We start from the raw sequence: 144179 nt of genomic DNA on the forward strand, positions 1-144179 counted from the left end.
TGAACCTAAAGCTTGCATATTTGTTTAGACTGGTTGGCCAGCAAGTTCCACAGGTCCTCTGTCTCTGTCACTCCAGGATTGGGATTACAGGTATAGGTCACCACAGCCAGCTTTTATGTGTGAGCAAATCTCCATTTTTAATTTCGGTGCTAGGGATCAAACACACTGTTTACTGACTCAGCCATCTATCTATCTTTTGTAATATGGCTCCTGGATAAATTAAAATCGCACATAGACTTAATATTATAGTTCCACTGAACAGCATTGGTTTAGAGGCCAAAAAGGCCGTTAAAGATAGTAAGAACTAAAAATAGCCAAGACAGAAAAGAATGGTAGTTGGCTGAGTAATGACCTCCAAAGGTATTCAGGTCCTTAGAACCTGTGGATGTTACAAGGTAAAACAGTAGAAATTCATGATTCTCTCTCTACATAATGCTTAACTGTGAGTCTAGCAGAAGGCAAGGGGAGAGTGATACAGAAAATAGGATTTTTTTTTTTTAATCAATGGTGAGAGTTGAGGTAAGAATCAATATTGCGTGCATGAAATACTGAGGAATGGTTCTTAGTCACACAAGGCCTATGAGAAACGAATCTCAGGAAGCTGTAACCGCCGGAAGACAGATTCTTCCTGAAGCTTCCAGGGGGATACAGCCTTGCTGAATTGCTAATTCTGACTCAGGGAAACTGATTCAGGCTTCTCAAGTCTAGTACTATAAAAACAGAGCCAGCACTCAGGAGGCAGAGGCAGGCAGATTTCTGAGTTCGAGGCCAGCCTGGTCTACAAAGTGAGTTCCAGGAGACCCAGGGCTATACAAAGAAACCCTGTCTCAAACAAACAAACAACAGAGATCAGGAGACTGGTACTTGCTGTGTTGGTTCCGGGCTGCGAAGGTGAATCTGGAAGTAGTCACTGAGTGGAGTTCCAGAAAGCAGTTGCTTGCTCTTTCTCTCTTTCTCACTGGCAACCTTTCACCTGCAGCTCTTGCCCTAGATGAGAAGGTTCCGTGCGAGGCAGGCTGACGGATGAGTCTTCTCTTGAACTTTTTCAAGTTCTCTGAAGAAGCCAATGGGATCTTTTTTTCATCATGACTTCATCTGAGCGCAAGAACAAGATATAAGTTTTAGTTTTAAAATGACTCTGACTCAGTTCTGATAAGCATTTTAGACATGAGTCTACATCAGCAAGTGGGTTCAGAGGGAGATCGTCAACTTTCTGCTTCCTCTGTGAGCTTGCCTTCTGTCAAAAAGGCACCCAAACAGAGAAGATTTTCAATAGGCTCTCGTTTTCAGGGGAAGATGGACAGCAAACGAAAATCAAGGGAGCTCAATGGTGGAGTGGAAGCAATTGCAAGGATTGAGAGTATACATTCTGAAATGTTTGCTGATAAGAACTCCATTTTCTCAGCAAATACCTCTTCTGACAATAGATTGACTTCCATCAGCAAACAAACTGGTGACTTTATGGACTGTCCTTTATGCCTTTTACGACTTTCTCAAGACAGATTTCCTGATAACATGACATGTCATCATAGATCTTGTGTGGATTGCTTATGACAATACTTAAGGATAGAAATCTCTGAAAGTAGAGTTAACGTCAGTTGTCCAGAATGCACTGAACGGTTTAATCCCCATGACATTCGCTTGATATTAAGTGATGATGTCTTAATGGGAAAATATGAAGAATTTATGCTTCGACAGTGGCTTGTTGCAGATCCTGACTGTAGGTGGTGTCCGGCTCCAGACTGTGGATACGCTGTGATAGCATTTGGATGTGCCAGGTGTCCAAAATTAACTTGTGGGCAAAAAGGCTATAGAACAGAGTTTTGCTACCACTGTAAACAGATCTGGCATCCCAAACAGACCTGTGAGGCTGCTCTATGGGAAAGAGCCCAGTGTTTATGCTTAAGAACTTTACCCTTTTCACCTATTAGTTACAAACAGGAATCTAGAGCAGCAGCTGATGACATAAAGCCGTGTCCACGATGTGCTCCTTATATAATCAAGATTGAGGATGAGAGGTGCAATCATATGACATGTGCTGTCTGTGGTTGTGAGTTTTGTTGGTTGTGCATGAAAGAAATCTCCAATTTCCATTATCTAAATCCCTCGGGTTGTAGTTTACGGGGGAAGAAACCCTGGACCCGAAAGAAGAAAATCCTGTGGCAGCTGAGAACCCTTGTTGGTGCTCCCATAGGGATTGCTCTCATAGCTGGCATTGCCCTGCCTGCCATGATCATTGGCGTTCCTGTGTATGTGGGCCTCAAGATTCATGATTGCTATGAAGACAGAGATGTTTCAAAACACAAGTGTAATCTGGTCATAGCAAGTGCTGTTACCCTGTCTGTAATCATCTCTCTGGTGGTAGCTACAGTGACTATAGGTACTGGTGTTCCTACCATGCTAGGTTATGTCTATGGTGTGTTCCCAATTTCCCTCTGCAGAAACAGGAATTGTGGAGAGTCTGCAGGAAATGGGAAAGGAGTAAGGATTGACTTTGATGATGAGAATGACATAAGCATAGGTTGGACTAAGGCAGCCACGAATACAACATCAGTAGCAGAAGCAAGGCACAACCCTAGCATAGGAGAGGGAAGTGTCAGCGGCCTGACTGGCAGTTTGAGTGCAAGTGGAAGCCACATGGATGGAATAGGCACTATTGGCAACAACCTGAGTGAGACAGTCAGTACCATAAGCTTAGCTGGAGCTAGTAGCACAGGCAGTCTGTCAGGAAGTGCCATGGTAAACAGTTTCAGCAATTTGCAAGTTCAAGCAGACGTACAGAAAGAAATGTGTAATCTCAGTAGAGAATCTGGCACAGTGAGTTTGGGAAGAGTTTGTAATAACAGCAGCACCAAAGCAGTGGCAGGATCCATTCTGAACTCCTACATCCCTCTCGACAGAGAAGGGAACAGTGTGGAAGTGCAAGTGGGTATTGAATCAAAGTCATTCAAGTTCCAACACAGCCGTGGAAGCAGCAGTGTAAATAGCAGTGGTGCTGCCCGAGGCCACATGGGCAGGTCATACAGTGGCTTGCCTGAAGGTAAATCCAGTGCTACCGAGTGGTCCAAGGAAGCAACAGGAGGAAAAAAGTCAAAAAGTGGTAAACTGAGGGAAAAGGGTAACATGAAGATCAATGAGGCCAGAGAGGACAAGGATGCACAGTTGTTACAGCCTCAAAGCACAGATTTAGGTGAGTTTGAGGTGCCATCCCTGAGTGACAACTTGCCATCTGTAGCAGTCTCCCACTACAGTCACTCTTCTTACTTAGAAAGCATGAGAATGTCCTGTAGTCACCATTCCAGGGGTTGCCACGCTACTTCCCAGCTGTGAACACCCTTCCTGAGGTAAAAAAGGATGGGCTGAAACATTCACCACACCAGGGCAGCAGTGCTCTGCTTTCCAAAACTGCTTTCTGTTCAGAAGTCCCACAGTCCAGCCATGCAGCAGATGAGCATGGCACCAACTGACGTTGGGGGAAGCTGATGGTGGATGGTGATGCACTGAGAGAGCCAAATAATAACCACTCGCACCAGACAGCCGACTTAAAAGTTGCTGTCCAGACTACAGTGTAGGCCAGTGAATGCTGCAGACTAAGAACCACAGAACAACCTTGTTGGGAGCTCGTTGAACCATCTGTGACTGTTAAGCTTAAGTTACCAGCAAAAGCCAGGTTTTATAATTGTAACGCAAATACAATTTATATGTCTAGCAAAGCATTGTGTTTCATGGTGGTATTAATTACCAAATTATGAAATGAAGGCTTTAAAGTGTTCATTCCAGAGTAAAACACTGCTTGATGCACATACATTTGTAATAGATAGAAAATTGGCTTAATTTGTAATCATGAGATACTAACACTATCCTATGGCATTCTTAAGGAAAATTGAAGCTTAGGGATAAGTGGTTAGTGACATATTATTGAATCACTAAAGGATGGACCTTGGCAGATTACTCAGTATATGATCCTCTTGGTAACATTACTCTTCATAACTGAGCTGAAATTTCATTTCTTCATATGCAATGTAGATATCAGGCTTAATGCTGCCCATTGGTAACCATTCAGATACTTAGACACTTGAGCAAGATCGGGACAGTTTTGGCACAACTCTGAAGTTGAAATACTTGGTACTGTTACATATCTCTAGTGTGGTTTTTGCCATTTTAGAAGAAGGTAAAAGTAGGTAACTAAGGGATTGACAACAGCAGAAGACAATTCTATTAGGATATAAGTATTACTGTCACCTGTCACTGAGACAAGTTAGTGCCCTTTGATTCTTGATGCCTTTGAGAGAGACTGGATTTTATGAGCCTCCTCATTTAAGGATTTTGCTCTCTCATTTCCCATAATGTCTTCTCTAGTCACCTAGGATAATACAGACAAATACAGCAAATAGGTAAACATAAATGTGATTATTAACTACACTGAAAAAGTATTCACCTACAAAGACACATGCAGCCTTTAGAAAATTTAACATTACACAACCTCAACTTTTACCATGAATTTCTTTTTGAACCATGAAATCAAACAATGCAGAGCTTGCACCAAGCTTATACAAAAGGTCAATGTGTGGCTTTTTTTCCTTTTGCTTTTGTTTACAGTGGACATTCAGCTGACATGAGCAGAGGTTGGCCAAAATACTGCCTGCACTATTGACTTCCCACGCAACTCTCATGGCAGACTGCCCTCATGGTAGTCAAGTACTCCACCTTAGGTGTTTCCGCTAAGTGTTACCATTATGGTGCCTCTGAGCATTTTCTTCTGATAAAGAAGGAAAATGTGCAGGCCATAATCCTGTACCGTCATTTTCCTCACTGCTTCCATTAATCTGCTTAGAGACCACTATTTCTTTTAGCTGATTCTGCTCATTATGGTGTTTGTACATTTGTTTGCATTCTAATTGTGTTCAGTAATGACTGTGCAAACAGGAGACATGAAATGAATGTAAATAATAATGAAAAAACAAAGCAAAACAAAACAAAGATCTGGGAGTGAGGCTTAATAACAAGACACTTCAGCCTAGTGTGCCTGAAGTTGGAGTTTGCTATATACTCCACACCCCCACCCCATCTACACACACACACAAGATGCAGTTTAAGGTACTAACCTTCTTTTAACTTCTTATAGCAGCCAGAGGTAACCAGTAAAGGAAACGTGTTTGTGTGTGTGTGTGTGTGTGTGTGTGTGTGTGTGTGTGTGTGTGTGCGTGTGTGTATTAAACCCACTGAACAACTTACTCCTTTTTACTATTTTTTAAAGCAGAATTACTTATCTTTATTTCATATGTATAGGGGTCTTGCCTGAATGTATATAAGCTTACGATATGCTTGCCTGTGTCCATGGAAGCCAGAAGAGGGCACTGAATCCCCTGAAACTAGAGTTACAGACAGTCGTGAGCCTCTATTTGGGTACCAGGAATGGAACCCAGGTTCTCTGAAAGAACAGCAAGTGCTCCCAAACACTGAGTCATCTCTCCACCCCTAGTTGTTACCATTTTTAAATTAATTTTTAATGTACTTTTCTTATTGTGCTTAAAGATACATAACAGAAATTTAACTATCTTATGTGACAATTTAACTATCTTATAAGCACACTCTAATAGCTGTTTGGTATGCTACTATTGTCAAATTCTACCCAACTCATTCTATGAAGCCACAATTACTCTGATACCTAAACCACAAAAAGACCCAACAAAGATAGAGAACTTCAGACCAATATCCCTTATGAATATTGATGCAAAAAATCCTCAATAAAGTTCTTGCTAACCAAATCCAAGAACACATCAAAACAATCATCCATCCTGACCAAATAGGTTTCATCCCAGGGATGCAGGGATGGTTCAATATACAGAAATCCATCAACGTAATCCAGTATATAAAAAAACTCAAAGACAAAAACCACATGATCATCTTGTTAGATGCTGAGAAAGCATTTGACAAAATCCAACACCCATTCATGATAAAAGTCTTGGAAAGATCAGGAATTCAAGGCCCATACCTAGACATGATAAAAGCAATCTACAGCAAACCAGAAGCCAGCATCAAAGTAAATGGTGAGAAGCTTGAAGCAATCCCACTAAAATCAGGGACTAGACAAGGCTGTCCACTCTCTCCCTACTTATTCAACATTGGACTTGAAGTCCTAGCCAGAGCAATTAGACAACAAAAGGAGATCAAGGGGATACAAATTAGAAAGGAAGAAGTCAAAATATCACTTTTTGCAAATGATATGATAGTATATATACATGACCCTAAAAATTCCACCAGAGAACTCCTAAGGATGATAAACATCTTCAGTGAAGTAGCTGGATATAAAATTAACTCAAACAAGTCAATAGCCTTTCTCTACACAAAGGACAAACAGGCTGAGAAAGAAATTAGGGAAACAACACCCTTCTCAATAGCCACAAATAATATAAAATACCTAGGCATTACTCTAATAAGGAAGTGAAAAATCTGTATGACAAGAACTTCATGTCTCTGAAGAAAGAAATTAAAGAAGATCTCAGAAGATGGAAAGATCTCCCATGTTCATGGATTGGCAGGATCAATATACTAAAAATGGCTATCTTGCCAAAATCAATGTACAGATTCAATGCAATCCCCATCAAAATTCCAACTCAATTCTTCAATGAATTGGAAAGGGCAATCGGCAGATTCATCTGGAATAACAAAAAACCTAGGATAGCAAAAACTCTTCTCAAGGATAAAAGAACCTCTGGGGGAATCACCATGCCCGACCTAAAGCTGTACTACAGAGCAATTGTGATAAAAACTGCATGGTGCTGGTATAGCAACAGACAAGTAGACCAATGGAACAGAATTGAAGACCCAGAAATGAACCCACACACCTATGGTCACTTGATCTTTGACAAGGGAGCTAAAACCATCCAGTGGAAAAAAGACAGCATTTTCAACAAATGGTGCTGGCACAACTGGCTGTTATCATGTAGAAGATTTCGAATTGATCCAGTACTATCTCCTTGTACTAAGGTCAAATCTAAGTGGATTAAGGAACTCCACATAAAACCAGAGACACTGAAACTTATAAAGGAGAAAGTAGGGAAAAGCCTCGAAGATATGGGTACAGGGGAAAAATTCCTGAATAGAACAGCAATGGCTTGTGCTGTAAGATCGAGAATCGATAAATGGGACCTCATAAAATTGCAAAGCTTCTGCAAGGCAAAAGACACCGTCAATAAGACAAAAAGACCACCAACAGATTGGGAAAGGATCTTTACCTATCCTAAATCAGATAGGGGGCTAATATCCAACATATATAAAGAACTCAAGAAGGTAGACTCCATAAAATCAAATAATCCCATTAAAAAATCGGGCTCAGAACTGAACAAAGATTTTTCACCCGAGGAATACCAAATGGCAGAGAAGCACCTGAAAAAATGTTCAACATCCTTAATCATCAGGGAAATGCAAATCAAAACAACCCTGAGATTCCATCTCACACCAGTCAGAATGGCTAAGATGAAAATTTCAGGTGACAGCAGATGCTGGCGATGATGTGGAGAAAGAGAAACACTCCTCCATTGTTGGTGGGATTGCAAGCTTGTACAACCACTCTGGAAATCAGTCTGGTGGTTCCTCAGAAAATTGGACATAGTACTACCCGAAGATCCAGCAATACCTCTTCTGGGCATATATCCAGAAGATGCCCCAACCGGTAAGAAGGACACATGCTCCACTATGTTCATAGCAGCCTTATTTATAATAGCCAGAACCTGGAAAGAACCCAGATGACCCTCAACAGAGGAATGGATACAGAAAATGTGGCACATTTACACAATGGAGTACTACTCATCTATTAAAAAGAATGAATTTATGAAATTCCTAGCCAAATGGATGGACCTGGAGGGCATCATCCTGAGTGAGGTAACCCAAAATCACAAAGGAACTCACACAATATGTACTCACTGATAAGGGGATATTAGCCAGAAACTTAGGATACCCAAGATATAAGATACAATTTGCTAAACACATGAAACTCAAGAAGAATGAAGACTGAAGTGTGGACACTATGCCCCTCCTTAGAATTGGGAACAAAACACCCATGGAAGGAGTTACAGAGACAAAGTTTGGAGCTGAGACGAAAGGATGGACCATCTAGAGACTGCCATATCCAGGGATCCACCCCATAATCAACATCCAAACGCTGACACCATTGAATACACTAGCAAGATTTTATCAAAAGAAACCAGATGTGGCTGTTTCTTGTGAGACTGTGCCGGGGCCTAGCAAACACAGAAGTGGATGCTCACAGTCAGCTATTGGATGGATCACAGGGCTCCCAATGGAGGAGCTAGAGAAAGTACCCAAGGAGCTAAAGGGATCTGCAACCCTATAGGTGGAACAACATTATGAACTAACCAGTACCCCGGAGCTCTTGACTCTAGCTGCATATATATCAAAAGATGGCCTAGTCGGCCATCACTGGAAAGAGAGGCCCATTGGACACGCAAACTGTATATGCCCCCGTACAGAGGAATGCCAGGGCCAAAAAATGGGAATGGGTGGTTAGGAAAGTTGGGGGGAGGGTATGGGGAACTTTGGGATAGCATTGGAAATGTAATTGAGGAAAATATGTAATAAAAATATTTAAAAAAGAAAATGCAAAATGCAAAAACATCCTAACTCAAAACATCCAGGAAATCCAGGAGACAATGAGAAGACCAAACCTACAGAAATTGGAGTAGATGAGAATGAAGATTTTCAACTTAAAGGGCCAGCAAATATCTTCAACAAAATTATGGAAGAAAACTTCCCAAACCTAAAGAAAGAGATGCTGATGAACATACAAGAAGCCTACAGAACTCTAAATAGACTGGACCATAAAAGAAATTCCTCCCAACACATATAATCAGGACAACAAATGCACTAAATAAAGAGAGAATATTAAAAGCAGTAAGGGAAAAGGGTCAAGTAAAATATAAAGGCAAGCCTATCATAATTGCACCAGACTTTCAACAGTCTTTTCAGAAGAGCCTGGACAGATGTTATACAGACACTAAGAGAACACAAATGCCAGCCCAGGCTACTATACCTGGCCAAACTCTCAATTAACCAAATTTACACATTACCTTTCCACGAATCCAGCCCTTCAAAGGATAATAACAGAAAAAAAAAACAAAACAAAACAAAACAAAAAACAATACAAGGACGGAAATCACGCCCTACAAAAAGCAAGAAAGTAATCCCTCAACAAACCAAAAAGAAGACAGCCACAAGAACAGAATGCCAACTCTAACAACAAATATAAAAGGAAGCAACAATTACTTTTCCTTAATATCTCTTAATATCAATGGACTCAATTCCCCAATAAAAAGACATAGACTAACAGACTGGCTACACAAACAGGACCCAACATTCTGCTGCTTACAGGAAACCCATCTCAGGGAAAAAGACAGACACTACCTCAGAATGAAAGGCTGGAAAATAATTTTCCAAGCAAATGGTCTGAAGAAACAGCTGGAGTAGCCATTCTAATATCGGATAAAATCGACTTCCAACCCAAAGTTATCAAAAAAGACAAGGAGGGACACTTCATACTCATCAAAGGTAAAATCTTCCAAGAGGAAGTCTCAATTCTGAATATCTATGCTCCAAATGCAAGGGCAGCCACATTCATTAAAGAAACTGTAGTAAAGCTCAAAGCACACATTGCACCTCACACAATGATAGTGGGAGACTTCAACTCACCACTTTCAACAATGGACAAATCATGGAAACAGAAACTAAACAGGGACACGTTAAAACTAACAGAAGTTATGAAACGAATGGATTTAACAGATATCTACAGAACATTTTATCATAAAACAAAAGGATATACCTTCTTCTCAGCACTTCATGGTACCTTATCCAAAACTGACCATATAATTTGTCACATAATAGGCCTCAACAGATACAAAAATATTGAAATTGTCCCATGCATCCTATCAGATATCCATGGACTAAGGCTGATCTTCAATAACAACATATTAGAAAGCCAACATTCACGTGGAAACTGAACAACACTCTTCTCGATGATACCTTGGTCAAGGAATGAATAAAGAAAGAAATTAAAGACTTTTTAGAGTTTAATGAAAATGAAGCCAAAACATATCCAAACCTATGGGACACAATGAGAGCATTTCTAAGAGGGAAACTCATAGCTCTGAGTGCCTCCAAGAAGAAATGGGAGAGAGCACATACTAGCAGCTTGACAACACATCTAAAAGCTCTAGAAAAAAAGGAAGCAAATTCACCCAAGAGGAGTAGACGGCAGGAAATAATCAAACTCAGGGGTGAAATCAACCAAGTGGAAACAAGAACTATTCAAAGAATCAACCAAAGGATGAGCTGGTTCTTGAGAAAATCAACAAGATAGATAAACCCTTAGCCAGACTCACTAGAGGGTACAGAGACAGCATCCTAATTAACAAAATCAGAAATGAAAAGGGAGACATAACAGATCCTGGAGAAAACCAAAACATCATCAGATCCTTCTACAAAAGGCTATACTCAACAAAACTGGAAAACCTGGATGAAATGGACAAATTTCTAGACAGATACCAGGTACCAAAGTTAAATCAGGATCAGGTTAATGATCTAAACAGTCTTATATCCCTTTCAGAAATAGAAGCAGTCATTAATAGTCTCCCGACCAAAAAAAGCCCAGGACCAGATGGGTTTAGTGCAGAGTTCTATCAGACCTTCAAAGTAGATCTAATTCCAGTTCTTCACAAACTATTCCACAAAATAGAAGCAGAACTCTACCCAATTCATTTTATGAAGCCACAATAACTCTGATACCTAAACCACAGAAAGACCCAACAAAGATAGAGGACTTCAGACCAATTTCCCTTATGAATATCGATGCAAAAATAATCAATAAAATTCTCGCTAACTGAATCCACGAATACATCAAAATAATCATCCATCCTGACCAAGTAGGTTTCATTCCTGGGAGGCAGGGATGGTTTAATATACAGAAATCCATCAACATAATCCACTACATAAACAAACTCAAAGACAAAAACCACATGATCATGTTGTTAGATGCAGAGAAACATTTGACAAAATCCAACAACCATTCATGATAAAAGACTTGGAAAGAGCAGGAATTCAAGGCCCATACCTAACCATGATAAAAGCAATCTACAGCAAACCAGTAGCCAACATCAAAGTAAATGGAGAGAAGCTGGAAGCAATCCCACTAAATAGGGACTAGACAAGGCTGCCAACTTTCTCCGTACCTGTTCAACATAGTACTTGAAGTCCTCGCCAGAGCAATTTGACAACAAAAGGAGATCAAGGGGATACAAATTGGAAAGGAAGAAGTCAAAATATCACTTTTTGCAGATGATATGATAGTATATATAAGTGACCCTAAAAATTCCACCAGAGAACTCCTAAACCTGATAAACAGCTTCAGTGAAGTAGTTGGATATAAAATTAACTCAAACAAGTCAATGGCCTTTCTCTACACAAAGGACAAACAGGCTGAGAAAGAAATTAAGGAAAAAACACCCTTCTCAATAGTCACAAATAATATAAAATATCTTGTTAAGACTCTAACAAAGGAAGTGAAAGATCTGTATGATGAGAACTTCAAGTCTCTAAAGAAAGAAATTAAAGAAGATCTCAGAAGATGGAAAGATCTCCCATGCTCATGGATTGGCAGGATCAATACAGTAAAAATGGCTATCTTGCCAAAATCAATGTACAGATTCAATGCAATCCCCATCAAAATTCCAACTCAATTCTTCAACGAATTTGGATGGCAATCTGCAAATTCATCTGGAATAACAAAAACCTAGGATAGCAGAAACTCTTCTCAAGGATAAAAGAACCTCTGGGGGAATCACCATGGCCGACCTAAAGCTGTACTATATAGCAATTGTGATAAAAACTCTGTATGGTACTTGTATAGTGACAGACAAGTAGACCAATGGAATAGAATTGAAGACCCAGAAATGAACCCACACAACTATGGTCACTTGATCTTCGACAAGGGAGCTAAAACCATCCAGTGGAAGAAAGAGAGCATTTTCAACAAATGGTGCTGGCACAACTGATGGTTATCATGTAGAAGAATGCGAATTGATCCATTCCTATCTCTTTGTACTAAAGTCAAATCTAAGTTGATCAAGGAACTCCACATAAAACTAGAGACACTGAAACTTATAGAGGAGAAAGTGGGGAAAAGCCTCGAAGATATGGGCACAGGGGAAAAAGTCCTGAATAGAACAGCAATGGCTTGTGCTGTAAGATGGAGAATTGGCAAATGGGACCTCATGAAACTGCAAAGCAGCCAGGCAAAAGACACCGTCAATAAGACAAAATGACCACCAACAGATTGGGAAAGGATCTTTAACTATCCTAAATCAGATAGGGGACTAATATCCAATATATATAAAGAACTCAATTAGATCAGAAAAATCAAATAAGCCCATTAAAAATGGGGCTCAGAGCTAAACAAAGAATTCTCACCTGAGGAATACCGAATGGCTGAGAAGCACCTGAAAAAATGCTCAGCATCCTTAATCATCAGAGAAATGCAAATCAAAACAACCCTGAGATTCCACCTCACACTAGTCAGAATGGCTAAGATCAAAGTACAGGTGACAACAGATGCTGGCAAAGATGTGGAAAAAGAGGAACACTCCTCCACTGTTGGTGGGATTGCAAGCTTGTACAACCACTCTGGAAATCAGTCTGACGGTTCCTTAGAAAATTGGACATAGTACTACCAAAAGGATCCCACAATACCTCTCCTGGGCATATATCCAGAAGATGTCCCAAGGAAAGATGGACACATGATCCACTATGTTCATAGCAGCCTTATTTATAATAGCCAGAAGCTGGAAAGGACCCACATGCCCCCTCAACAGAAGAATGGATACAAAAAATGTGGTACATTTACACAATGGAATACTACTCAGCTATTAAAAAGAATAAATTTATGAAATTCCTAAGCAAATGGTTGGACCTGGAGGGCATCATCCTGAGTGAGGTAACACAATCACAAAAGAACTCAAATGATATGTACTCACTGATAAGTGGATATTAGCCCAGAAACTTAGAATACCCGAGATATGAGACAATTTGTAAAACACATGAAACTGAAGAAGAACGAAGACCAAAGTGTGGACACTTTGCCCCTTCTTAGAATTGGAAACAATCACCCATGGAAGGAGTTACAGAGACAAAGTTTGGAGCTGAGACGAAAGGATGGACCATCTAGAGACTGCCATATCCAGGGATCCACTCCATAATCAACATCCAAACGCTGACACCATTGAATACACTAGCAAGATTTTATCAAAAGAAACCAGATGTGGCTGTTTCTTGTGAGACTGTGCCGGGGCCTAGCAAACACAGAAGTGGATGCTCACAGTCAGCTATTGGATGGATCACAGGGCCCCCAATAAAGAAGCTAGAGAAAGTAACCAAGGAGCTAAAGAGATCTGCAACCCTGTAGGTGCAATAACATTATGAACCAGTGCCCCGGAGCTCCGGACTCTAGCTGCATATGTATCAAAAGATGGCCTAGTAAGCCATCACTGGAAATAGAGGCCCATTGGACATGAAAACTTTATATGCCCCAGTACAGGGGAACGCCAGGGCTAAAAAGTGGGAATGGGTGGGTAAGGGAGTGGGGGGGAAGGTATGGGAGACTTTTGGGATAGCATTGGAAATGTAATTGAGAAAAATACGTAATAAAAAAAAAGTCTGTGCTGGTCACTTACTTGAAAAAATATTGGTACTTTATTTCATTATACCAGAAATACTGAACTCAGTTACAAAAACCAAATAATAAATTTTGGATGCTGTGGAAAAAAAAAGAAAAGAAAAAAAGAAAAATACTGGTGCCACTTCCAGGATCCTGGGGAATACAGGATCAACAGTCACTTCCGATAATATTTTTGTGACCCTGGCCTTTACAGGCCGGGCCATCTCTCCAAGTTAGGAATGGTCCCTTCTCCACATCCTTGTCCTCCTGTATAGGCCCAACAGGAACTGTCTTCATCTCATCTGAATCTGAATCGGGAAACAGAAGAGACAGAGATGAGTTTGTGAGCAAGGTTTTCTCACAGTGCCCTGGAAGGATCAAGATGCCTTCTTTCCTGCTCTCCCCATGTATGGAGAACATTTCTGCTGGTTTTGATTCTTTCTCTGTGTCTATTCTCAAGCTGGGAATTACAATTCTCAGGGCATTGAACTCTTCCCTCTTGGTGCAGTTCTCCTGCTTGAACAGCTGGTCATCAGCAACCTTCATAACTGCTCCCCAGTGAAAGGAGCAACTGAGGTGACATACCAAGTCTCAAATAGCTGTCTCCCTAGGAATAGTCCTATGAAGTGCTCAGTTCTGTCTTCACACTGTTGGGCTCAAGTCTGTGTGAACACCTTTGTCAGGGAGTCAGGTAGGGCCATGATTCATAAGGCACAAGGTACTCTGACAGACAGATAGCAGGTAAGTGAAGAACTATTAATAAAACACTCACTTCATTGTCTGAGGAAACACAAAATAGAGGTTTACTTTAGGTAAAGGAAGTAATGAGACTAGGGACACAAAGTCAGGACAAGGGAGCCAGTGAAAAACATCCCAGAGTCTCTTTGGACTGCCAGGCAGAGAACCCAGTGCCAACACAGCCTAAGGAAACAGAAGGAAGAGGAGACTCAGAGTAAGAGAGAATCAGAGAAAGGAGATTGCAGGTTGTCAGGCTCTGGGGGCTAGGCAGGACACACAGTACAGACTAAGTGCATGGACAATGAGAGATTGTGGTCATCACTCTTTATGAGAAGCAAAGCCTATGACATTACTGCAAAGGCTCCTAGGAAGACAATGGAGGAAAGCACACTAAGCTTACAAACTACTGCCTACAGGACTCAAGAAACACCTCAGAGCTTTTCTCAAGAGGAAGACACAGAAGCTCCACAGACACCAAGGGACAGACAGTGGTCTCGGGCAGCCAGACAATGGGATAGTAGAAGATGGTGGTAGGATAGTTGAGGACTCGGCGTGTGTGAGTCTGTGGCCTCAGTTTCAAGGAGAGGTGGTGGCAAAGTGTCCATGTGTTTTATCTGTTAAGTACCTACTATGGTTGTGGGGAGGACTCCACAGTCCTCTTCATCTTATGAACTTAAAGATTATAGTCCTAAGAAAGATTATTTAAGAAACAGGCTGAATGGAACCCAAAGGCCATATTCCTCATCAGTTCACAGGTGTAAGACTCCCCAATGAACAGACCATCCTCTAACCCCCTTGCCTGGAACCTCCACAAGCCCCTCAGGTTTACAGAGCACTGGCTGTCAATGAGGTGCAAGCTCTGTGCTTACCTACCAGATGCTACAGTGAGCAAAGGCAAGAGTGCTCTGCTCTGGCTCTACGTGTGTCTTATAAAATGGGGCTACAAGGATCAAAAGGACAGAAAGAAAGCTGCATGTGCCTCTCCATGTATGGACAGAGCACAGTGAGGTCTCCTTGCCTTGGTCTGATGGTCCAATCTGTAAGACTCACGTCTCCAGCTTTGTGCCAAGTGTCCAGGAGAGAGTTGTGTCCCACCAGGTGGTTTCCCTCTGTCACAGGTCAGTTTCCCAAAGTCAAACTATTATGGACACACTTGACTAGATCTTTATGCTACACAACGAAGGAGACAGGAGGAAGCAGGTGTGCCGGCACAGACTGTGTTTAAATGGCGGAGCACACAGCAGACACAGCAGAGCACACAGCAGACACAGCAGAGCACACAGCAGACACAGCAGAACCCACTGACGGCACTGCTCACGTTATACCTTGAGAAGGAAAAGCTCACGAACCTCCACATGTCTCACCACCTTCTCTGCTCCCTCGCCTCTGAAGCACAAGGAGTGACCTGGCTGCTGCTGGACCTTCTTGCTGTATTACACAGGGATGCTTTGACTTTAGCTCATTCTCTTCCTGCATCTCTAGGGTAGTTATATCCCAACATCCTTGAACTGCTTTGTGAGAAATAAAGAATGGAGGCCAGCTCTCTCATACCTGCCTGTGCCAGGTGAAGGCATACTGGTTCCCACAAGATCAACGCCAGTTTTTCTCTGTCATGGAACATCCATAGAAATTTAAAATACCAGTATACAACAATTAAAGCACGTGTGCCCTACTACGAGTGGTTATCTGCTTCTGTCTCATTGTGTGTAGCTCACACAGCTTCACAACTTCTAGCTGATACCTATACTGCCTTTACATATCACTAAAGGATGTTCACATTTCTAGATGGCTTTAGGGCAGGGATGAGGATTGATTTGGTTCTCACAGGATGTGGGCCTCCACACTCCATATGAGCATTGGTTCTTTATGCCTTTCACATCACCACAGTGTTGAAAATCAGAATTCCTGTAGCAATCCCTACCTAAGCTGTTACCTCAGACTCTACCTTATCATTGAATTCTATGTGCTTCAGAGATCCGCAAGCATACATATAATACACAACCTCATAAACGGTGGTTAATGAGCTCACAGGCTAATGCTAAACACAGAATCTGGAACTATACCTGGGACTTCCACCTTGGCCTTTTCACCTAAGACAATCACAAGCCTGAGTCCATTCATCACTGTGTCTCCTTGACTCCACCCAGGGGATATGCCTAACTGAAGAAGACATGCTAGAGTGCTGTTCCTTGGTGAACACGAGGCATGTGGGGTAAATGCTGAGGAAGGTCAGTTATTCACAAATTGTGTTGTCACAGACCAAATAACTTGGGTACGTAGACAGGTAAGCCCACCAGATAATACTCTCTCAAATTGTTGTTCTTCTAGAACATAACCTTGCAGGTTTGGAAGGGTCTCATTTTAATTTCAGATATACTTGTGTTCGATAGTTATAAACAAAAGCTTAAAAATCGTTCCTAACTTGTCCTGAGTGGTTACTTTGTGTCTATTCCTAACATAAGTCACCACTATGCTATATGTTACAGATCTCTTTGTTCAGTGAGAACTCAGGAAGACTGGGTCCATTGAAATTATACATTAAAATGCCTACTTTGGTTACACGTGGAAACTCTACCATCATCCATTATTATTGTCTCATAAATATGGGCTTCTGTTTAGGCATCAGTCAACTCTGAGGAAAGTGTCTGTTCTTCGAGGAAAGCTCTGTATCTCCTGAGCTACCCACACGGACACACAGGGGCATAAAGAAAGATAGAAACAATTGCTTTCTGTGTAAATGTCTAATAGTTTTACATAACATTTTTCCCCTTCATTGGCTATGAAATTACATATAAAGACCAAATCCCCACAGTGTTTGTAATGTAGATTCCTTCCCTCCAGAATCTCTATACCTTATGGTTTCAGCAAAACGTGACCCACAGAAATGACTAAACCATAGAATACTAAAAACCGTCAGCACAAGGACATGGGAGAAAATGAGCTTTCATTTAAGGAACTAAATTACAACAAACCGAAAAACGAGACTCGAGCCCCGGGCTACCTTGCCAGCAGAGTCTTGCCCAACACCCGCAAGGGCCCACACGGGACTCCCCACGGGATCCTAAGACCTCTGGTGAGTGGAACACAGCGCCGGCCCCAATCCAATCGCGCGGAACCTGAGACTGCGGTACATAGGGAAGCAGACTGCCCGGGCCTGACCCAGGACAAAAGCCCCTTCCACTCCACTCCAGCCCAGGGCTTCCTGGCCAGCGGAGTTGCCTGACACCCGCAAGGGCCCCCACAGGATTCCCCACGGGATTCTAAGACCTCTGGTGAGTGGAACACAGCGCCGGCCCCAATCCAATCGCGCGGAACCTGAGACTGAGGTACATAGGGAAGCAGACTGCCCGGGCCTGACCCGGGACAAAAGCCCCTTCCGCTCCACTCCAGCCCAGGGCTTCCTGGCCAGCAGAGTTGCCTGACACCCGCAAGGGCCCACACAGGATTCCTCACGGGATCCTAAGACCTCTAGTGAGTGGAACACAACTTCTGCCAGGAGTCCGGTTCGAACACCAGATATCTGGGTACCTTCCCTGCAAGAAGAGTGCTTTCCTGCAGAGAATACTCTACCCACTGAAACCAAGGAGAGTGCTACCCTCCCAGGTCTGCTTATAGAGGCTAACAGAGTCACCTGAAGTACAAACTCTTAACAGAGACAACTATAACAGCTAGCTTCAGAGATTACCAGATGGCGAAAGGCAAACGTAAGAATCCTACTAACAGAAATCAAGACCACTCACCATTATCAGAACGCAGCACTCCCACCCCACCTAGTCCTGGGCACCCCAACACAACTGAAAATCTAGACCCAGATTTAAAAGCATTTTTCATGATGATGATAGAGGACATCAAGAAGGACTTTCATAAGTCACTTAAAGAATTACAGGAGAGCACTGCTAAAGAGTTACAGGCCCTTAAAGAAAAGCAGGAAAACACAGCCAAACAGGTAGAAGTCCTTAAAGAAAAACAGGAAAACACATCCAAACAGGTAATGGAAATGAACAAAACCATACTAGAACTAAAAGGGGAAGTAGACACAGTAAAGAAAACCCAAAGCGAGGCAACACTGGAGATAGAAATCCTAGGAAAGAGATCTGGAACCATAGATGCCAGCATCAGCAACAGAATACAAGAAATGGAAGAGAGAATCTCAGGTGCAGAAGATTCCATAGAGAACATCGACACAACAGTCAAAGAAAATAGAAAATGCAAAAGGATCCTAACTCAAAACATCCAGGAAATCCAGGACACAATGAGAAGACCAAACCTACGCATAATAGGAGTGGATGAGAATGAAGATTTTCAACTCAAAGGACCAGCAAACATCTTCAACAAAATAATTGAAGAAAACTTCCCAAACATAAAGAAAGAGATGCCCATGATCATACAAGAAGCCTACAGAACTCCAAATAGACTGGACCAGAAAAGAAATTCCTCCCGACACATAATAATCAGAACAACAAATGCACTAAATATAGAATATTAAAAGCAGTAAGGGAGAAAGGTCAAGTAACATATAAAGGAAGGCCTATCAGAATTACACCAGACTTTTCACCAGAGACTATGAAAGCCAGAAGAGCCTGGACAGATGTTATACAGACACTAAGAGAACACAAATGCCAGCCCAGGCTACTATACCCGGCCAAACTCTCAATTACCATAGATGGAGAAACCAAAGTATTCCACGACGAAACCAAATTCACACAATATCTTTCCACGAATCCAGCCCTTCAAAGGATAATAACAGAAAAGAAGCAATACAAGGACGGAAATCACACCCTAGAACAAACAAGAAAGTAATCCCTCAACAAACCAAAAAGAAGACAGCCACAAGAACAGAATGCCAACTCTAACAACAAAAATAAAAGGAAGCAACAATTACTTTTCCTTAATATCTCTTAATATCAATGGACTCAATTCCCCAATAAAAAGACATAGACTAACAGACTGGCTACACAAACAGGACCCAACATTCTGCTGCTTACAGGAAACCCATCTCAGGGAAAAAGACAGACACTACCTCAGAGTGAAAGGCTGGAAAACAATTTTCCAAGCAAATGGTCTGAAGAAACAAGCTGGAGTAGCCATTCTAATATTGGATAAAATCGACTTCCAACCCAAAGTTATCAAAAAAGACAAGGAGGGACACTTCATACTCATCAAAGGTAAAATCCTCCAAGAGGAAGTCTCAATTCTGAATATCTACGCTCCAAATGCAAGGGCAGCCACATTCATTAAAGACATTTTAGTAAAGCTCAAAGCACACATTGCACCTCAAACAATAATAGTGGGAGTCTTCAACACACCACTTTCATCAAGGGACAGATCATGGAAACAGAAACTAAACAGGGACACAGTGAAACTAACAGAAGTTATGAAACAAATGGACCTAACAGATATCTACAGAACATTTTATCCTAAAACAAAAGGATATACCTTCTTCTCAGTACCTCACGGGACCTTCTCCAAAATTGACCATATAATTGGCCAAAAAACAGGCCTTAACAGATACAAAACTATTGAAATTGTCCCATGTATCCTATCAGACCACCATGGCCTAAGACTGATCTTCAATAACAACATAAATAATGGAAAGCCAACATTCACGTGGAAACTGAACAACACTCTTCTCAACGATACCTTGGTCAAGGAAGGAATAAAGAAAGAAATTAAAGACTTTTTAGAGTTTAATGAAAATGAAGCCACAACGTACCCAAACCTTTGGGATACAATGAAAGCATTTCTAAGAGGGAAACTCATAGCTCTGAGTGCCTCCAAGAAGAAACGGGAGAGAGCACATACTAGCAGCTTGACAACACATCTAAAAGCCCTAGAAAAAAAGGAAGCAAATTCACCCAAGAGGAGTAGACGGCAGGAAATAATCAAACTTAGGGGTGAAATCAACCAAGTGGAAACAAGAAGAACTATTCAAAGAATTAACCAAACGAGGAGTTGGTTCTTTGAGAAAATCAACAAGATAGATAAACCCTTAGCTAGACTTACTAAAGGACACAGGGACAAAATCCTAATTAACAAAATCAGAAATGAAAAGGGAGACATAACAACAGATCCTGAAGAAATCCAAAACACCATCAGATCCTTCTACAAAAGGTTATACTCAACAAAACTGGAAAACCTGGACGAAATGGACAAATTTCTGGACAGATACCAGGTACCAAAGTTGAGTCAGGATCAAGTTGACCATCTAAACAGTCCCATATCACCTAAAGAAATAGAAGCAGTTATTAATAGTCTCCCAGCCAAAAAAAGCCCAGGACCAGACGGGTTTAGTGCAGAGTTCTATCAGACCTTCAAAGAAGATCTAATTCCAGTTCTGCACAAACTATTTCACAAAATAGAAGTAGAAGGTACTCTACCCAACTCATTTTATGAAGCCACTATTACTCTGATACCTAAACCACAGAAAGATTCAACAAAGATAGAGAACTTCAGACCAATTTCTCTTATGAATATCGATGCAAAAATCCTCAATAAAATTCTTCCTAACCGAATCCAAGAACATATTAAAGCAATCATCCATCCTGACCAAGTAGGTTTTATTCCAAGAATGCAGGGATGGTTTAATATACGAAAATCCATCAATGTAATCCATTATATAAACAAACTCAAAGACAAAAACCACATGATCATCTCATTAGATGCAGAAAAAGCATTTGACAAGATTCAACACCCATTCATGATAAAAGTTTTGGAAAGATCAGGAATTCAAGGCCCATACCTAAACAGGATAAAAGCAATCTACAGCAAACCAGTAGCCAACATCAAAGTAAATGGCGAGAAGCTGGAAGCAATCCCACTAAAATCAGGGACTAGACAAGGCTGCCCACTTTCTCCCTATCTTTTCAACATAGTACTTGAAGTATTAGCCAGAGCAATTCGACAACAAAAGAAGATCAAGGGGATACAAATTGGAAAAGAGGAAGTCAAAATATCACTTTTTGCAGATGATATGATAGTACATATAAGTGACCCTAAAAATTCTACCAGAGAACCCCTAAACCTGATAAGCAGCTTCGGTGAAGTAGCTGGATATAAAATAAACTCAAACAAGTCAATGGCCTTTCTCTATACAAAGAATAAACAGGCTGAGAAAGAAATTAGGGAAACAACACCCTTCTCAATAGTCACAAATAGTATAAAATATCTTGGCGTAACTCTAACTAAGGAGGTGAAAGATCTGTATGATAAAAACTTCAAATCTCTGAAGAAAGGAATTAAAGAAGATCTCAGAAGATGGAAAGATCTCCCATGCTCATGGATTGGCAGGATCAACATTGTAAAAATGGCTATCTTGCCAAAAGCAATCTACAGATTCAATGCAATCCCCATCAAAATTCCAACTCAATTCTTCAACGAATTAGAAGGAGCAATTTGCAAATTCATCTGGAATAACAAAAAACCTAGGATAGCAAAAAGTCTTCTGAAGGATAAAAGAACCTCTGGTGGAATCACCATGCCTGACCTAAAGCTTTACTAAAGAGCAATTGTGATAAAAACTGCATGGTACTGGTATAGAAACAGACAAGTAGACCAATGGAATAGAATTGAAGACCCAGAAATGAACCCACACACCTATGGTCACTTGATCTTCGACAAGGGAGCTAAAACCATCCAGTGGAAGAAAGACAGCATTTTCAACAATTGGTGCTGGCACAACTGGTTGTTATCATGTAGAAGAATGCGAATCGATCCATACTTATCTCCTTGTACTAAGGTCAAATATAAGTGGATCAAAGAACTTCACATAAAACCAGAGACACTGAAACTTATAGAGGAGAAAGTGGGGAAAAGCCTTGAAGATATGGGCACAGGGGAAAAATTCCTGAACAGAACAGCAATGGCATGTGCTGTAAGATCGAGAATTGACAAATGGGACCTAATGAAACTCCAAAGTTTCTGCAAGGCAAAAGACACCGTCAATAAGACAAAAAGACCACCAACAGATTGGGAAAGGATCTTTACCTATCCTAAATCAGATAGGGGGCTAATATCCAACATATATAAAGAACTCAAGAAGGTGGACTTCAGAAAATCAAACAACCCCATTAAAAAATGGGGCTCAGAACTGAACAAAGAATTCTCACCTGAGGAATACCGAATGGCAGAGAAGCACCTGAAAAAATGTTCAACATCCTTAATCATCAGGGAAATGCAAATCAAAACAACCCTGAGATTCCACCTCACACCAGTCAGAATGGCTAAGATCAAAAATTCAGGTGACAGCAGATGCTGGCGTGGATGTGGAGAAAGAGGAACACTCCTCCATTGTTGGTGGGATTGCAGGCTTGTACAACCACTCTGGAAATCAGTCTGGCGGTTCCTCAGAAAATTGGACATAGTACTACCGGAGGATCCAGCAATACCTCTCCTGGGCATTTATCCAGAAGATGCCCCAACTGGTATGAAGGACACATGCTCCACTATGTTCATAGCAGCCTTGTTTATAATAGCCAGAAGCTGGAAAGAACCCAGATGCCCCTCAACAGAGGAATGGATACAGAAAATGTGGTACATGTACACAATGGAGTACTACTCAGCTATTAAAAAGAATGAATTTATGAAATTCCTAGCCAAATGGATGGACCTGGAGGGCATCATCCTGAGTGAGGTAACACATTCACAAAGGAACTCACACAATATGTACTCACTGATAAGTGGATATTAGCCCCAAACCTAGGATTCCCAAGATATAAGGTACAATTTGCTAAACACATGAAACTAAAGAAGAATGAAGACTGAAGTGTCGACACTATGCCCCTCCTTAGAATTGGGAACAAAACACCCATGGAAGGAGTTACAGAGACAAAGTTTGGAGCTGAGATGAAAGGATGGACCATGTAGAGACTGCCATATCCAGGGATCCACCCCATAATCAGCATCCAAACGCTGACACCATTGCATACCCTAGCAAGATTTTATTGAAAGGACCCAGATGTAGCTGTCTCTTGTGAGACTATGCCGGGGCCTAGCAAACACAGAAGTGGATGCTCACAGTCAGCTAATGGATGGATCACAGGGCTCCCAATGGAGGAGCTAGAGAAAGAACCCAAGGAGCTAAAGGGATCTGCAACCCTATAGGTGGAACAACATTATGAACTAACCAGTACCCCGGATCTCTTGACTCTAGCTGCATATGTAACAAAAGATGGCCTAATCGGCCATCACTGGAAAGAGAGGCCCATTGGACACGTAAACTTTGTATGCCCCAGTACATGGGAACGCCAGGGCCAAAAAGGGGGAGTGGGTGGGTAGGGGAGTGGGGGTGGGTGGGTATGGGGGACTTTTAGTATAGCATTGGAAATGTAAATGAGCTAAATACCTAATAAAAAATGGAAAAAAAAAACGACATTGTCTTCTTGCTTTGGGCATTATATTCCTTTCTGGGGAAAACGATAACAGATGAAGAATAATTTAGGAACTGTGTCATTTTTGTTTAGATTTCACATTCATGACCTGATGTGCTTAATTCATACAAGGCCATAGACTTAAATATTATGGGTTCTAGTCTGAATGTCAAATGCCTCAAAGCCTTGTGTGTTTAAACATGTACTTATGGAGCCAGGAGTGCCTTTTTGGGACGAGCTTAAAATTCTTAAAGGTGGAGCCTCCTTGGATGAAGTGAACCACTATGGAGGACCATTAGGCTTTGAAGCAGGCTGCAGGTCTGTTTACTCTCTGTCTTCTGATTATGGATTGTGATTACAATGTGACCAGCTAGAACCTGTACCTACAAATTCCTCTTCCCTGTTAGCTTGCATGTCTTCTTTAACATGATTCAGTGATTCACTATAACAAGAAGCCACAATAAATCCTTCCTCCATTTTATTGTTTCTTGCCAACTTATTTCGGCAGAGCAATGAAAAGAATTAAAACACAGCGATCCAGTATTAGATTCTGGTCATCACTTCTGTCCATTTGGAAGACCCTTGAATTGACTTTCTTACTTCCTCTACCCTCCAAGCAGAAGGAATGACCTAATGATTGCTAGGCAGTTTGTAGTGGTTTGAATACATTTGGCCCAGGAAGTGACACTCTTTGTAGGTGTGGCCTTGTTGGAGTTAGAGTGTCACTGTAGATGTGGGCTTTAAAACCCTCTTCCTAGCTGCCAGGGAGCTAGTCTTTTCCTGTTTACCCTGGGAGAAGATGTAGAACTCTCAGGTCCTGCTGAACAATGCCTGCCTGGACATCACCATGCTCTTGCCTTGATGATACTGGACTGAACCTCTGAACCTGTAAGAAAGCCCTAAATAAATGTTGTTTTTATAAGAATTGCCTTGGGCATGGTGCCTGTTCAAAGAAGTTAACCCCACACGAGGACACTGTTCATAATATGTGACCAGGAACACCATTACCTACCAGTATCAAGTTCAAAGGTGTGCACGCTGGTGACACTCCCCAAGTCATTCTCGCTGTTATCCTCATATGTGTTGTGGATTTCTGGAAGAAATTCATTGAATAACTGGATCTGACCAGCAATGGACTACCAAGACCATCTCTTTGAAGGCTGTTCTCCTTACCCAACTCATTCTCAACATCGTCATCATCCACATGATCAATATCTGGAAGAAAGTCAGGGAAGAGTTGGATGTGACCAGGAATACCAGTAACTACTACAACCAAGGTCAAGCTTTAGAGGCTGTTCTTCTTACCCAAATCATCATCAGTGCTTTCTTCAAACGTATCAATGTCTGGAAGAAAGTCAACGGAGACAGTGAGTGACTTATACCTTGGTGACTGTAGTAGGTGAAGCCACACTGCCTCACATAAAAACAAGTTCAACATCCTTTGGGTCATATCATTCACTAAGGACCACAATACCCATCTACTAGTGGCACAGAGTAACACCTTCCATATTAAAAATACTGCAAAACATCTTAATTCTTTTGACAGAGGTGATACAATCTTACTTACACAGCTCCTGTCAGTAGTAAACTAGGTCTTTGAGAGATGGCTCTAGAGATAAGAGCACTGCTCTTCCAAAGAACTAAGGTTTAATTCCCAACACTCCCATGGTGTTGAAGTTTGGAATTTTGCTATGTATTATACTGCTAAATTCTGCCCTCTGAGGACCAGTTGCCTGAAGGACATAAGAATCTGAACATAGACCCAAGTGACACTATGAGACCTTGCCCTCCAAGTTGTTCCTGATTGGTGGGTAAAGATGCCTGCAGCCTATAAGCTAAAGCATATAGCCAATAGATAAAGCCTGTTGACATATGGGCAGAATTGATATAGGCAGGACTTGGGGTTCTCCGGCCTTGGGGTCAGAGTAGAACCACAAGGACAGGGAGAAGATGGTAGAGTGAGGACGAAGCTCCCATGGGGTATGTAGACCATGGAAACATAGCCATGGTGGTAGCTTAGTGAAGATATGAGCTGCCCAGATGGAAAATGGCAAGGTATAAATTGGGCATAGAGATGCCGAAATAGATTCTAATGGCAGGAATGGTAGATATCTGCACAGATGTAGTGGTGATTGAGGCTTATTATAAATATAAAAGTTGTGTTTCTTTTCACTAGGAACTGAATGTTCAAAAGCCATGTAGAAGCCCTGGATTGAGATTAACTATTTCTACAATACCATGGTGGTTCACATCCATGTGTTTCTCCAATTCGGGAGGGTTTCATGTCCTCTCTCCCCTCCACTGGTAGGAAAAAACATGTAGTGCACCCACATACATGCAGGCAAAACACACAAAAGTTAATTGATTAATTTTAAGAATTCAAACATTATTGAATTTTCACAGTACCTTCTGTGGTGCCACAGGCCTTTTCACCTCTAAGCACACTCTTTTTCTGAGGTGTGCCACTGTATTCATGATCCTGGGCCCTTCTGAGGCCCAAACTTTTCAAGAGAGCAAAAACTGGAATGCATTCACAACAAAAACAGGTTAGTTGAATCATATAAAAGGAAGGCTGTCCATTGCTCTGTAGTTAAACTTTTGATCTCATTACTGATTTGCAAGCACATTTGTTTGATTCCCAATGTCACTTCTGGAAGATCAAGAACATCAGTGAACGCTTAAAGCCCATATAACATGGTCAGTGTACATGAGATCTCAATCCATGTGGTTGACATGAGATGGACAAAAGAGAATTTTACTGAGTGTGCAAGATGGGCAGCATCCAAATGTGAGCCATGTGAACACGGTGGAATTTGGGCAATTCCTCACTTCTCTGTTCTTGAAACTACATGACCCTACACCTTCCTAATCACCCCCATTAAACCTAAGGAGCCCGAAAGAATAAATGAACTAAAGCGAATCACTACCACTGCAAAAGGAGCTCTAAGGCCAAAGACCAGAAAAATCAGCAAGAGTCCATAGTTAGATTCAGAGACAGTGTATGTATGACACCACGTGCCAGGTCAGCAGGCAAAGGTAGTTACTTTTTAATCTTCACATAACAAGATGTTTTACAGTTTGTGCACAACATATAATATGGCCAAAAGGAAAGGGTGTTGTTAAGGGACCATCTCTACTTCCTACTTTTTTCTGAGGACACTGTAATATTTATCTTACTAGTGTGGACCAAGTTATCTGACATAAAAAAGAAACAAGGATACACTGTCCACTTTTCCAACCCTGATTTTGAATGGCCTTCAACAAAGGCTATTTCCTTTTGAAGAAATGATAGGAGCAGCCAGGTTAGTTCAAATGTGTAGCATTTGTTCACCACTGTGTTATCCCTCTCTGTGGCCTCTCAGTATAACCTTCTAAAGATCAGGCAACCACACTAGGGGAGACCTCATTACAATTCTGACTCGAAGTTAGGTTAACCTACTTGTCACCCAATGTCTGAGCCCCCAAAAGATACTTCCCCCTTCAATCAACAGACCTTGCTTAGGCCCTCAATCTGAACTGACAAGCCAAGAATTCTGGTGATCTAAAGGACTAATTTAATCGGTTATTTTTCTTCCTTGGTAACAATAGCCCTCAGTACTGTCTATGTAGCCTCAACTAAATATAGCCAAAAGAAGGCAGTGGCTTTAGTAGCTCAAAGTATGCATGGAACCTTGCTTCCTCCTTGCTCAGAGTCCAGTTTCGGCTCTACAAAATCTTCTTTCTGTACTGTACTGATGAGCAAGACACATAGTCTCATTCCTTTACCAAAGACCTCCTTCCCTAATGCCTCATTATATAAACACACCTTAAGGAAAAGGGCTTCTTAGGAATGATGACTCTCCAAAGCTGACTGCGTGTCTCCATTGACTGCATGGGCACCCCATGGTCTTTCTTACTATCCTACATGGAGACTGGCCATCACTGAGTGTGAGTACTTTGGGGGGACAAGGTCTAGATCCACTTGAGACATTTATGGTCAAAAGAATGGCTGAGAGCAGATCAATAACTTCAGGGCTGACTGGAGTTCTTAGTGGGCAGGAGCTCAGACCTGTTTGGATTTTAGACTCACGGGAATGGGTTCCATTGTGCTGAAGTATTTCATCAGTTCTCTCTAGAACCAATCATGCTGAAGTGAAACCCTGTCATTGCACACATCCACCATGTATTCTGACCAACAGTTTCCTACTGTTGGAGTGCTATGACTTAGAGTAAGGTGGACTCTTTCTTTTTGTTGCACAGTTGGTAATTGCAGTTGTCGGGCAGGGTCTGTATCACAACCTGGTCTATTCAGAAAATGCCCGAGACTGAAGATGCCATTAAATTCTTGGCCATCCTGAATCTCCTTCTGGAATGCTAGGATTACAAATCTATGTGCTAACACCCTGGTTTCCGCAGTGTTGAGTGTTCCCTAGGCCTCACACATGACAGCCTGGTATTCCAATAGCTGAGCTAAAGCAAAACAAAGCAAAGCAAAACAGAACAGAACAGAACACAACAGAACAGAACAGAACAGAACAGAACAGAACAGAACAGAACAGAACAGAACAGAACAAGACAAGACACCCTGTATCGGTACACCTGAGGTATCTGCTATAACCTGCAGCATAGAAGATACCCTCAGTGTTTGACCACTGGAAAAGCCACATTACTATTTATGTTTCTGGAAGTAAGGCTTGTTCCAGGTATATGCCGGAAAGCTGAGAATTCTGCATAATTTCTATACATGTCTTTATAGAATGAGAGCCAGATGTTATATACTGAAGTGTGATCTTTAGCCCACATATCAGGGAACATATTTAGCTCTCATACTCCCTAGGAATCCACCTTGGTCACTTATCTCCCTGTCCTGGCTGGTTCTTAGGTGGCATGGCTTGAAAAAAAATTAATCTACCATACATGGCGGAATGAGCTCTGAACTAATTAATTTAGCAAATGGGTGAACTCTGATTTCTTTCCTTCACAAAACTGACACTGTAAATTGGTTTAAAAAGTTAAGTGAAACACACATGGTCATGTCACTATACACAAAATCCCAAGGCAGCTAAGGGGAAAGAGGTAACTACAGACTCATGACCATGATTTGCCACTTAGAACAGCAGTTGTGATCTTAAACTCTACTCTAAATCCTCCTTGCCATCAGGTTGCTCTGAAAACACCTGGAAACCAGACAAAGACAATGAGTAAGTGCACAGTTCTTATCTACAGTGTGTTCTGAGAAAGCCATTCCAGAATACGTACTCCTCCTTTTCCTTGGTTGGACCTGCAAATTAGAGAAAACACTCTTAGGCCCAGATCTTACTGAGTTATGTTTGCACAGGTCTTTGGTTCTCTTGTTTTACTAGAGAACTAATACAAAAAAGTATGTATTGTTCTGTTTCATGCTGTCATAAAATACCTGAGTCTAGGTATTGTGTAATGAAACAAGTATTTCCTCACTTTTAGCTATCGAGCACGATCAAGCAAACCTATGTCTTTGTCCTGTACAAAAGCTACTTTAAAACTTGGAAGAGAAACATGTTGACAGTCTGATCTTGTGAGAATAATTTCTTCAAAGGAGTGGTTCTTCCTTCTAGTTACCTACTCAAACTTTGTGCTTTACAGAACCCACTACCTCATTGTCCCTTAACAGGCATCAGAAACATTTACCAGATCGATATTTAGGGAAACTCATTCCAAGTGTGCTAACCTTACAAATCTCTGGAGGAAAGTCAAGAGAATAAATGGAGAAAAAAAGAAAATTTTCATATACCATATGCCTGTCAGCCCTTCTACATCTTTTACTTTAAACAGGTAACTGTTTGCCCGAAGAAGAGCTTTCTGACACTCTCTGTGGAATCTGACACAATTCACAGTCTTCTCTCACACTGTTTCATGTCATGGGTGACTTGGCATAATTCCTCTACTTCCTGGGAATGTCTGCTGTTGAAGTTGTCAGCATCATCATTTGAATGCTGTATTTGTAAATATATAAAGAAATCGTGGAACTAATTTTCCTATCTCAGGAAAAGAAGGAGGCCATCTTACCACAACTAGTGACGATTTGCCATCTTCTTTTTGTGAAGCCTTCATTTTGTTCTGCTCACAGATCACTAGAGGACACAAAAGGACCCTGAGCTCATGGTACTGCTTGATATGTACCGAGGGTTCTTAGCTTGATATGGACAACAGTATATGTATTGAGCCTATATACCTAGCTTTACACATAATGTTATGGGGTATTGTATAATGATTATCCTTGTATTATTCAAATGCTGATATCTCAGCCCTTATATCTTTTCTTGCAATCTGGATATGGCATTATAATACTTATTCTAAGACTCTCCTGTCTCGATGTTGCATAAACATTGGTCCTCAGTTATCCTCAGAATGATTGGCCCAGTAACACCTGATCAGCCAGTAACTGAGCAGAGGAGAGAATAGAGCTGGACTTCTGTCCACAGTGGAGAGTGGGGAAGAGAGACAAAGAGAGAATTGGTCTCTAGGAGAGAGCCCAGAAGACACCATGAGAAAACACATGGAGCAGAGAGAGCCATAGCAATATCCAAAGGGAAGTATCTTGGGCATATTGCTTGTGAGGTAGCCAGGTTACCTTAGAGGATTAGATTAATAACTTCCCAATGACTGTGCCATAAAGCTTATTAAGTAATTCTAATAGTCCGTGTCTCAATAATTTGGGAGCTAGTAGGTTAAAGAAAACCAGCTACTTATATATTTACACTTGCACTTAGACTTGATGGATATACTGAAGAAACAAAGTTAGGCTTCTCCTATACTATCCCACAGATGGAAAAGGAAAAGCAAAGGAAGACCTGAAAAATCAATGAGGAAAAACAGCATTTTCCCTCAAAGTAATATAAAATAATTCATCTTGGATTGGGTAAACTGAAATGCATGTTAAGATTAAGTGAAAGACCTCTATCATTTCTTCAGGCTACTTTAAAGGGAAGAAAATTAACATTTCTTGACATCTGGATTTTTTTTTTATCCACCACAGATCATGATTAGCACAATGCATTCATTATAGATATGTAATTTTCAATTATTTTCAATTATCATTGTCATTATACTTGTGCATGTACATGGAATTTGTGCTAGAGAACATGTCACACATGGTACATGTGTGGGGGTCACAGAACAACTTGGAGGAGATGGCTCTCTTCTTTCACCTCTATGTAGGTTCCAGGAGTCAAGCTCAGGCCATCAGGTCCCAGTTATAAAAGGCAAGCACCTTTACCAATGGAGCTATCTCACCAGACCAAACAGACAAGTTCAATACTGATAGAGAAACATTGTTCTAGAAAAGGGAGAGTACTATGAAGCACAGGATGTAATGATGCTCAAGTATTCGCTCTTTGTTGTATAGTAATAGCTTATTTGGTGGAGACACTTAAAGTTTCCCTTACAGTGGCTCCAACTGTATTCACTGTGTAAAGCATCTTTCCAGGTTCAGACCAGAAAACTGATATTAAAGGGAGGGAGTGCAGTGATTTGGCCCCTGTTGAAGACTGAAATTTGCTAACACAGTTCCTGGTCACTTCCATATCTTCCTCACCATAATAGAATTATCCTCTTGAATTGGAAGCCAGAGTAAACACTTCCTACGTTAAAATGCTTCATGTCAGGTTATTATCTCAAAAACTGAAAGCTACTGAAATAGAATGATTGCATGTTAAGTTCTTATCATCTTTTGCCCACTGGGGAGTCTCCTGAATTGGCTTCCTCTGCCTCCCCAGCAGAAGAATCAACACAATTACTCTTAGACTCTGTCATGGAATCTGACCAGAAATGCCACTGCTTGCATGAATGCTTAGTCCTCTCACTAGAAATGGTATCCTCAGTGTTGTGATCCCCGCCATCCATACCTGGAAGACAGTCAGTGGAGACATTGACTCACACATTAGTGCCTATAGTAGGGGAAGCCACTCGCCTCACACAAGAACACTTGTCGTCCAGTGAGAACCACAATAGAAATGGATTGCAGTTCTACAGATGTACTGGGGGAACAAACTTGTCATTTTAAAAATACTGCAAAACAGCCTCATTCTTTTCCCAGAGGTGATGGAGTATAAACCTACCACTAACGTGAATAACTCAAACGAATGATTGAACTTCCACTGTACCGTTAGTGCTGCGCGCCTTTTCTGCAGACTGAAGGAGATTTATGTCAGGTTCTTTCTGGGAATGCATATCTTCACAACCCAGTCTTTTCATGACGGCAGAAACTGAAATGCATTTGCAACAACAACAAAAAGCTAGGTCAGCTGAACTGCATTAAAAGAGAGGAAACCTATCTCTTAATAATAGCTGTGTTTAAACACTGCACTTATCTGATTCAGTATTCTTGAAGATGACAGGCACCAATGATCCTTTACTGTACGTAGGACTGGTCATTCCTTACATGGATAAGCTCTAGATTCATGTGCACAAGGTAGTGTTGACAGAAGGGTAGTGTAGCAGGGTGATCAGCATACAACTCTCTTTAGGAGTCATGGGAACACAGTGAAATGGGGGCTGTTCCTCAGTTCTGCATTCTTAACACTCTGACACTACCATTTCCTGAAGCACTCACAGTATGGTTAATGAGTCTAAAAATGTAAGTAGATATAGACCCTTAAAGAATAATACTATGTCTACACAAGTGCTCTATGGTATTTGCTGGATACTTGAAGAATCAGATAGAAATCCCAGACTGGATCAACAGATGAGAGTTGCATGGCCTCAGAACAGTGGACAATGGTTGTTTATTTTCATTGTTTAGCTAACCATTGTTTTTTATCTCATGCACAACGAGTACTACCATCTTCAGTGATAGAGGCTTTCTGTACCTAATAGTTTTAATCTGAGGACACTGTATTATTACCTTTATGTCCACGAGACCAAATTCCCAGACCAATAAAACAATAAAATAGGGATGGACACTGTATTTTTAAATCACTGACAACAAAAGAGACTAATTCGTCCTAAAGAATTAATGTAAGGGACTTTGGTGAGTGGAAACCTGTGGCTCTCCTCCCCACCACCCACATGCCATCAGCTCTCTCTCAGTGACTAGACTCAGGCTCCAAGTTATTTTAGGTATCCAAATTTGAGCATCAAATCTTGTTCATGACAGTCTTGTATTCAACTAACTGAGCTGAAAACAAAACAAAACAACAACAACAAAAAACGAAACAAACAGAAAACTCAGCACACCTGAGCTTCCTCTATCTTTCTCACCCGTGAATATCTGCAGCCTGATACGTAGGAACTACCTTTGCATTCTACCACTGGAGCAGCTGTGGGGTTCCTTGAGCTCTCCATAGGCTAGACTTGTTTGGGTTTTTTTTTTTTTTATGAAGAGCTAGGACTCTTTATATTGGATACCCATGTCTTGATGAGTTCATAGATGGAAGTTATATCTAGGAATGTCACCTTTATGCCTGAATCATGGTTGGTTCTTCTGTACCAGGGTATGCTGACAAATGACTCCACCAAACACAGCTATGATGAGATTCAACTAAATAATATAGGTAAGGCATGGTCTCTCATTTTTGTTCATTTACAAAATTGGCTGAAAATTGGATTGAGCAATTGGGTTATCTTTGGGAAGAAAACACATAATTCAAATCTCACAGCAACTAGGGTAAATGAGGGAATGACATACAAATGACCATGATGACTCTCTTGGGGTATGATTGGTGGTTTTAAGCTAAATTCACAATCTTATTGCCAGAAGACTTCTTTGAAATAGTGGAAAACAAAGCATAATGAAGTGTGTACACTGTTCTTATCTAAAGTGTGTCCTAAGAAAGTAATTCCACAATACATACAGCATCTCCACCTCTTTGACCGGACCTGAAATTTAGAGAAAACACTCTTAGACCCAGATCATAATCAGTTATGTTTACACAGGTCTTTGATTTTCCAGTGTCTCTGGGAAGTGGTAAGCAGGACTGGAAAGAATAGCCAAGTCATAGATTCTATACTAGTCTGTTTTATGATAGTCTTTTGAAACACCTGAGGTTGGGTACTGTATCAATAAAATAAGGAACTCTTTACACTTTTGCCCATTTAGCCCAGGTCAGGCAAACCTATCCCTTTTTCCCCTGCTAAGAATTCCCTCAAAGCTACTTTGGAACATGGCAGGGAAACATTATGACAACCTGGTGCTGTGAGAGGAATCCCTTCTAAGGAGTGCCTCTGCAGCCCAATTATCTACTCTAACTTCATCCTTGAAGGTCTCACTGCCTCACTGTCCTTTAATGGACATCAGAATCTTCTGCCACATCAACATTTGGGGAAACTCATCCACCTGTGTTAATCTTAGAAGACACCCAGCAGAAAGGCAAGAGAACACAGGCAGAGCAGAAGAAACAGGAACTTTCCCCATACAATAGGTTGTCAGCTTCTTATACCTATGTTCATCTAATCAGGAAATAGTTTGCAGGAGAAGACCTTCCTGATATGAACTATGGCACCTGACATGACTTATACTTCCCTATCATGCTGTGTCATATCATGGGTGACTTAGTTCTTGTTCCTATGTAAATACTTAATACCCATACTGTGTGAGTGGTTTTATTACTGAGATGTGATGGTCACAAAACTAAAGTATCATGAGAGTAACCTCTCTGTCTGAGGAAAAAGAAAGCCATCTTACCTCAGTCAATGGTGGTGTTACCTGTCTTCCTGAAGCCCTTGTTTGTTCATCGTCCATTTCTATAGGAACGAAAAGAACTTTCAACCTCATGACCACTTGTCATGGTCAAGGGTTATTATACTGATATGTATACTGGACTATGGCTGTGATCTATACTGGAAGAACTATGGCTGTCCTAAACGATGGAAATAAAAGCAATATCAAATTGGTAGTTGACTTTTGGTATTAAGGTAGATTTTAATGCCTGTCTGTCACAAGTTAGAATCACATAAATAGCAAGCCTCACCTAGAGAATTGTCTTGATTGCCTTATTTAATGCCAGAAGATCCACCTGGCATTATGAGAATGCCTGCTCTGATAGCAGCCAAATGAAAAGACTGATGACAGGAGGAAGGTATTTTGCAGTGTGCTGGAGGCATGGCTTCTCCATTGCCACCATGTGGATGTGTCCTGCAGATGCTGCCATTGATTCCTGCACTGAGAAAAGAACCAGTGTTTCCAGGCCTCTCTCTGTGACAAAGGATGAATGGTTCTCCAGGAACTTTCATATGTCTATGTATATATGAAAATGAAGTTATGCCATACACACACAGACAGACAAATGTGTGTGTGTGTGTGTGTGTGTGTGTGTGTGTGTGTGTGTGTTTATAATACAACAAACATTGCGGTACCACAAGTAGCTTAGAGAAAGAGAAGTTGTAAAAATGAATTTCTCTAGCAGGCTTGGAGATAAATATAGCTGGTCGTCCCACTGGATAGAACCAAAAGTTTCTAAAGACTCCTTTGGTAGTGTGGAAAAGCAAGCCAGTAAGCATGGTCTTCCATGGTCCCTGCCTCATTTTCTGCCAATTGATTCCTGTTTGAGCACCAGCCATGAGTTTCTTGTATGATGAACTGTTATCTAGAAGTGTAAGCTAAATAAACCCTTTCCATCCCAAGCTGCTTTTGGCATTGGTGAAAAAAAAAAACCAAGGATAATTTGGTAAACACTGTAATAAATATCATGTAAATTACAAATTTCAATGACTTCTTCTGACCATTTTTAAGTCAAGAAAAATGACACTACTTTCTAGGTATTCACAAAATGTATTTTAAGCATCACAGACCAATGTTAATATATCCTGTATCCATGTATAAAATAGCAAATCTTTTTGAAAAATTACATTCTCATTATTATTATTATTATTATTATTATTATGCATATGTGTGCATATGATGTGTATGTATGGTGGTACATTTCATAGAATGTGTGTGAGTCAGAGACAAACTTTGGGGAGTTGTTTCTTTTCTTCAATTTTTATATGGGTTCTTGGAATCAAACTGAGGTCATGAATGTTGGAAAGTAAGCATGTTTACCCAGTTCAGCCATCTTGCCATCCTAGGATTGGCACATAGGATGGTAATTTTTCATACTATTGTTCAAGGTATATGAATATATCATCCAGGAGATGTAATGATACTCAAGTATTCATTCCTTGATCCACAATATCTTATTGAGTAGTGCAACATACTGATATCATTACATACTGAATCTAGCTACATAGCATATCATTTACTTTTCCCTTTGGTTTCCCTCTACCGTGTCATGACTTCTATTCATTGTGTGAAGCAGCTGCCCAGGTTCATCCAACCAACTCACAATAAATGGAGGAAGGATGGTGATGTGGCACCCATGGGCCACTGAGGATTGATAAAGGAGCTCCTCATGAGACTCTCCACAAGGGAGAGCCTTCATTTAACACTGAACTGCCGATTGATTATTATACTGCCACTCTCCCAGAATATTCAGTTCGCAGAGCTACAGAGCTTGGAAGGTCACAGTTACTCTGACTTTGAATATTACTAAAGGGTGTCTCTATTCTTAAATAGCTTTAGAGCGTGGGAAAGGAGTGACCCAGGACTCAGTGTGAGCATCACAAATGGTGAGACTTCACAATCCCTATCTCATTTGTATATTCCTATGAGATTTGAACATCAGGACAATGGTGAACTGTGACACTTCAGTAGCAAAATATGCCCTGGGCTAGGTTGCTTTGGATTCACCTTATGGTGTGTATTTCTATAGGCTGCAGAAATCTACTCATAAGATAGATGACCTGTCTGGTATAGTGGCTAAAGACCACAAGGCCTGAATTATGAGCACAGGTCAAGTTTAGAACCTGAGAATTAAGAGTCACATACTGATTCCCAGCTTGGCTACTTCACCTAAGAGCTTCAGGAGCACAGACATGTGCCTCACTATCTCTGCTGACTCCATGTGGGGCACACATGTCACAACTGAAGGACATGTGTCTTTCCTGTTAGTGTGAGATCTAATGAGCACAAGAGTGGAGTGTAGGTACTCTGACAGAGCACTGCAGTGATTGGTATTCTATGAGTTATCTCTGCTTATCCTGGAAAATATTAATTTTAGTTTCACACAGATTCAGGTTTGGCAGAATTGGATAAAAGTTTAAAAATAACTCCTTCATTGGCAAGAGTATCTATTCATTTTTTCCATTTTTATTAGGTATTTAGCTCATTTACATTTCCAATGCTATACCAAAAGTCCCCCATACACACACCCCCACTCTCCTACCCACCCACTCCCCCTTTTTGGCCCTGGCGTTCCCCTGTACTGGGGCATATAAAGTTTGCAAGTTCTATGGGCCTCTCTTTGCAGTGATGGCCGACTAGGCCATCTTTTGATACATATGCAGCTAGAGACAAGAGCTCTGGAGTACTGCTTAGTTCATATTGTTGTTCCACCTATAGGGTTGTAGTTCCCTTTAGTTCCTTGGGTGCTTTCTCTAGTTCCTCCATTGGGGGCCCTGTGGTCCATTCAATAGCTGACTGTGAGCATCCACTTCTGTGTTTGCTAGGCCCTGGCATAGTCTCACAAGAGACAGCTATATCTGGGTCCTTACAGCAAAATCTTGCTAGTGTATGCAATGGTGTCAGCGTTTGGAAGCTGATCATGGGATGGATCTCTGGATATGGCAATCACTAGATGGTCCATCCTTTCATCACACTTCCAAATTTTGTCTCTGTAACTCCTTCCATGGGTGTTTTGTTTCCTATTCTAAGAAGGGGCAAAGTATTCTTAAAATCAGTCCAGCACTGTTCCACAGAAGGTTGCACTTGCCTAACTACGGTCCATGGATTTCTTTTTGAATAAAATGAACCTCAGAACACACAATGAATTATCATGGTATATTATGATTTCCAGTATTGTAAAACAAAGAAAATTTTCCATCTTACATTATTAAGGCCTCACAGATATGAGTGCTATTCCCTCTAGATGTGGGCCAATTGTTGAAGGTTTGCAAAGCAAGAATTTTATCAAATGAGATGTTCTTAGCCCTCAAAAACATAGTAAATGGGACATATAAATCAATATTCTTTTATTGTTGATTGAGTTTTTATACAACAAATAAGTTTTTCCATTATATTTACATGTCCCTAGACAATATTTTTGTAAGATTCCAAAATTTTTCCTTGCATGAAATATGTTCATTCTGACTTGAGCTTTGTCAAAATAGAGTCCCTATTCCCTAAGCATGTTTCCCATAATTGGGGCATGAAAGAAAGAACTAAAATAATCATTAATGAAAGAAATTGGAGGATGAGGAGGCAGAGAAAAAGATTTTTGTTTACTAACATACACACACACACACACACAAACCCACTTGACCATACAACATAGTCATTTCTTTTTACTAGGAATTTGCTCTGTGGAAAAGGTTTGACAGAAAGGCAATAAAAGAAAGTGAGTCCTTGGATTTCTACTTTGTCCATACCTTATAGGGCATGACATGGGCAATCTACAGTTTTCTGTGTGTTCTGGTTTGGGTCTGCATGAGATGCTACCCCAGGAGAGCGCTGAAGCTGTAGGATGTGGGGCCTGTGCTGAGTTAGCAAGTTCCAAGGAGCATCCTTGGCTGGATGGATGGATCAGTGGTTAAGAGTACAAGGGGCAAACCTTCACTTTCTGGAGCCCGGGCCTGCTTCTGCTTATTGTGTTTCCTCCTCGGTGTGGATGCAAATAGAAAAGTGGATTCGTACAAACAAGGCTACCCACGACATCCTTGCCAATGCCAGGGATTCAAACATGACAGAAAACACTTCCTTCCTTCAGTGCTTCTTCTTAGTGCACAGCAAGGAGGAAAACAACAAAACAGAATGATCCCGTGAGAGTTGCATCATGGTGTCTCTCTGTCTGTCTGTCTGTCTAGAAGACCCTCACTCAGCATCCAACCAGTGCCATGACCTACCGGAAACGTGGTCTTTGCTTTTCAGGAAGTAGTGACTGGACAAATCGGTGTTGATATTGCCACTTATGTCTGAAAGAGAGCCAAGGGACAGAGTGACTCACACAGATCACAGATGAACACACTATGTCTCACGAAAGAACCATCTCTGCTTTCCTTTGGTTCCTTATCATGTAATCAGAACCAAAAGAGATGTCTAAATGTGGTTTTGAGTTCTGTGGTTGAACTTCTACTGGTGGGCTAGGTACATGAACAACTTCCATACTAAAACTACTGCAAGGTACCTTCATTCTTTTTATAGTGGGGATACAATATCATCCACAACTACTGATAATAAATGTAATAATTAAATTTACACAGTACCGGTTTTAGGGCCATGGGCCTCTTCTGGTAAAATCACAGTCGATGGTAGTGGTCTTATACAGCTGAGGACGGAGCAGCTAATGCCAAGTTTTCTCAGCATAGAAGCAACTGGAATGCACAAACAACAGAAACACTTACGTCCACGGGATTTATTATAGACAAACAAGACACTAAAAATTGTTCTGTCTTTAACATATGATCTCATTTCTGATTTGCAAGCACACTCGTCTGATTCAGACTGTCACCTCTGGAAAGTTATGGAAGTCAGTGTCCACTTAATAGAGATGTGGCATGGTCAGTGTAGGGGAGGTCTCAACTCACAGGACGAGAGACAATTTTCAACAGAGCTGTGTGAATGTGTGAGATAGCCAACATCCACATCACTCTGAGAGCCATGTGAACACATTGAATTCTGTGCAATTGCTCAGTTCTAACTCTCTAAATATAACAATACAGCTTCCTGGGAATGCATATTAACTCTAAGGAAGCTAAAAAGGCAAATGAAGAAAAAGTCCCTAAAAGCAAACTCTGGCACCACAAAGGTGTTCAATTGTGTTTGGGGATGCCAGAAAATCAGCTGGATGGGTATAAGGAGAAATGAATCCACCATACATGGTTATGATGAGCTTTTAACTAAGGAATGCAGGTAAAGCATAGTCTCTGATATTTTCATTGACAAAATTGACATGAGTAATTGGCATATCTTTTGGGAGAAAACACATGAAGACATTTTCTGATACAGGAAATGTCAAGGCCACTAAGGTTAATGGAGGAACAACATACACATGACCAGGATGTGTATCGGTAGCTGTTTTACCTAATTTCACAATCTTATTCATATTAGTTTGCTTTGAAAAGAATGAAAAGCCAATAGGACCACACAGACATGGTGACAGCATCCACAGGTTCAAACCAGACAAGTCCCTGGGTCTAGAGGGGAAGTGGACATGGGCTTCAGTTAATAACCAAGAATCTATCTGCAACTGGCAACCACTTACAAAGGAAAAATTAGATTTCTGCAATGGAGTCTCACTGAATATATAAACCACACTTAGGATATGCCCTGTGCCCAACAATAGAGCCAACACACACACACATGCATGCACACTAAAAAACAAAAAAATTAATAACTCAATGACATTTTTGTAGATTTTTTGGTCTCATGTTGTTTTGTTCTATCTTAATAATCTTTTTGTATATTTTGTATGTTATGGTTATTCATTCTGTGTTTCAACAGTTGTGTGTGTGTTTCTCCTGCTTTTTCTTTGTTTTATTTATTTTTATTCTTTTTTTCCTGCCTGTATGTTTTCTAAGGAGGGATTGAAAAGGGCACGGAGTTGGATGGGATGGAGGTTGAGGGAGAACTTAAAGGAAATGGGAGAGGGAAACAAGATAATTTCTCAAAAATGAAAATAAATTTGTTTCTAAGGAAATACAGAGTGGAGAACTTGACAAAAACAACGAGTAAGAGCACAGATCTTATCTACAGCGTGTCCTGAGAAAGGCATTCCAGAATACGTACAGAACCCGTACTTCCTTGTCTGGACCTGAAATTTAGAGAAAACAGTCTTAGGCCCAGATCATAATGAGATATTTGCACAGTTCTTTGGTTTTTCCAGTGTCTCAGGGAAGTGGTAACCAGGATTGGGAAGAATAGCAAAGTCAAAAGTTCTATATTAGTCTGTTGTGTGATACTCTTAGAAAATACCTGAGGCTGGGTACTGTGTGAAGAAAATAAGTAAATTTTTACACTTTTACCCATTTAGCCCAGGTCAGGCAAACCTATCCCTTTTTCCCCTGCTAAGAATTACCTTAAAGCTACTTTGGAACATGGCAGGAAAACATTATGACAACCTGTTGCTGTGAGATGAATCCCTTCTAAGGAGTGCCTCTGCAGCCCAATTATCTACTCTAACTCCATCCTTGAAAGGTCTCACTGCCTCACTGTCCTTTAATGGACAGCAGAATCTTCTGCCACATCAATATTTGGGAAACTCACTCCACCTGTATTAATCTTAGGAGACACCCAGCAGAAAGACAAGAGGACAGTTGCAGAAGAAACCGGACCTTTCCCCATACAATAACCTGTCAGCCTCTTACACATGATTTCATCTAAACTAGAAGTTGTATCATGAAAGTAATATTTCTAAGAAAAAGGAAAAGCCATCTGACCTCAGTGTCCAGTGGTGTTGCCTCCATTCGCTCCTCCCCATGCAAATCTAGGGGGCAGAAAGATCTTTCAGCTCATGACATCACTTGTCATGGGTAGGGGTTTTCATGTTGGCAGGGACAGTGACATCTGGATTTAGTCTATATGTCCTGCCTCAGTGCATATAATTAGCAAACATGGTTGAAGCTCTACAAGACCATACTCACAGCCTGGAAAAAGGAGAGCAGTGCAAGATCTCCAGTAGAAATGATATTCTCCTAAATAAGGTGAATCTAAAAGCCTTGTGACATAATCCACCTTGGATACAGTCAACACTAAATAAAGCTTGTATTAAATGGCAGATTTTTATCACCTTTCTGGAAGCTTTCAAGTCTTTCTAGATCTCTCCTAACCTCTTCCGACCTCTACAGATCAACATACACAGATTTTGTAATCATTTACCATCATCATATGTTTTTACTTTGCTCATTTATTACTGTGTATGGAGGTACACATACAAAGTGTATATGTAAGAATGCATGCTATGTAGCTTCTGTCTGGGTCAAAGGACAAGTTGTGGAGTTGATTCTCTCCTTCACCTTCATATTGATCTGAGAACTCTCACTCAGGTCCCAAGAACTGTAAGAAATATACAGCTAGCCATTGAATCATATTTCTACATATACTATAAATACTATAGCATATAGAATTTGGATCTTGACATGTACACATTGTTCAAGGAATTTAATGTACTATTAGGCACAAGATGTAATGACACTAAATTATTCACCTTTGATACACAATACATTATTGATGAGTGCAAGATACTGACATTTTTACATTTTAAAATTAACCATCACACACTTTTTCACTCCTGCTAGTTTTCCTTTACTGAGTCATCCTTTTGTGGGGTGGATGTCAATACAAACTGTTCAGTCTATGTGATGCTACTTGTACGGATATGCTTTTCAGAGTTGATCACTCATTATGCGATAATGAAGTGAGGGGTAGGAGGGAGGAGTTCATCTTTGAAAAGGACGATTTCTCCTGTTCTCTTATTCTCCAGTCTTCTACATTTCCTTTCATATTGGTCGGACTCTCCGAGATTCTCCTCTTCCATGTTAGTGTTACTATTGTATGTACTTCACACTAACTATTGAATATCAACCGTACCTTCATTAATTGCACAGGGCTTTCTTGCCATATCCACAGTTGATTTTTCAAGAACCATATTGGAGGACTCAGTGGGCCTAAGACCCACCCTTCTCTTTATAGCATTAACTGGAATGCAGTCAGAACAAAGAAGGGTCAGATCAATTGAATTTTAAAAACACACAAACAAAAAACCCAAAAAATCTAACAACTGTTATGTGTATAACATGTGATCTCAATATTGACTTTCATGCATACTTTTCTGATATAGAAACACAAGTTAACACAAGTATGGCATGGTAAGGTCTCAGTTCATGGGAATGACATAGTATTTACAGAGAATCAATGGGACACAGTGTGTGAGTTATCCATTTAGATCCATGTAAACCTAGTGAGACTTACAAGACTTCTGGGTACAGCATTGTTGGTTCTATGACACACTATAGCCCAAGCACTTACATTTAGCCTGATGAATCTTAGAAAGTAAATGAACATAAAGCCATAAAAAAAAACACCATTAGGCCTAAAGGAGTGCTCTCTGGTATCTAATGAATGCCTGAAGAGTCAGCAGGGCAGCAGTGGTTGGGTCCAGCTTCAGACCAGTAGGCAGTGGCTGTTCTTTTCATTCTTCACCTAACCATGATGTTTTATAACCTGTGAAGACTGTATAATATCACATTCAAATAGAGAAGTAGGCAAGAGGCTGTCTTCGTTCCAGTGTGACATAAGTACCCTGAAGAAAAAACTCAGAAGAATAGATGTTCTACTTTTTTTTTCCAGTTCCTAATTTAAATACTAACAATTTTCTCCAAGAGAAATGATAAGACAGAGTTTGGATAGTTCCAATGCCTCCATTTGCAATCCATGCTTACCATGCAATGACCCCACAATGACTCCGACTCCAAGCCATTCTAACACAGCTGTTATATTATAGTGTCAGGGGAGAGCATTTCCCTTGAATTGATAGATTCTGGATAAGCCTTCAAACTCAATGAACAAGACAAGAACTCTGGTGATTTGGTGATTTAATGGATGTATCTGTGTACATCACTTTCTAGATGACTACTGCCATCAACACTGTCTGTGAAGACATAACTAAGAAGTGTCCCAGAGAAGGTCAGAGCCTTCACTAAATCTGAGTATGCACCTCTCATCTGCATTCTTCCTCAACAAAGTTCAGTTTCTAAACTACAAACTCTACTATCCTTACTTCAATCCTGAACAGATATGCAGTCCTATCTGCCTTTAACAACAACAATCTGTAGTGGATGTCAACTTAGATATGCGCCCGCACTCACAAGGCATATAAAAAATTAGTGACATGAAATCACATTATTTGATGGTGAATGTATACATCTACTGAGTGTACTGGCTCCCGATACACTCATAATACCCAAGATGGGAATAGCAGCAGTGAGGCAAACAAGCCTTCAGGCATAAAGTATAGCTCATCATGAAAAAAAGTATGGTCAAAATAATGAGACCATATTTATTACATAGTGGACATGAGCTCTGAAATGTGTGGCTTTTGGACTTACATTATTAGCATCTATAGCACTAAACTATTTGTCTAGAATAAGCCATGTTAAAGTAAAAACCCATTGACGACACCTGCCCACCATGATTTCTGGTGTAGAGTCTGTCGTTATCAAAATCAATTTGACAAGAAGCAGAAAGGCTTTTATTTTTCTGGGTTGTTTTGTTTCTGGAGGCTGTTTTACTCTTCCCAGACAGGGTCTCCTGTCACAACCAGGATTGACCAGGAAATGCCTCAGACTGATCACCATGCATTCCTCACTACAGTGCTAGGATTTCAAGATTGTGCACCAACTCCCGAGGTATGCAGTGTTAAGGATTTAACCCAATGCCTTCTGCATGGTAGCCCAGTTTTTTCTAAGATAAACTAACTGGGCCTACCTGGGCTTTCTCTAGCTTTTAAACTTGTATCTCCAGCACAATGAATGGATGGTCTTTCAGATTTGACCACCAAGACAGCTAAGGTACTGTTCAGAGTTCACTGTGTGTTGGAATTATTCAGGAAAGCTAGGGTTTCTCCATAATTTCTACCCAAACCTTGATAGAATAAAAGGCACCGTTTATACTGAGGAAAGTCAGTTTTACACCTCCCATCTGGAAAAACATTTTGTTCTTGTGCTCACTAGCTACTACTCTTGGTCACATGTCCCCATTGCCTGGTAGGACCTTCTTTAACAGGATACATGCTGAGAAATGAAATCGAGAATATCTGTGGTGAGGTACAACTAATGTGGGGAAAGTGTGAACCCTTAATTTTTTTCATTAACCAAATTGACATAATTGACTGGAAAATGAAGGTATTTGTGGGAAGGACACATATGCAAATATGATCTGTGATACAAAATCCAAAGGCTACTAAAATAAATGACAGAACTAAAAACACATGACTATGAATGTGTCTCTTGGAATACCAGTTGTTCTAAATTATGCTTGCCCTTCTCGTGGCTATCAGGTCACTCTGAAAATGGTGGTCTAGTAAGTGCTTAATTCTTATCTACAATGTGTGTTAAGAAAGACATTCCAGAATACATACGGAATCTCTGCTTCCTGGACTGAATCTGCAATTTAGAGAAAAAAACTCTTAGGATCAGATTATACTGAGTTATGTTTGTCTATGGCTCTTGTAGGCACTTTGAGCAGTGGTAGACAGGACTGGGAAGAGTAGCCAATTGAAAGATTCTATATTAGTCTCATTGTGTGATACTATGACAAAACACCTGAGGATGGGTACCGTTTAAATAAAAATAGGATTTTTCACACTGCAGCCCATTTAGCCCATATCAGACAATCTTACCTCTTTGTCCTATACTAGGAGATTCCTTAAAGCTTTGTTGGGACACAGCAGAGAACTCTTATGAGAGCCTGCTCTTGGGAGATGAATCCATGTTTATTAAGGGGTACCTCTGTGTCTGGATTATTTACCCTAACCTCATGCTTTAAAATCTCAGTGCCTCGATGTCTTTATAATGGACATAAAAATCTTTTACCACATCAATATTTGGGGAAACACTTTCCAACTGCCATAGTCTTAGAAATCTCCTGAAGAAAGATAAGAGGATACTTTGAGAGAAACAAACTTTAAACAGGTAATATGGGCCAACCTTAGAGTGAAAATAACTCTAGTTTTAATCTGAACAAAAAAACCTTCTGTCATAAGAGAGGCTCCCTGAAAACATTCTGCAAAAGGTGGCCCTGGCATTTTTGTATATCGTCCTCCATGAAGAACGACATGTTCCTGTTCCAGATCCTACTCTTACTGAGAATATTCTTGAATACCTACAGTGTCTGCTATCTGATTTATCACTCAGTTGGCATGAAATAGAATATAAAGGAATCCTAAACCTTGCCTTTCTGTGTCTTAGGAAAAGGAAAACGTTATTTTACCTTAATTAGAGATATACGTGTCTCCATGACTTGGGGGATGTTCATCTGGCGGTTGACAGACAACACTAGAAGAACACAAAATAACTCTAGCTATTGCATAGTTATACCACTTAGTGCATAAACATTCAGACTGAATGAACATAGTTCATTAATAAATATGGTCACGCTGATGCAAAAACACCCTCTTGGCTGGAAAAAAATTTTAAGAGAAGAACTGGAGAAATAGAAACCTAAGTTTTGCACTTCTATATAATGTGAATCTGAAGCTACCTGAAAACATTTTATTGAGGAGACAATGTAATAAATGTTAATGATAGGTTTCTGCTACTTCTTCAAAATACTGTGACAACAGGACAGCTGGTACTTCCTTCTAGGTATCAGTCAGACCTCTTTTAACTGTATTGTCCAGCATCTACATTCCATATGATTAAATGTATATGATTTTTAATGATATATTACCTTAATATTGTAGTGTGTATTTGTGTAAATGCAGTGTGTGCTTCTGCGTGCTATGTATTATGTAGGTCCAGAAGACAACTTTATAGAATTCCTTTTCTCCTTCATGGATTACATGAGATCTGGAAATCAAAACAGGTAGTCATATTGGTTAAGTTTTTGTTTTGTTTTGTTTTGTTTCTTTTTGTTTTTGTTAGCTTTGTTTTCTTTTGTTTCGTTTGAATGTTTATCTGAGTGCCTGTATGTATGTGCACCAATTCCATGCCTGATGATATCAGAGGTTAGCATAGCATATTTGATGTCGTGAAACTGAAGTAATGCATAATGGCTGAGAAGCACCTGAAAAAATGTTCAACATCCTTAATCATCAGGGAAATGCAAATCAAAACAAGCCTGAGAATAGACCTCAAACCAGTCATAATGGCTAAGATCAAAAGTTCAAGTGACAGCAAATGCTGTCAAGGATGTGGAGAAAGAGGAACACTCCTCCATCGCTGGTGGGATTGCAAGCTGGTACAACCACTCTGGAAATCATTTTGGTGTTTCCTCAGAAAAATGGACATAGTACTACCAGAAGATCCAGCAATACCTCTCCTGGGCATATACCCAGAAGATGTTCCAACTGGTAATAAGAACACATGCTCCACTATGTTCACAGCAGCCTTAGTTATAATAGCCAGAAGCTGGAAAGAACCCAGATGTCCCTCAACAGAGGAATGGATACAGAAAATGTGCTACATTTACACAATGGAGTACTACTCAGCCACTAAAAACAATGAATTCATGAAATTCTTAGGCAAAGGGATGGATCTGGAGGGTTTCATCCTGAGTGAGGTAACCCAATCACAAAAGAACTCACATGATATGCACTCACTGATAAGTGGATATTAGCCCAGAAACTTAGAATACCCAAGATACAATTTGCAAAACACATGAAACTGAAGAGGAAGGAAGAACAAAATGTGAATACTTCATCCCTCCTTAGAATGAGGAACAAAATATCCATGTAAGTTGTTACAGAGACAAAGTTTGGAGATGATCTGGAAGAAAGGACCATGCAGAGACTGCCCCATCCGGAGATCCATACCATAATCAACCACCAAACACAGACACTGTTGCATATGCCAGCAAGATATTACTGGCATGACCCTGATATAGCTGTCTCTTGTGAGGATATGCCAGTGACTGGCAGATACAGAAGTGGATGCTCACATTCATCTATTAGATGGAGCACAGGGCCCCTAATGAAGGAGCTAGAGAAAGTAACCAAGGAGCTAAAGGGGTCTGCAACACTATAGGAGGATCAACAATATGAAATAACCAATACCCCCCCAGAACTGTGTCTCTAGTTGCATATGTAGCAGAGGATGGCCTAGTTGGACATCAATGGGAGGAGAGGCCCTCGGTCTTGTGAAGATTATATGCCCCAGTACAGGGGAATGCCAGGACCAAGAAGCAGGAGTGGATGTATTGGGGAGCAGGGCGGGGTAGGGGGTGTGTGTATGGGGTACTTTCAGGATAGCATTTGAAATGTAAATGAAGAAAATATCTAATCAAAAAATCAAAACTAAAAATAAAATGGCATCGCTCCCTGGATAAAAAAAATTAAAAATAAATAAATATATAAAAAGTTTAATAAACTAATAGTATCACATTTTAAAAGTAGCTGCTATAGTTGCTAAAACACCTTGTGTCTCTTTTCCACTGTGGTGGAATGATCCCCTTGAACTATAAGCAGGAATCTTACCAAGCTTTCAGTCAGGTTGTTAGGCAGCAATAGGAAAGCAACTAATATGTCATGGTTCATTCATCACCTCTGCCCACTTGGAAGACCTTTAATTGCCATTCTCTCTTCCTCGACCACCCAAGCAAAGAAATAGCCCTATAGCACCCAGACCTTCTCATTGGATCTGACTAGAAAGGCCAATATCTACCCCTACCATGGTCATTTCTTTGAAGGCTAGTCTCTATACATAAGCAATTTTCAGGCTGTTCCATATGGAATCTGGGAGACAGCCAGTGGAGAGAGTCTATCGTGGGAGCCTATAGTAGGAAAAGCCACACTGCCTCACACAAGAACCAGCTCAGCTTTCCTTTGGTTCATATCATGTAATCAAAACCAAACTAAGAGTTTAAACACTTTTTCATTGTGCAGCTGAACTTGGACAGGTAAGCAGAAATAAACTGCAAGATACTTCATTCTTTTCACAAAATTGTTGTATGATCACAAGTACTATGAATGACATAATGACTACAGCATCCCCCTGCATCAGTGGTGCTGCATGACTTTGCTGCTCTATTCGCTATCAGATGCCCATGTCCATGTCCTTCTACTGAAGCAGCTTACTGCTTCTATGAACTTTTAAAGAGAAGTTGAACTTTTAAGTGGCCTGCACTATTTGAAGACTGTGGGACTTTTAACATTGTACACTATTTTATATTATACCAACATGGGATCTTGGAGAAAAACAGGCAAGACTTTGATTAACCGTGGCATGCTTATGTCTCAATGCCTATTTACATTCATATAGGCCAAGGGTAGAATATAGTGGTTTGGATAACAATGTCACTCAAAGTTCATGCATTTGTATATTTGATTCCATAGGTGGTGGTATTGTTTGGGAGAGGTTGTAAGATTTGAAGCCTGACTTGGCGAAGTACATCATTAGGTCTGGACTTTGTAAGGTTGTAGCCTCACCCCACTTCCATCCAATCTTTTCTGCTTTCTGGATGTAGTTGAAAATGGAATCTTGGCTTGTTTTTCTGCCCCATCTATTCCAATCCTCCCCCCAAATAGACTGTAGCACTGGAACAAAAGCCAAAACAGGTCTTTTCTTCTGTTTTTGATTGTGATATTTTATGACAGTAACAAAAAAGAACCAATGCAGAAATTGGTACCAGAAAGCTGGGGCATGGATGTGACAGACCTGACCATATTCCTTGATGGAGGACTATGGATATGGAGAACTTTGACATGAAAGAACCATTGAGTGTTTAAAATGGAATAAGCTCATGAGTAGGATGTTGGAAAATAATGCTAAAAGAGAGACAAGGAAGAAATCTTAGTTTGTGGGCTTTCAGGGAGCAGCAAAGTGTCCTTGGAGCTACTTGAATGAAGTTTGGGTTAGGACTCTGGAAGAGAACCCTGTCCTTTACAGGGATAATAGCTCTTGGGTAGCCAGGACTGGGAAATCAGATGAATAGAGAACCAGCATGGCCCCTGAGGTGAAATCTTCGAAGAAGTATGTCCTTGAAGTCAGCACACAGAAGCACTGGCTCAGAGAGGGCAAGCATGGATCTCTCGTGGCACCAAAACTTGGTAATGTGTCAGTTTCTGATGTGCTACTTGCTGTGGTAGCATAAAAGCTTCAGGATTGAAGCAGACATGGAAAGAAGCTGTGGTGTGGTGTGGTGTGGGTGGGTCAGAGTCACTAAGGAGAGGCTAAGCAAGGCCATGGGGGGAAAATCCAAGCTTAGTTTCAGGGAGAACTCTGCATATTGGAGATGACAGGATACCAAAAGCAGTGAACTTGGAGTGGAGCTGGCATGAGCCTCCAATAGGAGGCACATGTGCTGTGGGTGTTTGTCTGGGAAACACAACTCTGAAAGCTTTTAAAAGCAGAAGATGATGAGTAATTCCTCGATGTTGGATATAGACCTTCTTGTATTATTTTGTTGTCAGTTTTGTTTTGTTTTCCTTTCTTTTCGCTGTGGCCTTCTTATTGCATCTTTGAACTAGGAGCATTTAAAAGTTGAGTTTTCCCAGGAAACTGAAGTTAAGAGATTGGAAGTTTTAGGAGAACTTGAATTTTTAAATGGTTGGCATTATTTGAAGACTGTGGGACTTTTAACACTGTACACTATTTTATATCAACGTGAGATTACGTAGAAAGCCAGGCAGGGCGATGATTCAACACTGGCATTCTTCTGTGTCATTTTGATATGAACAGTGCCATTTAATCCTCATCATATACTCCCACACCTAGAAAAATGGAATCAAACCTGAGGAGGTGCTTCCATCAGACTGGCTTGTGAATATGACTATGGGCAAATTCTTTATTGCTACTTGACATAGGAGGGTCCAGACCACTATGGGTAGTGTTAATCCTTAGGCAGATGTGGCAGTCTTCTGTAAGAATAGTGACTGAGCAACCCAGAGAAAGCCAACTCAGTAAGCAGCATTCCTTCATGATCTAAGCTTATATTCCTGCCTCCAGCTTGCTATCTTAAGGCCCTGACTTCACTTCCCTTGGTAGTGTATTGTAACTCAAAGATGAAATGAGCCTTTTCCTAAAATGTACTTTTAGTCAGTATGTTTATCATACTAGCAGAAAGCAAAGTCTAACAGGTACCTTTGACAAGATGTAGGACACAGAAAATAACTAAAAATACTTACTAATGAATACACCAGCAGGACAGAGACATGGGAAGGAAACAAGTTTGGCTCAACTATTAGATGACAGTTACAAACTACATTAAACTCTGGACTCGATGACATGGCCATTTTTTTGTCAAAAGAGTACACTTTCTTCTTACAAAGGGTGAAAGAATAAGAATGAATAATAAAATATTTGGTCAAAGCACTGAGAAGAGCATAAAGAATGATTTACCAACACACCCTCATCATTGGTTCTGCCTATTTGGAAGACTCTTAAATTGACTATAAGCCATGGAGAAAGAATAACATGGCTGTGCCTAGACCATCTGATATGACCAGGAATGTCATTACTTACCACTATAATATTTCTCCCAAATTAGGCTGTCCAAAGATGTTTCACTTGGGATGGTGGGATCATCCCTGCTGACCATATCATCAGTATCTAGAAGATAGTAAGTGGAGAGAGTGACTCACATATGGGTACCTGTAGTGGATTATACATGCATTGCAGAATATCAATCTCAGCTTTCCTTTGGTTTTATCATTCAGTGAGGACCACAATAGTAATTTTAATGTGTTTTAAGTCCCATGTTTGTACTTCTCCATGTAAGTTAGGGAAATTAACACTTCACATAGCAATAGAATTTTCAAGGTTTCTTCATCTTATTCACAGAGGAGATACTAGAAAATATACAACGATTATTAACACAAAATGTAAATAATGGGTCACCTCAATACCATCAGTAGAATCGCGGGACTTTCATGCATTGTTCAACATCACTTTGCCATAGAAAAAAGGGGACAGCAGCAGAATATGATGGTTTCGATAGGAAATGTATCTCAAAAGCAGATGTATTTAAACATTTGGGTCCCCAGTTGAAGGTAGGATTTTAGGAAGGTTATAGCATGTTACGGTCTGGAAGTCTTCCTGACCAAAGTGCATCACTGGGAGTTTGTTTACAAGTGGATAGCCTCACCCCAACCTGCAGGCCTGTTCTAATTTCTACATCTGGTTGAAGATTTGATCTCTCAACTTCCTGTTCTGGCTTTTCTGATCCCCAGATTTTTCTACCATTAAAAGTTCTACCTATGGAACTGCAAGACAAGATGCATTCTTTCTTCCATAAGTTCCTTTTGCTGCTGCTGTTTTGTTACTGAAACCAAAAAGAAACTAATACAGAAATGGGTGGCAGGAAAAATTATATGTTGTTGTGATCCAACTGACTAGTTTATTTGGAGGATTGTGGAAGCATCTGGAACTGGACTTCAGCCATTGAGTCCTCAGAGCTTCATAGTGGGCTACAGGTTATAAGATCATGCTGAAGGGCAGACAGTTGTTTCACACAGCAGTAGAGACTCTATTGGGGTTACTATCAGGTGTGAAGTGGAGCTGTCTTGTCTACAAGACAAGACATGCTACTGCTCATAGAACCACAGAGGTACAACTTACCCGGGATACAGGAGATGAGTGAGTTACAGATATTGAGCATTGTGTGTGTCTTAGACTCGGGTTTATATTGTGTTTTTATTCTAAGTTTCTTCCTTATAAGCGAAACAAGTTATATGACTTCTTTTACATATAAAAGAAGAGCTTATAGCTAAAGGACTTTGGATTTCTAAGAAGAACAAGAGCTTTCAAATGGTTAGAATTATTTGAAGGCCATGGGACTTTTTGTAATATGATATTAATGTGAGATCTTGGGGACAAGCAATAAAGAGAAGGTTATGATTTGAATTTAACAGCAATGTGCTTGGGTATCAAGTTGTAAGTGGTGACTTGTATTGGTTAATCTTCACTGTCAGCCTCACATACCTGAAAAGGAGGAGCCTAAATTGGAGAACTGTCTCCATCAGATTGGCATGTAGAAATCTGTGTGGGGCTTGTCTTGATTGCTAATTAATATAGGAGGTCCTAGTCAAATGTGAGTGGGGATATTCTTGAATAGCATGGCTTTAGAAGTATATTAAATGTGTCTTAGCAAGCCAGAGATCAAGTCAGAAAGGAGTGTTGCCAATGATCTCTGTTTACCTTCCTGTCTCAAGATTCCTGCCTTAACTTGTCTCAATGATGGCCTAAGACTTTAAAATACAATGAAATAAATCTTTTCTTCCCCAAGTATCTCTTGTTCTTGTGGGCCTCAGAGCAACAGGAAGCAAAGTAGGACAGTGTACATTTGACAAAGGCAGAACACAGAGAATACCTAGTGAAAACATAAGACACAGGAAAGGAGCATCTTCCACAACCTAGATAATGACAACCTACATTAAAGTCTGGCACAAAAGTCATGGTCATGCTGCTGTCCTTGGAGTATATTATCTTTCTTTGTAGCAGGGAAAAAAAATAAGAAACTGGGTCCTTGTCTTTCTACCTCTATCCAGATTATGTGGCATGAGAGGATCCATTTACACAAGGCCTTAAACTATACTGTGTGGTTTGGGTTGAGTGGGAAATGTCCCACATAGCCTCAAGTGTTCAAACACTTGGTCCTCAGCTGGCAGTGCCTCTTGAGATGGATTTGCTCCAGCATAGGTAGCTCTTCCCTGGAGAAAGTGAGTCACTGAGGACATTTTAGGCTTTAGAGCCCAGTCTCATTTCTCTTAACTCACTGCCTCTTGAGTGTGAATATGATGTGATTGACTAGCCCCTGAACTGGCTAAGATACCTTCCCTGCCAGCTGCCATGTCTTCTCCACCACCGTGGGATCATCTCTTTAACTATATGCCACAATAAAAGTCATTGTCAACTAAAATGCTTCTTCTCAGGTATTTCATCATAATAAGGAGAAGATGAACTAACTACAATGATTCAATAATAGAGTTTTAGCATTGCTTCTTAGCCAGTCAGAAGACCCTTCAAACTGACAGTCATCCGTAGATACTCAAAGAGAAGGAATAGGAATAACCCAAATGATCCTAGACCCTCCCATTGGATATGGCCAGGAATGCCATTACCTACCACTACTACCAGCATAACTGCTTCCAAGGCTGCTCTCTCCAGACAATTCATTCTCAATGCTGGCCTTATGAAAATAACTGACATCTGGAAGAAAATCAGTGAAGAGTTGAATCTCACCAAGATTGCCATTATCTCCCACTCCCAAGATCATTGCTTTGAAGGCTGTTCTCCCTACCCAAGTCATCTTCAGTGTTTTCTTCAAACATATGAGTATCTGGAAGAAAGCAAATGGAGACAGTAAATGACCCATACCTTGATGATATAGTAGTTTGTGAAGCCACCCTGCCTCACATGAGAACAAGCTCTACTTCCTTTGGGTCACATCATTCACTGAGAACCGAAAGAGAAGTTTACTTTTATTTGATTTTTAGATTTTTTGATTTCTGATGAATTAGGGAGATTAATATGTCACTATGAAAAAACAGTGCAAAGAATCTTAATTCTTTTCATACAGAAAAGACAACATAATCTTCAACTACAATTTGGTTACTCAAAGTAATTATCAAGTGACCACAGTACCATCAGCAGGGCCACGCGACTTCTCTGCTATACACACTCTCTTTAACTCTTCTATTGTGCTGTGATTACGCAGTCTGTTGTTTCTATAATCTGCTCTTCTTGCCAGAGAAGGATCTTGAATGCAAGCACAACAAAAGGAGGTCAGCTGCAGAGCAGACAAACAAGTAAACTAATGATCATGCTGTATGTTAACATACATCTCATTCCTTATTTCCAAGCACATCCTTCTGATGCAGGCATTATTCCTGAACCATCACAGACATCTGTGTACACTAATGGCGAGTAAGACATGGTCACTGTAGGAAAGGTCTCTATTCATGTAGATGACACAGTATCAACAGAGGAGCCCTGTGAACTGAGTGTGCAGGATGGCCATCATCCAACTCCATACATGAGTCAGAACTCTGAAATTTGTGCAGCTTCTCACTTCTCCATTCTTGGCACTGTGAAGCCACAGTTCCCAAACAACTCACACTAAGCTTGATGAACTGACAGAAGCCAATCATGTCAGTCTTTGCTTTCAAGTCGCTCGCCCCACAAAAGTGCTCTACAGTGCCTGGGAAGTACAGGGGGACCCATAGAGAGCAGGAGCTTGATCCACTGAGGGATTTTGTGTCGCAAGAGGTTGTTTCTTAGCATTCTTTACCTACCCAAGGTACTTTACAGTCATGAATACTACATCTCTTAAATGAACCTGCAGATATCATGTTAGTTGCTACGTTTATGTCATGCAGAGGGGAAAAGAACAGATGAGGATCAATGTTCTACTATTCAACCCAGAAATGAAAACAGTTACACACAAAAAATAAAATAAAATAAAAACAGGAATGAGAGACCTTTGTCAGCTCAGCTATGGAGCCATCTCCTACCACTACTTTCATGCTGTCAGCTATCCATCCATGAGTGTTTCTAAGCATGTTAAAAAGAAAATACACATGGGTATTATTTAACAGATGGGATCTGACACCATTTACAATGTCAGCAAATAACTCACTGGCTACTGAGTTTCACCATACCTTCACTGCTACTGCTAGAGTTTCCTATATTTCCATAAGGCCCCTTTATAAATTTTCCACTGCCTCCTGAGGGCTGGACATCCCTCAACATTCTTTTTTTCTTACCTGAAAAAGAAATGAAGACCCAACAATGAAGTTCAACCTTAATGGCATAAAAATAACAGAGGGCAGCTAAGCATTGATCTGATTTTAAATATTTTATCTCATTGCTTCCTTCTGGATCATCACAGATTTCAGTGTACACTTGGTGTAGACATCACATGGTCAATATAGGTAAGGTGAGGACCAAGAGAAAAGCCACATGAATCAGTGTTGCAACATAGTATAACCCAGATGACCAGTATCTAGAGCACACTTCAACAACCACATGGATGCAATGAGGTTTAGACAATTCCTTCTTCCTCTACCCTTTGCACTAGGGCACTGGAAATGAAGGACTCTTCTTAAGCCTTATGATTCTAAAATACCTAAAAATAGAGGTTTAATTAAAAGCACTGGCAACACAGAAATCTCATGACATTTGTTGAATATGAGAAACGAACAGACAAAACCCAGCAGCTAGTTTAGACAGGGTGCATGCAGAAGGGTTGGTTGGGTGACCTGAGCCAAAGGGACAGTGATTGCTTGCTTTTCATTCTTAACTCAGCATGGTGGTTTGCAGATCATGGAGAACATATAGTATTACCTCCAGTGGGCCACGGCAGGAGAAAATTATATTACATTAATACACTTCACTGGAAGCTACTGGAGCACTTGCTTTTATGTCACTGGGAACAAATTGCCTGACAGAAGTAAAAAGGAAGATGTGGAGGGATGTTCTACTTTCGAATCCCTGACACAGAATATGAGTTTACAAAAGAAGCATCCAGGGGCCTTGTGGGTGTAAGTGCACCTCCCACCACCACCACACTCAAGCTGCCTATCAGTGCTTTGTGATCATATCTACCACAATGACTCAGACCAAAATCATGCTAACCCAGTTATCACTTGGTGGTTGGCAGGGAAACAACACTCTCTTTCAACCTATTCACTCTAAATAAACCCTCAACATAAACTGACAAGACAAGATGCCTCGACAACTGTTGCTCAGTTCACTGAGTGTGTGCATTCTGCCTCTCAGTGACCGTTACCTTAGCAACAATCTCTATAGCCAGGTCAGACCTACCAAAAGCAAGGGCAGTGGCTGCACTCACACTGAGTGTGCACATGCCCTGGTCACTTCTTCCTCAGGGAAGTCCAGTTTCTACTATACAAGCTGAGTTTCCATCCACTATCTACCCAGGGGTAGAACTTCCCTTGCTTCCCCTGAACTCAAAGCCTCCTTAGCTGATGCCTGGACATGCAGACACACCCTGGTATGACATGCAGCCATGTCTTCAGTGCTGGGTACATGCACTGGATGGATGAGCTTCCTCTGCTCTTACTTGCTAGTTAACATGGAGACTGACTAACAGTAAAAGAAAATATGTTTAAAGCAGAGTCTAGCTGGTCTTTAAATGTGGCCAGTTAAAAGAATTCTTATGACTAGATTTCCAACTGCATTGATTGGAGTTGGGCTCTAAACTGTGTGATGCTTTGAGCTCATGATGACAACCTAAAGTCTGTCACCAGTTCTTACTTTGATCTGTTACAGCAAATGAAATTAAGATGGGACACACATGCAGTTTGCCTTCTTTGCTGGATCTTCCATTGTTACAACAAATGCTCTCACTAGGCAGGTCACCTCATTCATTTCCTGTTTGTCATTTTTGTTTCCGTTGTTGTTGTTGTTGTTGTTGTTGTTGTTGTTGTTGTTGTTAGGCATGGTCTTATTGGACAGCCCAGGATGACCAGAAACTGTAGAACTGGAAATAACCATGGAGTCCAGATCCCCTGCTTCTACCTCTTTGGTGATGAGATAATGGGTGTGAGTACTGCCACTCAGATTTGTGTGGCACTGAAGATCACACTGAGGGCCTCCTACATCCCAAGTATGCACTTTACCACAAAAGCTGTTTTCCAGCATATTCTGTCTCTCACACTTGTGCAAAGTCTGCACCCAGGCAAATGGATGCTTAAGTGGGATTTTGTTATGGTTTTCTATCTCTGCAGATTTGACTTGTACCAGGTGCATCTAATGGCTGAAATTCATCTATATTGACTGATGGAATCATGATAAGGCAGTCAGTGGAAGTTTGATCTCATATACTGATACTGGAGTCCATGTTGTGCACACAATGGTGATCTTGGCCTATGAAGGTAGACAACTCACTTACCTCTGTGTCTTGGTCACTTCTATGGAGCAATACACAAACAAATAGAGCCAGCATGCAAGGCTATGATGAGGTCTGAACTAACGTAGGGAAAGAGTGTACTTTCTTCATTGAGAAAATTGATGTTAGAAATCGGGTTTAGGGACTGGAGAGATGGCTCAGCAGTTAAGAGCACTGAGTGCTCTTTTGTAGGTCCTCAGTTCAATTCCTAGCAATTACATGGTGGGTCACATCTCTCTGTAATAGGATCTCCTGCCTTTTTCTGGTGTGTCGGGAGACAGCTACAGTGTACTCACATACATAAGACAAACAAATAAATCTTTAAAGAGAAAGAAAAGTAAGAAAAAAGAAAGAAAGAAAGAAAGAGAGAGAAAGAAAGAGAGAGAAAGAGAGAAAGAAAGAGAGAAAGAAAGAAAGAAAGAAAGAAAGAAAGAAAGAAAGAAAGAAAGAAAGAAAGGAAGGAAGAAAGAAAGAAGGGAAGAAAGAAAGAAAGAAAGAAAGAAAGAAAGAAAGAAAGAAAGAAAGAAAGGAAGGAAGGAAAGTAGGAAGGAAGGAAAGAAGGAAGGAAGGAAAAAAGAAAGGAAGAAAGAAAGGAAGGAAGGAAGAAAGGAAGGAAGGGAGGAAGGAAGGAAGGAAAAAAAAGGAAGAAAGAAAGGAAGGAAAGAAGGAAGGAAGGAAGAAAGAAAGAAAGAAAGGCAGAAAGAGAGAAAGAAAAGAAAAGAAAAGAAAAGAAAAGAAATGATAAAAGAAAGGAAATTGGTTTTTAAAAATTGGGATTTCTATCTAGGAGACATATAGATATAGATACATTCTGGTGCATAAGATCTCAAACTATGTTTATCACAACTAAATGCATGCAGAGTACACATGCTCACAATTTGTTACTTAGGAGGTCACTTTGTAGGTTGGTTTGGGGAGGATGGGGGTTTCTTTAAATGAAAGTCTTGACAGTCCCTGCCAGCTGGTGATAGAAATTGAACACCTGACAAAAGATGGGCAGTGCTTATACAACTCTTATCTTAAATAGGTCTTAAGGAAACAGCTCCATAATACATACGATATCGTTTCTTGGTTGGCTGCACCTACAATTTAGAGAAAAGAAACTCTTAGGTCCAGAACACAGGGAGTTCCAATTATAAATGGTTTGCTTCCTCTTTTAGTATTTATATAATTATAATTAGGATGGGAAACACTAGTCAGGCAAAGATTCTGTATTAGTCATATGATTAATGTAAAAACATCTGAACTTGGATACTCTGTGTCAAAACTATTTTTCACACTTTCCCTGATTCAGCCCAAATCAGACACCCCTATCACCCTGTTAAGGGTTCTGGATGCTACACTGTCACAGGGCAAAGAAACTTAGTAACAACCTGTTCTTATGAGTCCCCTTTAAAAAGTGCATCCATGGCCCATGATCTGTGTGCCCCCTGGCTCTGAAGAAAGAGGTTCCTTTGAAGTGATATGGATGACCACAGATGCACAGTTGAGGAGGGATATGGAAGCTTCTCTGACAACCCCTGCCCTCATTCCAACCTCAACCCTTACCCAAAAACTAACAGCCTAGAAAGGAAGCGACAGAATTGAACTCTTTTATGAAGGGTGATGAGAATGCTGAAGTGTAGCTGTTCATAATTCATAGCTTCTGGTATGGGTCGGGGGATGACTAAGTTCTAGATAAGAGGCTTGCCATCATTGTTTGACCATGCTCAGTGAGTTTATAAATAACAAAATTTAGACTTGCATTCCAGTATTATTATATTTATATTTACTTTTTCTGGCAGGAAGACATGGAGGGACTGGGAAGTGAGTGTCATCAAAGAGCATGAAGTGAAAGTCACAGAGAATCAAAAATAAAAGTTATGTTAAAAAAGGGGTGCCTCCATGCTCAAATTACCTACACTAAATTTCATGTTTTAAAAGTCGGGTGACCTCAATGTTCCTATGATTGACATAGGCAGTTTCTAGCACAGCAAAGCCTCACAAACCTGCTCATCCCATCCAAATCATAGAATACTGCAGGAGAGCACAAAGACAACACTTACAGGAAATACACATTTTTCATAAATGATAAGTCATCTACCTTTGAAAATATTTATTTGGCGTGTATCTGTGCTTGAGTATATGTATGTGCATGTATCTTAGTTAGGGTTTTATTGCTGTGAAGAGACACCACGACCAAGGCAACTCTTATAAAGGACACCATTAATTGGGGCTGGCTTACACTTCCAGAGGTTGAGTCCATTATCATAGTGGTGGGATGCAGGGCAGCATCCAGGCAGACATGGTGCTATTAGAATGGAGGTTTCGACAACTTGATCTGAAGGCAGCCAAAAAAGGCTGTCTTCCACAGGCAGCCAAGAGGAGGGTCTCCTAAACCCTGGGCAGAACTTGAGAAGTAGCAGACCTCAAACCATGTCTACACAGTGACACACTTCCTCCAACAAGGCCCCATCTATTCCAACAAGGCCACACTTCCTAATAGTGTCATATACCACGGGCCAAGCATATTCAAACCACCACAGCAGCACATGTGTGCAGGAGTCCACTACTAGAGTTACAGATGGTTGTGAACAGATGGTTATAAAGGTTCTCTGCCATGTGACAGTATAGGGTCCAGAACCCTTAACAGAGATAGTATAGACTGATATAAGCTGTGTCAGTAAAATGGGAAACCACCAAAGAAATCAAACCTGATTCCTTTGAAGAGCAGCAAGTACTCTTAATCATGATACCATTGCTCCAGCTTCATCTGTTATCGTTTGAGTAAAAATTACAGAAATTTAACTATAAAAAGGAGCACCTTTGGGGGGAAAAAAAGGTCTCCTACAAGATTATCCACAGTGACCAGATCAGGGGATAACTTCGTATAATTTCATTTCATTCATTTCCTAAGTAAATAACTTAATACATGGGTATACATGATTGCTTTTATTATTACAATATGGCATCTACTCAAAATAGAGGGATTGTAAAGATCCTTGGAAATACCTTGGAAAATGTAAAGGCCAACTTACCTTCCCTGGCAAGGCCAACTTTTCTCTTGGGACAGTCCCTTCATCTGGGACTGTCGTCTGGATGATATCTGGAAAATAATAATCAAAAGAAATACACAATATAACAGCTCAAGGTACAAATTGTGATTTCCCAGAGATCTTTGCTTCATAAGCACAAAGATCTATGGATTTAGTCTACTCGCCTGAACTGAGTGGATATATTTCATTGATAAGCATGATCAAACTACTGCTAGACCATCCCTTCTGATGAGAAAGTTGGAGAAAAGAGGAATGGGGGACAAAACTTTTGGCCTCTCTCAGTAATGAGAGTAATGTCTAAGGACATGTGCACCAACCATGTTTGATGGGTGAGTACTAAAATGAAGCATAAGGTAACACAGGACTTCTAGCATGTCTTCAGGCCATTCTGAAGTCCAGGAAGAATGGCACTTTCTCAAGAACCTCTCAAACCTATGTCAATGCCCACTATCTGAAATATGCAGAATTTTCATTTGTAATTAAGCAAATGGAAATTTAAACTAAGTAATCCACAGAGCATACTACACAAATAGATTTGACAGAAGGTACACAACATAATTACATTCACCCACTCATCCTTTAAAAAACAATAAGATTGCTGAACAGTGGATGATGATGTCAGTAGTACACTCTAAGTAAAATACACACATGTAATTCTGTTGATCTTCCTTCCATTTGTCTTCATGGTGTAGAGTGGCTGCACAGATACAGATCAGTAAATCCACACGTGAGTGGGTTAGAAGGAGGGTCTTAGTCCCATTGACCACTAGAATACTTTAATCCAGCTATCTATCCAAGTTGTCACTAAAATGATACATCACATCAATATTGGAATGCTATTTCAAGTTCTTAAACATCCCTATTCTGGGGTGTGCATTTAATACAATGTCAACATTTCTTGGCTTCACAAATATCACTAAAAGGTATCCCTAATTTGAATTGACTTCATGACAAGTATGGAGACTTATTCAAGTCTCACAGAATGTGCATGTCCAAAGCCTCAGTATCCCAAAAGCCAATCTTATAAACACCCCCTTTCATGTGTGTGTGTATTCATTCTATCAATTCTGTTTCTTTAAAGAACCTTGATACAACAAATATCAAAAGATAAAGTCAAATTGCTTTACAGAACAATCAAAATATATTTCACAGAAAGTAGAATATTAACCAGTCCAGTTGAAGGACAACATTCAATGGTGATTATCATACCTTTACACGAACAAATATTTCCCATTTTTAAAAGTTTACCACGACCAAAATTGAAAAGCAAGTAGTCTCTTTGGAGAAAGTCTCTACTATACTGAGGATCAGGACTGAGACATGAACATATATAATCACATAACTATAGCAACACTGTGTGTCACAGAACTGGGAAGAGTGAGGTCACAATCCATACTGGGACTATCAAGCTGCTACATGGGCAAGTGGGATAATACAAGTTCAAGACAACATTTACAGATAGGTTAATAGGGTGGCAAGATGGTTTAGTGTTAAGAGTGTCATACAAGCCCGATGACCTGAGTTTAATAACAAGAACCCGTGGTGAAATACTCAAAAGCTGTCTTCTAGTATACTATGTATTTTATGTACAAATGTCAATCCATGTACCATCAATATACCTGTAAAACACACACACACACACACACACACACACACACACACCAATAGTAATAATTTTTTTAAAAGATTATTATACGTGTTATTTATAGCAGCTTATGATACCATACTAATTATGTTACCCAAAATCCTTTTTGGAGTGTCCTGCATGTAGGCTAAAGAAAGCCTTCCCCCAGTTGGCTCTAATTGGGAAAAGTTGTCACCAGCCAATAGCTGGGCAGATAGACACAGGTGGGACTTTTAGAGTGGGGGCAAGAAACACAGCAGAGCCATGACAAGGGGTAGGAGATGAACCATGCTAAGAGTTAGGAGAAGGACAAGCAGGGGAAATGCAGGAGGTTGAGAAGGCCTGTAGGTACAATGGGAAAGCAGACCCAGAGGGCACTGGCGGGGGGGGGGGGGGGCCCCTGAGTGTCTGGCGGAAACACAGCATGGTCCAGGGCAGCAAAGATAAAATATAGATTTAGTATATAAATTTAGGTAAGATTATTTAGAGATATCTGTGGTGAGATTGTGTTAGACACTTGGAGGTTCAGTAGTGGCCTAATCATCAAGCTACTTTAGGGAATATTAAAAAATAAGTTGGTGTATGTGTGTGTGTGTGTGTGTGTGTGTGTGTGTGTGTGTGTATGTGTGTTTCATTCTTGAATCCAAAGCTCTTGGCAGGTGCAGAGGAGGTATGTGAACCTGCCAAGAATATAGATATGCCTTTAGCAATATACTGCTACAGTAATTTTATGTTCCATATTTTTCCCTAATAATGCATCTACCAAATCACATATTTTTGTCTCATCTGTTGCTTTTACTATAAGCTACCTTGTTCAAATTTCTGAAATCCTGAGGAGTGGGTGTGTTGGGGAGCAGGGCAGTGGGAGGTTATAGAGGACTTTCGGGATAGCATTTGAAATGTAAATGAAGAAAATATCTAAAATAAATTTTTGAAAAAATAAAAAAAGACTCATAACCCAAAGAATCCGGGAAATTCACGACACAATGAAAAGACCAACCAAATCGCAGAATAATCTGTAGAGAAGAGAACAAAGATTCCCAGTTCAAAGGACCTGAAAATGTCTTCAAGGAAATCATAAAAAAAAACATCCCCAACCTAAAGAAAGAGATGGACATAAAGATACAAGAAGCAGAACACCAAATAAATGGGACAAGAAATAAAAACCTTCTCCTCACATAACTATCAAAAAAAATGCACAGTGCAATGAAAGATTATTAAAAGCTGCAAGGGAAAAAGACCAAGTAGCATACAAAGGTAGACCTATCAGAATTACACCAGACTTCTCAATAAAGACTATGAAAGCCAGAAGAGACGGGTCAGAGGTCATGCAGACTCGAAGAGAACACAAATGCCAGCCCAGCTACTAGACCCAGCATAGCTATCCATCGACATAGATGGAGAAAACAAAATATTCCAGGACAAAATCAAACTCAAACAGTATCTCTCTACCAATCCAGCCTTACAGAGGATCCTGGAAGGAAAACTCCAACACAAGGAAGATACCTGCACCAATGAAAGGACAGGATACTAAGCATCTCACAACAAAGTCAAAAGCAGAGAACCACAAGCACATAAAACCACCTACAAAAACGAACATGTCAGGAACCAACAGTCATCTTTCTTTAATATCTCTCAATATTAATGGACTCAACTCACCTATAAAAATATATAAGCTAACAGAATGGATATACAAACAAGATCCAGCATTTTCCTGCATACAAGAAACACGCTTCAACAACAAAAATAGGCACTATCTCAGAGGAAAAGGATGGGAAAAGGTCTTCCAAGCAAATGGTCCAAGGAAACAAGCAGGAGTTGCCATCCCGCTTTATATCCAATAAAATAGACTTTCAACCAAAGGTTGTCAATCGTGATGAAGAAGGACACTTCACATTCATTGAGGCCAAAATCAAACAAGAAAAAGTCTCAATTCTAAACATCTATGCCACAAATGGAAGAGCACCCAAAATCATAAAAGAAAGTTTAATAAAACTCAAAACTCACATTGAACCCCACATAATCATGAACACCCAACTCTCACCAATGGACAGGTCATTGAAACAGAAACTAAACAGAGACACAGTGAAACTAAGAAAAGGGTATGAAACAAATGAGTTTAACAGATATCTACACAACATTTCACCCTAAAAGAAAAGAGCACCCCTTCTTCTCAGCACCTCATGGTACCTTCTCCAAAATAGACCATAGAATTAGTCACAAAAGAACCCTCAACAAATACAAGAAGATTGAAATAATGCCATGCATCCTATCAGACCACCATGGCCTAAGGCTGGTCTTCAATACCAGCAAAAAATACAGAAAGCCCACATACCTGGAAAACTGAACAACTCTTACTCAGTGATAAATTGGTCAGGAAAGAAAGAAAGAGAAGTAAAAAACTGCCTGGAATGTAATAAAAGTGTTGACACATCGTGCCCAAATGGATGGGACACAATGAAAGCAGTGGGAAGAGGAAAGTTCACAGCACTAAGTGCCCTGGGAAACAAATGGGAGCGATCTTACACTAACAATTTAACAGTACACCTGAGAGTCCTAGGGAAAAAAGACTCAAACTCACCCAAGGGGAATAGAAGGCAGGAAATAGTCAAATTCGAGACTGATATCAAACAAATAGAAACAAAGACAACAATACAAAGAATCAGCAAAACCAAGAGCTGGTTCTTTGAGAGAATCAACAATATAGATAAGACCCTAGCCAAAGTAACTGAAGGGCCAGGAGGCAGTATCCAAATTAATAAAATCAGAAATGGAAAGGAAGACAGAACAACAGAAATGAAAAAAAAAATCAAAAAACCCTTGAGATCCTACTATAAAAGCCTATATCCATTAAAACTGGAAAATATAGATGAATTGGGTGGTTTTCTAGACAGATAACACATACTAAAGTTAAATCAAGAGCAGGTAAAGGATCGAAATAGGTTCAAATATCACAAGGAAATAGAAGAATTCAATAGAAACCTCCCAACCAAAAAAAGCCCAGGGCCAGATGGATTCAGTGCAGAAATCGACCAGACATTCAAAGAAGACCTGATACCAATTTTCCTCAAAGTATTCCATAAAATAGAAATACTAGGAATACTACCTATCTCGTTCTTTGAAGCCACAATTACTCTGATACCTAAACCACACAAGGACCCAACAAAAAAAGAGAACTTCATACCAATTCACTTATGAATATCGATGCAAAAGTACTCAATAAAATTCTTGCAAACTGAATACAAAAACACATCAAAACTATCATTCACCACGATCAAGTAGGCTTCATCCCAGGGATGGAAGGTTGTTTTAATATAGAACAATCCATTAACATAACCCACTATACAAACAAACTCAAAGAAAAAACCTCACAGATCATCTCCTTAGATGTGGAAAAGGCACTTGACAAACGACAACACCCCTTCATGTTAAAAGTATTGGAGAGATCAGGAATTCAAGGCCCATACTGAAACATAATAAAAGCAATTTACTGCAAACCAACAGCCAATATCAACTCAAATGGAGACATACTTGAAGCAATCCCACCGAAATCGCGGACAAGACAAGGATGTCCACTCTCCCCGTATCTCTTCAATATAGTCCTTGAAATGTTAGTGAAAACAATAAGACAACAAAAAGAGATCAAGGAAATACAAATTGTAAAGAAGAAATAAAGGACACTTCTGGTCCAGCCAGCACCGGGGTAGCTAGGATGAGAAGTTGGCTGACAACCGCCAGCTACTCACAAGACCCACCACGGGATCTTAATACCTCTGGTGAGTGGAACAGAGCTGCTGCTCCAATCCAATCTCTTGGGACCTGAGACTGTATTATATTAATTAGGGAAGCAGAAAACCTGGTCTGATCAGGGGCACAAGTCCCTTCCGGTCCATGCCAACAAAGTGATACCTTGGGAGTGGAGTCTGTGGACACCCGTAAAGTATACACAGGACCCTCCACAGGATCTTAAGACCTCTGTGAGTGGATCACAACATCTGCCAGGAGGCAGGTTCGACACCAGATATCTGGGCACCTTCCCTGCAAGAGGAGAGCCTATATGCAGAGAGTATTCTGAGCACTGAAACTCAGGAGAGACCTAGTCTCCCAGGTCTGCTGATAGAGGTTAACATAAACACCTGAGGAACAAGATCTAACCAGAGACAACTACAACAACTAACTCCAGAGATTACCAGATGGCGAAAGGCAAACATAAGAATCCTATTAACAGAAACCAAGACCACTCACCATCATCAGAACGCAGCAATCCCACCCCACCCAGTCCTGGGCACCCCATCACACCTGAAAAACTAGACCCGGACTTAAAAGAAATCTCATGATGATGGTAGAGAACATCAAGAAGGACTTTAATAACTCACTTAAAGAAATACAGGAGAACACTGATAAACAGGTAGAAGAACTTAAAGAGGAAGCACAAAAGTCCATTAAAGTATTACAAGAAAACACGACCACACAGGTGATGGAATTGAATAAAACCACCCAAGACCTAAAAAGGGAAGTAGACACTATAAAGAAAACCCAAAGTGAAGCAACACTTGAGATAGGAAAACTAGGAAAGAAATCTGGAACTATAGATGCAAGCATCAGCAACAGAATACAAGAGATGAAAGAGAGAATCTCAGCTGCAGAAGATTCCATAGAGAACATCAGCACAACAATCAAAAAAATACAAAATGCAAAAAGATCCTAACTCAAAACATCCAGGAAATCCAGGACACAATGAGAAGACCAAACCTTCGGATAATAGGAGTAGATGAGAATGAAGATTTTCAACTTAAAGGGCCAGCAAATATCTTCAACAAAATTATAGAAGAAAACTTCCCAAACCTAAAGGAAGAGAAGCCCATGAAAATACAAGAATCCTACAGAACTCCAAATAGACTGGACCAGAAAAGAAATTCCTCCTGACACATAATAATCAGAACAACAAATGCACTAAATAAAGATAGAATATTAAAAGCAGTAAGGGAAAAAGGTCAAGTAACATATAAAGGCAGGCCTATCAGAATTACACCAGACTTTTCACCAGAGACTATGAAAGCCAGAAGATCCTGGACAGATGTTATACAGACACTAAGAGAACACAAATGCCAACTCAGGCTACTATACCCAGCCAAACACTCAATTACCATAGATGGAGAAACCAAAGTATTCCAAGACAAAACCAAATTCACACATTATCTTTCCATGAATCCAGCCCTTCAAAGGATAATAACAGAAAGAAAAAAAAAAACAGTACAAGGACGGAAACCACGCCCTAGAAAAAGCAAGAAAGTAATCCCTCAACAAACCAAAAAGAAGACAGCCACAAAAACAGAATGCTAACTCTAAAAACAAAAATGATAAGAAGCAAAAATTACTTTTCCTTAATATCTCTGAATATCAATGGACTCAGTTCCCCAATAAAAAGACATAGACTAACAGACTGACTACACAAACAGAACCCAACATTTTGCTGCTTACAGGAAACCCATTTAAGGGAAAAAGACAGACACTACCTCAGAGTGAAAGGCTGGAAAACAATTTTCCAAGCAAATGGTCTGAAGAAACAAGCTGGAGTAGCCATTCTAATATCGAATAAAATCGACTTCCAACCCAAAAGTTATCAAAAAAGACAAGGAGGGACACTTCACACCCATCAATTCTGAATATCTATGCTCCAAATGCAACGACAGGCACATTCATTAAAGAAACTTTAGTAAAGCTCAAAGCACATATTGAACCTCACACAATAATAGTGGGAGACTTCAACACACTACTTTCACCAATGGACAGATCGTGGAAACAGAAACTAAACAGGGACACAGTGAAACTAACAAAAGTGATTAAACAAATGGACCTAACAGATATCTACAGAACATTTTATCCTAAAACAAAAGGATATACCTTCTTCTCAGCACCTCATGGTACCTTCTCCAAAATTGACCATATAAGTGACAAAACAGGCCTCAACAGATACAAAAATATTGAAATCATAGATTGCATCCTATCAGATCACCATGAACGAAGGCTGATCTTCAATAACAACATAAATAATGGAAAGCAAATATTCACGTGGAAAATGAACAACACTCTTCTCAATGATACCTTGGTCAAGGAAGGAATGAAGAAATTAAAGACTTTTTAGAGTTTAATGAAAATGAAACCACAACATACCCAAATTTATGGGACACTATGAAAGCATTTCTAAAAGGGAAACTCATAGCTGTGAGTGCCTCCAAAATTAAACTAGACAGAGCACATACTAGCAGCATGACAACACATCTAATAGCTCTAGAAAAAAAGGAAGCACATTCACCCAAGAGAAGTAGACGACAGGAAATAATCAAACTCAGGGGCAAAATCAACCAAGTGGAAACAAGAAGAACTATTCAAAGAATCAACCAAACAAGGAGCTGGTTCTTTGAGAAAATCAACAAGAAAGATAAACCCTTAGCCAGACTCACTAGAGGGCACAGGGACAGCATCCTAATTAACAAAATCAGTAATGAAAAGGGAGACATAACAACAAACCCTGAAGAAATCCAAAACACCATCAGATCCATCTACAAAAGCTATACTCAACAAAACTGGAAAACCTGGACGAAATGGACAAATTTCTAGGCAGATACCAGGTACCAAAGTTAAACCAGGATCAAGTTAACGATCTAAACAGTTCCATATCCTCTAAAGAAATAGAAGCAGTCATTAATGGTCTCCCAACCAAAAAAAGCCCAGGACCAGATGGGTTTAGTGCAGAGTTCTATCAGACCTTCAAAGTAGATCTAATTCCAGTTCTTCACAAACTATTCCACAAAATAGAAGTTGAAGGTACTCTACCCAACTCATTCTATGAAACCACAATTACTCTGATAGCTAAACCACAGAAGGATGCAACAAAGATAGAGAACTTCAGACCAATTACCCTTATGAATATCGATGCAAAAATACTCAATAAAATTCTCGCTAACCGAATCCAAGAACACATCAAAACAATCATCCATCCTGACCAAGTAGATTTTATTCCAGGGATGCAGGGATGGTTTATACATACGAAAATCCATCAATGTAATCCATTATATAAAAAAACTCAAAGACAAAAACCACATGATCATCTCATTAGATGTGGAGAAAGCATGGATAAAATCCAACACCCATTCATGAAATTCAAGTCTCTGAAGAAAGAAATTAAAGAAGATATCAGAAGATGGAAAAATTTCCCATGTTCATGGATTGGCAGGATCAACATTGTAAAAATGGCTAACTTACCAAAAGCAATTTACAGATTCAATGCAATCCCCATCAAACTTCCAACCCAATTCTTCAACAAATTAGAAAGAACAATCTGCAAATTCATCTGGATAACAAAAAACCTAGGATAGCAAAAACTCTTCTCAAGGATAAAAGAACCTCTGGTGGAATCACCATGCCTGACCTAAAGCTTTACCACAGAGCAATTGTGATAATACAGGCATGGTACTGGTATAACGACAGAAAAGTAGACCAATGGAATAGAATTGAAGACCCAGAAATGAACCCACACCCCTATGGTCACTTGATCTTCGACAAGGGAGCTAAAACCATCCAGTGCAAAAAAGACAGCATTTTCAACAAATGGTGCTGGCACAACTGGTGGTTATCATGTAGAAGACTGCGAATTGATCCACTCCTATCTCCTTGTACTCAGGTCAAATCTAAGTGGATCAAGGAGCTCCACATAAAACCAGAGACACTGAAACTTATAGAGGAGAAAGTGGGGGAAAGCCTTGAAGATATTGGCACAGGGAAAAAATTCCTGAATAGAACAGCAATGGCTTGTGCTATAAGATCGAGAATTGACAAATGGGACCTCATGAAACTGCAAAGCTTATGCAATGCAAAAGACACCGTCAATAAGACAAAGCACCTGAAAAAATGTTCAGCATCCTTAATCATCAGAGAAATGCAAATCAAAACAACCCTGAGATTCCACCTCATATCAGTCAGAATGGCTAAGATCAAAAATTCAGGTGACAGCAGATGCTGGCTAGGATGTGGAGAAAGAGGACACTCCTCCACTGTTGGTGGGATTGCAAGCTTGTACACCACTCTGGAAATCAGTCTGGTGGTTTCTCAGAAAATTGGACATGGTACTACCGGAGGATCCCGCAATACCTCTCCTGGGCATATATCCAGAAGATGTTCCAAGTAGTAAGAAAGAAACATGCTCCACAATGTTCATAGCAGCCTTATTTATAATAGCCAGAAGTTTCAATGAACCCAGATGCCCCTCAACAGGGGAATGGATACAAAAAAAGTGGTATATTTACACAATGGAGTAATATTCAGCTATTAAAAAGAATGAATTTATGAAATTCCTAGGCAGATGGTTGGACGTGGAGGACATCATACTTAGTGAGGTAACCCAATCACAAAAGAACTCAAATGATATGTACTCACTGATAAGTGGATATTAGCCCAGAAACCTAGAATAACCAAGATATAAATTACAATTTGCAAAACACATGAAACTCAAGAAGAACGAAGACCAAAGTGTGGACACTTTGCCCCTTCTTAGAATTGGGAACAAAACACCCATGGAAGGAGTTAAAGAGACAAAGTTTAGAGCTGAGACAAAAGGATGGACCATCTAGAGACTGCCATATCCAGGGATCCATCCCATAATCAGCCTCCAAACGCTGATGACGTTGCATACACTAGCAAGATTGTGCTGATAGGACCCTGATATAGCTGTCTCTAGTGAGACTACGCCGGGGCCTAGCAAACACAGAAGTGGATGCTCACAGTCAGCTATTGGATGGATCACAGGGCCCCCAATGGAGGAGCTAGAGAAAATACCCTAGGAGCTAAAGGGATCTGCAACCCTATAGGGGGAACAACATTATGAATTAACCAGTACCCCGGAGCTCTTGACTCTAGCTGCATATGTATCAAAAGATGACCTAGTCGGCCATCACTGGAAAGAGAAACCCATTGGACTTGCAAACTTTATATCCCCCAGTACAGGGGAACACCAGGGCCAAAAAGTGGGAGTGGGTGGGTAGGGGGGTGGGGGGCAGGGTATCGGGGACTTTTGGGATAGCATTGGACATGTAAATGAGGAAAATACCTAATAAAAAAGTAAAAAATGAAAGAAAGAAAGAAAGAAAGAAAGAAAGAAAGAAAGAAGGAAGGAAGGAAGGAAGGAAGGAAGGAAGGAAGGAAGGAAGGAAGGAAGGAAGGAAAGAAAGAAAGAAAGAAAGAAAGAAAGAAAGAAAGAAAGAAAGAAAGAAAAGGAGGAAGGAAGGAAGGAAGGAAGGAAGGAAGGAAGGAAGGAAGGAAGGAAGGAAGGAAGGAAGGAGAAATAAAGGTATCACTATTTGCAGATGATATGACAACATACATATGCGACCTCCAAAATTCTACCAGAGAACTTCTCCAGCTGTTAAACAACTTGAGGAAAGTGGCCAGATATAAAATTAACTCAAATAAATCAGTAGCCTTCCTTTAGACAAAGGATAAACAGGCTGGGAAAGAAATTAGGGAAATAATTCCCTTCACAATAGCCACAAATAGTATATCTTGGGTAAACTCTAACCAAACAAGTGAAAGACCTGTATGACAAGAACTGCAAGTCTCTCAAGAGAGAAATCAAAGAAGATCTCAGAAAAAGGAGAGATCTTCCATGCTCATGGATTGGCAAAATTAACATAGGAAAAATGGCCATCATATAAAGGCAATCTATAGATTCAATGCAAACCCCAGCAAAATCCCATCACAATACTTCAACGATATGGAAAGAGCAATTCTCAAATTCATCTAGAAAGGAAAAAGACCCAGAACAGTGAAAACTGTTCTGAACAATAAAAGAACAGCTGGGGGAATCACCATCCCTGACCTCAAGCTTTACTACAGAGCAATAGTGATAAAAACTTCATGGGATTGGTACAGAGACAGACCATGTTGATCAATGGAATAGAATTGAAGACCCAGAAATAAAACCACACTTTTACCATCACTTGATCTTTGACAAAGACACCAAATATACAATGGATGAAAGAAAGCATCTTCAATAAGTGGTGGTGGTCTAACTGGCTGTCTATATGGATAAGAATGAATATAAACCCGTATTTGTCACCTTGTACATAGCTGAAGACCAAGTGGATCAAGGACCTCAACATAAAACCAGATACGCTGAATTTAATAGAAGAGAAAGTGAGAAAGAGTTTTGAAATCATTGGCACAGGGGGAAATTTCCTAAACAAAATTCCAATAACTCATGCGCTAAGATCAAGAATTCACAAATGGGACCTCATAAAATTGGAAAGCTTCTGTAAGGCAAAGGACATAGTCAATATGACAAATAGGCAGCCTACTGATTCTGAAAAAAAAAATCTTCACTAATCCCACAGTCCATTGAGGGTTAATATAAAAAACATATAAAGAACTCAAGCCTGTCTGATCCTGCCACCACCATGAGTTGGGCCTAAATGAGCCCCATCAAAATGAGGTCATTAATTACATGTGTTTTTCTTGTCCAGAAAGAAGCTCGAGACTTAAAAGCGTAGATTCCTGCTTTCAAGACCTCAAGCACAACATGCCTGTAAAAAAGACTTTCACCATAGATAAGGTTTCAGAAGTCCTAAATGGGCTGCAGGCAGTGGTACACAGTGAGGTGCAGTCCGAGGTCATCAATACAGCTTGTCTAAAGCTACATACAGGCATCTCTGAACTTTAAAACAGACAACTATTAGAACAAGTTGCTGAATTTGAAAGGGCAGAATTTGCATCTTAAAATAAAAATTCCATCATAGATATCACAAAACCTAAACTTGTTCCGATTAAGGAAGGTGGAACAACAGAGCTCCTAAGCAAGGAAAATTTAAGACTTCAACAAGACAATGAAAAACTAAAGTCAGGCTGAAGACCACTGAAATGCAGGCTGTAAATGCTCTGGATGAGAAGTCAAAATTGGAAAGAGTACTTCAAGTTTTACAGCTCGATCAAGAAAACCAAAAGGATTTTCAAAGGCCCAAGACTTGGATGACCTGGAAAATACACTTGTGACTCTTAGGAGTGAATTTCAGAAGACACTTAATCACAAGACAGAAAACCAAAATTCTTTGGAGGAGAACCTAGCAGCAGCCAAACATGACCTCCTCAGAGTAAAGGAGCAGCTGAGCGTGGCTGAAAAGGAGTTAGAGAAGAAATTTCAACAAACATCCTCTTATGGAAACAGAAAAGAGATTCTCACCAAAAGAATGATCTAACCAAAGACCTATGGAAAACACTGACAAAATATTAATCTGAAGATTATAGACTAGAGGTTTTGTCTAGAACCAGCCATACATGAACATACAAGTTATCTCTATCCACCTCAGGCATGTACTTTGAAGCATTTTGTCAACTTCTCTTCCTTTTCCAATGTTTAGGCTTTCCTTGTAATATTAGAACTATCATTCGTATCATCCGTTCTATATTTGTGAAGAGAAAAAAAATGTAATGATTCTTTTCTATTGTCCCAAATACCACTTTGTCAAATTTCCAGAGCCTCCATGCAAGTACAGTGAGATTTCTTCATGGTAGACAGCAGTTTAGAGTTGGAAGAAGAGCCATCATTTTCCATTGGTGAGTGAACCTTTTAATGTTAGAGAAGCTGGTATCTTCTTATACAGTCCCTAAGTGTAAAGATAAATAGTAAAGTTATTAATATCTACAAAGAAATATTTTATTTTTAATAATAAAAAAGAACTCAAGAAATTAATCACGAAAAACCCAAACAACCCAATCAAAAAGGTGGTATAGAACTAAACAGAGAATTTGCAACTGAGGAATCTCGACTGTTTGAGAAACACCTAAAGAAATGTCAAAGTCCCTAGTGATCAGAGAAATGCACATCAAAATGACCTTGAGAATTCACCTTACAGCATTCAGAATGCCTAAGATCAAAACCTCAGGTGACAACACCTGTTGGAGAGGATGCGGAGAAAGAGGAACATTCCTGCATTGCTGGTGAGATTGCACACTGGTACAACCACCTGGAAATCAATCTGGAGTTTCTTCAGAAATTGGGGAATAGATCTACCTGAAGACCCAGCTATACCACTCTTCAGAATATATCCAAAAGATGCCCCCACATGCCACAGGGGCAACTGTTTTACTATGTTCAGAGCAGCCTTATTTGTGATAGATAGAAGCTGGGAACAACCTAGATGTCCCACGACAGAAGAATGGATACAGAAAATGTGGTTCATTTACGCAGTGAAATACTACTCAGCCATGAAGAACGAGGATATCCTGACATTTGCAAGCAGATGGATAGAACTAAAAAATAATACCCAAAGTGAGGTAACTCAGACCCAAAAGGATATGTATGCTACAAACTCACTGAAAAGTAGATATTAGCCAAGAAAGAAAAACCCCATACAGAATACACAAGATACAGTCCAGAGAATTGAAAAGGCTCAACAAGCTGATGTACCCATTGAGGATGTCTCAGTCCCACTTGGGAGAGAAAAGAAAGCAATCACAAGTGGGGAGGGAGGAAGGGACCTAGGAGTGAAAGTAGATGTTGGGGGGGTGGAAATTATGTGGGTAGAGGGGAACCTGATCTGCTATTAAATGAGGGAAAAAGACTTAAGCCCTGAGTGCCAGCAAAAATGATGTAAACAGGCAACCTCTGGAAATAGAAGATTGAGGGGACACCACACCCCTACCCCCGCAAAATGCAGGAAACACCTGAGAGGTGAGAGACTAGCAGGATTCATAGGTAGGGACCTTTGATGAAATGTCAAGCAGTAGGAAGAGGGAACTTATAGAGCCCACCTCCAGCAGGAAGACAGGACTTCAAGTGAAGGATGGGGTTGCCATCCCACAGTGACACCTCTGACCCATAATTGTTTCTGTCTGAAAGATCTGCAGGGATGGAAAAGGAGAGGAGCCTGAGGAAAAGAAGGTCCAGCAACAGGACAAACTGGGATCCAGATGAATTGGAGGGCCCAAGGCCTGACACTATTAATGAGGCTATGGTCACAAAAATGGACCTAGCATGCCTGCCCTCCCAAAGACCCAACAAGCACCTGAAAGAGTCAGATGCAGTTATTTGCACCCAACCAATGGACAGATGCAGCTAATCCCGGTTGTTGAATTAGGGAAGCTGAAAGAAGCTGAGGAGAAGGATGATTCTGTAGGAGGACCAGCAGTCTCAATTAATCTGGACCCCCGAGACCTTTCAAACATTGGGCCAGGAAACAGACAGCATACACCAGCTGAAAGAGGCCCCCAACACACATGCAGTAGAGGACTTCCAGGTTGTGTTCACTCAGAGATGGTGCACCTAATCCTCAAGAGACTGGAGGCCCCAGGAAGTTTAGAGGTCAGGTATGGTGCTGGGTGGGGGAATCCACATGCAGATGGGGTGGGGTGGAGATGATTGTGGGATGTGGAGCAGTGAAAGGATGCATGGGGAGGGGTGGAGAATGGAATATGAAGTGTAAAAAAATGAATTACAATTAAAATTATATTTAAAAAAGAACACGAGCTATAAAACTCTATGTAACCTTTTCTAAAATAAATGTAAGTGAAATCATTACATATATGTTCTGTGTTTATAAATCTGAAAAGATGCTCTTCCTGGAATTTCCTATTACAGGACACAGGGCCATTGTTTTAGATGGAGAGATAGATAGATAGATAGATAGATAGATAGATAGATAGATAGATAGATAGATAGAGATGTAGATATAGGGTCCATTGATTATGTTGGGCCTCTTCTATAAGTGACATTGTACATTGTAGAGATTTTTTCCCTTGCTGGAATCGACACTTTCTCTTCTTCCTTCATCTACAACGATTCTGGTGCATCAACATCAGTGGACATAGAGGATGTCATGATCCTATGCATCACTATCATTACATCTCATGCAATGTTTACTTCCATCAAGAATTGTATTTGAAAGCAAGAGAAACAAGTTCATGCTCTTGGGATTGTCTAGCCCTACCACATAGCATAATGATTGCTGGAAGCTATAACTTGAACATCACTAGAAAGACAAGGCTCCTGAAGACTAAGTGCTGTCCTACAAGATGAAGTAGCTGTTTTGAACCATGACCAACAGATGGCGCGGATTCCCATACACTACAAACAGAACATTCAGATCCTGGAAGCTAAAATGCCTGACCACAAACTAAGGAAACTTAATTCATGTTGGCACTGAATTTTAGCAGTCTGGGGGCAGTGTCAGGCAGATCTCTGTGAGTTGGGCTAGCCTTTTCACCACAGAGCAAGACCAGCCATAGCTAAATAGATAGTGAGAGCCTGTCTATAACCAAAACAAATCTTAATTTTCTCTCTCTAATATCCTTAGGCTCCTCTGATTTAGAGATCTTTGCCTCTGGCTCATTCTAAATTCTTACTTGAAGAAAGGGGCTTGGCTTCAAGGTTGGTGTGGAAGGTGAGCCTTGTGGCAAGACAAGAGGAAAGGAGGTCAGAGATAAATAGGTAACAAGGATGTGACCAGTGTGGGCAACTGCAGCACAATCTTACGGAGAAGCCTGTGTGAAATGGGTAAGAAGCTTCAGAACTGTCCTTGTGGAGGCTGAGAGGGCAGGCCAATTGTTTGTCCATCAACTCCATTTCATAGGGCATTAGCTATCTGACATTTAAATTATAAAAGATGTGGCTCACAGACTTAACTGCCCATTCTTCAGGAATTGCTTCTCTAATATTTTTTTCCCCTGTGCTTTTTCCTAACTCAAGAAACTACATTTTTCAGGACCCCTTTCCAAATGCCTTCCAGATGGGTTTGGCCAATGCAGGGACTCGGAGTACTTCTCTCCCTTGCATCCTCCCTCTCACCTCCCTCCCTCCCTCCCTCTTTCCTTCCCTCCACAGCAGCATGTCTAGTAGCCCCTCTGTTCTCCCATTGTATCCATTTCTCACCAACAGCTCCTTTCTTCATGGTCTGAGTCTGCAGCACAGCACTAGTTTTCTAGCAATGCCAGTTTACAACTCCAATAATGGCAGCTTCACCTGCCTGCTGTCTCTCCATTCCTAAGGAGCACTGGCTCCTTGCAGGTACTGGGTTTGTGGTGTGTCTCCTTGTCTGTCTTTTTGGCTTTTTTGCTCTTCCATAAGCTAATATAACAATGCCTTAAATTTAATTTCCTTCTCTTCAGACCTATAGTGGATTGTATTCTCATGATGAATCTAGTTCACTCCTAACCTAATGTTAATCCTGGGCCTGTCTGGTTCTTCCAGACAGGTGTATATTAATCCCTCACGAGGCAGCCTCAGAACACCAAGAAGAATTTGAACCAACATTTATTATTTTAATGGTGGATATAGTCAGAATAGATTGCCAGAGATGATGATAATGGCCACTAAAATAGGAGCAGTGTGAGTGTGCTCCAATCAGCCCTAGTTCCTTATAATTTCATAACCCTATAGTGCTTTACCAGAACACAACAAAGTAGAAATGTGGTTCATCTGAACTAATAATTACACCAAAAGCAAACTACATAGAGATTTCAAAGCCTTGGGACAAAAAATTGCACCACCACAATAGATTCCATATCAAGGACATTGAGGGTATTTGGATATATTAAATTAAATGTACTCTATAAATAAAATTAACTTTACCTGTTTCTGTTTTATTTTTAAGTCCTCACATGTGCACACTTGTGTGTGTGTGTGTGTGTGTGTGTGTGATTTTGTGTGTGTGTGTGTATGTGCTGGAGATTGAACTCAGCTATTTTCTTCAACTGCTCTCCACCTAATTTTTGAGAGAGGCTCTCACTGAACCTAAAGCTTGCATATTTGGTTAGACTGCCTGGCCAGCAAGTCCCACAGGTCCTTCTGTCTCTGCCACTCCTGGATTGGGATTACAGGTATAGGTCACCACAGCCAGTTTTTATGTGTGAGCGATGCTCCATTTTTAACTTAGGTACTAGGGATCAAAATCACTGTTTACTGTCTCAGCATCTTCCTACCTTTTTTAATATGGCTCCTGGATAAATTAAAATTGCACATAGACTTAATATTATAGTTCCACTGTACAGCTTTGGTTTAGAGGCCAAAAAGGCCGTTAAAGATAGTAAGAACTGAACACAGCCAAGACAGAAAAGAATGGTAGTTGGCTGAGTAATGACCTTCAAAGGTATTCAGGTCCCTAGAACCTGTGGATGTTACAAGGTAAGACAGTAGAAATTCATGATTCTCTCTCTACCTAATGCTTAACTGTGAGTCTAGCAGAAGGCAAGGGGAGAGTGATACAGAAAATAGGATTTTTTTTAATCAATGGTGAGAGTTGAGGTAAGAATCAATATTGCGTGCATGAAATACTGAGGAATGGTTCTTAGTCACACAAGGCCTATGAGAAACGAATCTCAGGAAGCTGTAACCGCCGGAAGACAGATTCTTCCTGAAAGCTTCCAGGGGGATACAGCCTTGCTGAATTGCTAATTCTGACTCAGGGAAATTGATTCAGGCTTCTCAAGTCTAGTACTATAAAAACAGAGATCTGGAGACTGGCACTTGCTGTGTTGGTTCCGGGCTGCGAAGGTGAATCCGGAAGGAGTCACTGAGTGGACTTCCGGAAAGCAGCGGCTCGCTCTCCCTCGCTTGCTCACTGGTAACCGTTCACCGGCAGCTCTCGCCCTAGATGAGAAGGTTCCGGGCGGGGCAGGCTGAAGGGCTGGCCTCCTCTGTTCTTCCTCCCCGTTCTGCCTCCGCAGGATGGACCTGCTCGCCCAATGCCCCTGAAGACGGATGAGTCTTCTCTTGAACTTTTTCAAATTCTCTGAAGAAGCCAATGGGGTCTTTTTTACATCATGACTTCATCTGAACGCAAAAACAAGAAATAAGTTTTATTTTTAAAATGACTCTGACTCAGTTCTGATAAGCATTTTAGACATGAGTCTACATCAGCAAATAGGATCAGAGGGAGATCGTCAACCTTCTGCTTCCTCTGTGAGCTTGCCTTCTGTCAAAAAGGCACCCAAACAGAGAAGATTTTCAATAGGCTCTCGTATTCGGAGGAAGATGGACAGCAAACGAAAATCAAGGGAGCTCAATGGTGGAGTGGAAGCAATTGCAAGGATTGAGAGGATACATTCTGAAATGTGTGCTGATAAGAACTCCATTTTCTCGACAAATACCTCTTCTAACAATGGATTGACTTCCATCAGCAAACAAACTGGAGACTTTATGGACTGTCCTCTGTGCCTTTTACAGCTTTCTCAAGACAGATTTCCTGATATCATGACATGTCATCATAGATCTTGTGTGGATTGCTTACGACAATACCTAAGGATAGAAATCTCTGAAAGTAGAGTTAACATCAGTTGTCCAGAATGCCCTGAACGGTTTAACCCCCATGACATTCGCTTGATATTAAGTGATGATGTCTTAATGGGAAAATATGAAGAATTTATGCTTCGACAGTGGCTTGTTGCAGATCCTGACTGTAGGTGGTGTCCGGCTCCAGACTGTGGATATGCTGTGATAGCATTTGGATGTGCCAGGTGTCCAAAGTTAACGTGTGGGCGAAAAGGCTGTGGAACAGAGTTCTGCTACCACTGTAAACAGATCTGGCATCCCAAACAGACCTGTGAGGATGCTCTATGGGAAAGAGCCCAGCGTTTATGCTTAAGAACTTTACCCTTTTCACCTATTAGTTACAAACAGGAATCTAGAGCAGCAGCTGATGACATAAAGCCGTGTCCACGATGTGCTGCTTATATAATCAAGATTGAGGATGGGAGTTGCAATCATATGACATGTGCTGTCTGTGGTTGTGAGTTTTGTTGGTTGTGCATGAAAGAAATCTCCAATTTACATTATCTAAGTCCCTCGGGTTGTAGTTTATGGGGGAAAAAACCCAGGAGCCGAAAGAAGAAAATCCTGTGGCAGCTGGGAACCCTTGTTGGTGCTCCCATAGGGATTGCTCTCATAGCAGGCATTGCCCTGCCTGCCATGATCATTGGCATTCCTGTGTATGTGGGCCGCAAGATTCATGATTTCTATGAAGGCAGAGATGTTTCAAAACACAAGCGGAATATGGCCATAGCAAGTGGTGTTACCCTGTCTGTAATCATCTCTCCGGTGGTAGCTGCAGTGACTATAGGCATTGGTGTTCCTACCATGCTAGCTTATGTCTATGGTGTGGTCCCAATTTCTCTCTGCAGAAACAGGGATTGTGGAGAGTCTGCAGGAAATGGGAAAGGAGTAAGGATTGAGTTTGATGATGAAAATGACATAAACGTAGGTGGGACTAACACAGCCACGGATACAACATCAGTAGCAGAAGCAAGGCACAACCCTAGCATAGGAGAGGGAAGGGTCAGCGGCCTAACTGGCAGTTTGAGTGCAAGTGGAAGCCACATGGATGGAATAGGCACTATTGGCAACAACCTGAGTGAGACAGTCGGTACCATAGCCTTAGCTGGAGCTAGTAGCACAGGCAGTCTGTCAGGAAGTGCCATGGTAAACTGTTTCAGCAATTTGCAAGTTCAAGCAGAGGTGCAGAAAGAAATGTGTAATCTCAGTAGAGAATCTGGCACAGTGAGTTTGGGAAGAGTTTGTAATAACAGCAGCACCAAAGCAGTGGCAGGATCCATTCTGAACTCCTACATCCCTCTCGACAGAGAAGGGAACAGTATGGAAGTGCAAGATGATATTGAATCAAAGTCATTCAAGTTCCAACACAGCCGTGGAAGCAGCAGTGTAGATGACAGTGGTGCTGCCTGAGGCCACATGGACAGGTCATACAGTGGCTTGCCTGAAGGTAAATCCAGTGCTACCGAGTGGTCCAAGGAAGCAACAGGAGGAAAAAAGTCAAAAAGTGGTAACCTGAGAGAAAAGGATAACATGAAGATCAATGAGGCCAGAGAGGACGAGGATGCACAGTTGTTACAGCCACAAAGCACAGATTTAAGTGAGTTTGAGGTGCCATCCCTGAGTGACAACTTGCCATCTGTAGCAGTCTCCCACTACAGTCACTCTTCTTACTTAGAAAGCATAAGAATGTCCTATAGTCACCATTCCAGGGGTTGCCACGCCCACTTCCCAGCTGTGAACACCCTTCCTGAGGTAAAAAGGGATGGGCTGAAACATTCACCACACCAGGGCAGCAGTGCTCTGCTTTCCAAAACTGCTTTCTGTTCAGAAGTCCCACAGTCCAGCCATGCAGCAGACGAGCATGGCACCAACTGACGTTGGGGGAAGCTGATGGTGAATGGTGATGCACTGAGAGAGCCAAATAATAACCACTCGCACCAGACAGCAGACTTGAAAGTTGCTGTCCAGACTACAGTGTAGGCCCATGAATGCTGCAGAGTAAGAACCACAGAACAACCTTGTTGGGAGCTCGTTGAACCATCTGTGACTGTTAAGCTTAAGTTACCAGCAAAAGCCAGGTTTTATAATTGTAATGCAAATACAATTTATATGTCTAGCAAAGCATTGTGTTTCTGGTGGCATTAATTACCAAATTATGAAATGAAGACTTTAAAGTGTTTGTACCAGAATAAAACACTGCTTGATGCACATACAGTTGTATTTAGATAGAGAATTGGCTTAATTTGTAATCATGAGATACTAACACTGTTCTATGGCATTCTTAAGGAAAATTGAGGCTTAGGGATAAGTGGTTAGTGACATATTATTGAATCACTAAAGGATGGAACTTGGCAGATTACTCAGTATATGATCCTCTTGGTAACATTACTCTTCATAACTGAGCTGAAATGTCATTTCTTCATATGCAATGTAGATATCAGGCTTAATGCTGCCCATTGGTAGCCATTCAGATACTTAGACACTTGAGCAAGATCGGGACAGTTTTGGCACAACTCTGAAGTAGAAATACTTGGTACTGTTACATACCTCTAGTGAGGTTGTTGCCATTTTAGAAGAAGAAGGTAAAAGTAGGTAACAAACAGACTGACAACAGCAGAAGACAATCCTATTAGGATGTAAGTATTACTGTCACCTGTCACCTGTCACTGAGGCAAGTTAGTGCCCTTTGATTCTTGATGCCTTTGAGAGAGGCTGGATTTTATGAGCCTCCTCATTTGAGGATTTTGCTCTCTCATTTCCCATAATGTCTTCTCTAGTCACCTAGGATAATAAAGACAAATACAGCAAATAGGTAAACATAAATGTGATTATTAACTACACTGAAAAAGTATTCACCTACAAAGACACATGCAGCCTTTAGAAAATTTAACATTACACAACCTCAACTTTTACCATGACTATCTTTTGAACCATGAAATCAAAACAATGCAGAGCTTACACCAAGCTTACATAAAAGGTCAATGTGTGGCTTTGTTTCCTTTTGCTTTTGTTTACAGGGAACGTTCAGCTGACATGAGCAGAGGTTGGCCAAAATACTGCCTGCACTATGGACTTCCCACACAACTCTCATGGCAGACTGCCCTCATGGTGGTCAAGTACTCCACCTTAGGTGTTTCCTCTAAGTGTTACCATTATGGTGACTCTGAGCATTTTCTTTTGATAAAGAAGGAAAATGTGCAGGCTACAATCCTGTACCATCATTTTCCTCACTGTTTCCATTAATCTGCTTAGAGACCACTAGTTCTTTTAGCTGATTCTGCTCATTATTGTGTTTGTACATTTGTTTGCATTCTAATTGTGTTCAGTAATGAGTGTGCAAACAGGAGACATGAAATGAATGTAAATAATAATGAAAAAAACAAAGCAAAACAGAACAAAGATCTGGGAGTGAGGCTTAATAACAAGACACTTCAGCCTAGTGTGCCTGAAGTTGGAGTTTGCTATATACTCCACACCCCCACCCCATCTATACACACAGGCCATGCAGTTTAAGGTACTAACCTTCTTTTAACTTCTTATAGCAGCCAGAGGTAACCAGTAAATGAAACGTGAGTGTGTGTGTGTGTGTGTGTGTGTGTGTGTGTGTGTGTGTGTGTGTGTATTAAACCCACTGAACAACTTACTCCTCTTTACTATTTTTTAAAGCAGAATTACTTATCTTCATTTCATATGTATAGGGGTCTTGCCTGAATGTATAAGCTTACGATATGCTTGCCTGTGTCCATGGAAGCCAGAAGAGGGCACTGAATCCCCTGAAACTGGAGTTACAGACAGTTGTGAGCCTCTATTTGGGTACCAGGAATGGAACCCAGGTTCTCTGCAAGAACAGCAAGTGCTCCCAAACACTGAGCCATCTCTCCACCCCTAGTTGTTACCATTTTAAAATTAATTTTTAATTTAATTTTCTTATTGTGCTTAAAGATGCATAACAGAACTTTAACTATCTTATGTGCACAGTTTTGGAGGCAATAAGCACACTCTCATTGCTCTGTGGTATGCTACTATTGTCAAATTCTAAAAACCTCAATATTTCAAACAGAAATGTGGTGACAATTAAATAATACCTACCCTTTCCCTCCCCTAGTCCACTTGTGGTGGTTTAAATATGCTTGTCCCAAGGAGTGGCACCATTCATAGGTGTGGCCTTGAGTGGCTGTGGACTTAAGTGGGTATGGCCTTGTTGGAGTACGTATGGCCTTGTTGGAGTGGGTGTGGCCGTTGTTGGAGTGGGTGTAGCCCTGTTAAAGTAGGTGTGGCCTTGTTGGAGGAAGTATGTCAGTGGGGAAGTGGGCAATGAGACCCTCCTCCCAACCACGTGGGAGCTAGTCTTCTCCTACTGGCCTTCAGATGAAGATGTAGAATTCTCAGGTCCCCCTTAGCACCCACAAGTTGGCTCACGATCATCTGTAACTCAATTTCCAGGGGATCAAATGGTGCCTTCTGGCTTCTGTGGGCATTAGACAGATACATGCATATAGGCAAAACATTCATATATATAAAATAAAAATAAAAACTATATTAAAAGTATTATATAATTAAAAGTATAATATATATATGATATATATTAAAAGTATTAAAAACTATAATTCAGGATGAGATAAGGTTCACCCACTTAGAATAGCTATTATTAATCAATTAGCTTATTAATTAATTAACACTGGTGAGGATGTAGACAATGAATATAAATTAGTCCAACCACTATGAAAAGCAGCATGAATGTTCCCCACCACCCCCCCCAAAAAAAACCCTAAACTACCATATTGTCCAGCTGTATCACTGCTGGTCATACATACAAAAAGAATGAAGTCAACATACAATAGAATACATTTGCGAGTCCATGTTTATTAAGGTGCTATTGTGGAAATTAGCCGTGTATTGGTCAGCAGATGAATGGATAAATAAAATTGGGGGAGTCGAGTATTAGTCATCCATAAAGAAAAATAAAATCATATCATATTTAGCAAATAGGATGAGATGGTGGGTGTTGTCTTAAGTGAAATAAGCCAGACATACTGATTAACAAATTTCATGTATTCTCCCTTACATGTGGTAACTATAAAAAGGAAAAATGAAGGAGCTGACTAAAAGTAGAAAAGCAATTGCTAGATCTGAGAAAGGTGTGGAAATGGTGGATGCTAGGTGAGCTTTCCTGGGAAGAGATGAGCAGATATCTATACATTCCAGCCAAAGCACCAATGTGAGAACTAAGAATCAACTCCTTCTGAGTCCAGCTTGGTGATGCAAATCATTTCTTGAGCTTACTTACAGGAGCACAGGTAACCAAAAATTCTACCCAACATGGGGACAACTCACAAAAGTCGCATCCGTGGGAGCTTCTGCCCTCCCAGTCTCCTCTCCTCCAGCAACTGCTGTTATCATATAAACTCAAGGAGGGACCTTGAAATTGCTTCCCAGCTTCTTGAATTCTTGGAGTCTCCTTGCTTCTTGGAAGGTAGGGTACGATTTGGAGGAGATGGTTACTGAATGGTTTTGAGGATAGAAGAACAGTATCTGGACAAGATTAATTGACAGTGTGTGAGCACAATACACTGTCATAATAGTCTCATTGATTTTTGCAATGAGAAATAAAAGAAGGCGTGAACAACAAGATCCTGAGGTCCAGCCCCCTGGTATAATTGACTTTCAGGATTTCCACTTCCAGGTCTGATGCTCTTCTCCTATTAAGTGGAGAGCAGGTGAGCGTGTGTTCAGTCAGGACAGGTGAGATAGCTCTCACTTGATAAGGAAACTCTGAGTAAAGACGGGAAGTCATATTTTTGGAGCAATCTAACACGTTCTGTGCAATTCTAAAATAGATGACAGGGCTGGTGAGATGGCTCAGTGGGTAAGAGCACCCGACTGCTCTTCCGAAGGTCCAGAGTTCAAATCCCAGCAACCACATGGTGGCTCACAGCCATCCGTAACGAGATCTGACTCCCTCTTCTGGAGTGTCTGAAGACAGCTACAGTGTACTTACATATAATCAATAAATAAATCTTTAAAAAAAAAAAATAGATGACACACTCCCAGAGTTCAGGTGGGTCCAGACTGAAAAGACCAAGACCTAGCTCTGCCATGAATCCAGCTCGAGATCAGCCTGGACAATTTAGCAAGACTGTCTCAAAATCAAAAACAAAACAAAGCCGGGCGTGGTGGCGCACGCCTTTAGTCCCAGCACTCGGGAGGCAGAGGCAGGTGGATTTCTGAGTTCGAGGCCAGCCTGGTCTACAAAGTGAGTTCCAGGACAGCCAGGGCTATACAGAGAAACCCTGTCTCAAAAAAAAACAAAAACAAAAACAAAACAAAACAAAAATGACTGCAGGTACAATTCACGGACAGAATGCTCTCCTGGCTAGCACGTGAGGCTCTCAATCCAATCCCCAGGGCTGAGAAACAAAACACAGACAAACAAACAAAGCCAAACAGATAGATCCAGTTGTAGTAGTATTTGTGGTAAGAACCAAAAATCCACAATGGGGAAGACAGAAGGTGAGGAGAAATGTGTTAAGCAAAATTGACTTTGTACCGAGATGCTCAGGGATGAAAGGTGGATATTTCCCAGCCTGAAGAGGGCATGAATCCTTTCCCTCCAGGTGAGGAGCTATTGACTGTTAATGGCTGTTGGGGGTTAAGAGTCATTTTGCCTTGAGAAGTGTAAGGTAAATTGGATTGCTAAATTGTTCATGATGAAATAAATTACCCTCCACACATGCAGTCAAGCAGTCCCAACTCAGCTCAATGGGTTATTTAAAAAAGAAAACACGAAAGGAGGACGACTACGTTGGGGAAAGAGGAGGTCCACAGGAAGTAGTAAGGACATAAGCTAACAGGGGATGAATACGATCAAAATACATAACATGCACGTATGAAATTTTCAAAGAATAAATAAGAATTGTTTTGAAAAGAAATGTGGACATGCACTGAGAATGTGGGGAGTGTTTCGAGGCCTCCTGGGTCAGTCTGGTCCATGTTCCCCTGCATCGATACTAGCTTCCTAACATCCTGTTATCATCATCTGTCATCTATTTTAGTATGAGGCTTATCTGTCTGAAATGGCTCAAATGTCCCTCCCCTTTCCAAATTCACGTGGAAATTTAATTCCCTAAGCAACATTGTGTTTTAAAAGGTGGCACCTTTAGGAGGTATTGAGTCTTGAGGTTCTACCCAGTGAACGCTATTGTGTACCTGTGAGGACTCAGCATGCCTGGCTCTTGGGCATTGTGCCATCTTGGAGCCAGAACAGTCCTCCCTGGATACTAATTCTGCTAGCACCTTAACCTTAGACTGCTCTTCTTTCAGAATTACAAGGCATACATTTCAGTCCTTTATAAATATAAAAATGTATTCCTGGCTCAGGTATTTTGCTACAGCATCACCAATGGAGCACACACACATGCAAACACACCCAGGCATACATGCACACACTATACACAGCAAACTCTGGTCAGTTATATATCAAGTGTGATTAGTAATTACTACTGAGGATGAGATGTCTTGCTTAAGCTACATTGTATCCCTTTCTTTCTTTGTTCTCTTATTGCCATCTTTAGTCATCTTCTACCCCCTTCTTTATTACCTATTTTCCTGCTAATTATATTAACTAAAGCTTCAAGCACCTGTGTTTAAAAGCTATACGATTAGATTCTTGGGGCTTAATAAAAGCACAGGGATAAAGGGAGAAGCCTAGGGAGGGAGCTAGATAGCTTGAATATAAGGCTCACAATTATGACTACCATACACTTTATCTTCTTCCAAATACTATACCTTCTGAGCTATTTTTGAGTGTGTAAGGTGCATGATTAATAATAACATGTCTGCTGGGATGTGTGGATACCCTATGGCTATAGGGAACAAGGTGGGAAAGATACTCTAATTACTACTGACTTTAGAGCCAAAGATGGACCAGTGAAAGTGGCCGGGGACCATAAATATGAATTGCCAGAAATAGGGGAAGAAGCTATCATTACATTTGACTATTGGGACAGATCTGTGTTTAATTTAGGGGAAATTTTTATTTAGTGCAAGCTATTGCTTTGAATTTCTTTGAAGTATTTCTAATGGGTTATTGTGATTTTTATGGGTCCTTATACTCCTTTAGATACTCTTAGAAATGAACCTACTTTCTGAGCATCATATACACCTACCGCTTAAGTATGTTCTGCCATCCTCTATGACTCCACCATAACCCTGGAATTCCCTCATCTCCTTTCCAAAGACTGACAAAAGACTTAACAGCCAAGAAAATCCCCCTAAAAATGTGATCATTCAGTCTAAGTTGCTTGCCCATTCCACATGCTTTCTCTATTCCTTTGTTCTTTGTGTATTCCATCTGGATAGAGTTGTAAACCTAATGAGCTTGTTGGCTTTTCTGCTTAGCTTGTTTATTGTGCCAAATCTCATTCATTCTGGTGGAAAGGCCTCCCATAAACATAAGCATCGTACATGCCCTATGTCCAGTACACATTGCTTTGTTTTAGAAACCACACTTTCTTGTAAAGCACAACGCATCAAACTCAAGAAGTAAGAAATCCACAAATGTCTTTTCTGAATCGTACAGCTAACTCTAAAACACATCTCTAAACCAATGCCAATAGAGCCAGACTCGCTCACTCACACAAAAATGTAGAGAACTTCTCTTATTGGTAATGCTTTTTAGAGAAATCAATTTCTGACCTCTAGCTTTCCACAGCTTTGCAGCCATGTTGATGCTCACAATAAACTGCTAAATGCCATAGCAGTGGAACGTGTTAAACAAAACAAAAACTAAAACAAAAAAAAAAATAGAAGAGAAGACCTAAGAGGTCAACAATTTTGCATCCCAGAAAGTTGAGGGTCTCCTTTAGGAAACACGAATAGGGTCTGGAAGACAGAGGTGTTCTAGAAGAAAGAAAGACTTGAACCTTCCATGGTCCAGAAATCTCAGCATGACTAGAAAGTGTATTCCTCACTGGGAGTAGTGCGTGCTGCAGATAGGTTTTTAAGTGGAGTTATATAGTGGCAGAGATAGGGAGCGGATGCTTGGGCTTGATTCCAGAGTATCTGTAATGTTTCTCTTTTCTAAATAGTCTTTATTTTTGAGAGTATGATGTAAATTACATTTCTCCTTTCCCTTTCATCCATTCAAACCCACTCACCTACTCATCCCTGCTCTCTTTCCATTTCACTCTAAAATGTTCTATGACATCATACTGCTTACTGCTTTACCTGTTGTATGATGCCATCAAGTTCAAGGACAAAGACCATTTATCCTTGATGAAATAAGCCATCCTTCTCTCTTCTCCTTCTGCTGACTGAGATTTCTCTGTGTTGCCCAGGATATACTTGAACTTGAAGGTTCCTCAGCTGAGTCTTCTTCTCCAGCCTCCAGTTACCTGAGCCTGCAGGATGTGTCTCGGGATGCAGATATTTTGGGAAGAGAGAGACTCAGTGCCAGACAGATTTCACAAGTGTACATACACCTCAGAAAAGAAAAAAACTTTACTTCCCAGGAATAGTGATTCATGCCTGCAATCCCACCTGAGAGGCTGGGATAAGAAAGAGATTTGCTATGAGTTTGAAGGCCAACTTGCCTTACTATCTTATAAAAAAAAGAAAGAAAAGATTCACTAAGTTGCATCCTTAATATTTATGTACTTTATAATACCTAAATACATCCTAATAAAAAAGTAAACAAAAGAATATTGAAAATTAATTTCTGTGTTTTTATGTTTTTTCACAGGCTACATACTTGAAAGATATTTTTTTCTCTAAGGAGAACTAATTACATGCAAGTGACAAAAGATTAGTTTGATGTCTCTTGAATGTACTTTTTTTGTTGTTGTTTTTTTGTTTTTCGAGACAGGGTTTCTCTGTAGAGCCCTGGCTGTCCTAGAACTCACTTTGTAGACCAGGCTGGCTTCGAACTCAGAAATCCACCTGTCTCTGCTTCCCAAGTGCTGGGATTAAAGGTGTGCGCCACCACCTCCCGACTTGAATGTACATTTTTACTGTATTCTATTTCCAAACAATTCTCAAAAAAAAAACAAAAACAAAAACAAATCTGGATTTATGGATCTAAGAGGTATAGAGTTGCCTAGGATTTCTTCAGGAGTCTTTAACTTTTTCTTCTGCCTAGATCCGTCTTAAACTCTGATGAAAGCAAAGCCTGAGAGTTTCCATCCAGAAATGCACACAGTCATAGAACTCTGCATAGGGTTTGGGAATGAGCACACTCCTGAATCCTGTGCAGAGCCCTTTAGTGCCCAAAGACCTCAAAATGAGGTCTCCCAAGTTACCTTAGCCTCTCTCCTACATTTGAGGGAGGGGGAAAATAGTACATAAGAAAGAAAATAGTTAAAGAAGACAGAACCTAAGTGTTCTAATGTCCATTTATACTAATACTTCATAACCGCTTTAAATTCCATTAGCTCTCTGGGTCCCCACATCTCCATCTGCTGAGTCTGTGAGTAAAAAAACAAAAAAACAACAACAACAAAAAAACAAAAACAAAAACAAAAAAACCTCTCCAAAACTTTGTATTCAATCCCTTCTGATTCAATTGATCAGAAGCCTGTCATAATTTACCTTTTACTTGAGATAATCTGTCCAAAAACAGTTCCTTACATTAAGTAAAATTATCTTATTTTTCAGACTACCTCAAAATCCAGAACTGAAATAAAACATAATATGACCCAAAAGTGAAGGTTTTATTCCTTTAATGAAGCTGAATCTGAAGTGTTGCCTGTACTTATGCTCTGCTCTGGTATTTAAAATGCTGCTTTATACTGGTATTTATCTTTGTTCTAAAAACCTTTGAATGATAGTTTTTGGCCAAACATAAGATTCCAGTCTGAGGTATATCAATGGAATAGAATTGAAGACGCAGAAATGAAACCACACACCTATGATCACCTGATCTTTGATAAGGGGGCTAAAATCATCCAGTGGAAAAAAGACAGCATTTTCAACAAATGGTGATGGTTATCATGTAGAAGGATGCGAACTGATCCATTCTTATTTTTTTTTAAGTTTTGTTTTTTTGTTTTTGTTTTTTTCCTTGTTTTTTTGTTTGTTTGGTTGGTTGGTTTTGGTTTTTCGAGACAGGGTTTCTCTGTATAGCCCTGGCTGTCCTGAAACTCACTTTGTAGACCAGGCTGGCCTCGAACTCAGAAATCCACCTGCCTCTGCCTCCCGAGTGCTGGGACTAAAGGCGTGCGCCACCACGCCCGGCGAATTGATCCATTCTTATCTCCTTGTACAAAGCTCAAGTCTAAGTGGATCAAAGAACTCCACATAAAACCAGAGACACTGAAATTTATAGAGGAGAAATTGGGGAAAACACTCGAAGATATGGGCATAGGGGGAAAATTCCTAAACAGAACAGCAATGACTTGTGCTGTAAGATCAAGAATCGACAAACAGGACCTCATAAAATTGCAAAGCTTCTGTAGGGCAAAAGATTCTGTCAATAAGGCAAAAAGGCCACCAACAGATTGGGAAAGGATTTTTACCAATCCTAAATCTGATAGGGGACTAATATCCAATATATACAAAGAGCTCAAGAAGCTGAACTCCAGAAATTCAAATAACCCCATTAAAAATGGGGTACAGAGCTAAACAAAGAATTCTCAACCGAGGAATACTGAAGGGCTGAGAAGCACTTGAAAAAATGTTCAACATCCTTAATCATCAGGGAAATGCAAATCAAAACAACCCTGAGATTCCACCTCACATCAGTCAGACTGTCTAGGATCAAAAATTCAGGTGATAACAGATGCTGGCGAGGATGTGGAGAAAGAGGAACACTCCTCCATTGCTGGTGGGATTGCAAGCTTGTACAACCACTCTGGAAATCAATCTGGCGGTTCCTCAGAAAACTGGACATAGTACTACCGGAGGATCCAGCAATACCTCTCCTGGGCATATATCCAGAAGATGTTCCAACTGGTAATAAGGACACATGCTCCACTGTGTTCATAACAGTCCTATTTATAATAGCCAGAAGCTGGAAAGAACCCAGATGTCCCTCAATAGAGGAATGGATACAGAAAATGTGGTACATCTACACAATGGAGTACTACTCAGCTATTAAAAACAATTAATTTATGAAATTCTTGGGCAAATGGGTGTATCTGAAGAATATCATCCTGAGTGAGGTAACCCAATCACAAAAGAAGTCACTTAATATGCACTCACTGATAAGTGGATGTTATCCCAGAAACCTAGAATACCCAAGATACAACTTCCAAAACACAAGAAAATCAAGAAGGAAGACCAACTCGTGGATACTTCATTTCTCCCTAGAATAAGGAATAAAATATCCATGGAAGAAGTTGCAGAGACAAAGTTTGGGGCTAAGATGAAAGGATGGACCATCCAGAGACTGCCCCACCCGGGGATCCATCCCATAATCAGCCACCAAACGCAGACACTATTGCATATGCCAGAGGGATTTTGCTGAAAGGACCCTGATATAGCTGTCTCCTGTGGGGCTTTGCCAGTGCCTGGCAAATACAGAAGTGGATGCTCACAGTCATCTATAGGATGGACCACAGGGCCCCCAATGTAGGAGCTAGAGAAAGTACCCAAGGAGCTGAAGGGGTCTGCAACTCTATAGGTGGAACAACAATATGAAGTAACCAGTACCCCCCAGAGCTTGTGTCTCTAGCTGCATATGTAGCAGAAGATGGCCTAGTTGGCCATCATTGGGAAGAGAGGCCCCTTGGTCTAGCAAACTTTATATGCCCCAGTACAGGGGAAAGTCAGGGCCAAGAAGTGGGAGTGAGTGGGTAGGGTAGCGGCGGGGGGAGGAGGGTATAGGGGACTTTTGGGATAGCATTTGAAATGTAAATGAAGAAAATATCTAATAAAAAAAATTCCAGTCTGGCCCAAGAAATTTTTGTAATCATACCCACACAGTTTTCAGTTTGGAACAGGATTCCTGCTCTCAATCCAATAGTTATGAGATGTGAAAGACAACATCCTCCCTCAAAAAAAAAAAAAAAAAAGTCCTTTTCTATTTTTCTATACAACTATCCTTTCCCACACCCCCATGGATGAAATTACATTATTTAATTCGTGTTTTACAACTATTTAAATGTCTCCTTTAAAAAAAAACAGAAAAGAAAAAAATGTTGCCTATTTTATAAAAGCTCAAAGAGGTTAAGGGCCCAATACTTTAACCAGGTCATATGAATTGAACATCAGATGCAAACATTTGGCTGCAATTCCTGATACTGTATTTCCTGCTGTGGAGAAATTAACTAAGGCACACTGAAGCCTGGGAAATGGATACTGCTGGTCTGTTCTGATTTCTTTGAGATATAATACTGTGCTGTTTTGCACCAAAATCTCCAGGCTCTCTCTCCCACTGATGGAAGCCAGGACAGACTCACAGAATGGCCAAAGAACTTCCCGCCATGAATGAGACTGAAAGGAAAAGGCAAAGTGCTGTGGAATTGGGGCTATCTTCTCAAGGGTACGGCGGCAAAGGTGAAGGGGCCCGCAGGGGTCCCGTGGCCCCAGCAGCTGGCTCGCCTGCAGATTCTAGTAGGAGGCAATAGCAAGGTCCCGCCCCCAGGGTAGCACGACCCAATCAGCAACAGGTATAGCGCTCTGGACCCGCCTCCGCCCCCGCGGCCATATAAGGCAGGGCCTGGCGGGCCTCAGCAACGCAGTAGTCGACAGACTTCAGGCTGGGGTGTGGAGCCCCGGCCACCGCCGCCACTGACGACCCCCGCCCCCCACATGCAGCGCCGCCCCTCTGTGGCTGCCCGTGAAGCAAGGCTGCCAAGCCCCGGCTCCGCCTGCCTCCCTCCTCGCGGCTTTCTGCGTCCTCGCCGAGCGGGCGCGATGCGGCTGGGCCCAAGGCCCGCGGCGCTAGGACTGCTGCTGCCGCTGCTGCTGTACGCCGCGGTGGCTGGCGCCAGCAAGGCGGAGGAACTGCACTACCCGCAGGGCGAGCACCGGGCGGACTACGACCGCGAAGCGCTGCTGGGTGTCCAGGTGAGGATACCAGGCTGGGTACCGCATCGCCATGGGCTTTGTCCTGTGACAAAGCGGGACGACCAGAGAGAGAGGCCTTAGCAAGAGCGGCCTGACAATGGGGTCCGGGCGGGGCTCAGCTTTCGCTCTAGGAGACCCTGAGGCCTGTAAAGCTGGTGGTACTGTTGCAGTTCCAGAACAAGATTCTTTCTATTCCTGGATCCAGGGACAGGATTACTTAGAGTGGTAGTGGGGGCGTATTGAAGAGAAGTGTGGGTCATCCTGAAACCACTGGGGCAAATGAGGCATGTGGTAGCTCTGTTTCCTTCCACCATCACGCCCCACTGATTGTAATGCTTGATTCTCCTGTGTGTGGTTTCCCTCCCAAAAGGAAGACGTCGATGAGTATGTTAAACTTGGCCACGAAGAGCAGCAAAGACGATTGCAGTCGATCATAAAGAAAATTGACTCGGACTCTGATGGCTTTCTTACTGAAAGTAAGGACTGACTTGCACCACCAACAATGGAGAAAGCCCTTTGTAGGAAATTAATGTACATTTAAAAAAAAAAAACTGTTGTCTATTGAATTCTAGTAGATTGCTGGTGTTCTAACAAGCTAAAAGTAACTGTGATATGGAAAATAGTTCTTATGCCTGGAAGGTGGGCTACAAGTAAAATCAGTGCTTTGATGGTATGTAAATGTTACTGGCCCTAAGAGAATAAGTTTGCCAGTCATACCTTGAGACAGACTCTTCCTCACATCACTTTTCTCATTGTCCATAGTATGGTTCATTTTAGAGACACTTGCCCAAACCTTTCTTAGCACATCACATGATACAACATTCCTTCAGTATGTAGGAATTTTAAGAATCTGCTTTTATTAGTTTATTATAACAATTAGCAAATAGAAACATCCCATCAAATGTGAATTATATCGAAACATTAAAAAAAATGGTGCTAATGGGGACTTAGAACCAGCTTATCTATCTCTTCATAGAGTTGAAGAAAGTCACATTCAGGAGGGAAAACCTTATTTTTAAATAAATGGCAAACCCAGGAGTGGAATTCAGCTCTTAGCCTTAATTCAATTTTTAATGTTCTTCATTCAAAACAAACAACAAAAGAGTGCTCTTAGGTATGTTCTTAGGCAGAAATGGAACGTACAGTGTAAAAGAATATTCTAAATAAATTACTAGCAATTTCTTCCTCAAGTGAACCTTGAATCTATCAGAATTCTACCTATACTATCAGGTATTCTGGGTTGATCTTTTGAAGGTTCAGAATCTGTCCTTGTGACAGCAAGCTGTTTGTGGTGTCTCTCCTTTTAGTGTTGGTCAGCATCCAGATAATGAAGTTACGGAACAGGGAAATGCTGTCAATAAATAGTCACATTGGTGCCCTCAGGCTTGTTCCTGTTAAACCATGATGAAATCTCTAAGCTAATAGAAGGATAGTGGTCTGCCTTGTTTACAAATGGAGTTGATCTAGAAGACTTTAGTACTTGTTGGGGTCTAGATGTGCTTAAATAGTCTGATCTTCATTTTATAGGTAAAGAGTTTGAAAGGTAAGCTATGGTTTAGGGCCAAGCTGCAATGTGAGCCTGTGCTTCTGGTCCCTGATACATTCTGCTTCCTACTAGGCTCCACTAAGTCCTTTAAGGTAGAAGAAACACTCGTTGTGCTTAAGGAAACACAAACCTCTGGAGGACCCTTAAGAGAACGTTACTGATTTGAGTTTTGAGGGCCAGAGCTTGGAGTCTAAAGCTGGGCCCAAAGGCCCTGAGGCACACTTAAACCAAAAAACGCAGACCAGCTTGGGCAATAAGGAGAGACCCACAACTTTAAAAATAGTAGACGTTCTCAAGAGGTAACAAAACACCATTGTTAGAGCTCTGAAGCCAAAAGCAGGTGAGGGTCTATAGACTCTTAGCTGTGAAACCTTGGGCCTTTCTGAACCTCAGTTTTATTAACTGAAATAGTGATGATTATAAGTTGGGTCAATGGATGGTTGCATAATAAATATTAGGGTCTTGGAGTGGGAAGTAGAAATCATCTGTGCGTGTCTATGTACCTGAGCCTTTATAAGCCAGCAGAGAAGCAGCGGTCTTTAGTCTCTTGATGCACATTACCTTTAAGCCAAGTGCTGTACACTCATGCTCTTCTTGCAAATATTCGTTGTAACCTCCTTACCTATCTTCTATAATGCAGTGTAATAATTGCCTCTACGAAGAAATCATGAATCTGAAAAGGGGCATTTGAAATTTTTGAACTTGTTCTCTATGCCTTCAGGCACCAAGAGAATACCGGCAGTTATACAAGAAGGACAGAAATTATCATTACTACTTTGTTGAAATTTCTTCCACATGCAATGATGCTTAACAGAACTATACTAGAGCAGTATTTCTCTGCCTTCAGGGGCTTGACTACTGTTCACGATTTAAACCATGTCTGCTAACACATCTTGATTAAGGTGTGGTGGGCCCAACTGCAATCAGTCCCAACTCTTGAAAGGCAGAGGCAGGAGGATTCTAAGTTTGAGGCCAGTCTGATCTATGTAAAAAGTTCAGGTACATAGCGAGACCTTGTCTTAAAAAAAAAAAAAATTTTTTAAAAAGCACACACTGTATGTGTATATAAAATATATATGTACATATATATTTTTTATTCAACTCATAAGTTAAAGAAAAACTTTAACCTTTTATAAATAATTTTTTTCTAAAGCATTCAAAATTGTATGCTTCTTAAGAGACATGATAATTCCAACATCCTTGGACTCTTCCACTCTGCCAGCTCTCCCCATTCCTTATTTTTATTAATACTATTGGGACACTTTGTCAGGTTTTTCAAACACTAATGTTATTTTTTTCAAAAAAAAAAAAAAAAAACCAGAAATCTTCACTCAGATTGGAATTCTTGTAAACATTTTTGTGTTCTGGGGAATTCTCGTAGATGAACTCAGTCAGTGGATTCAGATGTCTTTTAAGCATTACGCTATGCAAGAAGCCAAGCAGCAGTTTGTGGAGTATGATAAGAACAGCGACGGCGCTGTGACGTGGGATGAGTACAACATCCAGATGTACGACCGGGTGATTGACTTTGATGAGAACACTGCTCTGGATGACACAGAAGAGGGGTCGTTCAGGCAGGTGGGTCCGTGCTGCTCCCGAGAGCCTGAGGTCCTAGGCTGTTGCTTTGCCACTGGGCAGTCACCAGGACCACTCCAGTGGGGGTTTCAATGGTTTCCTTTTAGCCAGCCATAGTACTCTTAACTCTAGACCTAAGTTACCCCTGCATCTGTTTCCCTTCTCACTGATTTGTCCACATTTCCAGAGTTATTCCTTAAGTGCATTTTGGTGACAGTAATCTACAGCTCAGCATTTTATTTTTCAAATAATTTAGCAATCAGCTTAATATCATATTTAAATTTTGGAGGGAATAATTCCATCCCTTAAAAAAATGAAATAAAAATTTAATTGTAGCAAAATAACCATAACATTTTTCATTATTTATTTATGGTTGTATGTATTCCTATTTGGGCACTCGTTTGCACCATGTTTGAGACAGAGTCTCTTGTTTACTGCGTATTCCATGGTAGCTGGCTCTTGAACTTCTCAAGTTGTACTGTGCAGTAAAGAATGCTTTGATCACAGAGCATGTCCTACTTGACATGGGTGATAGGGGACTGAACCCAGGTTCTCACATGTGTGAGCAAGCCCTTTACCCACTGAGCCATCACCTCTTACATTTACCATTTTACACCTTTTGGTTTTTTTTTTAAATGGAATTGGAGATTGAACCCAGGGCCTTGTGCGTGGTAGACAAGTGCTCCACTATGAGCTATTTCCCAGCCCACTTGAACCATTTGAAAGAGTTTTCAATAGTGCTGTGTTAATCTTGTTGTTCAACCAGTTGATCGAACTCTCTATTTTGCAAAACTGGATTCTGTACCCATTGTACCCATTAAGCAATAACTCCCTGTTTCTACTCCCACCATTCTACCATCTATAAATCCGCCTATTCCAGGTACTTCATGTAAGGAAAATCATGTTTGTCTTTTTTATGACTACTTTATTTCACTTAATATAATGTCCTCAAAGTTTACCCATGTGTTAGCATATGTCAAAATTCTCTGTTCAGAAAGGACATAGTCTAAAAAGACAGATATCTGCAGGCAGTGGTGATACAAGTCTTTAATCCCAGCACTTGGGAGGCAGAGGCAGGCAGATCTCTGAGTTCGAGGCCAGTCCAGTCTACATAATGAGTTCCAGGACAGCCAAGGTTACACAGAGAAAGCTTGTGTAGAAAACAAAAACAACAAAAAGCCCAGAAATCAAAAAGACCAGATATTCTAGTGGGTCGGTCGGTCGGTGGGTGGGTGGGTGGGGGCTTGAGTCTCTCAGCCGAATTTTGCTTATCTTCTTGGATTCTTTCTTTTTATTATTCTTTGAAATTTTCATACACTTATACACTGTGCTTTGACTGTCCACCTATCTTTACCTCTTCTCAACTTCATGATGTTTTTTTTTTCTTTTTAATCCTGTAATAAGTGTGGTATACAAGTCTCTCTTTTAGATCTTGCTTTTAATTATCTAGGGTACATTCCCAGAAGTGAGATTATTGGATCGCCTCTGTTTTTAGTTTTTTGAAGGTATTGCAGTGTAGTTTTCCATAGTTCTATGTTATTAATAATGACTCATTTCTGAAGATCCAATATACAGTCTGTTGAATTTTAATTTTGTTTAAGCAAATATATAGCTTAAACAGAAATGTGAAGAACTTTTTTGTTTTTTGTTTTCAGGACAGGTTTTTTTCTGTGTAGTCCTAGCTGTCCTAGAACTTACTCTATAGACCAGGTGGACCTCAAACTCAGAGATCCACCTGCCTCTGCCTCGCAAGTGCTGAGATAAAATGTGTGCACCTCCACTGCCAGGGGAGAAGAGTTATTTTTATTGATTTTTCAGGAAGAACTTTTCAAGACTTCCAGGAAGTCTGTTAAACCAAAAGTCTATCAATATAAATGACTATATGCTTGAGAAATTAATATTTCAGGAACATTTTAAAGGATTTTTTAATGTAAAAAAGAATAAAAATAAAAACAATTACCTTGTCCCAGATGTCCCTGAACTTGTTGGGGTACTTGGAAATCACTTGAGCCTTTCTGCTTCATTTGCATATGTCCCTCTTTAATTTTTATAATGGTCATCATTTATCATTTTATATATAGTATATATTTTAGAATTGCACTGGCTAGGTGAACTATATAAGCTATTACTAACTGCAGCTTCGTATTTGTCTGGTAAAGATTTGGGTTTTGTTTGGTTTTTTGAGACAGTCTTACTTTGTAGCTTTGGCTATCCCAGAACTCCCCATGTAGGCCACTCTTCCTCAAACTCACAGAGATCCACCTCCCTCTGCCTTCAAGTGCTAGTTTTGAGTGCTAGGATTAAGGAGTGTACTAGTACTCCTGGCCTGTAGTTACTCTTAACCTGTCCATATGTCACCTGTGTGCAGGTTAAGGTTTCTAGCCTACAAGCCAGTCTGCCTGCCTTACACCCAGCCTTACCACTTAATAGTTGCTAGACCTCTCTGAGCTCAGTTTCCTCATCTCTAAAAGTGGTATAATCCCCACTGAGGATAGCAGTGGTGTGCGGAGACAGTATGCGGTAGCAGTTGGAATGCTGAGTAGTTAATTTCTAGTTGAAAGAATAATGTAAAAGAAGCAGTACTTGGGAGGTAGAAGCAAAAATATTTCAAGTTTGAGGCATGACTATCTTGGGCCAGTGAGATGACTCAATGGGTAATGATGCTTGCTGCCAAGACTTGGGACCTGAGTTTAATCTCCAGGACCCACTTTTTCTTTTGGATGAAGAGAACTGATTGTCACAGTTGTTCTCTGACCTCCAAACATGTGCTTTGATGCCCCCTCCCAAATACATAAATAAATAATGTTTTTAAAAATGTAATGAAGAATTAAGAGGTGAGTTAGTTTAGTTGTAAAGACCACTGGCTGCTCTTTCAGAGTACACAGTTCAATTCCCAGCACCCATGTGGTGGCTTACAGTCTTTTTTAATTCCAGTCCCAGGGCTATGATGTCCGTTTCTGGCCTCTGTGGACATCAGGCATGTGTGTAGTATACTGACATACATGCAAACAAAACTCCCATAGATATGGTTTGTTTTTAATTTAATGGGGAAAAAAAGACCCTGTCTCACAAACAGAAGAAATATGTACACTTCACAAAGGTTATATTTCATAAAAGTGTTCAGGCGTTTGTTTACTGCATCACCCTTAAATTAGTTAGGATTTAATTTGTAGGAAGAAGGTAAACTTTTTGCTTCCTTTTTCGTTATTTGAATTTTTATTTTCCAGCAGCCTAAAAGAACTGTAGGTCAGTCTTCATGCTAGATGGTACTGTGCTCATGACAAGTGCTCATGAGATCTATGGGCGTTCTCCTCAGCATCACTAGAGTTCTTGGAGCTTTGCTAAAACCATGATATGCTACCATGGCCTTCCTGCCAGGGAAGATCTTAAATACAATATTTTAAAATTACTAGTTAGGGTATAATTTCCTGCCTGTTTACTACCTTCATTCTTCTCTAACTTCTTTTTACCACTCCAAAGAATTACTTTTCCACCAAAAAAAGTATATGTCTATGTGCACAAGCACCCGTATACTTGAACACACAGAGAAGGTATATGTGTTTCTGAATTCTTGAGAAGGAATATTATATAAGACATGATGGTGTTGACATTAAAGTCTTCATTTTGAAGAATACATTACACAATTATGGGAAATACAAGTAGCCCTTCTTAAAGATGCCTCGTTCCGATGCTGTTTTCTTCATCAAGTGCACCGTACATGTTGCTCTAAGACTGTCTTTTAAGAACGGGCTGGGGGCTAGAGACATGGCTCAGAAGTTAAGGGCATTTACTGTTTTTTCAGAGGACCTGGTGTGGGTCCCCAGCATCCACAAAGCTTTGTAACTCCAGTTCCAAGGGTTTGGGTGGCTTAATCTGGCCTCTGAGGGTTCCAGCCCTAATGTACTACACATACACTCATGTAAGCACACATACACATAAAAATTAATATATTTTAGTAAATACAAGTTTTTTAAAGAACTCACCAAATTAATCTAAGTGTCCAAATGGAAATGATATAGTCTCAAAGCAAACACTTACCAATAGGAATCCTTTTGGCTATTATTTGACTAGGACTATCACTATCTTTTTGCTGTTCTAGTCATATTTTTTTAAAGAATTTGATGACTTATAAATTTCAAAAATCGGTGTAGAATATAAAGACAAACCCAGAGAAAATGTGTATTATTCTCCAAAATATAAAGAGCTCGGTATGATGGTATATGACTTTAAACCGAACACTCAGGAAGTAGAAGCAGACAGCTTCTGTGAGCTCGAGGCAGCCAAGGTACACAGTGAGAACCTACCTCAACAAATAAACTATAAAAGATGAGGAATGAGTTACAAACTGAAAATCAGATGAGAATAAAGTAGCCATAAAAAGCAGTTATCTGAGCAAATTAAAGTTCTCTGTATTGAAATCTAGTAGAAATCTAAAATCAAATTGTGCCTAACTCTTATTTTTGATGAGTTGCCATATAAAGAATATAGACAACTTAAAGTAATTACCTCTTGTGAAATATCTAAAAAAGTTTTTCTGAGTAGTATGAAGAACACAAGTTAGTAATTTAAGCAGAGTAATTGAAGATTGGGACGCTACCTGGCAAAGTTCAGAATTCTAACTTAAAACTACTGAATAAGCAATGTTTATTTATATAAGATAATCATTGCATGCTTATTAAGACCTAAATATTATCCTAGGATCATAAATTATGTTTCCTCATGTAAAAAAAAAATTGTTTACCCAAAAAATTGCAGTTTTGTTCTTTATAAATTTCTGTATAAAAAGAAATGATTAATATGGTTTTCTTATTACTGTACTTTGTCCTCAAGTACAGTGGTTCTGATCTTTCCTAATGATGAGACCCTTTATACAGTTTCTCATATTATAGTGACCCCAACCATAAAATTATTTTGTTGCTATTTCATAACTGTAATTTTGCTGTTATGAACTATAATGTAAATATCTGATATGAGATACCGGTAAAAGGGTTATTCGGACCCAAAGGTTGAGAATCACTGCTCTAATAGACTATAAGAAATTTATAAAAAGAAAATAAGTAGGTTGAGTTTTTAATGAAACTTTCTATTGTTGCTTTTTTAATTTATAATTCAAAATATATATATTGACTCATTTAATATGAGGCACTGTTTTGATAGGCTTAAGGGTTTTTTAACTTATTATTTATGAGTATGAGTGTTTTGCTTGCATATGTGTCTGTGTGCCATGTGTGCCTAGTGTCCTCAGAAGTCAGAAGAGGACATCGGATTCCCTGGAGCTGGAGTTACAGAAGGTTGTGAGCTCTCCTACTCGTGCTGGGAATCAAACCTTGGCTCTCTACAGCACCCAGTGCCTGAGCCATCTCTCCAGCCCCATAGTCTTAAACTGTAGCCCTGGCTGTCCTCAAACTTGTGATCCTCCTGCCTCAACTTCCCAAATGCTGGGATTACAAGTGTGTGGCACCATGCCCTGCAGTATGCACTGTTATTTAAATGCAACCAAATGGCCATGAAATACAACCCTCCCCCAAACTGTTGGCCTTTTTTTTCTCCTTCCTGTGCTTCTCCATCCCTACCTCTTTCAGCTGTTGAAAGAAAGCTTTTCTTTCCATAGACAAGTTTGGCCAAAGTTAGCTCACTCTGCTAAAACTTTTTTTTTTCTCCAAATCGAAGGGTTCTTTCATAAGGAAATCTAAACAGATGATGTTTTAAACAGTGACTTATTCAAAAGACTTAGTTGATTCTACACAGGACCTCAAATTCTTGTTTATCTACTTCTCCCCATGTTAAACCTGTTAAATGTAAATTATTTAAAGTTATGAAACATAAATGCAGCTATCTGAGTCAGTTTTTAAAACTGTTATAACTGAGAGAATATGGCTGGCTTGTGGAGTCTAGATGTTTGAAGACCAAATTCTTTAGGGGGGGCATGAGCCCCTCTACAGGGTGTCAGTAAAATACCTATTGTTGAAGTAAATGACTGCTGACTAAGCTATTTTGAAAAAAATTAACAATGGTGGAACACATACATTAAAAATGGCTAAAAGTCCATTTATAACTCTGTTTTAAAAAGTGATGTTTGCTATATGCAGGTTCTTTAGTGCTAAGGCTATTCCCAGAAATATTAAAAACTGAAAGTGGGTTAAGTAGCAACATCACACTAATGGCATTCAAAGCTGGTGGTCACAGAATCATCCTAAAGTGCCTGAAAGTTTCTGTACTTGAACACACTTTTAAAAGGAAAACAAACAAAAATGTTTATTTAACCTCCAAACAAATAATCAGAATAAAGAGCCTCCACATATGGTATCAGAAATAAGATGAGTTTCTCAAAATAAGTGACCATTTGCTGAAACATGTTAACATATTTTTGTGTGTGTATTCGTGTTTCTGTTTCTTGTTTTTGTTTTTGTTTGTTTGCTTGCTTGCTTTTTGAAACAGGGTCTTAATGATATACAGCCTAACCTGCCTAACCTGGATCCCAGGGGCTGGCATTGAATCTGTAGTGATCCACGTGCCTCCATCCCAAATGATGTTAACATATTTTTGAAAAATCATTTAGAGGACAAGAATCAATTTTTTTTGAGATTTATTTATTTATTTTATGTATGTGAGTACACTGTCGCTGTACAGATGGTTGTGAGCCTTCATGTGGTTGTTGGGAATTGAATTTTTTAGGACCTCTGCTCACTCCAATCAGCCCCGCTCACTCAGTCCCTGCTTGCTCTGGCCCAAAGATTTATTTATTATTATACATAAGTACACTGTCTTCAGACACACCAGAAGAGGGCTCAGATCTCATTACAGGTGGTTGTGAGCCACCATGTGGTTGCTGGGATTTGAACTCAGAATCTACGAAAGAGCAGTCAGTGCTCAGAGCCATCTCACCAGCCCAAGAATCAATTTTTTAATAACTCTGCCATGATATAAGTGGTAGTCTTATGTTTATTGTTTTGGAAGCATTCCAAAATTGCTGGACTGAATTAAATATCTGTGGCTTTTATTAAACCATGTCACCTCAGTTATCTGTTAGCAGTCTAAGACTCTTTTGTTTTAGGGCTGGTTGGTTGGTTGGTTGGTTGGTTGGTTGGTTGGTTTTGAGACAAGATCTGGCTTTTTACCACAGACTGGCCTCAGAGTGGTAATCCTCCTGCCTCAGTTTCTGGAATGCTAAGATTCCGGGTGTGTGGCCCCGCCCCTGACTAACATACTCTATTCCGTACACTTCAGGGTTACTATTTCGGTTACATGGTAGCAGCTGTCATACAAGCTTCTTAGAGATTTTTGTTCCAATTTATAGAAGAAGCCAAAGAGGTCAAGCAGTTACCCTGCATGCACAGCTAGAACCAAGGTCGGGATCTATCTGACTGTGGTGCTTCTGTCTTTATGTTGCTTTGTATGGATGTTTGTGATAAGCTTCTCCTACTCTTTCAGAAGGCTATTGTAACGATAAATGAGATAATGAATAAAAATGTACGTTAAATCTCGTCATGGATACTTATCAAAGTGTTTTTTAATGCTGATTTGGTACTAAGATCCTTAAATTTCTTCTTTTTTTTTTTTTTTTTTTTTTTTTTTTCAAAGCTTCATCTAAAGGATAAGAAGCGATTTGAAAAAGCTAACCAGGATTCAGGTCCTGGTCTGAGTCTTGAAGAGTTCATTGCGTTTGAGCACCCTGAAGAAGTTGACTATATGACGGTAAGGAACAAGCTTGACAGAAATACTGAGTGACTAAAACCTAGGTGCCAAGTTGTTAAAATGAGTTGTAAAACAACAGAATGTAGAGACTTAATAGATTGTCCAGTACTCTTCCCACATAAGAGAGAAGAGAGGCTTCTGGTGATGGTGAGATGATAGGAGGGAGAAAGAAAGGACGTTGCTTTTCATCTTTGTGTCCTGTCTTTCTGCCTCCTCTGTCAGAACCATCAAGGCCGTTCACCCCTTTGTAGTTTTCAGACAGACCTTGTTCTAGGTTCTTGATGCTGTGTCATCCAAGTTCTCGTGTGCTTTACAGCCTCATGAGAACTTTTGGTCTGGGAGAGTGGATTGCATTTTGATTGGTTTTCACAGGGTGGGAGTGGTGCTGCCATACTTTTGCAGGATTACACATAGTATAGTAAGTCCTCATCCCTGAGAACCTAAAGAACTGGTCTGGGAATGCCATTCATTAGTTTGCCCAAGGCTTCAGGCCCCAGCACCACAAATAAGTGATGGATCAGCAATTCGACCCTGAACAGTTGGATTCTAGTTTAATTATTCTAACACTTCTTGAGAAGCCTTACTTTGCATCACATAATAAGAAAACTTTAATGACAATACATGTATACTGAGGTCTGCTGTATGGCATAAACCTCCAGCTGTGTGGTTTATTTCCTGAGTATTTTATGGAGGGAGGGGTAGCTTTTTGTTGAGTAGCTAATGACCAGAATCTGGTGTCTTGAATAACAAGCAGGCACATCTTTCTCCATAGCTCAGCGGCAAGGCTGTGCCATTAGTGCCACTTTGCTTGTCATTGTGAAGTTTCTAATTTCTCGCTTGGCACAAAGGACATGACCTAGTTTAAGACCAGTGCTAGGTGTAATTTAAATGCCAATGCTAAGCTGGGCCAAGCTAATTGAGTTCTAGAAAAGCAGGCAGAGGATACTGGACTTTGACTTTTTAGAGAACAAGGAACAGTTGACTGGAGATGAGGAGAGCTGGAGAGAGCAATTAAATAACAGGCATTATGTAATAGGAGCCTGGCAGGGGAATGGAATAGACTCCATCAATGCTTTGAAAACCTTGTAATAGCAATGTCAGGAATGTTGTTTTACAAGTATTAAGAGAGAACGAGGACCCTGAAGTTTTCAGCTTGTGTAAAAGTGGCAAAAGCCATGCCTTTGACACAGTGGGATGCAGCAGATGGAACCGTCCATGGTGGTGCTGTCTATGCTGTGATGGAGCTGATGGCCGCACATGAGACATGATCACAGTATGGAGTCTCACCGAGAGCAGCTTCACTGACTCCTGCTTGCTTACCTTGCTTGGTTTTGTATAGGTATGTTGGATATAGGAAAAGGCAGGAATATAGGATCAGTTATTATCAGTGATTTTTATCATGGATTCAAGTTAGAATTTAGTCTGAAAGGCTTGTTCTGTTCTGTTTGTGGTACTGGGAATTGAGCATAGGCATTTGCATATGTTCATACCAGGTCCTTATAAATTGTGTCAGCTAGCCTTGAACTCATTGTATAGTATGGACAGGCCTTGAGCTTTCAATCCCCCTGCCTCAGACTTCCAAATTGCTGTGATTGCAGGCCTGCTCTACCAGGTCTAGCTTTGAAATATTTTCATTCATGTAGTTCTAAAAATTCTTTTAAAGTATGGCGACATTATTGAAATAAATCTGTTGTTCCCCAAGTATATTGCTTGGATTTGGGAATTATCATTTTGATCAGTGATTCTTAACTTTTGTTGGATTATAAACTCCCTTCCCCTTTAAAAATACGATTTATAATTTTTAAAAAAATATATGGTTTATAAATAAACTGTAGCACTATCCCAGAAGAAATGTATATAGACCCACCACACAAAATATTAGCTTTATGAGATTCTCATATGTTTTCTCTAAAACTAATCCTTGGATCCTCTTCTACATGCAAAATTTGTACAACTGGATTTTTAAAAGGACAATAATGTGTGTTTCAATGTTGATTCATACAGTTGTAGGTAAGCCCTTGAACTTGTCTGGACTGGAGATTTGAGTGTATATTTATTTTCACTACAGTTCAAATTCTAAAGTTTGGATTGAGAGGCTTAGGGAGCAGCTGGTAGTGAAGACATGAGAGACAGGCAGGGCGATAATTAAAGGTAAAGCAAAGCCCTGGGGATGAGCGCATCCCAGAAGATACAGGATCCGAGGAGAAGCAGGTCAGGGACTTGGGCGAGGCAGGAGTTGAGAAGTGAGAGCTGAAGGAAAGAAACGCTCCACAGTGAGACAGATGAAGGGTTGGTTGCTCGGTGAGAGCTTGGTGTGAGCGAGAGACAGATTTGAATGTAGAAAATGAATGTAGGCTTAGAAGTAATAGGGAGACTGACTTTGGAAACCAAGAGCTGCTGTTTCCACCCTGCATGCCAAGGAGTCTAAGGTCATGATCTTTGAGAGCCCCTACTGGATTGCAGAGCTAATGGAGCTAAAGGGGTTGGGGGTAGTCAGAAGTGGCATTCTTTTTCTTATATACATCTTTAATAAATATAAATTACTTTTCCTCTTCCCCTTCCTCCCTCCCTCCAACTCCTCCCATGCTCCCCATCACTCAAATGGAAGGCTTCTTTCTTTGATGAGTTATTGTCACATATGTATATGTATGCAGAAGTATATAGTTACAACATGCTGACTGCATTTGCGGGGGAGGGGTTGTGCACGCAGGCACGCCCACACAGTCTCAGGGCTGACCACTTTGTATTGGATAGTCAGTTAGGGTGCTCATTCCTAAAGAAGCAGTCATTAGTTTCCTGTAGTTCTTTGTCTAGCAGGAGACCCCGTGAGACTTTCAGAGACGGCATTCTTGAGAAGGAAGAGAATGTACAGAAAGCAGGAGAGTATGCTTAGTGCTGCAGGTGTTTATGGGAGTAAAATAGAATTCTTCACAACAAAAAAGAATAAAGATGTAACGTTTAAAATCCCTCAGTACTTGGGGTTTATTCTTACTTCTGAGTTCTGGAATTTAGAAATTGTTTCCTGTAAGTATGAACAACCAGAATAATTGTTTATGAAAAATTTCTGCAATAGGATTGGTCAAGTGTTTGTGACAGTGTTTGTGACAAGTATCTTTTCTTTGAATGAACGTGCAATAGGAGTTCGTCATCCAAGAGGCTTTGGAAGAACATGACAAAAATGGCGATGGGTTTGTTAGTTTGGAAGAATTTCTTGGCGATTACAGGCGGGATCCAAGTAAGTTTCCTGAGGGAGATGGAGAAAGAGTGGGCTGGGATTAAGGGAAGAGCCAAGCTTATTGAGCGCTGTATGATGAGGAGCCTGCTCAGCATCACAGCTTATCTGACATGCTGCCTTGCTTGGTTTTTTTCCATGTACAGTGTCAAACATCTTCCTTCCTTTTCTAGCAAATATAATGCCATTGTCAATTCAAAGAGGAAGGAAGGTTGTTCTTTTAGGTCTTGAGAAGGGACATAAAATATTATATATACTATATATTGTGTGTGTGTGTGTGTGTGTGTGTGTGTGTGTGTGTGTGTGTGTGTATTTAGTAGTATAGACTAGATGAAGTAAGTTTGACTGTAAAGAGAAAACCCTCTCTCTAAGCTATTGTTCTTTACCACAACTGTTGCTTACAAATTTTTTAAAATGCAATTATAAAGTTGTTTCCCTGGTTTGTTATTGCAAATGAAACTTGAGTAAGACATCACAGTACAGGAACGTGTAAAACAGTCACATGGTGTTGTTCTGGACTGGGTGTGTATCTGTTCAGAGTGCTGCCTGGCATACTGGAGACCCTGGCTTTCAGCCTTAGAACTGCACAAACCAGACGTGGTGGCACATACTGTAGTCCTAGTTTATGGAGGCAGAAGAGTCAGAACTTCAGAGTTGCCTTCAGCTACATAGGGAGTTTGAGACTAGTCTGAACTCTGACCCTGTGTCAAAAAAATGTTTTTAATTAGAAATAAATGTTACCACTTAAAAATTAGGAAAACTGGAAGTCTGGATATGTGGTAACACTTAATAAAAGCACTAATTAAATATGCAACAGTTTTAAACTAAGTCCTTTTAGCTAACGTCTCACTTTTGGAAATCTTTACATTTTTGTCCCTATTTCAGGACTGTTCTGTTAAGTAGTTCTGTTTCTTGGGTTTCCTTTTATAGTAAACTTTAAATTCACTTCCTTTAGCGGGAGTGGGTGGGTTGGTGAGCGGGGGGGGGGGGGGGGGCGTGATAGCGGAAGGATGTTTTTCAGAGGGGAAACCAAGAAAGGGGATAACATTTGAAATGTAAATAAAGAATTAAAAAAATGGAAAAAAAATTCACTTCCTTTATTTTACATTTATATGAAACTGGTTTTGTGTGATATTCTTATATATTTATATTTTGTTTTTGCTTTTTTCTTAAGCTGCAAATGAAGACCCAGAATGGATACTTGTTGAAAAGGACAGATTTGTGAATGATTATGACAAAGATAATGATGGCCGGCTTGATCCCCAAGAGCTGTTGTCATGGGTAGTGCCCAATAACCAGGGCATTGCACAAGAGGAAGTAAGTACCAGAATTCCCAGTTCACACTGTGTAACTGAGGGGAGAGCAAGCTGTAACCTGGATCCAAGGAAAAAAGAAATGGAATTATTTAAGATGGGTACACTATTTTGTTTTGAATTAAATGATAAAACTCTCTCATATTAACCCCCCCCCCAGGAAACAAGAAAGTTAAAAGTGTGTCATGTACTAATCTTAGGACACAATCCATAGGATGACAGCTGTGTCCTACCTTTGGAGGCGCAAGTGGATTGTACACTGTGCTAACCCTTTTTTAACTGTGTGTAGAGATGCAGAACTCAGAATAGATTAATTAAGAGAATAATGAGAGAAGCAGTAGACAGACAGACACAATGCATGTGTAATCGTTTTAAAACGTGGAATTTACTGAGCTCCTGGTATACCTATGTGGTTTTGGCAAATCACACTAACCTGAGCATTTTCCTTACAAAGACTGATTCTGGACACTTTATGGTTTATTTTCTTTTAAAGGCTCTTCATCTGATTGATGAGATGGATTTGAATAGTGACAAAAAGCTCTCTGAAGAAGAGATTCTGGAAAACCAAGACTTGTTCCTTACCAGCGAAGCCACGGATTATGGCCGACAGCTCCATGACGACTACTTCTATCATGACGAGCTTTAACCCCCGAGTGCGCCCCAGCAGGATGCGGCCTTCTGTAGTTTGCTACCAGCTTGACTTTTATGATGAGATATAGATGTTGTCCTTTACACTCTTAAGTCTTACCACTTCAGATGATCTAAATGTAGATTATAACTTTTGGCCTTTTCAAAGAAAACAAAACAAGAACTTGTCATTTATTTCAAGACATATTGAAGGAGTAAACTATTAATGTTGTGCCATATGACCACACAGTCTTTCCTAAGTACTCCATCTATGTAGTGCTGTGTTGTGGAATGTTGAGCTCTGTTGCCATACTTGAAGACATGGAGGATTTAGACATGTCTAAACAATAGTATTTAAGTAGCACGTGATGAAGCTGTCAGTTTTCGTTCTTGTACTAGTAGACTTACTTTTGAAACTGACAAAGGACAGTGTTTAGATTTAGTGTTTTATCTTAAAGCCTTTAAAGGAACCTTCACAAGGACTTAAACCTCACATAGATGTTGAGAAGTTCTACTTAATTTTAAAATGGTTTCTAAAAAGGGTTTTGTCGTATGAAATAGAACTTTATATTTTTGCATATGTATAGATAGTAATTATATTTAATGTATAACTATAGCATTATGGTGTGTGGAAATTGACATTGTCCAGAACTCTTCACTTTTGATTGATTAAAAATAAACTGTCCTATCTTTTTATATGTTTGGGTTTTTGTTTTTTTTGTTTTATTTTTCCAGATAAATCTTAAATTCAGCATGGGTTTTGTTATATTAAACATTATTCATTCCTTTATTAGATAGTGAATGTTCTCAAGATTGTTAATTATTCTTGGTACATAGTCTTATTTACCTTTTTTTAAAAAAATTAAAAGAATTATGTTATAATTGAACGTGCACCTGAGACATTTTCAATTGCTTTTATGCTGAGTGTGATTTTGCACTTTGGTGCTAACATAATGTTTTTGTTTTGTTTGAGATGCTAGGAATCATCCCCGGGACCTTTCTCTGGCATTCTAGAGAAGTGTTCTGCTACTGAATTGCAAACCCTTTAGCCCCAGAGATAACCTTAAGCCTTGTGGAAGCTGAGAGCCACCTCACTGAGCGCTTATCCACACCCAGACAATTGGATTTCGTCATATTCAAGTATCAGCATGCCTTTGTTAGAGTGGAGGAAAGTAGGTGAGAAATTAACTTTCTGGGCTTGTGACTTAGAGATAGTTCTTTTTTTTTCTTTGCCTTGCATTCCTTTTATTTATAGGCGAAAAGTCAGCTGAGAATTTGTTGGGTTTTTTTCAGGTTACCAATCAGGTGGCACACATAGTGTAGCTCACCAGGCCCTTGTGAGTGTTTGTGAACCGCCTCCACCCCCCACCCCACCCCTGGCTCTTTTCTGACAGAGTTGACTACCAGCTCCTGCCCTGCCTTTGCTGATGTTAAGCTGTAGATGCAAACTGTGAAGTCAGCATTAACTATAGCTGTCTTACCCTAGTAGCTAAGGTTTTCACTCTAACCCACAGCATCACGAGGCTCTAGCAGTGTAAGAATTGAATTACTGTCATCACTCATCTGTCACTGCTCGGCCTCACTGAGATTGTTTAAGGTAGCTACTGTGGTTATCAGGATGTTAACTGATTTTGTTAGTAGATTCTCTAAAGCCCACGTCACAGATGTTAGCCTATCATACAGATTTAACTTTAGTCCTTAGCAGAAATCCTTTCACTTAGTTAAGAAGTTAACATTGTCCATTCAGCATGAATATACAGATACAAAACTTGGTGATTGTTAGGGTTTACCAATATCTGTACTGTTTTCCTTAGCATAAAGGAAACTGGTTTGTAGCCCTCTTAAGGTAGGCAGTGACTGGCTCCAACCAGCTGAGTATAGTAGTCATTGTCACTCCATGACTAGTCAGAGGCAGCCCCTTTCTTCTACGTAGCACTGTGGAGGAGGTTCAGTGGAAACACTAGAGCCACAGAGTTGAATGTCCATGATTGCTTAGTGGCCACATGGAGAACAAATGGACCCACGGTGGAAATAAGCTTTTTATTTACATAGTTTTAATGATACCAGCCTAGAGATAGAGGAATTTTTGCTGTTTTTGAACCACAGCAGGACTCAGCCCATCCTAAGTGAAGATTAGCATTGAAGAAGTAACTTCTATAGGCACTTAAGCAAAAAGGATCTATTAAAACAGAATAGAACTTTTGTTTGTTTTTATTTTTTGAGAGAGTACTCCCAGGTGGGCCTTGAACTTGTCCTCTTGCTTCTCGATACAGTTGCATAGTTCTTGCTGTCCATGCAGTAGAGTAGTCATGACAATCCACACTTACTGTCATCCAAATCCCCTGTTGTACAGTAAGATTCGTTCTTGGTCTTCTATGTAGTATGTATTACAGAAATAGTTTTCATTGGCCTTCAAGATGGTGCTGCAGTGGGGTATAGCAGCACAGGCCTGTAACCCTGCACTGGTTGGTGGAGTGCTTGCCGAGCATACACAAAACATTGGGTTTGATCACTAGCACTACATAAGATTGGGGAGGTAGAGGCCAGAGGATCAGGGATTCAGTTTTTATACTCACTACATAGACAGTTCCAGGCCAGACTGGGCTACATGAGACCTCTTAAAAACAAAAACAAAAAAAGGAAGAGGAGGAAGAAGAAGAGGAGGAGAAGCAGCAGCAGAAGCAGCAGCAGCCACAACCGGGATTTATAGAGCTGTTACGAAGTAGTTGAAAGAAGTTTTAAGTCTTCTATGTAGCCCTGGTTGGCCTGGAACTTCCTGTATAGACATGCTGTCCTTGAATCGGGGTGATCTTTTGCTTCTGCTTCCTATTGACATTACAAGTGTGCAACTTCATATCCAACTTCTCGCGGCTTTTCATTTTACTTTTGTGGGTCTTTAAAAAAATAATCTGCTTTTGTTCTGTCTTCTACAGAGAGTTTTCTGAGACCAGATTCTAAATGAAGAGAAAGCATCAAAATTTTGTTGGGTGCTAGTTTTGCTTGCTAACACAGGTAAAGAGATGATCCTGTTCCAGGGAAACACTGAGAGCACGAAGCCCACTCTTGTGTGAACGGCTGGTCTACCTGAACTCTCTTTAAATAATATCATGCAAATGCTGTATTTTGTGAACATACCAGTAATACAAAACACGATTCAAGCTAATCAGGGGTGAGGAAGGCAAGGGAGACTGAGCTATTACTAGCATTGTAGTTGATAGTCTTTGGTCTCTGCTCCTTCAGCCATTCTGATTCATAACCCCAGCAGAAGTAAACCACCAAACAACCCAACAGAGAGCAAAACAGCAGTCACTGGGGGCTTGAAGGAAGAAAGAGATGGGAATGAGCTATGTCAATGCTGCTGTCCTCCTAACTTAAGAATCTGACAGGCATCTGACTTTAAAAATGTCATGTGGCAGAAGCTGAGCTAGAAGTCAGCGTAGGTAGTCCATAGTGAAGTGGAAGAAACACAAGTTCACCTGGAGGTTCTGCTGTCTTCGCTGTCGCATCTTCCAGGCCCAGTGATTAGCACATAATAGACAGCTACTGAATCCATGAACTAACAAAGTGTGATAACTGATATATCCGTCTAACACACTGTTCTTTTAATGTCTTATTGATTCTTCGTGGATTCATATCATACACCCCAATCCTACAATCGTATTTACCCTCCACACTTGCTACCTACACCCCAAAGAAAATAAAAAATATAAATTAGGATTTTAAAAAAATCTTATTGTAGCAGGTGTATTGTGTCCCACAATATCCCCTTTTGTCCACACTTCTTTGCTTGCAAATGATCGTTTTGCATTGAGTCATTGGTCTGTTTCAAGGCCTCTGACTTCTGCTCCGTCTATCTATAGTAGATCCTCATGGGAACTCCTCTCAGATATCCTGTTGTTGCTCTGTGTCACAGAGATCCTGCAGCTTTGGTTCTGCACAACTGGCCCTTTCAGATGCTCCAGCCGATCACAGAAGTAGATGTTGGGGTGGGCCAACTCAAAGCCCTGGATCTGGGCCTGAAAGGTAGCTGAGTGGGTCGGCCTGCCAGCTTCCCTGTGCCTACTCTGGAGCCCTCAAGCAACACCCTGGCTAGCTCACCAAATTCTGCAGCCAACAAGGAGCACGGTCAGTTCTGCTCTCAGGTCCTCAGGGCCAGCTTACCTGCACCCCAGTGAGAGCTCTACTGTACTACCTAGGCAAGGTGCAGGGCCTGCTCTTCAGAATGCTGCAGCCAGAGAGGGACAGAGCCAGCTCTCGATGGCATGGCCTTAGGGCCACTCTCCCCGCCTGCCACAGGCAGCGAGGGTTAAAGGGTGAAGGAAGGCATCTTTCCCCTGCCCAAGTCACCCCACAGGAGACTAGGGGTGAGACCAGCTTTCCTAGACTCACACCTCAAGGGTCAGCTCACCCACTTGCCCACTGTCAGAGTTCACTCTACCGTACTGTCCAGGTGAAGGGCAGAGCCAGCTCAGCACAGTTCCTCAGGCAGCAGCCCAGACCAGAGATATCTGCGTAACCTTTGGTGGTAACACAGGCCTGGGACATCAAAACAGATCCCAACTGCCATTGGACTACAGACCCAGGCATGGCTCTAGCAGCAGCATGGACCAGGATGTTCCCATGGCTTCAGGTGGCAGTGCAGACCACTTAGGTCATCATGCCCCTCCCAGGCAGCATAAGCCCTCAGATATACACACATACACACACACACACACACACACACACACACACGCCACATTTCCAGAATTTGTCTGCTTTGTAAATCAAAAGAAACTGATATTTTACTCAGCCTTTCCCAGTGTTCTTCAGAAAACCAGGTCACAGATGGCAATGCTGCCCTGGTACAACCTTATACTGAAAAAATGATCCTCCAGTCCTTCCTTTGTTTCTTCTTATTACAGTTGGAGCATCACAATTTAGGATAGGTCCCTCAAAGACTTCTGGGTAACAAATGCTACAGCATTCACAGAGGCAGGGCTCAGCCACCCATCCTTATTAGGCCAGTTAAACAAGTGATAGTGAAAAGGGGAGAAAATAAGACTTATTCAATAAGCCAATCAGGAAGAGGAGCAAAGAGGTCCAGGAACTCCCAAATCCCCCTTGAGGATCTGCAATAAGGTTAACATTTAAGCAGAAGGCAAGAAGCATATATAAATAAGCATCCCTGGTCAAGGTGTAGACCACTGACCCCATCATTTCTGCTCCAGTCTCTCCTTCAAGGCAGGCTGAAGTTTGTCAGGACTATGTGGAATCTTTCCCAGAGACAAGTTTCTCTGGCTGGCACCCGGCTTCAGGCTTTTTCTTTTCTCAGCATGAGACTGATTCCTAGGAAAGTTCCCTTTACTTGGGGCCTTTTATCTCAACAGTCTGCTAACCAAAGAAAGGGCAGAATGTCTTCACTCTTGCCAAGACCATTATAGAAAGACCAAACCTTGGTTACTTAACAAGTTCCAGGCCGGGCTACAGAGGGTGGCTGTGTTGAAAGGGGAAGAAGTGACATTTTAGAAAATGCAAAGTGAAAAGCTCGGGAGACACTTAACAGAGAAAGTGCTCACTGTCCAAGAACAGAGATTTGAGTTCAGGTCTCCAGCACATGTATAAAAGCCGGGCGTGGTGGATGTGAACCCCGCGCCACACTGGGGGCAGAGGTGGATCCTGGGAACTTGTAGGCAATGAGTCTAGATGGAACAGCAAGCTCCAGGTTGAATGAGAGAGCTCTTTAAAAATGAGAACGATAATCTACCTTCGACCTCAGGTAAACCACACAGGCACGCACGCACGCGCCCACACACACACACACACACACACACACACGTGCATATGCGCACCATGCGAAATGTAGGAAAGCCCTGAACAAGCTTAGCTGTGGTAGACTCAAGGAGCCCTTGCTTCTAGTGCTCTCTCCCATCACCCTCTTTGCTATACCACTTCAGCCCTTTGCTCTGTTCTTACAACAAATCACCATGTTGAACCAGTTTGAGTGGCTCTCCCAGACTGCAAGCCCTCTGAGGTGGAAACTGCATTCACTTCTATGTGATTTTCAGTTTCTCAGATGCGTGGAAGAAGCTAAGCCTCATGCCCAGTCGCTTGCTGGCTTCTTTGCCATTTGTGGGGTTAAGGAGTGATTTTCAAACATGGAGCACATGAAAGCACTGGAATTTTTTTCAAACCAACAGTCAGCAATCACCATCTCTGGAGATTCTGAGCCAGCCGGTCCAGGGCAGCCCATGCAGCCAGGATGGGAAAGGCTGTTTAAGGATTTCTTAGCTCTGTCACTGTAGACCTTTTGAGCTAAATACATTTTTGTTAGGAGCATGCAGAAAGCGCCATCTTGTGCAGAGTTAGAATGCTTAGCTCCATCTCTGGCCTTTCAGTGGGCATCAGTGGTCTTCAGCTGTATATCAGACAAAAAAGTCACCAGATGTTCAAATGGGGCAAAAGCACACTCATGTTTTTGTGTTGAGGACTCAAACCAGGACCTTGATCCTGCTAGGCTTGGGCAGTGGTCACTGGATATGTCCCAGCCCTGTGTGGTATTTAGACCCCTGGCCTCTGAGTTGCTGTGAGTTACTCTATTGGTTTGGAAAGCCAATGATTTTGTTTTTCACATCTGCTCTCAGAGGAAGCTGCTGGGCTGCCTGGAGAAAACACTAAGGTTCTGTCAACCCCTCTTCCCTTCCATCCTACCCACCCCACCTCACTCCACCCCCTTCCCACCCACCCTCTCCTGAGTCTGTTTACTTAGCAGAGGGCTGCAGAAGGAATCTTAACTAGTGGATCTTTAAATTTCCTTCCAGCTCTGACAGTCTGTCCTCATCGGCTGCCATCAGCAACTGGCTACAATAGGATTGGATTTTGTACTTAGTACATTTATTGAGAAAGAAATTCTATCTCCCAGTTAATTAAGAAAAAAACTTAATTAAAGTGCTTTATGGTTGTAACTACTCACTGTACCTCCTCCCCCACCCCCCAGTGAGTTTCCTGGGCACTCTTCACCATGCCCCAACCTCCCAGAGGACAAAAAAGGACGGTGTAACATTGTTTTCATTCCTAAATTACATAACCACTCTCAGAGCAGAATATGATTTAAACAGACAGGAAGAAACACTGTTCTTTTGAAATGTCTTAAAAGTGATGATAATGGACTTAACTATTTAACTTTTCGGGGAGGGTGCCTGGAAGGAGTTGTAAAATGTCGCTTTTTTAAAGTATAATGCTGGCATTAAATGAACATAAATGAATTGTTTCAACTTTGTAGGGTTGGTGATTTTAGTGAATGTACAATCCAAAAAACCTCTTCCCTCCCTCCCTCCTTCCTTCCCTTCTCCCCTCACTCCCTCCTTCCCTCCCTTCCTCCTTCCCTCCCTCCCTTCTCCCTCCTTCCCTCACTCCCTTCTCCCCTCTTCCCTCCCTCCTTCCCTCCCTCCCTCCCTCCTTCCCTCCCTCCTTCCCTCCCTCCCTCCTACCTTCTCCCCTCCTCCCTCCCTCCTTCCCTCCTTCCCTTTGTTTTCCTTTTTTGCCTCCTGCCCTTCCTTTACTGAACTCTTAGACTGAAACACTGGCACAGCCCATGGCCTAGGCTGTGGATTGAGTGCCCTGGAGCTGTGTGAACAGCAGCCTAGGGCATCAGAGGAAACCCTAACTCACTCCTGTGAAGGTTTGTATATTCTTGGGCCGGGGAGTGGCACTATTAGGAGATGTAGCCTTGTTGGAGTAGACTTGTCAATGTGATCATGGGCTTAATACCCTAGTCCTAGTTGCCTAGAAGTCAGTCTTCTCTTAGAAGCCTGCAGATGAAGATGTAGAACTCTCAGCCCCTCCTGCATCATGCCTGCCTAGATGCTGCCATGTTCCTGCCTTGATGATAATGAACTGAATCTCTGAACCTGTAAGCCAGCCCCAACTAAATGTTGTCCTTTTAAGACTTGCCTTGGTCATGGTGTCTGCTCACAGCAGTAAAACCCTAAGTAAGACACTCCTGTAAAGGACTAAGGGAGAGTCAATGAGACGGCCTCAGTGAACCAAGCATTTGATATGGTTTAGATGTATGTTCCAGAAATGACCCTTTATTGAAGGACAGGTTCCCCAGCTCATGGTGCTAATGCAAGCTGCCGGGAGGGCCTGGTGGATATTATTTAGTCCTATACAGGCTTCTCTTTGAAGAACATGTTGGGACTGAGTATCTCCTTGTTCTCATTTCCAGTCATCATGATGTGAGGAGCCTCATCTACCACATGTTTCTGCCATGGTGCACTAAGCCACCAGACCCTAAGCAACTGGGCCAATGGATCATGGACTGAAGCTTTCAAAATTGTAAGCCAAAATAGATGGTTCTTCCTTTTTTTAAAGTAGATTTGCCTCAGATATGTATTGCTGCAGTAACAGAACCTTAGCTCCCTCTCCCTCTCCATTTTCAATCCATCCACTGTTCCCTATGTCCATAGCTACTACCTGGAGCTCATCTTGACTGCATTCAGGCAGTTGCCTCCACTCTGCCCCAACTCCACTTCTACCTGCTCTTCTCTGCACGGCATTCTCTTCATCATTTGACTTCACATAAAACTAAAGTCCTTGCATTAGGTACAAGACTAGCTCTAACTGATTTCCTCCTGCCTTCCCTCCGCACAGAACACCATTATGCAGTTCCTTCCAACACAACAGGACATTTCTTTGCACTAGCTGTTCCAACTGCCAAGGACTCTTCTTCCCCAGGGATCCATAGGAAAACTCTTTTCCTTCCTTCCAAGTAAAGGTCTCCTGTAGCAGCTTGTAATATGAATGCTAATTACAGTCCCTGAAAAACTGTTTGCACAAGAATGTCTGCAGGTTTGTAGTTTCTGGGAACCTGCCCCCATTTGGTTCTGATTGGAAAAAAAAAAAAAAAGTTAGTGGCAGCCAATGGAGGGCAGACAGCCAATGCAGGGCAGACAGAGGTGGGACTTTCAGGACTCCTGGGCTGGGAATAGAGAGGAAGAAGAAGAAGAAGGAGAGGAGAGATACGACACCTGGGAAGATGCCTAACAGGGAGGCATAGCCACATAGGAGCCAGGACAGTGTGGTCCAAGATGGCTGCCCAACTGAATCCAGGGCAGTCAAGGTAGGATACAGAATGTAGGGAACTGGACCCTCTTCTATTGACCACTAGTTGAGAAAATGCTTTATAGCTAGATCTCCTGGAGGCATTTCCTCAACTGAGGCTCCTTCCTCTCTGATGACTCCAGCGTGTGTCAAGTTGACACACACACATGCCTCTGCTTCAGCTCCTGTCTCCTGCCCCTGTTTGAGTTCCTGATCTAATGTCCTTTAGCGATGGCCTAATTGGGAAGTGTAAGCCAGAGAAACCCTTTCCTGCCCAACTTGCTTTTGGCTATGATGTCTCATCGCAGCAATAGAACCCTAAATAGGACATGTAGCATTCATCCTTTCCCACTGAGTATCCACTGTTTTTATTCTAGGAGATAGTTCAATACTAACAGTAACAGCCAGGTACTGTTCTCAACATAGACACTTGTTTGAACTAGACCTAGGGTAAATACAGTAACTCATCAACCCCATTGAGTCCCTTACTCACTACGTATGGAGTCCCAGCCCCCTACAGATATGCTACATACTGTTTTCAACATGAGAATTGAGAGGAGAAAAGATCAAATCTATAATTGTCCAATTAAAGCAAGCTGTATGTTGGAAGGCACCTGAGACTGGCCAGCCAGCTGTCTTACTTTAAGATTTGAAAGAACAGCCTCTGCTGGCCTCTTGGAGTCCCCTTTTATAGGCGAGAGAAGGTGTTCACAGGGGTGAGAGATGTTATACATTGTTAGAAAGATACAATGAAAGAGAAGGATCATGGGTAAGGATATATGTTGTGTGAACGGGGTTGCAAGCAGCTTACAAAAAACAGGAACTTCTTAATTACAAATAGAAACCTTAACTTGCATGGACTTAGCACAGGACAAACAGGAACTTATTTTTAACTGTCTCAACTACAAACAGAACCCTTAACCTGCACAGAATATTGTTCCTGATTCGGTTTCCCAGTACTTTCATTATATGTGCTGCTTTCCATTTCCCTTCACTGGGATGCACGATGAATACCTAGGAGGGTATGGCTCTCAAGCACCTATGACTGAAAGATAATAAATGTCCCCAAAACAATTTGGAAGGAAGGAAGGAAGGAAGGAAGGAAGGAAGGAAGGAAGGAAGGAAGGAAGGAAGGAAAGAAGGAAAGAAGGAAAAAAGGAAAGAAGGAAGGAAGGAAGGAAGGAAGGAAGGAAGGAAGGAAGGAAGGAAAGAAGGCTTGCAGCCTGTAAGCCATTCCAATAAATCCCCTCTATCTACATACACATATAGAAGGATTCATTCTATAAGTTCTGCTACTCTAGAGAACCATGACTAATACACCCCTGCTCTGTAAGGAAGCTCAATAAAATAATTATTTTGCCAAACTAGACTTGGGTGGAATTGTACTTTGGTCTATCATTGGTGACTTATCTGAGGCAAGTAGACTTTTACTTACCTCTCCATGGGGAAAGTTCACAAAATACTTGGTGTGGTGGACTGAATAGGTTTGGCCCCCATAGACTCATGTATGTGAATGCTTGGCCCACAGGGAAGGGCACTATTTAGAGGTGTGGCCTTGGTAGAGTAGGTGTGGCCTTAGTAGAGGGGTAATATCACTGCGAGGGTGGACTTTGAGGTCTCCTAGGCTTACACTTCACCCACTGTGGAATTCCAATCTCCTCCTGGCTGCCTGCAGAAGACAGTCTCCTTCTGGATGCCTTTGGGCTGGTGGTCCTGGATACTGTAAGAAAGCAGCCTGAGCAAGACATAAGAAGCAAGCCAGTAAGCAGCATTCCTCCATGGCCTCTTTATCAAGTCCTGCCTCAAGTTACTACCCTGAATTTCCACAGTGATAACTTGTGACCCGATGGTTGTAAACTGAAACCACCCTTTCCTCCTGTGGTGGTTTGAATATGCTTGGCCCAGGGAGTGGCACTATTAAGAAGTGTGGCCTTGTTGGAGTAGGTGTGGCCTTTTTGGAGGAAGTGTGTCACTGTCGGGGTGGGCTTTGAGAGCCTCCTCCTAGCTGCCTGAGACAGTCAGTCTTCTGTTTGCCTTTGAATCCAGATGTTGAACTCTCAGCTCCATCTCCAGCAGCATGTTTGCCTGCATGCAGTCATACTTCCAGCCATGATAATAATGGACTAAACCTCTGAAACTATAAGCCAGCCCCAATGAAATGTTTTCCTTTATAAGAGCTGCCATGGTCATGGTGACTCTTCACAGCACTAAAACCCTAACTAAGACACTTGGGAAGAACAACTGTAGTAGAAACAGAGGGTGAGGACATTTGAGTTCCAGACTCATCAGTAAGACTAAGACTTTAATCATTAAGAAGAAAACTTCACACTACCTTCTTCAAAGCAAGAGTAGGAAGGCACTCTCCATTATCCACCACTAGCAAAACTCTAAGTCATATGAATCAGACTGAATCATATATTTACTATTAATTTTAAAATATAGTTTAATTTTTATTAACAGGCTCTTTGGGTTTATTGCTCAATAGAAGAGTAGACTGTTTTTCTCATGAGAGAATACTTAGACTAGAAATTACCTTGCTGGGTAATAAAAAAATATAAAAATTAAAAAAGATGAAGCTTGAATGGCCAAAACATTATACGAAAGCAAGCTCTGGAACCCGCTGACTACACCTATGTTCAAACCTCAGTAGGCCTGTGGCTGTTTCTCTTAAAGTTTAACATTAAACATGCAGTTCTCATTAAAGCCCTTCTCAGTTCTGGAGCTGATGGTAGTTTGAAGACATTGGCTTTTCACGATTCAGCAAAACCACTTTCTACACAAAGGGGGCAAGCCTTGGGTAGGGCGGGGCAAACCTTAGGTAGGGCGGGGCAAGCCTTGGGTAGGGCTGCAAGGTGAAATGAACTAGTAGAGCTTGCCAGAAATGAAGCTGCCTTTTTTTTTCTCCACATACACTGGCCACCAATTGACAGCTCAGGCTCTTTGTGCTAAATTGCTTTTCCCCTGAGTCCAGGAAATTTCACAGTTACTTGTTAGTCTTTGATACTTAGGTGGTGTTAACTGTTTTAAAGCCTTACAGATTCTAACACTCCTTTGCCCTGAGAACAGCCCAGCTCCCTCCTCTGGTTACCAAACTTGGTTTCTCCTTCTCACTAGCCTGCTTCAGGTCGCAACAGGTAGTGGTGGTTGTTGTTTTAAAGTAATCCAAATCCTGCAGCTCCAGGGAATCTTGTTTCTTAGGATCTTGCAGGGCCAGAGACAGGTCAACAGCAGAACACTTGCCTAGCATGTAGGGATCTGGGTTCAATCTCAAGCACTAAAATGGAAGACAAAGAGAGGTGTAATTTTACATTTTTAAGTACTAAGATTGGGAGGCCTGTGAAGCACATATAGGTATTTTATTTATTTTTATTATTGGGGGGGGGGCCATTGTTGTTGTTGTTGTTGTTGTTGTTGTTGTTGTTGTTGTTTTGAGACAAAGTCTTACTATGTAGACCAGGATGACCTCAAATTCTCAGAGATCCACCTGCCTTCATCTCAGTCTACTAAATGTAAAGGCATGTGCCATCATACCCAGCCTTTTTGATGATGATGATGTTATTGTTGATTCAAGGTCTGGCACATGTATGTGTATATAAATGTATGTTGTTCTAGTCTCTGATTACTGCTACTTCTGAAAGAAATTTCCGTTTTCCTATCCATTTCTTTAGTGGCCCAAGTGAGATCCAGAGGAAAGGTTTCCTTTGCTCTTTAAAATAAACTGGCATTTTCCACACTGGAGACCACCTTTGGGGTGTGCTGTCGGTAGGCCAGTGGGCACTTGTGGGCCTAAGTAGGCTCAGGCAGCTGCAGGGCATGCAAGTTCAGCTGCACACCATTCTACTGGGCACTTGAAAACCCTTGTATTCTTTGACATCTTGCTTTGCTCTTAATCCAGCGGTTCTCAAAGTTTAATCAGTTGTAAAATCGTTAGCATCAGGAACATAAGGGAAGTGGTAGACCTGTAGACTCTTGGGCCGGCCCCTGACCTCTTGAACACCCACCACTACCACCACCTCCTGTCTTGGGCAGTCTGGGTGACTGCCATGGAAGGCCAGAAAACCAGTGTTGTTCCTTTGATGGGCCCCAGTGGAGTTCTGTCTTTAGCCTTTCTTTGCCAAAGCTTTACTGGTGAAGTCTCCTAGCCAGGCTACTATGACTCTGTCTGTAACAGCTCTGACAGGCAGGCAGAAGGCTACAGAGACCTAGGGAAGAAATCTCATGCTTTCTTGAGCCTCTTTGAATCTTCACACTTTTAAAAGTGAGGAGATCTCACAAATGGGGATGGAGGGGTAAGAGCTGCAGCCAGCCCAACACCCTTAAAAGAGAAAAACAACTGCTATTTTGAAGGGCAGCACAGCAAATTGAGGTGACGGTCATAAAACATTTTTACTTCTAAGGAAGGGAATCTCTTTAGGGCAGGTAATGGGGTGTTAAATACCAAGGGAGCAGAGGACCCCGGAATAGTAATGTGGAGACAGATGAAGTGCAGGGAGGGAGGAAGCTGCTTCTGCCTTCAGTTAGCCACAGCCCACAGGAAGAGAACCAGGAATGAGACGAAGGCAGAGAGAGAGCAGTACCTTGGCCACTAGAGATGCCCAGCAATGGATAGCATCTGAGGGGCATTGAGTCTCCATGACCTTAAATTAGAGATAGCCCAATAAAAGCAATTCTCTTTTTAAAAAACTCTTGAATCACATCTATCCATCTATCTATCTATCTATCTATCTATCTATCTATCTATCTATCTATCTATATCTATCTATCTATCTATCTATCATTTCTCTCTCATGTGGAAGTAAGAAGACAAATTGCAGGAGTTGATTCTCTCTTTCATACCAGGTGGGTCTCAGTTATTGAACTTAGTTCATCATGCTTGGCAGCAAGACCCTTTACCTGCTGAACCCTCTTGCTGGCCCAGGCAATTTTTACATTAGGCAAGGAACTGTACTAAGGTCAACATTTTGCAGTTTCAAAGCAGAACAACTCTTCTTCAGGTGAGACGGTATGCCAAGGCATCTCAACTTAAGAAACAGCAGATCCAAGGAGAGGGATGGGAATCACGGCTCTAACCACATGACCTCATCCCCAGGACACCTCTCTAGAATCTCTGAGGTGGCAACCATGGTCCCTTCTAGTGCTAGCCCCTCTGACTCTTTATTTCTCTGATGGCTTTTCAAAATTAAGCTCTGTTAACCCCTTTTCTCAGCCTTCCCCTGAGGTGCCCATCAGCTTCCTTGGGTGTGGTATCGCCAAGATGACAATGCTCAAAAGGTGCTCTACTGCAACCCCATGCCTCCCAGACCCCTGAGCAGGGATGGCACCCAGCCAAGGATCTACAGCAAGCAATGACAAATTGTTGGTAAGGTTATAGCTTTTATGTGCCCAGCTTTGGTACAGATGGAAGAAGGGGTAAAAGAGTGGGCATAGCCAAAGCCTTGCCAACAGGTGGAGTTGGTCTGGTCATGCCATGGAAAACCCACTTGAAGGTGGTTCTGTGAGCTTCCTGATGGAGCCTCAGAGAGAACAGGAGAATTGCCCCAGCTCTCAAGAAGGCGAATCTGAGACGGCTGTGGGCTGTTCTAAAGGCTGTCCAACCAGGGCCCTCCCTTCCCTGCTCAGAACTTACAGGCTCTCAGCAGAGCCTGTGGACCATGCAGTCTTTCTCCTGCCCCTGTGACCACTCTAAACATCTTTAAGCTGAGAATGTTCCTTTCCTCTTTGAGAGAAAAACAAAAACATTGAAGTTGTGGAGATCTGCCTGTTTCCCATTACAAAAGGCCCTGCAATTAATTGCATATTGTATTTCAGTCTGAAACTATTTGGATGTAAATCCTAAACAAGTGTGTCACTCCACAGAGGAAACTCCCTCAGGCCCAAATAGCACTTATCCGCAGCTCCAGATCATTCTAAGGATAAAGTCCAGACAGCATCCTCCTCAGTCTGGCTTATCTGTCTGCCAGAAGGTCAATCGATGGGTTAATCAAACAAACAAAAAGACAAGCTCAAGCAGGAAAAGTACTAAACAGCACTAAAAAAAAAAGAAGAAAGTCTGTCTTCATAGATGACAAATTCTTACAAAAGAAAAAGTGTGTCTGACTTGTAAAAGTTTATATTGAAAACAGATAGGAATGGAAGGATAACCCAGCAAGATGCCACTACAGTAGAAAGAAGGGGAGAGATGGTGGAAGAGATGAAAAAGAAACTGAGGGCTGGAGAAATGGTAACTATTAGCATTTTGTCTAAGCTCCGCCCCACAGTTACTTTGCAACAGTTAGCTCCGCCTCACAGTTATGTATGCCTGACTCTCTATAAAAGGGGCTGCTTGCAGGGCGGTGGTGGTGCACACCTTTAATCCCAGCACTTGGGAGGCAGATACAGTCGGATTTCTGAGTTCAAGGCCAGCCTGGTCTACAAAGTGAGTTCCAGGACAGCCAGGGCTCTACAGAAAAACCCTGTCTCAAAAAACCCAAAAAAAAAAAAAAAAAAAAAAAAAAAAAGGGAGGGGGCTGCTTGCTACCTCAGTGCTCTCTCTTGCTCTTGCCTTCTTGGTCCCTCTCTGTTCCCTCACCCTTTCCCCCCCCTCCCCATCCCCCTCCCTCCTATCTCTCCTCCAGCTCATGGCTGGCCTCTACTCCTCCACTCCTCTTCTCTACTCTCCGCCCTCTGCCTTTCTCTGTCTCTACTACCCTCTCAACTCCCCTCCCCATACCCTAAATAAACTCTATTCTATACTGTATCAGTCATGTGGCTGATCCCTCAGGGGGAAGGGATGCCTCAGCATGGGCTCTTGGAGACACTCCCTTCCCCCACACCTCACTACACATCCACCAAACTTTTTATAAACACATCGGTAACAGCTAGGCTCATAAACAAAAATATAACATAAATTTATCTGGACTAAGTTTGAACACGTATAGTTTTGTACATTTGACATTGGAACCAAGTTAATTATTTCCTGTAAATAAAAATTTAAATTAAATTAGAAAGTGTTGATACCACTAGGCTGAAGAGATAGCTCAGTGGTTAAGAACACTGTCTGCTCCTCCAGAGGATGGAAGTTCAATTCCCAGCACCACACGGTGGCTCACAACTGTCTGTTAGCCCAGTACCAGGGGTCTGGAACCCTACTCGGGCACTGCACATAGATACACACAGGTAAAACACTCCTAGATATAAAATAAAAATAAATCTTTTAATACCACTAAAATATCTCAAATGTATATGAGTCTTTAAAACTTGCTAATCGAAGGACATATGATGTAGGTGAGACACATACGTTGTTCTATAAAGTTCATGTCCAGTTTGCAGGTAAAAACATGTTATAAATGTATAAATGTATTTTGAGTCTAACCTGAAGTGGGAGGAAGCTGCATGCATATCAATTTTATTAACACCAGAAATAATAACATGTTGCCAAATATAAGCTTGTATCAATGCATCTATTTCTAGTGTACGGCAGCGATGTGTGTCACGATCTCGTCTAGTCTCCTCCTTTCTGCTTCCATGTCTCATCCATTCCCAGGCTGGTGGACTCCAGTTGCTTCTCATTTCTCAACACAAGATACCTGAGTCATGAGGCTCATAAAAAAGGTTTTAGTCTGGAAACGTGTTAGCACAGCAGACGCCAATACCCCTTCTCTGCGCCTGGCAGAGTCGTAACTCTGGAAGTTTGAAGAGCCACGAGGCCTCCCCATCTTCCCGTACCTCTAGACTGAACTCAATGGGATTTGAGTAGGAAGGTCAGAACTGTTGCGCAGCGACACCATTTCCTCTGCGCTGGAAGAATACACCCTGGAGTCCAGTTGAGAGCACTGAGCTCTCCAGAGGATTTGCTTGAAAGTACCAAATACTGAGCTTGTCCCGGGGTGCACAGCTCAGGATCAGGGCGCTGAGGGCTGAAAAAGGGCGAGCAGAATTAGAGGACTGGGGCATACTGGCATCATATGGCACCTCCATGCCAGGTCTTCTCATCTGTTCCTATCATTTAAGTGTCTGAACAGGGGCAGCTTCACTAATGAGCAGAAGCCACCACAGGAAGCTCTAGAGTCTTACACCAAACAAAGAATGGTTGCTTCCTGGCCCAGGCTCAGGGTTTCAGAGGTGCTTGTGCTGATTTCCACCGCTACATCCTATTGACCTCCAGGGGTCGCTGTTCTTTAACAACTCAAGGCCAGCGCTTGAACCAAGGTCATCTCCCAGGAGACAGGGACAAGAACACACAGTAAGAGCAGACAAGAACACACAGTAAGAGCAGAGGAAAAAACCTTCAGGATGTTGGCTCTGCCTAACTGTAACCCTGGACAACCAGCCCCTCCGGTGTTATAGCTTGGCCAGCCCCAACCTTACTCAGTACCCAACTTTGTCCTAGACTCAGGAATCTGTTCTATTGATTCAGGCCTTTCCCAGTGTGGCCTAGAAGAGATTCGCTCCCACACCCTGCCTGACACCCTGCCTGGCATTGAGATTCCATCTCCTTTTTGCCTGTTTTCTGTCTAAGAACTGAGGGACAGGGTGGCCTTAGTCACAGGTAGAAACAGCCACACAACAATTGGAGAGATTGTCTTGTTTTGTTTGTTTTTTGAGACAGGGTTTCTCTTTGTGTCCCTGGCTGTCCTGAAACTCACTCTGTAAATTAGGCTGGCCTTAAACCCACCAAGTGCTGGGATTAAAGGCGTGCACCACTACCTCCCTGCTTAAAGGAGGCTTTTCTTTGCCCTCTGGACCCCTGTCTCAAGGCCTACCTCTTCGAATCACTCCTGTCCTCTCCTGCTCTCTAAACAGCTTCCTCTTTCAGTTGGCCAGCCAGCCTTTCATTCAACAGCAGATGCCGCAGCCGCTCTCTGACACTTCACTTCCTGTAGCGACAGCTTTTTAACCCTCTGTTATTAAACCCTGTCTGGGGCCTCATTCTGAACTATAAACTCTCCAAGAACAGAGGCTGTATCTTGCTCCTTCTACAGCCCTGTCTCTGGGTGCAGGCTCAGTGACCCTGCAACAGCAAGTGGACAAACAGTCTGGGGAGGGGGGTATCGCTAAGTGCAGGCCTGGGAAGGCATCCAGCCAAGCCCCTTAACTGCTGGGTAGCTGTAGAAAGACTCTCTGTGAGCCCCAGGGCCCCAGACTACCTTCCTGGGATTGATGGGAGACTGTGCTGGTCAAGGCTGTTATTATGCTGGTTTCTCTAGGCAGAGTATGTGCTGGGGCTGCGGTGGGGAGGGCATATCCATTGTATTTCTTAGATCTTCTTGGTTATAATTGCTGATCAGAGCCAGTGTGAGGCCTGTCTGTAATCCTCAGATCCCAGGCCAGTGGTTAAGGCAGCATATAGGGAGGGGATGCCTTGGGCTACCCATACACTTATATCTATGTAAGACTGCGTGAGAAAGCCTCAGGCTCTCTGCCTGTGTTGAGGGACAGCAGCTTTTATCTAGCTCATGGCCACCCACAAGGAGTTAACTGGATGTGGCCTCATATGGATACCCTACAGTCCTCTATTCCCCAAGATTCCAAGCTGCCTTCAGTGGGGACAGAGGCTATGAATAACAGCATTGGGATGTTGTTGTTGTTGTTGTTGTTGTTGTTGTTGTTGTTGTTTTTCATGGACTCTCTGAGAAAGGGGACAGTTGGATGCACTGAGCACCAACAGCCTCATTTCTCAGAGGGGTGACAAAACCTGACCAGGAGAAGAGAGTTACTTATCCAGTGCCATGTCTGCTGTCCTTCTCAAAGACAAGCATGCATTTGGGAAGCAGAGCTTTGAATCCTAGCTCTGGAACTCAACTCCCTATAACAACTTGAGCAAACCCTAAGCCCAGAGCCTACTTTGTGCAGCTGTTGGTGGAAGGTCACAGTTGCTGCTTCTTTTCTGTGAGGATCAGAGGAAGGGATGTACACCAAGGGTCCATGGCTGAGTCCATCACCATGTCTCTGCACAAGGTGAAGGTGCTGCCTATTCCAGCCTATCTGAGCCTGACTGCTCAGAGGAGGCCAGAGCTGTGGCCTGGGCAGCAAGGCTGCTAACGGCTTTAGAAGAGGAAGGATGCTGGGTTGTGAGGAGAACAGGTTAGAAAAAAAAAGTAAGTGTTAAGTTCAAAAGATCTCAGTAAGCACACTCTGGGGAGGTGACTCGTCTGGTAGAGTACTTGCCACGCTCGTACAAAGCTGTGCGTCCAACCCGTGCCACTAGCAATATGAATGGTAACTTGGGAGGCTAAGGAGGGCTGTTGCTTCTAGTGGTAGCCTGGATTACATGGGAACACTCTGTCTTTTAAAAAAAAAAATCACTGGGGCTGGAGAGATGACTCAGTAGTGACTGCTCTTCCAGAGGTCCTGAGTTCAATTCCCAGAAGCCACACAGTGGCTCACAACCATCTGTGATGGGATCTGATGCCCTCTTCAGGTGTGTCTAAAGAGAGAGACAGTGTATTCACATAAAATAAGCAAAATACATCTTTAAAAAAGAAATCAAACTGTCAAATGGTAATAAAACTTTTTAAAAGATTCAAAGGAGGTTCTGATTCTAAGAAAATTAGAGGCTTAGGGCCTGGACCACATTCCCTGGCCCTTTTCGTTCTTCTTCTTTTTTTTTTTTTTTTCATTTATTCCACAGAAAAGGATCGAGCATCCACATGTCTGGATGCTGCTCAGAGAGGACTGAGTCCCAATTGTTTCAGTGACCAGAAAGGTAGCACAAAAAGACACCATCAAGGCGAAAATGGCTTTGGCTCTGCTCACCATGCTAGGGAAACCACAGGGAAGCAGACCTACTGAAGACATACTTTCCTTTTATTTTTAATTACAGACTGTGTTTTTATGGCTGAGACTCATCCACATATATCACTTTATAAGCTACTGTTTTTATTCAGTGGGATGTCATAAATGTCTGCGCTGTCATTATAAAACTCTGTAAATCTTGTCCTTGGCTGTGATGTATTTTCAGTAGAGTGATGCCGTATTTAATTGGATTTGGACATTTAGGTTATTTTCAGCATTTTTCTCTGTGATAAATGTTATGGATATTATTGTAGTTAATTGTTTCTGATCTTCCTTGTTACTTCCTTCATATAGATTGCTAGTCACAAGGCTCCTGGACAGAGTATAATGTCTTCAAAACCTTCTCAATCATTCAGCAATACTTGACGCTCTAGGTGGCTTTCTGAGATGACTTCTGGAGTGCCCACAATAGCTGTGGCATGGTGAGTCCTTAAGTCTGGGTGGTGTCTGGAGAACCAAGGCAAGGCTAGAAGGCTTTGAGTCATAAGCCTTGGGGACCACGCTCAGCCCCTTCACTCTTTAATCCCAGCTATGGCCACATCAGTTCTCCCTTTTGAAACCCATCCTTTCCGCTGTGGCAGGTTGATGGTTCCACCCTGACCACTTTTGTGAGGATCCAAGGCACTGAATGTAAAGCACACACCTCCAGCTAGAATATAGTAGGGGCATAGCAATTGCATACTGTTGCAGGATGACAGCTCCTTGGTTGGCACTAGCATAGATTCTTGTCCTCTGGAAGCTGATGTTTCAAGATGAAACCTTAGCCTATCTGACCCAACACTGGAAGATCCCAAGGAGCTCTGTAGATAATGGGGCAAATGGCCAAGATCAAGTCCCAAAGTCAAAGAAGTCAAGAAATAGTTCTAGGTGCAGAAGAGTGGAGGGTGATTATCAAGCTGCCTGGAATTTAGAGGAAGAAGGAAAATGGGGAGGTAAAGGAAGAGGGGTTGGGGAACTGCAGATGAGAGCCAGAAGAGAGGGCTGACTCTGTCAGTGTTGGGAGGGAAGGTGGATGCTGTCAGCACAGGCTAGCTGGAGGGTCTTCTGGTAGTCAGCCCAGCACCTAGGTCTGTGACTAACTCACTATGTAGAACTGGACAAGAACCTTACCTTGGCTGGACACTAGTACACCCATCTGTAGAAGAGCCTAGTATCTGCCCATCTTTGGAACCCTCTGGTCTGGCAATGCCCTGAAGAAATTAAATGGCTTCCTAGGCTGTTCCCCAGAGAAGTATAAATACCTACCCAAATGCTTTCTCTTCTCCTGCCCTGGGGCTCTTCAAATAATAATAAGCTATTTCTAGGACTTAGTAGAACAAAACATTCAGAGGGAAGAGACTTGCTTAAGGAGAGAGACCATGGGCAATGCAGAGGACAGGGGAGCACAGAGGTAGCAAGTCAGGCTGGGACCTCCTAGTCAGGGGCTGCTGCTCATATGGATATCAGCAAAAACCACAAAGTGGTATCCAAGTTAGCAATCCAGGTTCTTCTCATGTGACTTAAGCAATAGGACCTGGAGTTGAGTCCTTGTTCATCCTCATGCCTAGATGTCCTGATGCTGCAGGCTGGGTTCTGTGAAGCCAACACTGACAATGTTGGGAGCACTCGATGCCTGTGAAGGGAGGAGGGTGTTGGAAGCACTCAATGCCTGTGAAGGGAACTTGAGTTTGTAGCAAAGGAAACCCAGTCAGGAATGTAGGATCCTCAGTGCCTGTCAGTTCCTGGTTTCTGCCCTGCCGGTTTGAAATGCCTGGCAGTCATCTCTCACCACTTCCCTCCTTTACTCCTGCTTCAGCCATGCTTCTCGTAATGTGCTCTCTGCTGGGTCACAGTGACGGCACGACTTAGTTCTAATTAAGGAAAGAAACACAATTTCCCTTCTTCCCCTCTTTCTGTGTGGTTTGGCTTTAAGGCCTTGAAGTCAGAGAGTAGGGAGACAGCCCTGAAAAAGAGACAGGGGCTGAGTCCTTGTAAGGACTCTCAAGCCAGGTGGTGGCGGTGGCGCAGGCCTTTAATCCCAGCACTGGGGAGGCAGAGGCAGGCAGATCTCTATGAGTTCGAGGCCAGCCTGGTGTTCAAGGCCAGATCAAGTTCCATGACAGCCAGGACTACACAGAGAAACTCTGTTTCTAAAAAAATGAAACAATAAAGACTTTGAAGTAAATATGCAATCTCATTGTTCATCACAGCTTCTTCTGCACAAGATGGTGACTTTCCAACTGCATCCTACCCTTTGTGATAAGGCATTTACCTGAATCTGTGTGGACTCAAAAATTTCCAGTTCATTTCAGTGACTCTCTCTCTCCCTCTCTCTCTCTCTCTCTCTCTCTCTCTCTCTCTCTCTCTCTCTCTCTCTCTCTCTGTGTGTGTGTGTGTGTGTGTGTGTGTGTAAGTAATATATATGTTCTGTTGGGCTACAATGGTGTGTGTGTGGTGTGTATGGATTCCAGAGGTCAACACTGGCCATCTTCCTCAATAACTCTTCTCCTTTTTTTGAGACAGGGTCTCACTGAACTTGAAGCTCACCAGCTGAACTAGACTAGCTGGCAAATGAGTGTGGAGATCCACCTGTCTCTGCACTCCCTGCTGCCCAGTGCAGGGTACAGACACATTCTTGCACAACCAGTTTTTATGTGTTTGTGTGTGGGGGGGGAGGGGGGCTGAGAATCTGAACACACGTTCCCATGCTTGCATGACAGGAGCTTTTACTGTCTGAGGCATCTCCCCATTCTCCGCATAGCAAGTTTTCATGTGATTTGTGATGCACAATTTTCCCAGATTTGGCCATTATGAACCCAACAGGGTACTTTCTGATCTAAGATGTTTCTAAGATAGCTTGTAAATTATCCCACCCCCATCCCCACCCCACACCCCCACACCCCCACACCTCCACACCCCCACACCCCCACACCCCCACACCCCCACACCCCTAGCTGTAAAGTCAGCTTTCTCTGAGAATTAAGCCTTGGTTCCTTTCAGTGGTAAGTCCAGAATTTCTGCTCTTAAGTCACCGGGTTTCACCTGTTGTCTTAGAAACTGCTTGGAGTATGCTTTGAGGAGAGTGTCAAGGATTTGTAGGACAAGATGAGCTGAGAATTGTTAAGTTCTAACTCATTTTTAAAAAATATTTTTTATTAGGTATTTTCCTCATTTACATTTCCAATGCTATCCCAAAAGTCCCCCATACCCTCCCCCCACACACACTCCCTTACCCACCCACTCCCCCTTTTTGGCCCTGGCGTTCCCCTGTACTGGGGCATATACAGTTTGCATGTCCAATGGGCCTCTCTTTGCAGTGATGGCCGACTAGGCCATCTTTTGATACATATGCAGCTAGAGACAAGAGCTCCGGGGTACTGGTTAGTTCATAATGTTGTTCCACCTATAGGGTTGCAGTTCCCTTTAGCTCCTTGGATACTTTCTCTAGCTCCTCCATTGGGGGGCCCTGTGATCCATCCAATAGCTGACAGTGAGCATCCACTTATGTGTTTGCTAGGCCCCAGCACAGTCTCACAAGAGACAGCTATATCAGGGTCCTTTCAGCAAAATCTTGCTAGTGTATGCAATGGTGTCAGTGTTTGGAGGCTGATTATGGGATGGATCCCTGGATATGGCAGTCTCTAGATGGTCCATCCTTTTGTCTCAGCTCCAAACTTTGTCTCTGTAACTCCTTCCATGGGTGTTTTTTCCCAATTCTAAGAAGGGGCAAAGTGTCCACACTTTGGTCTTCATTCTTCTTGAGTTTCATGTGTTTTGCAAATTGTAACTTATATCTTGGTTATTCTAAGTTTCTGGGCTAATATCCACTTATCAGTGAGTACATATCATGTGAGTTCTTTTGTGATTGGGTTACCTCACTCAGGATAATGCCCTCCAGGTCCAACCATTTGCCTAGGAATTTCATAAATTTATTCTTTTTAATAGCTGAGTAGTTGAGCCCTGGTAGGGTCAATGGTTTGGAGACTGTACTGGCTATATTTGTGTCAACTTGACACAGCTGGAGTTATCACAGAGAAAGGAGCTTCAGTTGAGGAAATGCCTCCATGAGATCCAATTGTAAGGCATTTTCTCAATTAGTGATCAAGGGGGAAAGGCCCCTTGTGGGTGGGACCATCTCTGGGCTGGTAGTCTTGGTTCTATAAGAGAGCAGGCTGAGGAAGCCAGGTGAGGCAAGCCAGTAAAGAACATCCCTCCATGGCCTCGGAATCAGCTCCTGCTTCCTGACCTGCTTGAGTTCCAGTCCTGACTTCCTCTGGTGATGAACAGCAGCATGGAAGTGTAAGCCGAATAAACCCTTTTCTCTCCAACTTGCTTCTTGGTCATGATGTTTGTGAAGGAATAGAAACCTGACTAAGACAGAGACCCTGGCGAGACCTGAGGCCTGTTGCGATTTCACTGTTGATAATGATTCACTTACATCTCTTCACTGACATGGGGGAAGGACAGGTCACGTGACTGTCATGCCAGGCTGGGCCCAGACCTCAAGGGAAGGAAGGGCAATGACAAGGAACTGGAAGCCTGGAAGCCAGAGGGTCCTTCTATCTATCTATCTATCTATCTATCTATCTATCTATCTATCTACCTACCTACCTACCTACCTACCTATCTATTTATGGTTTTTTCAAGACAGGATTTCCCTGGCTGTCCTGGAACTCACTCTGTTGTAGACAAGGCTGGCCTCAAACTCACAGAGATCCGCCTGCCTCTGCTGCCCCAAGTGCTAGGGATTAAAGGCAAGGCTTGTGCCACCGCTGCCCATAGCCTCAAAGACTTCCTCCAAGACTCTCTTTAACCCCAAAGGATAGAATAGAACTTTGTAATAAAGAAACTAATAGATGTCACCTTTATCGGTTGATCAAAGTTAGCACCCTCAAGCTGGGATGAGTTGATACCAGGAACCTCCTGAGATCAGGAGATCTATGCACAGAGAAGCACAGCTTCCTGGATGTGGTGTACCACCTCACACCCATCAGCAGAACCCAATCACAAGGGAAAGACTACACATAAAGTCAAAGTGAGAGATGGTTTACAAAATAGCTGACCTGAGACCTTCCAAAGTATCACAGTCCTGAATGTCAAAAAAGCATGGGAGAACCGACATATACTGAAGGAGACCAGAAGAAAAAGTAGCTTTAAGGACCACCGTGCTGATGGGAGGGAATAGGGCTGCAGGTTAGACATACTATTACATAGACTGATGTTAGATTTTTCATTTCCTTCCTCCTTCCTTTGTTTCTTGCCCCTCCCTCTATCTAATTTTTATTTCGTTCTTTCTCCCCCCCCCCTTTTTCTGTATTAGGGATTGAATCTTTACATGCTAGTCAGCTGTTCTGACAGTGAGGTATAACCCCAGCTTGATGGTAAATTTCCTGATTTTTAATATGGTTGTATAAGAAAAGTATCTTATCATTATAAAAACACACAATTAAAGGATTAAATGGTGAATAGGTACTGTGATTCTAACTTATTAAAAAAATAAAAGTAAAGAATCGGTGATAAAGCAATAGGAGAAAAAACACTTAATAATTGTCTTAGGGTTCTACTGCTGTGAACAGACACCGTGACCAAGGCAACTCTTATAAGGACACCATTTAATTGGGCTGGCTTACAGGTTCAGAGGTTCAGTCCATTATCATCAAGGCAGGAGCATGGCAGCATCCAGGTAGATATGGTGCAGGAGGAGCTGAGTTCTACATCTACATCTGAAGGCCGCTAGCAGAATACTGACCTCCAGGTAGCTAGGGTGAAGGCCTTAAAGCCCACATCCACAGTAACACACCTACTCCAACAAGGGCACACCCTCTAATAGTGCCACTCCCTGGGCCGAGCATATACAAAAAACAGTAATTTGGGGTAGACAGAAGAGGACTTTTTATAATTTTCCTCTAGGCTTAAAGTTATATTTTATAATTAAAATTCAAATTCCACAGGACCTAAAGCCTTCCTCTGGCCTTTGCAGGCACTGCATGTACATGATGCACAGTCAGGCACATACACACACATGTAATTAAAATAAACCAGAATCTTAAAGGAAAATAATTCCGAAGTAAAAATTTGCAAAGAGAACATGAAAAAATATCTCTTATAAGAACCTTGAAAGGGGTGCTTTGATGGTGGGCTTTGAAAGGAACTGGCAGGACCGAGAACAACATTAGTCTGGAAAGGTGACCTGTGCTGGGCCTGACGAAAGCTATTTCTGCTCTGGCTTGTAGCTGCTTTCAGGAGTCTGCTGTTTGAGAGTCACAGGAGTGAAGCTTTTCCAGAGCCCATGTGAATGGGGCTGGTGATATTAACATTACCATGTCTAAGGTCCTTGAGGGCTGCTGCCTACTGAGAAGGGGCCTACGTTCGTGTTATCAAACACCAGTGTGGGCACATTATACACTTTTTGCTTAAGTTTTGGGAAAACCCTGCCAAACCCATGAACATTGACTCTCAGTCAGGTAAGGCAGGAGTTCTTTGGTTCAATTTAGAGCTGGTCCCCTTCCCAAGCTCCAGCCCTAGGGCATGCCTGGGTCTGCCCATTCTGTCCTGGGCATATGTTCTTCCTGTTGCCCCATTTGATGCTTAGCTTATCGATCCTACGACTCAGTCAAGACTGAGGGCAAAAATCCCCCACCTCTGAATCTTGCGTTTCACTGACAATTAGACAACTGGGCTTTGTCTTACGGTGAACTGACTATTTTCTAACCAAATTAAAATAGAGCCAACTGAAGAGAGGATGCTGAGCAAGTGTATCAGAGCTCTTCCAAGAAAGAACAGGCTAGAACTGTAGTACAGTATTAGAACAGACTACATGGGGTGGTGGTGATAGCTAGTTAGCCTTTCCTTCCCTGATGAGCAACTCAGATCAGCTGATGTTGGGCCTCAGTTCCCTCATCTGTGAAATGGAACAAATGTGAAGAAAATGGCTGGAGTTCTGCCCCAGGGCTAAAAGTCTGGAACCTAACATCTGGAACCTAGGCTGGGACATGGTCTCCTGATGTCTCACTGCTGAGAACCTCAAGTGATTTTTATCTGCCTACTAGAGAGCTGGGGGCAGGAGAGTCTTGGGATCCACATTTCTCTCTCCTGTCTGCTTTCTAGGGTGCCAGCTGCCAGGGAGCCACTTTGCACACCTCTGTCGGCTTTCACGAACCCTAATGACTGACAGTGCTTGGAAATCAGCCATACTCTCTGCAGCTGCAAGTGAGGGCATCTGGAGACTCAGAGGGGCTGTGAGCCTTACTTTTGCACTGGTGTCCCCAAGGCAAACTGAAGCCCAGTACTGATATCACAGACTGAAGGCCAAGGGTCACATCCTCTACCTCACTGAAGACCCTGGGGCAGCAGCTCCATCTAAGAGCCCACCCCCTCAGCATGACCCTTGGCCTCGTCACCGGCCTCTCAGCTGGGACTCCCTTATTCCTCATTTCTGCCCCTGCCTAGGCCCTGGCTCCTTGACACCAGGTCACAGTGAGAATGAAAGACCACTTTTGACAAAGTGACTCTCACAAGCTGACTGACCTTTCTAAGCCTCCATTTTCTTCTCTGTGGGGTAGGATGAGAGAGGCCTCACAGAGTATGGGACATGCTGAGCTCCAGGCCTAATGTGTGAGAGCTCGGTGGGCCATCCTGTTACTGCTGAACTTTTGGCTCACCTGGTCTCGTTAATTAGATCCCTGCTTTCAGTCTGTAGGCTTCTGGCTTACTCCTCAACATAGTTGCTCTATCCTGGTGCATTCTGCTGTCTCACAATAAGCATCATTTCTATTGTTTGTGTCCCCAGACAGGAAGACTCCATTTATTTCACCAGGTATACTGGAATGGTTCTTGCTTTCATGCTGGAGCAGGCCAGAGGGTACCCAGAACATAGAACATGGGCCTTGGGCTAACTAGGATACCATAGGCATCACCCCTGGGAACAGTGGACCACCTGGGTCAGCCATAGGCAGCATACCGATCCGAGGATCAAACAGCCTATCAGGAGTATCCTGCTGGCTACAGCCTACTGGCATTTGAAGGATGCTCTACCAGGACAGAGGCTCCCTTCCCTCCCTCCAAGAGTTGCATTATCAAGGCAGCATAAACACTAAAAGGGATAAAATGAGTGCCATTACCAAATTAAATTAGGGCAGGAGTTTTCAGAGCCTCCTTCTTGCTAGTTCCCCCAACCCCCAAGGTTCCAAGCTCTTGCCTCAGACTTCCCCTCTAGCCTGGCATCAGCTTCACCAGTGAGGGCAGCCTCCATGACAGTGTCCCCTCCTCAAGCCCCTGAGTTCCTCCACACTCATATAAGTCAACGTCAGTCCTGCCTGCGTTCTGTCTATCCAGTCCATCTCTTGGCTTTCCTGAGGAGATGACAATTGAAGAGAAGTAGGTATCTGGGCCAAGGTTGAGGCTAGGGAGGGGCAAGAAGAACTTCCCAAGCAGAGGAGAGAGGTTGGGAAAAAAAGGACCTGAAATACAAGAGAGTGAGGCAACATGACAAAATCAAAGTCCAGTGGGTGGCAAGTATTGAAGAGTCGGCTGGGTTAGGCCGTGCAGGATCTGCAGGATGTGTAATGACAATGGCCAGCAGCCTGAGAACAACATCCATCACTCAGAAAAGTAGTAGCCAGAAGGTGGCTAGATCAGCATCTGAAGGCATCGCTCTGCTACATGGAGAGCAGCTGGCAGTGAGCACAGATAGCTTCGCTGATGTACAGACACAGCTGCACGGAGCCCTGATGCTCAGAGCTGAGCCTGTCCAGGCTCTGATGCTCCAAAGTTGCTGTCTTGAAATTCCAAATAACATGCTATTATTGTTGGGCATGGTAATGCATACTTTTAATCCCACATTTGGGAGTTAGAGGCAGGTGGATCTCTATGAGTTCAAGACCAATCTGGTCTACAGATCAAGTTCCAGAAAAGCCAGCGTTAATATAGAGAGAAATCCTGTCTTGAATATATCTTCGTATACATGTTTTAAATGATAGTTAATTAATCATATATAGGGGTGTGTGTTATATGAGAGTGCAATCACATGCCATAGAACAACTGTGGAAGTCAGAGGGTGTTTTATGATAGAAGGTTCTCTCATTCTACCATTGGATCCTGGGGATTAAACTCAAGTTATCTGGTTTAGTGTCACACATCTTTATCAGCTGAACCATCTTGCTAATCTTTGTGTGATTCAAGAGCAATCTCGTATGACAGTGACACATACTTCATGTGGTAGCCTCTCACTGCTTCCCTTGGGCTACTCCTCTGCCCCTCCCTCCCTACTCCTTCCTAGGTCCCCTCTGCCTGCAGCAGGAATCCAGCTGCAGGTTTCTAAAGAAGTCAAGGTTAGGACCATGCCTAATAGCATCTTAGGGTGAGGCATGGCGGCTGTCCCTGGCTCAGACGGATAACAAATGACATATTCGGCAGACATACTTCTGTCCCATGTACCTAGTACATCCTAGCTTGTTTGCAACACCCTTGGGGATTGCCTGTCTATCACAGGCTGAGGAGTCTGATCATGATAAATGGAGATGCCTGGCTCAACTCCCCTGTCCCCAGCAGAACACAGGCCAATCTGGTACCTGGCAGAAAAACTCAGAACTTAATAGATTTTGGCACTTGTTCCACAAATATTCATGCAACTGTAAATAGTAAGTAAAAACCCCATAGGTAGAATAAACCCCAAATGCCTACCATTGGCAATGTTTCTGTTGCTTACCTGGTTTAAAGGCACAGACAAACTGACTTTAAAACCCAAGTCCCACCAGGTGGCTAGCTGTGGCAACCAAGGCTGTAACAACTGATTTTGCAATTTATTTTCAGTCCTTAAGCCTATGACCTCTTGAATTCTTCAAACATATATATTCAAATACTATGTCAAACACTCTGTCCTGGCCTGGGTGAGGTTCTCCCTCATAGTGTGGCCTGGGGCACAGCTGCCTAGACATCAAGGCAAATTATGTTCTGAGGCAGCAGAAACAGTGATTAAAGAGCTGTGATTTTTTTTCAGGCACAGATTCCCCTCCCCGAGGACTGGGTTTGGTGTGGGCAATGGCTGGGGAGGGAGGGAAGCTCGCTAACACACAGTTCCATCTTCTGAGGCTTCTTGAACGTCTCCATCCAGTCCTATCTTCTCTCTGTCTCCTCTACACTCCACAGCTTCCCTCGGCCTTCCTGGTAGCACCATCCAGGCCTCTAACCGTCCTTGCAACTCTCTCCCCACCCCCTCTTCATTTACCTCCTTCTCATCACAACACTGTCTTCTGGTTCCACTCAATAAGGAGAGATCTTTCTGGAACTTGCCTGTAATTCCATTAGGGTAGAAACCAGATCTGCCTCCTCTCCTGGCAGACCTGTCACCAGCATTCTTTGTGGCTCTAAGCTGAGGAGGGGGGGGTCTCATGGTCACTGTAACTTTCTCCAGCATCTATGACAGCCCCAAGGGTCTGCTGTGATGGTGATGATGCTGAAGTACCATCTATTCTTAGCCAATGAGATACCAGGGAAGATCTCCCAAGAGGCTGACGAACAGGACTTTGGAGAAGACAACTTGGGTTTTCCCTTTCTTCTTTTGATGTGGCTGCATCTGGAGGTGTAGACTCTGGGGGTGGGGTGGGGGCTGGACTCACCCAGCAGACTGAAGGGAAGAGATTCCTGGAGAGGTCAGCAGGGACCCCAGCTTGGGCTTTTCCTGTCAGTTAAAACAAGGCTCCTGGTAACAAAGGACTCTGGTCTGCTTTCTGATTTCAAGGTTTCATCCCATTTTACAGATGGAGATGTTGAGTTGGCCAATCTGTAACAATAAAAGTAGCTTCAGCAGAGGGCCTGTAGGGTTAAGGTAACTTACACCACGTGGTTATGAGTGACTGGTGTTCTTCTAAAGGATCAGAGTTCGATTCCTAGCACCTACATTAGGCAGCTCCAAAGGATTGGATGCCCTCCTCTAGCCTCTACAGGCATCTGTACATACCTAGCACACACACATATCACGCAAATAAAAATTAGAAATGAATCTCTTTTTAAAAGATGCTCATTAGCTCAAGCCCCGGGATTCTAGAGAGAAGGGCTTCCAGCAGCAGGCCTGCTGTGCTTCTTCTTGGGGGTGTTTAGGGAAGCCTGGGTGTGCCTCTCTTTAAGCCCTGGCACGTGTAACCCACACTTGGGAACTCAGCTGTCTGATCAACCCAGTTGGTCCTAAGGTAAGCCTCGGTAAGGGTGGTGATTTGTGGACAGTCTCTGACTCATTCTTTTCACCAGCCCACCCCGGGCTCAGGACTCCAGAGGCCTCTTCTGCTGAGTGGGCAAACCCTGTCTGGAAAGGGTTCCCCAGGACCTGCTTGCCCTACAAAGAGAAATTCCAGAGGCATTCTTGATACGAAACACTTTCCCAGAGACTGGAAGTGACAGATGGGGAGGCTGAGGCTCTGAGTTAGGTCAATCAAGGTCCGTCCACTAGTGAAGGGCAGAATCCAAACTAAACAAAAGCTGAGCCTGAGTCTCCAGACTCCTGTCTCCCTCTATCACAGTTATGAACTGAAGATGGAATGGGTGAAGATTTGCACGGGGTCAAGGACCCGTGCCTCATCACACTGAGGTCCCTTAGCTAGTTACCTTCTCAAAACAAGTCTCCACTCTCATAGCCCCGGGACCAGGACCGCAATTGAGTCCGCCCCGTGCTGTGAGCAACTTGAGGGTAGGACCTAGTCTAGGGCATGAACTGCTAAAGTTGGAATGAATGGTGGACGTCCTTTTCCGGGGTGAGACCCTAAGAACCTAACCTCTTGGGGCCGGCGAGAGTAACAGTCATGAGATTCCTAACTTGTTAGTTCTAAAGCTAAACTGGGCCAGGACTTGAGCAGGCAGCAGGGTGGCAGGTGGCAGGCGGGGCTGGGGCTGTGCAGGAGAAACTCAGCAGCTCAACTTCCTGTGGGTTAGAGCCCTGCGCCTGCCCTGGGGGAGGTTGCACAAACCTTCCTGTGCCGGCCTCAGGCTGCCTGCCTGCCTGCCTGGCCTGTGCACATCCTTCCTCTCTCCCAGCCTCTGCCTGCCACCTGGGCTGCCTGCCCTGGGCCTCAGCCTGCGTCCTCCTCCATCAGTGGGGCTGGCGAGAGCCTAGGCTGGAAATCGTGGCCCACCCTTCCATCACTGGGCAGGGCTCCTTCCTCATTTCGCTGCTGATTCTAGCCCCAAACAAAACAGGTTGAGCCTTTTTCCTCCTCCGGCAGTTGCCTCTGGCTTGTGGCTGCCTTCTGAGCGTTTCAGACGGCGCCGGCTGGGAGTGGGAGGGAGGGCCTGGGCTAGCCGCGCTGGGACTGGGACGTGCTCCTGGCTCCTGGCCCATGTTCAGCCCTGCTTGAAGCAGGAGTGCTAGCATTTGACACAACAGACGCCCTTGGAGGATGATGGCCCAGCTGCAGTTCCGAGATGCCTTCTGGGTGAGTGGAGTCGACTGGGGGCGGTGAGCTTGCCGAACAGGTCCAGCCAGGCAGGAATCACCTTGGAGACTGACATAGGGGTACAGTTTCCCCATAAAAATTGTGCCTTGACTTTGGTCTTAATTATCATGGAGGTGGCCTGGGCCACAGTCTCTACTGACATGAAAGGCAAAAGAGGGGCCCTGGCTAAGATAATGAATTTCTCTCACAGACATCACCCCCACAGCCAGAGGGATGGCCTCAGGCTGTTTCTCCTCAGGGGCATGCTGCCCCAGCGGCAGAGCTCACCAGGACAGCCTAATGGAGGATTTGAGGAGGATACATAGGGAGGAGTGTACAAGGGAGAAGTCAGCAGCCCAGACACCAGACCAACTTTAGTTTGGTTCGGGTCTCAGCTTTGTAAGGGCTGGGTCGGTTGCTGTTTCTCTCTGGGCCTCAGTTTCTACATCTGTATAATGGAGATAAGTACAGATATTTGACAACTGAAGGTGATCCAATGCAGTAAAGCCCTGGTGCCTTGCCAGAGTTAAAACTCTTTCACCCAGTCTCTGATCTCTGCATACCTCAGGTTCATGAACAAGGCAGCTGGGCTAGGCAACTTCCTGCCTGCTGTTTCAAATTCAGGGCAGGTGTAAAACAAATCTTTTTGCCGGTGAGATGAGGAAACCTAGCCAGGAGGGCAGTAGAGGCCACAGCGCTTGCCCAGCTCTCCTGCTTTTCCACTTTTCCCTCAGCTTCCCCTAGTCTCCTCCACCCCTGACTGTCCCTTGGAGACACAAGGCTGAGACCTTTTGGTTAAAGCTGGGGATGTCTTTCTCCTGAGGATAACTCTCCAACACCACAGGGGACTCTCAGGACCTTTTACTCACCCAGGGCCCACTCCTAAGGTCAAAGCCAGGAGGATGAGGGTTAGTAAGCCACCTTCCTTCCTCTCTGCCAGCTTTGCTTGGGGTCTGTGCTAAAGTATGAGTGGCCTTCCTCCCTTGAAACTGACTTCACAGAGGACAGAGGGCCTTGCCTGGAGAGGGCACCTTGTACCTGTCTGGGCCTCAGTTTTCCTGTGTTTACAGAGAAGAGTGTAGGACCAGTCCAGAGCTGCAGATGAAAGCAGCTGCTTTGGCCATCTCATTCACCGGGGTGCTCATTGCTCAAGGTGAATCCAATCGCTGCTCTGACTTAGAAACCTGCAACCCAGGAAGGCCAGAAACCCTGGTCCATTTTATCCCTAGTGTCTCAATCCCAATCCCAAATGTCTGGCCTCAACTTCCCCAGATCAAAGCCAAGAAAAGCAGCAGCCCAGTGGCAGGGACCAGGCAAAAGGATGACATATAAGACATCAGGGCGTGGTGGCAGCAGTAGGACCCAGCTTCCCCGGGGCTGCTTCCTAGGTAATGTCTCGCCATGCCCTGTACTGGCTACACCTCTGGACTGCTGCTGGCATCCTGGGCTTCTCTTCACAGTGGCTCCCAGGGCCTTGGTTAGGAGAAGCTTCCCAGGGAAGGCAGAGCAGAGACAAGGAGGAAGTGGACAGTGGGACCCATTCAACTGCCTTTGAATCCTGCAGCCTGGCAGTAAATAGTCTTAGGCCTAGAGCGGTGGCAAATGCCTGCAATCTCAGCTTAGGCAGAGAGAAGAGAGCCAAAGTAAGTTGAAATAAAGCAGGCCTTGTCTGCATGGTAAGAGCTTGTCTCAAGTGACAGGGAGAGGCAGTGGGTGTAGTTATGGAGAAAGGAAGAAAAGGAAAGGATATCCAGTCTTTTCTTTTTTAATGAAATTTTATTTATTTTTATTTTATGTATTTGGGTATTTTGCCTGCATGTGTCTGTGCACTGTGTGCATGCAATGCCTGTGGAGGCCAGAAGAGGGCGTCATATCCTCTAGAACTGTAGGTACAGATGGTGGTGAGCCACCACGTTATGGGAGGAATTAAACCCAGGTCCTCTGGAAGAGCAGCTAATGTTCTTAACTGTTAAGCCATCTCTCTAGCCCCAACATCTAGTTTTTAAATAGTAGAAGGAAACCTCTGAGCTGGATGGAACAGATCATTTATCTGGCAACTTTGTCTATCCTGAACACAGGTGGGAACCAGCCAGATTTCTAACATCAGTTCATAAGCAGGAGGGAAACAAAGGTGTCCTGGAACTAAAGACTCCGTTACTAAGAGCTATCCCCAGAGCTCATTCATATGCTTATAGGAGATACCCGAGAGCCGCGTGTTGTGAGCATGTGTGTGTGTAAGGATTTGTGTAAGTGTGGACATGGATGTGTGCCATGGTGTGTGTAGATCAGAGGGTGGCTCCTGGGTGAGACTCCCTTTCGCTTGTTTTGAGACAGGGTCTTCTGTTTGCTTCTGTGTGCACTTGGCTATCTATCGGCGCTTGAGTTCCCAGGAATTCTCCTGTCTCTCACTCCAGTGCTGCTTCAGGGACTCTGGGATTATAGACAGGAGCTGCACCTGATTTTATGTGGGTTCTTGGATTCAGAGTTGAGTCTTTCTACTCACATGCAAAGTGCTTTACCCGCTAGCTATCTCCCCAGTCCTACCCCAAGATTTTAACAGGCCGTGCAAAGTTTATTGACCCACAA

General features: G+C 41.9%; 3 protein-coding genes and 3 pseudogenes across 13 annotated transcripts in view; 5 read left to right on the plus strand and 1 right to left on the minus strand.

The window, feature by feature from the left end:
* Window positions 1103–3569, plus strand: Gm7435 (predicted gene 7435; annotated as a pseudogene).
* On the minus strand, window positions 13736–77611 carry 4930563M21Rik (RIKEN cDNA 4930563M21 gene). Of its 8 annotated transcripts, none has more exons than XM_017313674.2 (25): window positions 76953–77611; window positions 60394–60461; window positions 58434–58458; window positions 55125–55229; window positions 54109–54222; window positions 53765–53803; window positions 53590–53673; window positions 50989–51075; window positions 45800–45864; window positions 44949–44973; window positions 42401–42508; window positions 41251–41297; window positions 40601–40625; window positions 39079–39186; window positions 38719–38787; window positions 34466–34524; window positions 33636–33660; window positions 31947–32048; window positions 29851–29915; window positions 29065–29086; window positions 26233–26346; window positions 25132–25170; window positions 25000–25041; window positions 24840–24919; window positions 13736–14038 (listed from the first exon to the last, which is right to left on the minus strand). In XM_017313674.2, exons 1-25 carry the CDS (start codon window positions 76969–76971, stop codon window positions 13892–13894), a joined length of 1683 nt encoding a protein of 560 aa, XP_017169163.1. In that variant the 5' UTR covers window positions 76972–77611; the 3' UTR covers window positions 13736–13891. The 8 variants fall into 8 exon arrangements, with proteins under 8 accessions (XP_017169163.1, XP_017169162.1, XP_017169161.1 ...); XM_017313673.2 differs by lacking the exon at window positions 76953–77611 and adding an exon at window positions 61621–62106; XM_017313672.2 differs by lacking the exon at window positions 76953–77611 and adding an exon at window positions 61060–61302.
* On the plus strand, window positions 72465–73523 carry Gm7439 (predicted gene 7439; annotated as a pseudogene).
* A 1173-nt stretch (window positions 77612–78784) lies between the features above and the next one.
* Window positions 78785–82722, plus strand: Gm7444 (predicted gene 7444; annotated as a pseudogene). The gene has a single exon (NR_033529.1). The product of NR_033529.1 is annotated as a predicted gene 7444 (transcript).
* A 10271-nt stretch (window positions 82723–92993) lies between these two features.
* Rcn2 (reticulocalbin 2) lies at window positions 92994–110232 on the plus strand. Of its 2 annotated transcripts, NM_011992.2 has the most exons (7): window positions 92994–93353; window positions 93724–93829; window positions 96281–96477; window positions 104056–104169; window positions 107308–107404; window positions 108576–108718; window positions 109208–110232. In NM_011992.2, the coding sequence occupies exons 1-7, from the start codon at window positions 93201–93203 to the stop codon at window positions 109358–109360; spliced, it is 963 nt and encodes a 320-aa protein (NP_036122.2). In that variant the 5' UTR covers window positions 92994–93200; the 3' UTR covers window positions 109361–110232. The 2 variants fall into 2 exon arrangements, with proteins under 2 accessions (NP_036122.2, NP_001265203.1); NM_001278274.1 differs by lacking the exons at window positions 96281–96477; window positions 104056–104169; window positions 107308–107404; window positions 108576–108718; window positions 109208–110232 and having other exon boundaries at window positions 93724–94394.
* Window positions 110233–129593: 19361 nt separating this feature from the next.
* Pstpip1 (proline-serine-threonine phosphatase-interacting protein 1) overlaps window positions 129594–144179 on the plus strand; it is a 50446-nt gene continuing 35860 nt past the window's right edge. The window contains exon 1 of one of the 2 annotated variants that reach the window (XM_011242677.3): window positions 129594–129614. In XM_011242677.3, coding sequence (XP_011240979.1) covers window positions 129612–129614 — 3 coding nt within the window. In that variant the 5' untranslated portion in view covers window positions 129594–129611. Of the gene's footprint in view, window positions 129615–141124; window positions 141594–144179 lie in introns of those variants that run through there. The other variant, NM_011193.3, reaches the window with a different exon arrangement.

This window comes from Mus musculus, chromosome 9 (assembly GCF_000001635.26).
Source record: "Mus musculus strain C57BL/6J chromosome 9, GRCm38.p6 C57BL/6J".
NCBI classification, from domain to species: domain Eukaryota; kingdom Metazoa; phylum Chordata; class Mammalia; order Rodentia; family Muridae; genus Mus; species Mus musculus.

What these genes read in the sequence shown, in the direction of transcription:
- 4930563M21Rik (XM_017313672.2), bottom strand. Translation starts at nt 61,096, where the DNA reads ATGAAGACAAATGGAAGGAAGATCAACAGAATTACAT. An exon ending in CAACACCACTGGACACTGAG is followed by an intron (nt 40,626 to 41,250) that starts GTCAGATGGCTT and finishes TCTAAATTTCAG; the next exon opens with GTCCAGACAAGGAAGTACGG. An exon ending in GACAAGGAAGTACGGGTTCT is followed by an intron (nt 39,187 to 40,600) that starts GTACGTATTCTG and finishes TGTGCATTCCAG; the next exon opens with TTGCTTCTATGCTGAGAAAA.
- Rcn2 (NM_011992.2), top strand. Translation starts at nt 93,201, where the DNA reads ATGCGGCTGGGCCCAAGGCCCGCGGCGCTAGGACTGCTGCTGCCGCTG. An exon ending in AAGCGCTGCTGGGTGTCCAG is followed by an intron (nt 93,354 to 93,723) that starts GTGAGGATACCA and finishes CCCTCCCAAAAG; the next exon opens with GAAGACGTCGATGAGTATGT. An exon ending in AAGAAGTTGACTATATGACG is followed by an intron (nt 104,170 to 107,307) that starts GTAAGGAACAAG and finishes AACGTGCAATAG; the next exon opens with GAGTTCGTCATCCAAGAGGC.